This window comes from Emydura macquarii, unplaced genomic scaffold (assembly GCF_026122565.2).
Source record: "Emydura macquarii macquarii isolate MOO-44397 ecotype Brisbane River unplaced genomic scaffold, CSIRO-AGI_Emac_v2 contig_1790, whole genome shotgun sequence".
In the NCBI taxonomy this organism is placed as follows: Eukaryota; Metazoa; Chordata; order Testudines; family Chelidae; genus Emydura; species Emydura macquarii.
The window spans coordinates 335015-476050 of record NW_027131927.1 but is presented as its reverse complement, the minus strand read 5'-3'; the positions used below and the strand labels follow the sequence as shown (position 1 = coordinate 476050).

Genomic DNA, 141036 nt, shown 5'->3' with positions numbered 1-141036 from the left:
CCTGCGAAGTCCGAGATGGCTGCAGATTTGTGACAGACCCAACCTAGTGCTTGCCTGACAGCAGAGCCACGTCTGTTCCCTGGCCCTGGGCATCCCCACCTGGCCCCAGGGCCGGCGCCTCCCAAGTCAGGGAAATGCCCAAAATGAATTTTTAAAAAGTGTCTATGTGGCCCCATTGGCCTTTTTTGAGGCTGCAGGTGGAGCAGGGATGGAGCGGGGGAGTTCCCTGGGCCAGCTGGCCAGCTCTGTATGGTGGGGGAGAAATAGAAGGGGGGTCCACCAGCCAGGCAACCAGCAGGGATCCCTGATGCCAGTCTGCCAGCTGGACCAGCAGGGAGCGGCAGGATGGGGTGGATTCCCCAGCTAGCCCCATGTGGTGCGGGAGGGATGGAGCAGGGCGGGGAGGTCTGTACAATGGCTGAACAGAGCCTTGGTGTGTGCAGAATCCACCAACACGTCAGAGCTGAGGATCTGCCGGATGAACAAGGAGAGCGGGCCCTGCACGGGCGGGGAGGAGCTCTACCTGCTCTGCGACAAAGTCCAGAAAGGTAGCGGATGGGAAAGTGTCTGATGCTGCAGCTCCCCAGGATTGGGGAGGTGGGAAGAGGGGGGGAAGGGGTCTGGGGCCCTGCTAGAATGGGGGTGGGGGGAGGCTGGGAGCTCTGGTGGAAGGGAGAGGTGCTGGGGTGGCTCTGGAGCCCTGCTAGACCGAGAGGCTGTGGGGGGTGATGGCGTGGGGCTCGCTGAGGTTCATAGAGCTCCAGACCCGGAGGGACCATTCGATCAGCCAGTCTCACGCCTGCTTCGCACGGGCCATTGCATTGCATGCGGCTCCCCTGGGCTGAGCCCAGGGACAAGGTGGCACCAGAGGGTTTCAGTCCCTCACACCCAGCTGCCGGGAAAGGTGAAACGCCCCAAGGTCCCTGCCAGGCTGACCCGGGGGGAGATTCCAGCCCTGCCCCAAACCTGAGGATCAGCGTGACCCTGTGCCCGTGAGTGAGACCTGCCCACCAAGCAAGTAGGCAGGATTTCTCCGTGCCACTGTGGGTCTGGGGTCCCTTCCTGCTGCAGCTGGACCTGGGCCCCAATCCACCCCCCCCGGGGGCTCTGTCCCCAGCTCCTCCCACCCAGCCCCCTCTCCCGGGGCACCCTCTTGACTGCCATTCAGCTCCCCAGCCCTCACCCCATGTTCCCCCCGCAGAGGACATCGCCGTGGTCTTCCGGAGGGACGCGTGGGAGAGCAAGGCGGACTTCTCGCAGGCCGACGTGCACCGGCAGATAGCCATCGTCTTCAAGACGCCCCCCTACCAGCACCTGGACATCCGGGAGCCGGTGGAGGTGGAGGTGTATCTGCAGCGCCTGACGGACAGCGTCTGCAGCGAGCCCTTCCCCTTCACCTACCTGCCCGAGGACTATGGTAACCCCCATGTCCATGGAAGGCCCAGCCCCCGCCAGTCACAGCCCCCGTGGGGAGAGGGACTAGAGGGGTCCAGAGCAGCCCCTTGGGGGAGGGGAGGTCAGGGGAGCCCAGAGCAGCTCCTGCAGGTGGGGTGGAGCAGACCACGTGCCCAGCCGGTGCCAGGCAGGTTTTGGGAGCCCGTGGGCTGAGGCCTGTGGGAGTTTCCCGTGGTTCAAGCCGTGCCATGCTCTGCCTCCATCTCTGCAGACGCGTACAGGGTGCACGCGAAGAGGAAGCGGGGAATGCCCGACATCCTGGAGGAGCTCTCGGGATCAGGTGAGTGCGTAGGCCTCGCCTTGGGGGCGCTGCGGGGATCGGGCTGGCCTTGGCTGGCGCTCTTGCAAGCAGCTCTCGGTTTCTGGGCCGGCTCTGCCCAGCCCAGGGGTGACTGATGTCCCCAGCCTGGGTGCCAGGGTTTCCGGTGGGATGGGGAGCGGTGCTGGGTTTCCAGCTCTGCCTCTGGCTGGCTGGGGGAGTCGCTCTTCTCGGTGAGCCCCCCCCATCTGTGGGATGGCACCAGGGACCTGACATCTTTGCCGAGCACTCGAAGGAGTCGGGGGTTTTATTTCCAGCCACACACCCAGCGGAGCCCTGCTGGTCGGTGCTACCCCCGGCCCGGCTCAGTATGAGGGCCTGAATCCCCCCCCCACCCCTCCGCTCCATGTGGTGGCCAATCCTTGCTTAGTGTGACGGGTCAGGGGAGGGAGAAGACGGGAATCCCGCAAGGGCTGCTCCCAGGTTTGCTCTTGCAGTCATGGGCGGCTTTGGGCTCCTGTTGTGGGGCCAGGCTGTGCCCAGGCCGGGGGCTGTGAGGTGCCTTTTCTTCTTGTCCCTTAGACCCGCATGGGATTGAAGCCAAGAAGAGGAAGAAGAAACCGGGTTACATGGACCATTTCATTGCTCCCCAGGCAGCAGGTCAGTTGTCTTGTGGCAGGACGTGGCCGGGCACGCGGGCTGGCTGGCGCCCCTGTGCAGTGATTCCCCCCCCCGCGCATATGGTGTGTGTGTATGGATGGGTGCAGTATCCCCCCCCACACACACACATGGGAGTGCAGCAGGCAAGGATCCAGGGAGCACACGGGGAAGGAGGGGAAGGTGGAGGATCCAGTGATCCCCTTCACATGGTAGGGACAGGATGGGGCAGCTGGGGTCGGCACAATGTCCTCCACACGGGGGAGGGGCAGGTGGGGACCTGAGGGGTCACAATGGAGCCAGTGGGAGCTGGGGTGTTCTGCCCCTGCTGAGAACTAGGCCGAAGGCGTCCTGAGCTGGCCTCTCCTGCTGGAGCCCCCAAGGCATTGTCCTCTGCCTCCCCAGGCCTGCCCTTCTGTGCGTGGGCAGCGCTGCAACCCCGGGTGCTGCCTCGCCCTGGCTCAGCCTGGCAGCTGGGCATGCTGGCGCGGTGCAGGCCGTTCCCTCGTGGGGCCTGTCTGGCCACACCCCCACTGCCTGCCCTCTGTTCGCCTCCATGCTCCCAGGAGGAGGCCCTTCCCGGGCGTCATAGCCCCGGGGCTGGGTCGTCCCAAGGCAGCCTGGGCACCACGCTGGGTTCCTGGGGGAGCAGGGGCCCGCTGGCTGAATGAGCCATTCCTGTTCTGATTGCAGAGGAAGGCCTGGGCCTCCACCCCAGCCTGGACCACATCACGTTGCCTGAGCCCTTCGATTTCTGCGTGGCCCAGGACTACGCCCCCTACGACTGCCAGAACCAGAGGGACATGTTGCCCGCCTCCTGCCCGCCCATGGAGCTGCCAGGCTACCTTGGCTCAGAGTTCCTGTTGGACACCTACCCCCCTCCACAGAGCAGCCCTGCCCTGTTCCTGGCACCCGGGGACAGCTCCGTGGGGGATGTTGAGGGTACGGCCAGTCTAGTCGGAAGTAACATGTTCCCCAACCAGTACAAGGAGGCCTACGAGCGGTTAGAGCTGGGGGCAAGGCTGGGAGACGTGTGAGGAGCAGCCAATCCCCTCGTTTCAGACCTGCCGCTGGCAGGGAGCCCCTTGCTCTGGGTGGCCTGGGTCTGGAGATGGGAGGACCAGGCCACTTGGCTTGTTGGTGGCGCTTCGTAGGCCTCTCGGCAGCGAGCGAGGGAGGGACTGCTTGTCGCTGGGGTGACCACGTCCAGAAGAGCAAGGGATGTGGAGAGAGATTGACAGCACTGGGGCCCTGGGTCCGCCCCCCCTCCCCCCCCCCGAGACTCCGGGCCCTGGGGGGGGGGCCGAAGGGAGCGTGGCTGCCTGGGAAGGCTCCGCCGGCAACTGGAGAGGTTGCATGTCCCAGGCCAGTTCCACCTCCTAGCAGCCCCCTCGCTGTCGGCGTCGCCACGCTGCCATTCCCTTGCTGAGCTCCCTCCCAGGGCTGAGGGGCGGGCTGGCTGGCTGGGACAGGGCCTGGCCATAGGAGCTCTGGGAGGGCACCTTGCCCAGGGTCTGGCTGCTGCAGGGGTTCACGCTTTGCACTATATTTATAGGGGTTAGTGCTAGGCACCTCCCCCGTCCCAATTCCCTGCCATGAAGGAGGCCACCTCGGGACGATGCCAAGCAGAGGGGGGGGGGCCCACCCAGTCACTGGCTGTCCCCAAAATCTTGGCCGGTCGCGGCTGAAGTTTGTCTGCTCCTGCTCCCATTGCAGCCAATGGGCAGAGTGAGGGAGAACTGGGCCATGGGCTTTCCTGTCAATGAGGGGATGGTGCTAGGATCTTCCCGAAGGCCACGCCTGCCTCGCACAGGTTGGAGGCATGCTCTGCTTCTGTGCTCGCTGCCCCCTCCGCAGCAGCACCTGCTCCCCTGAGGAGGGTGGGACTAGAGCACAGCCTCAGACCTGATGGTGCTGGGATGCCGGCTGATACGGAGCCGCTGGGGAACTGGGAGCCAGGACCCCTGGGGTCCGTCCCCAGCACTGCCGCTGGCTTGCTCTGTGGCCCTGGGTAAGTCACTCGCCTCTCTGTGTCTGCCTAGCTGTAACATGCAGGGAATGATGCTTGCCCACCCCCAGGTGCATTGTGATGATTAGTAATAAAAACAATAAATACTTTTCTACTGTCTCATCCCAAACCACTTTACGAGCCAATATACCACCTCTAGACGGGGCGTCACTACCCCAACAGTGCACCCAGCTCTGGGGTGGAACACAGCAGACATCTCACAGCAACAGCATGCCGCAACGGAGGGCAGGAGATGAAAGAGCTGTGGGCGGGGATGGGATCTAGGGAGACTGAACAGAATTACCCAGGCTGTGGGCATTAACCCCACTTGTCTTGTATGTCCTCTGCCCAAGCAGCACTGGTTCAATAGTGGCGCAGGGGGAAGAGCGCCCCCCCACTGACTCACCAACATCACTGTGGCTGGTTCCTCCAGGGCCTCCCAGCCACAGAACAGTCAGGCTGGATGCTGCTCAGCCTGTGACTGCTGAGACACTAGCAGCACCAGGTGCTAAGGCTGTGGGTGAAGTGCCTGGAGACCCTCTTGGAGCCCAGGCTGATGCTGGCACTGTGCCCCCCGTGGCAGCTAGGGTAGGGATTCACGCTGCCGCTGCCTGGGCGCTAACAGAGCAGCGCCTTTAGCTCAGGCTGCGCAGACTAGACCACTTACCCACATGCTGCTAGCTTGGATGGTTGCAGACAGCTGGCTGAATCGTGCTGCTCACCTGTTAACCCTAAGTTAACTCTAGGTGGCTCTCCCCAGTCAGAGCCATTAGAAGGACTGGTCCCCATATGCTGGGGAAACTGGTCCACAGCCACCCTCCGGGACAGGCTTGCAGGGAGCCTGCACCCACACCTATGTCTCAACTTTTCTCTGGCTCCTGCCTCACTGCTCAGGAGCCCTCTGTGGGCCCCAGGGCCTCTCCAGCTGCCATCACCCCTTTCGTGGGGTGCTGTTTATTCTTGCTGCCTCAGCTTCTTCCCCAATCCCCCCTGGCCTCCTGCAGCCTGGAGGTCTTCTGTGTCTTTGTCTACGTGAATCTCACTGATGGTATACATGTGCCAGCGCTGGCCCCCTGCATGCCCTCCTAGCCCCCACCCATGGGCTCTGGCTCTGCCCCCTCTCGCTTCCCTCTTCTGGCCGTGGCAGTGAGATGCAGCACCATGGGGTGCTCTCTCACCCACATGGCTGGTAGATCTCAATGCTGGCTAACGTTCTGCCTGCTGGAGTGGTCCATCCTCTAGCTCAGTCTCCCTCCAGAAGTCTCTAGGGCCACTCCACGATCCTTGGGTATCTAGACACCTGCTACCAGGAGGAAACCTTTTGGATATCAAGCCCAGTTCAGCCAGAGAAGGGCGGGTGGGGGGCTTCCCACGGACAAAGCACCTAGAATCACGGTTACTGCAGGGTGAGTACTTGTTCTTTATTTGTATCCCTATCCATGTGGAGCCCACTGAGAGACTAGCCAGCAGCTCGCAGATTAGCAGGACAGGGTGAGGCGTTCTAGCTAGAGCTGACTAAATAAGGACTGCAGAGCTGCTCTCCCAAATTTGGCATCAGATCTAGTAATCAAACCCCAGCTGTAATGCATGGTAAAGGCGTGGGCTGCGCTCCATCTGGCTGCCCTGGAGATCTCAGTGAGAAGTATTTCTGAGGAGGTTGCTTGGGCTCTAAGTGAGAGGGGCCTGGGGCCAGGACCACCTCTGCTAGCTGGTTACAGGTTGTAACGGATGGAGTGCGCGCTGGGAGGAGACAGGGCTAGATTAACCCGTCACCGGGCCCTAGGCAAACACACGCTTCTGGGCCTCTGCCTTCTAATATGAACGACAAGAGCCATACGGGACACTTGCTGCAGCCAGGCTGGCCCTGCTGTGGATCTGCTGGGCCCCGCTGCTCAACTTGCTGCTTCCCTGGGCGCTGCTCGCCATGATGGAGGCGTGGCTGGGCCAAACCTGAGTGGTGCTGCAACGCTGTGGGCCAGGTCACAACACCACTCACTCAGATTTGGCCCAATCACCCTTCTGTCATGGTCATGGTGTGTCCTGTATGACTGTTGGGCCCTCCCCTCCGCACCCCCACAGTCCCTACCTACCTGGGCCCCAGGCACATGCCTCGTTTGCCTGTGTGTTAATCCAGCCCCGGGAATTGCTAGCCTGACCTTCCCCGATGCCAAGAAATAAACGGGGCGATTTCTTGAATGGCTTTGTGCTGCCTAGTGCCCTCCTTGGTTACTGGACATAAGGAGCTTGGATTCTCCCAGGTTTGAGTGCCATTGGGGGAAGAAAACGGGGAGTGATGATTTAAATTAAAAACCAGAGACCACTTCAGTGAGGTGCTTAGGGGGGAGCCTCAGCACCATCTTCTCCCCGTGGATGATAGTATAAGGGAACTGCTGTTAGTGCCTGGGTCCCACAGACCCTGCTGGCTGAGATGGCAGGCCCCAGGAAGATGGGTTTGAAGAGTGAGATGGTGGGGACAATATCTGGATAAAGGTTCAAAGGAGGCTCCCACCAGGCTCCATAAGAACTACATTAACGGTCAGAAAGAAGGGGCTCCCGGACCAGGGGTTAGGTGTGGACCAGTCCTTTCAAAATGTTTGAAACAGCCGGATGGGAGAATACCCTATAAACTTGCACTGGAGCAGGGCATGCTGAAATTCTTCCAAGTGGACCCTGGCAGAACGAATGGTGAGGCTCATGAGCTTGAGTTGAAGGATGGAGTCCAAAAATCTTGGCTTCTAATGGACTGAGATTGTGTTGCAAAGCCCAGATAGAAAAATCTTTTCCACCACAAGATCTATGGATCAAAAAGTGCTTCCTCCTCTCTATAAGGACTTCTTGGTCTTCTCTAAAGCAGTCCCTGTCTGTAGTGCTCAGCCAGCCAATTTCCAAGCCATCTGGTGTAAAGATGTTGGGTTTGGAAGGAGACTTTGTCTCTGCTCTGAGCAGATAAGTCTGGCAGACTGGAGCTGTGTGGGCAGGGCATTAGGTCTGTGAGCTGTCACTGATGCTACCAGCATTACCGTGGTCACATCCTGTTTGATCTTTCTTATGACCCTGGCTATCGGAAATGGTTGGAAAGGCATAAAAGAGGCCTTGAGACCAGGATAGGAGGGAAGCGTTTCTGGAGGCAGCAGAAGAGAGGCAGAAGAGAGGCCATTTGCTGTCCTTGCTAGTGGCAAACAGCTCTGCCATGAGGGAGCCCCCTCCGTGGACAGGCTTGCGGCCAGAGCCCATGCGTGGTTGGCAGAGTACGGTCACGGAGGAATCCACCGGACTCATGTTTGCTCCTGGCTGGTGAAGGGCCACGATGTTTCCTTGTCTGGACGACACCCTTTCCACAGCCGGAGTCCCTCCGCAGAGCGCACCCTTATAACACAGCGCGGGGGTGAGGCCCAGCAGGATCTCCAGCGCGCCCGTAAGGTGTGAGGACTCCGTCCGGGGCCAGGAGCCTGGAGTTTTGAGGTAGTTGAGGTTGGCTGGGGAGGAATCGGTAAGAAGCGGGGGGGGGGGGGGGGGAGGGGTGCGGACCGCTGGACTGTGCAAACCATGGGGAGTTGCTCCACCAGGCCCGGGGGGGGGGGGGGGGGGGAATTGGGGGGGCTGGGTCAGGCCCATCCGCTCAGTGGCCACGTGCCCTGTGGGTGGCTATAGGCGGCGCCCTATAGCAGGCAAAGCCCGGCACAGCGGGACTGTCCCTGTCGAGTGCGGACAGCGGCTCAGCCCCTGAAGCGCGGACACGTGTCCTGGAGGGCGGGGCTCCGCTGAGCGGGCTCCGAGCACAGCCCCGCCCCCTCTGGCGCCTCTCCGCAGCCCGGCTAAGCGGAGGAAGGCGCAGGGCTCGCTCCGCGATGACGCCACGCCACGCCCCCTCTGCGGCGCGCGGGGGTGCTGGCCCCCCCTCCACTCCCCTCGGGGGGAGGCTAGCAGTGGGCGGGCCTCAGTGGGAGGGGCAGCCATTGGCTGAGGCGAGCGAACCACATGATCGGCACCAGCCAACCGGCGACGGGCGGCTCCCTCCCATTTCCGGTTCCGGGTCAATTGCCGCGGCGGTCACCGCCTCCCCTCCGCCAGTGAGTGATTAATGGCGCCGCTGGTAGGAAAGGAAGCCCCTGGGTTGGGATGTCGGGAGCTGGGCAGGGCCCCCCCCCCCTCGGTGTGGGGCGGGCAGGGGCTGTCGGGAGCTGGGCACGGACCCCCTCGGTGTGGGGCGGGCAGGGGGTGGGGCTGTCGGGGGCTGGGCACGGACCCCCTCGGTGTGGGGCGCGCAGGGGGTGGGGCTGTCGGGGGCTGGGCACGGACCCCCTCGGTGTGGGGCGGGCAGGGGGCTGGGCACGGACCCCCTCGGTGTGGGGCGCGCAGGGGGTGGGGCTGTCGGGGGCTGGGCACGGACCCCCTCGGTGTGGGGCGGGCAGGGGGTGGGGCTGTCGGGGGCTGGGCACGGACCCCCTCGGTGTGGGGCGGGTAGGGGGTGGGGCTGTCGGGGGCTGGGCACGGACCCCCTCGGTGTGGGGCGCGCAGGGGGTGGGGCTGTCGGGAGCTGGGCACGGACCCCCTCGGTGTGGGGCGCGCAGGGGGTGGGGCTGTCGGGAGCTGGGCACGGACCCCCTCGGTGTGGGGCGGGCAGGGGGTGGGGCTGTCGGGGGCTGGGCACGGACCCCCTCGGTGTGGGGCGGGCAGGGGGTGGGGCTGTCGGGGGCTGGGCACGGACCCCCTCGGTGTGGGGCGGGTAGGGGGTGGGGCTGTCGGGGGCTGGGCTGAGTTTGGGCCATATAAGTGGGGAGAAACCTCGATTATTTTTAGCCATGTCCCTAAATCTTAAACGAATGTTTTGCTTCTGTTGTCAGTAAGGGTGGGAACGTGGAATGTGTGCCTGCGGGACTTTGTCCTGGAAAGCAGTTACCCTGAAAAAGATTTGGGTGTTGGGGGGCTAATCAGCTGAACACAAATTCACAGTGTGCGGTTATGGCCAAGAGAGCTAATGCATCGCTGGGTCATATCAACAGGAGAATCTCAAGTAGGAGCAGAGAGGTTCTTTTGCCTCTGTGTTTGGTACTGGTGCGACCACGGCTGGAATCCTGGGTCCAGTTCTGGTGCCCACAATTCAAGAAAGATGTTGATAAATTGGAGAGGGACCACGAGAGTGACTGAAGGATTAGAAAATATGCCTTATAGTGGTAGACTCAAGGAGCACAATTGATTTAGCATAAGAAAGAGAAGGTTAAGGGATGACTTGATCCCAGTCTATAAGTGCTTACATGGGGAATGAATATTTAATAATGGGCTCTTCAGTCTAACAGACAAAGATCTAATAGCGGCTGGAAGTTGAAGTTAGATACATTGAGACTGGAAGTAAGGCCTGCATTTTTGAGTGAGAATAATTAGGCATAATTAGCCATTGGAACAATTTACCAAAGGTTGTGGATCTCTGTCACTGACCGTTATTAAATCAAGAATGGCTGTTTTTCTAAAAGATCTGCTCTGGGAATTAATTTGTGGAAATGCTCTGGCCTTTGTTATACAGGAGGTCATATTAAATGGTCACAATGGTCCTTTCTGGCATTGGAATCTATGAATTAATAAAAATATTGAATAACGTTGGTCCCAAGACCAATCCTGGCGGAACTCAACTACGAACCTTCTTTCAGTCTGATAGTTCATCTTTCAGCACAAGCCATTGTTTTCTCCCCTTTAGCCAATTCTTGTCCACCTTACAGTGCTTGTACTGATGCCCATCTTCCTTAATTTAACTAATAATTTTCCATGTGGTTCTATATCATATGCTTTACTGAAGTCCAGGTATGTTAAATCTACTGCACTTCCCTTACCTAAAAATGGCTTATTTTCTCAATGAAGGAAATCAGATTATGCTGGCATGATCTATCTTGGGTAAACCATGTTGCATTACATCTCCGCCATTTACCACTAGGGATTCAATTATTGTTTACTTCACAATTGCCCAGGTGATTTCTCCCCCTCCTCCTCCCCCCAAATATAAGTACAATGTTAGCTGTTCTCCAGTCACATAGTGCTACCCCCAAATACATATCGTTATTAAAAATCCTTGCTGCCGGATTAGCTATATCATGTGCCAATTCTTTCAATATTCTGGGAAGGAAATTATCTGGTCCCCCTGATTTGAAATCATTGAGCTCTTTAAGTTTTTGTTCCATCTCAGATGTGATTTCCATTTCTAGACACTCATTTTCATCAGCTGTGATGCCTTCATGCACATGTTCCATATAATCATCTTCAGTGAAAATTCAGACAAAGTATTAATTTAGTTTTTGGGACATACCTAGATTATCTTTAGTCTCCTTCCCACCTGCACTGCATAGCAACCCAATCTCGTCCTTCCTTATTCCCTTTTTATCTATGTAGCTAAGAAACCACGTATTTATTTAATTTTTTTTGGCAAGAGCTAATTCAGCTTGACTTTTAGTAAATCTTTACTCCTACGTTTTCTAACCTTGATGATGTAGCATTCTTTGCTTAAAAACCTCTTTTCCCATTCCATAAAAGTGCTCTGCTTACTCCTAGTAACCTTTTTGAGGTGGCTATTCATCCAGCTGTGTCTGGAATCTTTCCCTACAGTTTTTTCATCTTGCTTTAGATGCAAATTTCAGATAGTTTCTGTGTAGGTGATTTGAAAAAATTCCAAGCTTCCTTCACATTTAAGTCTTTGAGCTCTTCAGTCCAGTTAACTTCTTTAATTCTTTTAATTGCCCAAAAGTCTGCCCTTTTGAAATAAAAAATCATAGTTGATGACCTGGTTTTAATTATCTTTCTGTGTAATTTAAACAGAGTAAACTCATCATCCCTTTTTTAATGTTATTTCGTACAATCCACTCTTCTATGACGTCCTCACTACTTACCAAAACCAAGTCTAAAATTACATCGCCTCTTGTTGGTTAAATGATGGTTTGATTAAGAAAACTGTCATGTATCACATCTAGGAATAAGTAGGCCTTGCCAGTATTAGTAGCATTTATTCTCTAATCTATTCCCAGAAAGTGAAAGTCTCCCATTGTGAGACAATTCCCAAAAGTATTTCTCTTTCTAATATTATTAGAGAGTTGACAATCCTTATCCAAGTGTTACTAAAACAAACAAAAGGAAGTATTTCTTTACACAATGCACAATCAACCTGTGGAACTCCTTGCCAGAGGATGTTGTGAAGGCCAAGACTATAACTGGGTTCAAAAAAGAACTGGATAAATTCATGGAGGATAGGTTCATCGATGGCTGTTAGCCAGGATAGGCAGGGATTGCTGTTTGCCAGAGGCTGGGAATAGCTGAAGGGATGGATCACTGATGATTACCTGTTCTATTCATTCCCTCTGAAGCACCTGGCATTGACCACTGTCTGAAGACAGGTTACTGGGCTGGATGGACCATTGGTCTGACCTGGTATGGCTGTTCTTATGACTCTGGAGGGGTCTATAAAAGACTCTTCACAGATTCCCAAAAGAACCTCTTTCACAATCCTTTCCCGAACTGATTTTGACCCATACAGATTGTTTTGTCCGTACTATCACTATGTATTTCTTTACAGTTTAGCAGTTTGTTGATGTACAGCCCTATCCCACAACCTTTACCTTTATTCCTCTCTCTCCTAATCAGTTTTAAGAGAAAGCTGGACTGATATGAGTGTGATTGTATGACAGGATTGCTTATGATGGGGCGGGGGACCGGGCTCAGCAGACCTGATGCTCTCTTCTGTCTTGTCTTAAATTCCTAAAAGCTCATGCATCAGGGCTTCAGCCAATCCCTGCTGGGGTCAGGGAGGGATTTTTTCCCCCAAAGTATTCTCGTCTTTAGTGGGTTGGTTTTTTTTTTTGTTTTTTTTTGGCCTCCTTCCTTTGACGCATCAAGGGCAGCTATAGCTGGAGAGGGGACATTGGGTGAGGAGGGCACTGACCATTCTGTGTCTCAAGTGCTTAGCTGACTGGTTCTTACTCATGTGCTCAAGGGTCTGACGGATGTGTAGGGTGGGGAAGGAATTTTCTTCCAGGTCAGAGTGGCAGGAATCTTAGAGGGTTTTTTCACCTTCCTCTGCAGTGTGTGAGTGAGGGTCGCTTGCCAGGATTATCTGGGTGCATCTCACGTAATAATTTCCCTGCCCATGGCAGGGGCCTTGGGCACTGGTGCTCCTCGGTCCCTTCTATTCTCTGGCTGTGGCACATAATAGTCTAGTCTCCTGTAATGCTTAACTCTAATTTTGGTGGTTGGGTGTGGGTGCTGTTGGTGGCCTGTGATATACAGATATATCAGACTAGATGATCTGGTGGTCCCTTCTGGTGTTAAGAGCTATTGGGTGCTACTGCTCCTCTCCCACCAGTGTGGTGGGTGATGCAGAATGCTGATACCTGGGCACTGCTTCCCTGTGGTGTGAGGCAGAGCATGGGGGGTTGCCAGTGTGGGGTTGCTGCCCCCCACATGTCATGGGACATGGGGGCTTGCCAGTATGTGGGCACTGCTCCGCTGTGGATGGGAGGTGTTGGTGTCTGGGTGCTGTCCTCCATGTGGTGCGGGGTGGAGGATAGGGTGGTGCCGGTGCACAGGTGCTGTCCCCCGTGGGGTGGGGGTGGGGTGGTGCTGGTGTGTGGGGCAGGGTAGGGGATGGCCTGGTGCCGGTATTTGGGCGCTGCCTCTCATGTAGGCTTAGATGGGGGCTGCTGCTGTCTGGGTGAAAGCTATGCAGCTTTGACTTCTGTCCATCCTCCTCCCTTTCCATGCAGGAGCTTGTCAGCTTCTTCAAAGAGAAGATCAACAAGATGTGATGTAGCCACTCCCTCTCTTGGATCGGGAATATTCCATCAGTAGGTCCATTAACAGAGAGGAAAGCTTTCTGCCCTTAACCCTCAAGGTAGAGATGGCAAGCATGAAGCTGGACTCCCGGGGTGTCCCTATTAAGCTTGAGGCAGAAGCAGCAGCAAAGACTGCTTAGCCAAAGGCGCTCCTGTTTTGCCTGACCCTCCTTGTGTATTGGCCGTGAGATTGAGTGTGAACGTGTTGGCCAGGGCCCATAGCAGAGGACCTTCCCTGCAGAATTGGACGAACTCCCAGCCCGTTTCTGCAGCTCCAGGTTCTGAGGGCTCCACTTCCTGTTCTGTGCTACAGTCAGTCAGGGGATTCCGGCAAACTTGTGCTGAGGTCAGAGTGGATCCTGCACGCAGCGTGTGTCCCCTCGAGGGAGGGACCCCATTCCCCTGCATTCAGAGATCCTTGGCCTTCATTATGTTTCTTGTTGCCCTGTGGTGTGCCTGACCAGGCTCCTGACATACGATGCTCTTTTTGTTTAGGTTTCATCTTCCCTCGGCTCACGGGCTGTTCTGAGTGAGCAGGCGGCTACTGCTTCTAAGTCTCCACGCTGCCATTCTGTGAGTATCGCCCTCCCCCAGCTCTCGTGATTAGCCCTCTCCTGCGGCCAGGCGCTCAGAGTGTCTCTGCAGAAGCGCTGGGTAACAGTCCAGGGGGCAGTTACATTGGTATAACTATGCTGCTCAGGATCGTGGAAAATCCACACCCCTGAGTGATGCAGTTAGACCGACCGACCTTCTGGTGTAGGCAGCACTGTGTCAATGGGAGGGCTTTTCCTGCCAGCATAGCTACTGCCTTTGGGGAAGTGGAGTAGCTAATGCTGGTGGGAGAAGCTCTACCATTGGTGTAGGTAGCATCTTCACTGAGTGCTACAGCAGTGCGGCTGCACCAGTGTAAGTGTAGACAAGCCCTTAGTGTCTCAATCCCTGTATTGTGTGACTGGCCCCTGGGGCTATTGCTGGGGGGAGTGTTTGATTGATTGCAGCCCTTGGCGATTGCTGTGGCACCCACTGCAGCTCTCTGCAATTGGACTCGTGAACCAGTTTGTTTCTGGCTAAACCCGTAACTCTCGGCCACTGAGCTTGCTGGTGTCAGTGTGCAGAGTGGAGTCTGCGTTTCTTCCCTTGGCTGCGTGCACGCATCCTAAAATGCACCCCGGTCTCTGGGAATGCCGAGAGGTTTTACTCAGTTCTGTGTTCCCTCCCTCTGGCAGCTTGCAGACAGCAGGATGTGGCACGAAGCCCGCAAGCATGAGCGCAAACTCCGTGGGATGATGGTCGATTATAAGAAACGAGCTGAACGTCGGCGAGAATATTATGAAAAAATCGTGAGTGTCCCTGCACGGTCCTGGCCCTGGCCCCACCCCCTGCACCCTGATCTGTGACCCTTGCTGTTGAGTTGGGTAATGCTTCAGTTGTTTCCTGTTCCCATGTCTGGCTTTATGCAGTTTAATATATTGCTGTTTAGTTGTAAAGTACGCACAGGAAGCATCCAAGACGTGTGTCTGTTAGTGCTGGGACCTTTGGCCCGTCCTCATTTCTGTGACTTTGCTCTTGCGTTAAGTTTTTACCTTTAATGGCAGTTAGGCCTGGACAGTAAATGTCAAGTCTCTTTCAGGGTAGACACGCCCCTGTGTTGCGGGGTTTTGCTGTAGATCAGGTGGCTATAAACCACATTATAGTGTGTCTCAGACTAAATACAGGGGAAAATTAAACAGTTCAGTCTCAAAGTATCGGCTTTCCCTGCGTACAGTGTGGGCCTGCACTCTGAGGTCTGGTTGGTCCCTCTTAGTGCTCTCCTGCAGGTGGTGGCAATATTCTATATTCACTGTGCCTAAAGTGGAGCCTAGTAACCAGAATGAGGCCTTGAGGCAGCCACGCCTATTGCTGTGGTAGCTCAGTCCTCCCCTAAGGGCTGCAGTTCTCCTCTGCCTAAGAGACTCGATACATGCTGGATCCCATACCGACTTCCTGAGCAACCTCTGCTGCAGCAGGCAGAACTGCCCCGGTGGCGCTGTGACCGCAGAGCAGCATGCTGGGCCATTCCAAGGAGAGAGTTGTGGTGATGACCGGTGGGCTGTGTGGTTACCATCTTTTCTGGGCCTGCTATGTTCTTGTGTGCGGGCAGCCCGGGAGGCATTTTGTAGAGTTGAATTCTTGCAGGTTGAGTTCCCTTTCGGGAAGAACAGGGCAGGATTCCACAAGCAGGAGTGCCTGATCTGCAGTGTGACTCTTGGATCAGCCCTTTGGCCTGCTTCCCTGTGGTGTGTCCCTCTCTAAAATGCAGTCCTACTCTCAGCCGTGGCTGACACCATATCACGTCTGCTCAGTTTACGAGTGAATTGGTGCTTTATCTAGCTGCCGGCACCACAGAATTAACCTGAGATCTGTGAGCAAACTTGGATTCTTTTGTTGTGTGGCAACATCAGTAACAAAACTTCTGCAGGCCAAACTGGATCTGCCGTCCCACTCACGCAGTCCGTTAGTCTTTCTTGGACATGCACAAGGATAACTGACTGCAGCGTAGGAAGCAAACTGACACATACGAAGGAATTGAATCCAGCTCCTTCTGTCTTAGCGGTGCTGGCATTGCGGGGCTAAGAGCACTGAAAAGTTTTGTCACTAAAGGCAGCAGGCTTGCCCTTGGTGTGCACGTGAGGCTTCTGTTGTCGGTCTTCAGAGGAGCATGGCACTTTAACTGCTGCTGCCTGCTGTGTAGTGCAGCCCGGAGCTCCCCCTTACACATGATACTCTAAGACTCCCAGGGGAGGGGGGGGTGACTCTGCTCTGAGGGGATTTCACTTGTAGCTTTATGAAGGCTTAAACTTCTTACAGTGGCTTTGGACTCAGCCGTTCAGCTTCAGCATTACGTGGCGCCTTGCTCAAACTGACCAGATCCCGTAAAACGCCAGCTTTACAAATCTCGGTGTTTGTGCTTCTTCCAGAAAAAGGACCCAGCTCAGTTCCTCCAAGTGCATGGCCGGGCATGTAAGGTCCACTTGGATTCTGCCGTTGCTCTTGCAGCTGAAAGTCCTGTCAACATGTGAGTAGCTTGACCCAGCCGAGCGGGCCCTGCCTGCTAGCTCTGCCCTGACTGTCTGGGGCATTTTGAAGCAGATGAGGGATTGTGGCTCACAGGCCCTTGAAGGGGGCACCATCGACTTGCTCTCCCTTCTGTCTGGCAGTTGTGCTACTAGTAGGATCCCCTAAGGTGACCGAGTGAAGGAGAAGAGGGGGAAGGTCTGGTGTGTTCCCGTCTGTCTGTGCTTTCAGCAACACTTTGTGCATGGCCAGCGATGCTGGGTCTCCTCTATGGTCAGCTCCTTCCTCTCACGTTCACACAACACCAAAGAAATCCTTTGAAAAGAGGGGAAGAAGTGGCTGTAAAACCCCAAGAATTGGCAGGGTGGGGGGCTTGGGACCCGTCACACCTGAGGCGCCTTCGCTGTCTGCACTTCAAGCTGGCTGTCCCTGGCGTGTGCAGCCTTCCAGCATGACTCAGCAAAGGTCAAGATGGGCTTGGGAGGGGCGTGTCATCTTGTAAGTACAGTTCTGTACCTGATGGAGTGACACCACCCCCCCCCCCCCCCCCCCCCCCCCCCCCGCCGCCGCCCCACCCATCCTCTGGGCACATGATCAGCAGCTCACCACAGGGACCTTGGGTCCAGTCCCCAGGAACAGTGGAGAGCGTGGAAATGGCTAGTTCTCCCTGTAATGAGTCAAGGTATCTGAGGCAGGCAAGGCCTTAGCAAAACCTCTCTGTAGGGCTGGGGTCCTGCTGCAGGGTTGTGTTGGGGCATGGGAGATCACAGGGGACTGTTCTGTCTGGCACAGGCTGACTGGCTTATGGGACAAGGGTTTGAGGGGGAATGTTCAGACTTAGACCCTCCCTTCCTCATGGTTCCTCCTGCCTCTTTATCCTCCCTGAGGCAAGTTGGCCTCTTTTCAAACTGATGCAAGTTCAAAGGTACCCCCCAGTCCCCTTTGCCCGGGGTGGGGCAAGAGCTGCGTCCTGCTGGATAGAGGTGCCTCTGAAACCACGCTCTGCCTGGCGTTTACCTTTAGAAGAGGCAGGAACGTTTAGTCGTCTCTTCCCCGCTCTCGCCGGTCAGGTAGGCAGCTGCACTGGCTGCTTTCTCAGCTCTTTGTTGGAGGGGTGGGCGTGTCAGGCATTCAGCAAAGATCTTTCCGCCAGCTGCAAATACCCATGAGCAAGGAGTTTTAAGGTGTCTAGCTCTGACTCCTTCCCCTCCTGAGTGCTCAGTGTTCCCCAGCAGAGGGAGCACACAGTGTGGCCGATTTCTAATGAGCAGAGGCCCCTCCCCTGCACCTTATTTTAAAAATAAAATCCAGGTTATTTTTTCTACATCAAAGAAGCAGAAAGAACCCCACAAGCCCAAGGCTTTTCCTTTGGCAGCGCCTCTAAGGAGATACCCGTTACACATAACAAGTTCACGTCTCTTCCTCCCAGTTGGGGAAGTGAGTAAAGTACAAAAATCCAAGTGCATCCGTGTCTTTATGCTGGACTGCTTTACTCTGCTGAGGTGTACAACAAGAAGGGAAGGTGCCAAGGCTCAGTGTAACATGTGGCTGCTTGTATTAATTTAAGTGGCATCTATTGGCCAAATAGTCAAAGGTGGTAACATGAGTGGGTCATTGTCCAACATTAAACAGCGTTAAACAATGTTCAGGGTACAGAGACCTCAGCCTGCTTAGTGCCATGGCAAACACACTGTTAAAAATCCTTTTTAACCTTCTATTAAAGATACAGAGGAAGGAGAAACCGTTAAAGCATTTCAAATGTAAAGTATTAAGTAAGGCTTTTATTGCAACAACATCCTTTGTTCCCTTTTTCCTTTAGCTGGAAATCATTTTTAGAAGGGGAAAAAACCCTTGTCTGACAGTCTCTTAGGTGGTATCAAAGATGAAGCCGTAGATGTGGTATATCTTACTTTAGTAAGATTTTTGATACTGTCTCACGTGACCTTCTCATAAGCAAACTAGGGAAATATAACCTAGATGGAGCTGCTATAAGTGGGTGCATAACTGGCTGGAAAACCGTTTCCAGAGAGTAGTTATCAGTGGTTCACAGTCAAGCTGGAATGGCATATCAAGTGGGATCTTGTAGGGATCAGTTCTGGGTCTGGTTCTGTTATGTATCTTTATCAATGATTTAGATAATGGCATAAAGCAGTGGTCTCCAAACTGTGGGGCACTCCCCCGTAGAAGGACATGGAAGAAAGTTCAGGGGCACAGCGAGATCCAGGCCAGACTTCACAAGGGACAGGGAGGGAGCGCCACCCAGCCCTGCTCTGCCTCCAGCTCAGCTCCGGCCCTGGACCTGGCTGCCGCTGCAGCTCCAACTGTGGCTCATCCTCAGTTGGGTTGTGAACCCAACCACAGTCCTAGGCCAGGCTCCCGGGGGGTGCGGGCAGAGTCCATTATGGGTAAGGGGTGGGGGGTGGGGGTGACATAAACATTTTGGGGACCACTGGCATAGAGAGAACACGTACAAAGTTTGTGGATGCTACCAAGCTGGGAGGAGTTGCAAGTGCTTTGGAGAAGAGGATTAAAATTCAAAAGATTCTGGACAAACTGGAGAAATGGTCTAAAGTAAAGAGGATGAAATTCACTAAGGACAAATGCAATGTGCTCCACTTAAGAAGGAACAATCAGTTGCATACATACAAAATGGGAAATGAGTGCATAAGAAGGAGTACTGCAGAAAGGGACCTGGGGGTCATCATGGATCACAAGCTAAATGTGAGTCAGTGTCACACTGCTGCCCAAAAAAAGCAAACATCATTCTGGGATGTTATTAGCAGGAGTGTTGCAAGCAAAACACAAGTAATTCTTCCACCCTACTCTGTGCTGATTAGGTCTCAGCTAGAGTATTGTGTCCAGTTCTGGATGCCACACTTCAGAAGAGATCTGGCCAAATTGGATAAAGTCCAGAGAAGAACAACAGAAATGACTAAAAGTCTAGAAAACATGATCTGTGAGGGAAAATTGAAAAAAAACCTGTTTGTTTAGTCTGGAGAAAAGAAGACTGAGGGGGGGACATAACAGTTTTCAAGTACGTAAAAGGTTGTTACAAGGAGGAGGGAGAAAAATTGTTCTCGTTAACCTCAGGATAGGACAAGAGGCAATGGATTTAAATTGCAGCGAGGGATGTTTAGGTTGGACATTAGGAAAAACTTCCTAACTGTCAGGGTAGTTAAGCACGGGAATAAATTGCCTAGGGAGGTTGTGAAATCTCCATCATTGGCGATTTTTAAGAGCAGGTTGGACGGACACGTGTCAGTGATGATCTAGATAATACTTAGTCCTGCCTTGAGTGCAGGGGACTGATGAGAAGATGTCTCGAGGTCCCTTCCAGTCCTACGATTCTGTGATAGCTCTTCTTTTTGGGGAAAGAGAAAAAGTTAGTGAAGATAAGATGGAGATGTTATTGCTGTTAAAGTCTGATCCTGTTTCCTAGAAGACAAGACAAACCCACACTGCTAGAAAAACGGAAGCACAAAACACTGTCTTATCAGCCACTTTGAGATCTGGCAAACTTGTACCAGCATCAGGCTATTTAGGGCATTGCTTTTATTTGCCTGTCTGATCACAGGCTTACAGCAGTCTTGCAAAACATAGTCTTCACCTGCTAAGCCAGACTTGTATTAAACAGAAGACAAAGGAAAAGGGATAGGAAAGAGAAGAAATAAGGTGGAGAAGGGCGCACAAGGGGATGCGGTACAACAGCCTCATCCCAGAGTGTGTTCAAGATTTACCCAGAGCTGGCATTGGTGACGCTGTCTTCTGGGTCCCTCTCTGTGGCCTAGTCTGGCCCAGACCTCGCTTGGGATTAGAACGCCGAAGGCTCAGCGGTGTTCCGATGGATCTGTGTTTCAGGAGGTGGTGGGGTAGCAGCCATGATGGTGAAGATCACTCCTTCCTCTTGGTTTGGTCACCCAGCATCATCCTTGTTGACTTTTCCCCCCCCCAAAGTCTTGCCTTTAGAGGACCCCAAGACAGTGATGGGAGGGAATAGCCCACCCCTCATTATTTTGTTCATCCATCAGGCTTAGTTTCTGACGCACCAGTTTGGGGTTGTTGATTTCTGATCCTACACTTTTTTGTTTACCAGGCACGGTCTCGCTCTCATGTTCTTGAACTATATCAGGAGGCCTTTTTGTTTAGACTGATTTAGTTCTTCTGCCTCCGTTTGGCACCTTTTCCCATTGACATTTATTGTTATAGGTTATTGTGACATTTGGTTAATTTTTATCCACTTTCCCACGGTTAGGCTTAAACCTGGGGTAGGCCTGCCAGAGCCCAAGCATAATTTTTTCAAACTTGTAACACGGGCCCCCTCTCTCTCTCACACACACACACCACAATCCCAGATCCCATACTTACAAACTCATGAGCCATGAACATTTTTTTCCTCATGGTAATGGGGGTTGCAGTCTGGGCCGGGCCCCCCAGGTCCTCTGGGTCCCGGTAAAGTGTACCCTTTTCTCCCCCATGTGGGGGCCCTGACTACTAGGCTCCAATTGTCACTACAGGCTGGTTCTGGCTAAGAGCGTGTCCCATTGTGTACCCTGCAGCAGAGCCAGTGCACCAATGTTATGGGACTGAACTGCAGGGGGTCTAGAGTGAGCGCCCCAGCACCTCTGGCTTCCTCTTCGTAGCAGCTGCTCTTGCCGGCAGGTCTGTGATTTGTACCCAGCTGAGGTGCTAAATGACCGTGGTTTCTCTGTTGCTCTCTTGCCTGCAGGATGCCCTGGCAGGGGGATACGAACAACATGATCGACCGGTTTGATGTGCGAGCTCACCTGGACTATATTCCCATGTACACCCCACCACTGCTCAACCCAACGTAAGCCTTTTCCATGGAGTGCAGCTTGACAGCTCCTCTCCAGAACCACCCAACCTCTTCCCTTCAAGCAGAGCATAGGATGCTGGGTGGTCAGTAGCTGCATTACTGATAGTGCAGGCCAGCGGGGCTCAGGGGCGTTCCGTGGTGGTGTTGGTATCACCTCGGATGTAGGGTTGGTGTTTGTAAACAGAACCTTACCCCTGATTTTCCAGGCTGTCCAACGCTGGTGTGGGGGGAGAGCTGCAGCGAGTTCTCCAAGTGCGGATCTGCTTAATGTAGCTCTGAGAGGACCCAGTGGCACTGGGATGCCGTGTTTCTCATTGGCTCTGGGTTGAATGTGCTTGGCTTCCAAGGAAAAAAAAAGACTGTTTTCTGCCTCCCCCATCTACCAGCTCTGCAGACCTGAGCTGGGTTCTGAGTCATATCGGGGTCTCTTTGCACATGTCATTGCTGTTGTGTTCTGCCAAACAAATTAGGGCCCCAGGGCAGCTCCATGGGCTTGCCCGGTGTGACTGACAGGAACAAAGCAAACAGGGCTGCTGTGGTTGAAGAAAGGATTGGATCCAGCTCTGTTGACTGGTGCACATGGAGCAGAGCTGCCTAGAAAGATCAGTGTACAGAATTCATTTCGGAGCGGAACTTCACTAAACAGGGTTTTCCCTTGAGCAGCTGATCTCTGGTACTTAAAGCTCTGGCCCCAGCATTGAAGGGGGCTGGGATCAACCTTAGCTTAAAAATTTGGTAAGAATTGCCAAGGCAGATGACTGTGGAGTCTGCCAGATGAACGGAGCAGGGTCTGTCCTTTCACCACACTGCCCCTCTGCCCATGTGGCTCCCTGCTTCCCATCCTGGTGTAGAGAGAGCTGCCTTGGGTGGGCCTTGGCTGGGAGGTGGATTTATTTAGGAAGTGGCCAAGTAGATTTCTCGACTGGTTCCCTTCCTCCCCATCCCCTCTGTCTGCCACCCCTCCCATCCAGATGCCAAACTCCCTATGTTGAGGTCTGCAGAAGCAGCTTCAGTAACTAAATTTCCCCAACCCGCTCACCCCCCCCGCTCAGAACTCATCCTCACCAAGTTTAGCATTTCTAAGCCAAGCCAGCTCGAAGTGAGGATGGCCCTGCATCTTTCCCAGAACTCCTGTGAAACGTCACGCCAGCTGGGTTTCACGGGAGGGAGATTTGCACCAGGTTTGTAAAGGAAAGCCAGCTTCAGCCTTGTCCATGGAGGCTCCCACGTAATTGTGCAGCCTCCTGCTGTGCTCTGTTAATACTCGTGGAAGTCATTGATGCATGGGGACAGCCACCAAGGGGTTAATGTTGCACTGATTGAACAGGGATGTTAGCAGAATGCAGCTGCAGTTCCTTTAGGATCCAGTTTCCATAAGTGCCTTGGTCGCCATTTTAGATGTGACCTGGGAGCCTGAATCTCCCAGGAACTCACTTGTGGAAATGGGACGTAGGCTGCCAAGTCACTGAGGTGCTTCTGAGCCGGGCACCTTTAGTTCTGTCCTGTCTGCCCAGGTGCCTCCTAGTGCCAGCGTGTGTTCTTCCTTTGCAGCTCTCCCGAGCAGGAGTCGGACGAGAGGAAATGTAACTACGAACGCTACAGGGGCCTGGTGCAGAATGACTTCGCTGGCAGTAAGTGTCTGTTGGAGACTGCTTTCCATTGGGGCACTGTGTCATCCGTGTGGGTGATGCTGTGAAGAGAAGCTGGCTCTGTGTCAGCTGGCAACAGTGGCATGGTTCCTGACACCCTTCTGCGAACGGGCTTCTGCTCTGCTCTGCCAAGAGGAGGGAGTGAGACCCCCCCACCCATGGCCCACTGGGCTCTTGGGTTCTCTGCTGAGATTAAGCTTGAGGGGGCAGTTAGTGCACCTTTGGTAACCTGCACATGTCCACCCAGCCCTTCACCAAGGGTCCCAAGCAGTCATCGGCTGGTAACAACTTTCAGCCACTTCTGAGCTAGCCTGCATTCTGGCCAGCGACTTCTAGGATTCAGGCTCAGCGATCCATCCCCATCCTCCTACGCTATCCCGGCTCTCAAGGCGGGGATCCTGCTCTGCTAAGGTGGTTTGATGACACATACGGGCAAGGCTCCCTCTGACCTGTGTTATCTCGAATGAGTCCCAGTCACTTGGTTGTAATCATGGCCTGTTGGCATCGGTATTTGCCCGCGCGTGGCTGTCAGGCTGGCATGTAACTCCTCCTTCCTTGTGTGTGTCTGTCTGTCTGAAGTCTCAGAGGAGCAGTGTCTCTATCAGATCTATATTGATGAACTCTATGGGGGACTCCAGAAGCCCAATGAGGATGAGAAAAAGAAGTGAGTATGGGAAAAAGAGGGGTCCGTGTCGGTCTCTAGGGGCGTGCGTGCTGAGCTGCCTCTCCAGACATGTTTTGGAGGGGACAGAAGCGAATGAATATCGTGCCCCAAGCTGGATCAGAATGAACAGCCACTGTCTCTCCTCTCTGCCCTGCCTCGGAATTAGGTTTTCCAGGGACACCCTTGCATGTAGCAGTGGCCCTGCTCCACCAGACTTGGGTCCATGGGGCAGCTGTGCTGCCTGTGGTAGTGTCTGATGCTGCAGAGGAAGTTACTTCCCACTCTTCCTGAGTAATAAAGCTGCTGGATGTTGAGTAGCAGCTGGGACAGTTCCTTCCTGACCTGGCAGTGCTCAGCTCATCCTGAAGCCTGAGACTGGGTTACTTTCTGCCTCAGTGCAGGCACCATGACTAGTCAGACTGCACATGTAGCACCGCCAGCATGCCGGCTGCTGGCCAAAGTCCTGGTGGAGGGTTCCTGCCCTGCGATTGGGAGAGAAGGGATCTGAAAAAAGACAGACCATTTTCCTTGCCCCTCCTCGTGCTTTCCTGGCAACTCAGCATGATGCCTGCAGGGGAGGGCAGGGTGATGGGCTCAAGTGTCTGGTGCAGGGGAGAGGCCTTTGATGCCCAGGACTCTTTCTGTAGTGTTTCTCCCTTAACTAAGCTTTTGGTTTTCAAACATAACTGGGATCTTTGGGTGGTTGGCAATGTGGGGTTCAACGGAGCAGCCCTCTGTCAGAAGGTGAGGTCGGTGCCATAAAGTTCCAGGGACCTCGAGTAGGTGCCCTGTGCCTGCGCCCTGCCAGCACATGTTCACAGGTGGGTGTTTGTGCCCAGGCTCGCGGAGAAGAAGGCATCGATTGGTTACACATACGAGGACAGCACCGTGGCCGAGCTGGAGAACTCCTTGGAGAAGCGGGCAGACGAGGAGGACTCTGAGGAGGACAGCAACACGGATGAGGACGAAGTCATTCCAGATATCGGTGCGTCTCCCTTGCCCGCAGCCAGGCAGCCCGGCCCTTGGGATCTCGCCTGCCCAGGCCTCGCGTGCGCACACACCTGCTGTCCCAAGCTGCCCCAGGTGGTCCCTCAGGTGCCAACTCCCCAGTGTGCTGGCCACATGCCTGTGTTACGTGGCGCCTGGCTGTCTCTCTAGGGGAGGGGCGGGGGGTTTCAGTGCGCTAGTTCCTGAACTGTGCGACCTTGCATTCCCTTGGCCAACCCTTTCCAGCCCCCTCCTCCCTTCGCACACTGGTGGGGGCTTGCAGGGGATCTTGGGTTCCAGCTGGGGTTGTGTTCCATCCCCATCCCTTTAGTTCTGCCCCCTGCTGCTTCATTGGGGCTGGTGAACACCCCCCCTGGGGAATGGGAGGCTGGTGGCTGACCTCAGAACCCTGGGCTTCCCCAGCTGAGCTCAGGTAAAGGGGCTGCCGTGTGTTGCGGCGAGGAGGGTGGGAGGTACTGCTGCCCCGCTCCACCCCCTTGATCCTGTGAGCAGGGGGTAGTGGACCATGTTCGCTGAGCTCGGCACTGGAAACCGGCCTCCTGAGAGGCCCAAGAAAGTCCCGTGGGTCTCCCCCACCCCCGGCTCAAACCTCTGCTGCCATAGGGTGCAGCGGGCGCTCCCGAGCAGATATTCCAGGTAGCCCCGGGGCAGCTGGAGAGCAGCCCTGCCCCGCTCCCTGTCCCGAGTGCTGCGCTGACACCTGTGCTCTGCTTGCAGATGTGGAAGTGGACGTGGACGAGTTAAATCAGGAGCAGGTGGCTGACCTGAATAAACAGGCGACCACGTACGGGATGGCCGAGGGGGACTTTGTCAGGTACGGTCTGCGTGCGAGCCAGGACCCGGGGCGGAGCTCCAGGCACGAGTCATGAGAGCCTTAGCAGGGTGTGGCCAGCCAAAGGCCTCCATGCTTCCTCCGTGGGCTGCACGTCAACCTGGGTGGCGATATAGGGGAGCTATGGCTTACTTCAGGGTGTGGGGTGCAGATGTGCCCACTCAGGCTTGGTGGGGCTCCCAGGGCAGCAGGCCCTTGGCAGCACTGGCTTGTGGGAGGCTGCTGCTGCCCCTCTGCCCACATGCACTGAGAAGGTTGTTTTGGGGCAAATGTGTACAGCTGTCTGGATCCTGCAGGGAGCAGCGAGCGCGTGGGGCAGCCCCCTGGGTTTGACTGGGGGCCTGGCACATTGCCTGCCATGCATGTGAAGTGCCAGCCCCTGGTGGGGAGGGGCGTCCGGCTCTGGCATCAGTGTTGCTCCTGTGGAGGGGCAAAAAGCATCTGACCTAGGTGGCAGGAGAGCCAGGGAGAGATGCAGGATTAAATTCAACCCTTTTCTGCGCTGATGCTTCTCGATGCACCTGGGGGAGTAGTGGCGGCTTAGTTTAATTTTAGTACAAGGCCCTGCAGATGACACCTGTCCTGCTTTTCCGGGGGCAGCCCGGACGCTGCTGCTGCACAGGGCGGCTCTGACTTGGTGTTTCCTCCTTTATGCCAGTGGCCAGGGGCAGAGCGTAGGCTTGTTGTGGTAGTGAAGTCCCTCTGTCGCAGCGCACCCATGCCCCTGTGCTGTGTATCTCCATCCCGGGGCTGGGCAGGGCAGGCTGTGTGAGCGCTGGGAACAGCCAGACTTAACCATCTTTCTTTCCTTTGCTGGAAGGATGTTGCGGAAGGACAAAGAGGAGGCAGAAGCCATTAAACACGCCAAAGCCCTCGAGGAGGAGAAAGCCATGTACTCGGTACGGCAGAGCCCCCCCTCTGTTCTCTGCCCATATTTCCCAAGTCTGGTGAAATGGATCAGTGGTGCCTTCTGGTTAGCTTTTGTGTTAGCAGTGGGCTTCAGAGGAGGTTTTAACAGACCTGGCCGTGTTAACCAGGACTCCTCACAGCCAGGCTGGGGCAGCTCAGCCCAGAAGAGCTGGGTGGGGCAGGTGGTCATTTCCCACCTCCTCACGCTGGGGTAGAGCAATGGAAATGCTGAGCCATGCGAAAGTGCAGCAGGGCTGGGAGTCTCTGGCAGGCTTTCCTCCTCTGCTCAGCTCGGGGCCTTTCTTCTCTAGGGCCGTCGCTCTCGCCGACAGAGGAGGGAGTTCAGAGAGAAGCGCTTAAAAGGAAGAAAAATCAGCCCTCCCAGGTAAGGCGGTGACGGCGGACCGGCCCCCTGCAGAGGGGCTGGAGAGCAACGGAGTGCAGGGGCAGGCCTCTGGCTCTGCCCATCCTGGGAGCAAGGGCCTGGGCTGGGTTCTTGTCTCCCGTGGCTGGCCCCCGCGGCAATGTCTGGGCAGCTCCCGCAGTCGAACACAGTGACTCCTGGCATGTTTATTTCGAACATCTGGTTCTGAAAAGGCTCCATCCACATGGACTCCGCCAGGGCAAGTTCGCCACGGTCCCTTGGGCGCCTTGAAAGGGGGCAGGGCAGCGGGCTGCTCCTTTGGCCCGGGGCTCTGACTGTGCTACGGCCTGTATGGAGGGCAGGGAGTCTTGTGCTCACACACCAACGTATAAGCCAGTGATCTGGTAAATCCATTAGCTCTTTCCCTTAAGGCCTCGGGGCGGCTGACTTAGCTCCATGTGCTTTCCTCCCTGCTTCTTATCTGGGCTCCCCCTCCGATCCCCTTTAGCAGGGAGGCTGGTACCTGTGTGTTCTCACCTCCACACACCGCCACCACAGTCCGGGTGCCCCAGGGCTACCATCCCTCTCTAGGGGAGGCCTCAAGGCCTTTGGATTATTAACCCTCCTGTTTGTACCTGCAGATGAGGTCTGAGAGGGGCTGCAACCTAGTGGGTTAAACCCAAGAGTGGTTCTGCCCTGCTTCTGGCACTGAATGGGCACTGGAGAGCGTGAGCGGCATAGCTGCGCTGCCTGCTGGTCCCGCCGCAGGGTGGTTCTCTGGGAGCCCAGTTGCTGGCTACACGTCCGGCTGTGCTCCTTGGATCTCTCCGTGGGCCTTGCCATGGGCTCTCCCTGACGCATTCTCTCTTTGCAGCTATGCGAGGAGAGACAGCCCCACGTACGATCCCTACAAACGGTGAGTGCCCGGAGCTGCTGGCACGGCTTGCTGACCATGCCAGGAGCAGTTTGATGTGCCTCTGCCCCTCCTGGGGGAGAGGCCAGGGCAGTGACAGTCCCTGGGGATTCCTGTAGCTGACAGACTGAGGGGTCCATGGGCTGGGGAAAGGAGCAGGTGCTACGGGACATGCTGGGTCTGCTGCAGCCCTAGGGAGGCCCAGCCAGGGTCTAAAAGCTGCAACCAGCCCAGTGTGTGCTGCCCACGGGGGAGCTTGTGGCAAGTCCCATCTCCCACAGTGAAGCAGCCTCTCCTGTCCTCCCTTTGTTCCCAGGTCGCCTTCGGAGTCCAGCTCAGAATCCCGCTCGCGCTCTCGCTCGCCTTCCCCGAGCCAAGAAGAGAAGATCACGTTCATCACCAGCTTCGGGGGCAGCGACGAGGAAGCAGCTGCTGCTCAAGCGGGAGGAGCCCCCGGGAAACCCGTCTCCCTTGGCAAACCACGCTCTATCCAAGTGCCTCAGGGCAGCGCTGCGGCAGGTCATAGCGTCTCCTCCCGGTCGGTAACTCCCCCGTCTGGCTCGCTTTCCCAAACCTTAACACCAGAGACTCAGCAGGGGCCAAAGGCCCCGTCGCCGCCATCGGCCTGCACCCGCTGTGCCCCCGATGGGCACCAAGTCAAGCTGCCCCTGCTTGGAGACGTTGTCCAGTGGGAGCTCTTGGCATCTAGTCCTTTCCAGCTGCCCTTTCGGTGTTAGTCCTGCCCGTGGGCGGCCAGTTGGGTGCACTCCAGGAGCCTGAACAAAAGGCCTTCTTAGGTAGACGGTGCCTGGAGGGCCCTGAATAGCCAGACCCTCGACCTGTGAGGGGAACGCTGGGGGGGGGGCTGCTCGTCCTGAGCCTGGGGAAGGGACCTGGCACGTCAGTGAGGGAGAGAAACTAGGTCATGGGGGTTCTGGCAGCTGGAAAGGGGCAGCTCTCTTCCTTGCCCACAACATCCGTTCCTCTCCTTGCGCTCCCCACTGAGTTGCTGTGCTTCCCCTCCTCACCAGTGCCCTCCAGCCATGGAGCCAGGCACGCCCAGGCCTGTCCCAACTCCCTCGCTAGGCGAGCAGGGTGTTTGAGCCCGGGGTGAGTGCTCACGGAGTTGCAATGTGCTATACAGACTAAGCTGGTGCTCGGGTGTGGGGCTGTGGCTGCATCATTGTGTGTTTGTGATGAACTAGCCCTGAGCCAGAGGCTTCACCAGCTCCAGGGGCCTGTGTCCCGTTGCACAGCTCATGACCAAAGTTACGTAGGGAGATGGAACCGCAGAGACTCTGCAGAACCCCCAGGCGGTTCCCTGCAGTCAGAACTGTACGTCCTGGCGTCCGGGCTGGTACACCACACTGGCACTGCCTAATGTTACTGCCCCTTTCAGTGCCCCCTGTGGTATTGCTGGGAGCCAAAATCCCAGCTTGCCCCAGGAGCCCTGCCCCATGGGAGAGAGTCGTGTCTCACGTTGGTCCCACGTTGCAGGAGGTGATGGTCCCCTCCTCTAGCCCTCAGGAGGTGCTGGGGTGGGGGTGGGGAGGCTAGAAAGCTGCTAATCTGGTTTAGGCAGTGAGGCCATTGGAGGTGGGGGCGGGGGGCTGTGAGAAGAGCCCAGCGTCCCAGTCAGTCTTTCTCAGAACCATTTCCCTCCCGACTCGCTGGGCCAGCCAAAGCTGAGCCCGGTATTTTGCTGGAGGCCTTGTTGGAGGATCCGGGGATGTTGACTCGTCAGGCTTTTCCCCAGCATTGGAGTAGGATGGTGTAACCAAACCCAGTCCTGAGCCGGGGCTGAATAGCCTGAGTGGCTGCGTTTGGGTTTCCCCTGCATGGTCCAGGACCATGGAAGTCACTGCTGGCCCTGTCCCTCCATAGTCTTCTGGGGCAGACGGGCAAGACCAGACCTGTTTTACTAGCCTAAGAAAGGCCTGGCCCCCACCGTTCTCCCTGCAGCCTCCCCTGGGGAATGGATAGTGGAGGATTCTGGTAACAGAAGGCCAGACATGAGTTACTGAGCCCCCAGGCCCCTCCGTCAGTGGGCACCGGACACCCCCAGATGCTCTCCTGCTGGGCGTGAGTGAATTGAGCAGCCGGCAGTCGCATTCCAGCCACTGAGGTGCAAGCCCTGTCCCAGGTGCTGGAGCAGAGCTGCTAGCCATGGGGGGGGGGGAGGGTGATGGTGCAGTGTGAGGGGTTGCTCCACAGGGTCGTCTCTGCTGCTGGGGAGCAGGGCCCACCGAACCTGCTGTTGAGTCATTTGGGGTACTGCTACCACCTTTCTTAGCCCTCTCCTGGGCCACGTGCGGGGGTCCTGGTGGCGGCAGGAGAGGGGGTGGTGTCTGCTGCCTTCGTGTGGCCCCACAGCCCGTCTGCCGTGCTCTCTGGCTCTGAAGAGCTGGGCTGGGGAAAGAACTGGCAATGGCTGTCATGACTCGCTTCTTCCTCCCTCACGCCTCTGGGCTCTGGCTGTGCTCACTGGGGGCAGGTGTTTGGGGCTGAGACTGCCCAGTGCTACTTAGGGGAAGGGAAGGGGGCAGGGCTCCTGGCGTGCCATGGTGCTTCAGTTCTTTGGCACCCCTCGTGTCACATCTCTGCCCCCTGCGTGAACGGCTGGCGTTGTCTCTGTCCCTCTGTAGGAGACGCTCCTCCTCCTCCTCCTCGTCCCCGTCCTCCTCCTCGTCCTCCAGCTCCCGCTCCAGCTCCCGCTCTTACCGAGCCAGCGGGCACCACCACCGCTCCAGCCGGTACCACCGCTCCCACAGCCGCCGGTATTCCCGCTCCCGCAGCAGGAGCCGGCGCTACTCCGGAGGGGGGTCGCGGGACGGCCGCCGCCGCTCCAGATCGCACTCGGCTGATCGGGGCCGCCGGTACAGCTCCCGTCGCAGGTCCAGGTAATAGACCCGCCTGGAGCTGTGCAGTGAACTGGGGCTTGTTCACCCTGCAATGGGGCCATGTGCTGCTGTGGTCTGCAGGAGGGCTCCTCTGCAGAGGCAGGGAGAGGGCTGGGTGGGGCTGAGATGGCAGCTTTACACCCCGGGTTCCTCCTCCCTTCCCTGCACCTGGAAGAACCACTGCAGATCCAGCCCTGGCTCTCTGACAAGGGCTATGATAGACAACGGCATTGCCCGCAGCTCTCCACAGCCGTGGGATCGGCAGTCCGAATGCCGTGCTGCTGCCCCACTTGCAGGGCGAGTGTGTGGAGGAGTGGGGGGCTGACATGCACTGTGGCATAGGCAAGTCAGGGAAGCCTGCGTTCCTTGGCTATGTCCTTTGCACTTCTAGGAGCCATTCCCGGTCCGGGGAGCGCTATCGCCGGAGCGGCAGAGCGGGGAGACACTGGAGTAGCAGCCGGAGCAGCAGGAGTCCCAGTGATTCGCGAAGCCGCAGCAGATCAGCTTCTCCAGCAAGAGAGAAACTGCTGAGGCCTGCAGCTTCCCCAGCCGTGGGGGAGAAACTGAAAAAGTGAGTGAGTAGAGCCGGCCCCGTTTGGAGAAGGCCAACCTGTTCTAGCTCTTCCCTGTGCCCCCTTCTACACACTGTGCTTGGCCTTGAGCCCTGCCGCGGAAGGGGCTTCTCCTTCCCCGCTCAGCGGCGTGCTGACACCCAGCGGTGTCGGTATGAGAAGGAGACTAATGCTGAGCTCTGCGTGAGCTGCCTGGTCTGCTCCTGTCTAGTGCGGGGAGGTTGGTGGTGGGCCTTGCACCCTGCCAGACACGGAGACGCCGTCCCATCTGTGCCACGATGCTTCTGATCATTGCTCTTTCCCCCCTCTAGGGCTGACACTGCTGCTGGTAAAGAGACAGGAGCTGCCAAAGTCAGTAAGAATTTAACCTCACCTGTTTAATTCACACCACTGCAGAACAGACTAAGGGACCCTGTAGTTCACGGGGGTGAGGAGATGCAGGGGCTTGTCTGAATGAATGAATGGCTCTTTGACTGTGTTTGAAACCAAAGCCCCCCGTCCCTGGGCTGGAAATCCAGTGCCCTCTCCTCAAGGTGCAGGCCCTCGCCAAGCCCAGTAGCTCCTTGGAACTGAGACTGGATGGCAGCCGGCCCTGTTGGGAATAGGCGAGTGCCAGCAATCCTGCCTCCAGGCCAGAGGGTGAACAGAGCAGTCTCAGCTTGAGAGATCTGTGGGGATGTCCCAGCTAGGGGATTTTGGGTCATTGTTCCCTTCCGCTGCATACCTGGGAACAGAGGGACCCTTCCCTTCTACTGGCTCCACAAAGACCCCGGGCACTGGCTAATGGCCAGTCCATAGTGCGGGGGTAGGGCTGGCATGGTAAGGGGGCTAACCCAGCCCGACCACCTTCAATGACATTTGTTAAGCTGGTGAACCAACGTCCTATTGCACTGACTGAGCTAGACTGCAGGGGGTGCCAAGCTTTGGGATTATTGCTGTCCCTGAAAACCAGCCTGGTGTGTCAGTCCGTCTGGCGGCTTAACGCCCACCCGTCCCCTGCCAGCTGCTCTCTCCAGTCCCTTTTGGCCTGGGGCTTGGGTGCTTTGTGGTGAGTGTTTGAGGCAGCTTGAGCCAGTGTTAGGCTCCTGACATAAAGCACGGCCCTCCCAGCCTGCATGGCTCTGACTCCACATGGAGCCCCTGGGAGGGAGTTCCAGCCACAGAGGGAGAGGTGCCGGATTGGAAGCCAGGTGGCCTGCTTAACTCTGCAAGGTCATTTCATGGCCAAGTCAGCCCACAGTGCAGAGAGTTGCTCTGGGTTTTGTTGGCCCTTATGTCCTTGTGGTCCTGAATAGGAAGGGACAGCACGTTCACCATGTCCCTGCCCGGGAGGCAGGTGTGTGCTGGCTCTCCATGAATGGGCAGCATGGCATTGGTTTCCCACCATGTGTCCAGGAAGGAGTGGCACCAGTAAACTCCCAGTGGTCTAGATCCCAAGGCTGGGCCCCTAGGGAAGCAAGGTGCCCTGTGTGGAGGTGTGCAGTGGGATCCTCTGCAGAGCAGGGGAGGGAGTGACCTTTGGGTTACCCTGGCATCCCTCGGCCTGCCCAGGTCACATGCTGGGCAGTGAATTTCCACGTGGGGTTGAAGAGTGTTCAATCAGAGGGGTGCCATGGGTTGGTTTCCTTTGCTCCATGGAGCCCAAACTGCGGCACCAAGGGCCATGCTGCTAGCTGGCCATGAGTCTCCAAGTTCCCCCTAGCTTGTATTGAAAGCTGCGCACTCTAGCAATCCCCTGGAGTATTGCTGTTGCTGGTCTCCTCACGGCTGCCTGAACAGACACGGCTGGCTGGGCTGACTTCCTCCCGGCCCCGAGCCCTTCCCGCAGCTGTTAGAGGAACAGCAGCCTCTGCCCAGCTCCCCTCCCCATCTACACTAGGACCAACTGGAGGGTGGCTGTTGGCCCCGGCTTTGGGTGCCCTCACGTGCCTGTGAGTGGGTCCCTCCTGGCCTAAGTTGAGTTGCATATTCTCCTCCCCAGGGTTGTCCTCTCTAGTGAAACCTCTTGTTTCTGGCTCCCTGTCCACAGGGCAGCTTCTCCGAGCCGAGGGGCCCGGCTTGGCACACCGCCTGAGAGCGCTGCCAGAAAAAGAACAGGGATGTATATTGTCTTCCCCTTTTCCTCCTTGGGGTGATTTAAAAGTAGGGTCCAATGAAGCAAGGGACCTGGGTGCCATTGTAGGCTGGGAAAACAAACAGGGGCTCGGGTGCAAGGGATGGGACAGAGAATAACCAGTGTTATGCACAGCGCACTGGTCACCCCATCTCACACAGGATACTGCAGAACAGAATGACAGATTCACAGGACAGGGAGACTTGATCGCAGTCTGTCAGTATCTATGTGGGGAACAAATATTTAATAACAGGCTCTTCAGTCGAGCAGAGAAAAGTCTAACATGATCCAATGGCTGGAAGTTGAAGCTAGACAAATTCTAGTGAGAGTAATTAACCGTTGGAACAATTTACCAAGGGTCGTGGTGGATTCTCCATCACTGGCAACTTTTAAATCAAGATTGGATGTTTTTCCAAAAGCTCTGCTCTAGGAATTATTGGGGGCAGTTCTCTAGCCTGTGTTATACAGTGAGTCTGACTAGCTGATCATAGTGGTGCCTTCTGGCCTTGGAATCTACGAATCTATAACAATGGTCAAAGGTCTAGAAAAACTCTTGGCTGGAGAGAGTGAAAAGATTTGGCTTTGTCCCTTCAGGGCATGTCGACCCTGCAATTAGAAGGGAGATTGCAGCATATGTGGATATACTTTGATCTAGCTACCTTGGACCGTATGTCCATGCTTGAGCAGCTAGTCCATACCTCCACCTCTGCTGTTGTGACTTCATTGCTGTTGTTACTCAAGGTAGCTTTGGTCAAGTTCCATCAAAGCTAGCTTGAGTATGTCAGGAGCCTCCCCTGCCGACTGTAGGGACACATTCCTTTAGAGGAGCTGAATAAGAGGTGAGAGGATAAAGTCTGTGAATGACTCACTGGTTGAGCAGGGAGATTGGGAGCTTCTCCTTGCCTCTCACTGTAAGAACGAAGGGACATTCCGTGAAATTAGAAGGTGCAAATTCAAAGCTGATGAAGACATACTTTTGAATAAAATGTGTGATTCAGTCTGTGGAACTCATTGAAAGAGGATATTGTTGAGGCCAGAAACTTGGCAAGATGCAATGAGGGACTGGCCATTTCTATGGCTGACACGAATATCCTGAGTTAGACTAGTTAACGCAAACACAGAACATCGGATGGTGGGAGAACCACCTCCTTCAGAGCCTAACCCCATCTCTAGGTGTCCAGGATCAGGAGCAACCGGGGCAGGTTGCTCCCCCATCTGTCTGCTGCAAGATTTCCTGCCTCTTCCTCTGAAGCCTCTGGTACAGGCCCCTGTTGGAGACGCCCTCCTGGGCAAGAGGACCCCTGCATCCTGTCTGGCAGTGCCGATGTCCCTGTGCCTTCCCTTAACACGTCTCTGTTTAACTTTCCTTGTAGCCAAAGCTGACTCCGCAGGAGAAGTTGAAGTTGCGAATGCAGAAGGCTCTCAACAGGCAGTGTAAGCAGGACCAGCTTCATGCAGTTTGCTTGCTGCTCCACCCTGGTCTTGCAGCAGCTGCTTAAAGTCTCTTTCTGTTTCTGTCTCTGTCTCAGTTAAAGCTGACAAAAAGGCAGCGCAAGAGAAGATGATGCAGCAGGAGCATGAAAGGCAGGTATGTGACTCAGCTGCGCCCTAACATGCATCTTCCTGTGCCTCTGCCTCAAACCACTGGGATGCGCCGCCACTCCCATTTCACAGCCCTGGGTGTGTCTCACTGCAGACCCCTCTGCCTGTCACCAGGCGCTGGTTAGGAGTGCTCGTGGATGTTACCCAAGAGCAGGGAGCAAAAGGAGAACAGCCGAGCGAGTGTCCACAGCGGTGATGGTCTGGGGGCTCAGTAGGCAGGGGTGGGGAGTGAAGTCGAGGGAGCACTGCTGTGCTGAAGGGAGTGTGTGTGTGTGTGTGTGTTGGGGTACACACAGAGCTGGGAGGGTGATGCCCCAGCTGAGCTCTGAAGGGCTCTGCCCACACAATGAAGGTGCAGTGGCCATGGCCGCCTCTAGAGGGCGCCTTGCTGTCTGTGCATGGCACCTGGCTGATCCGTGCCTCTCTCTTTCAGGAGCGAGAGGATGAACTGCGAGCCATGGCCCGGAAGATCCGGATGAAGTAAATCCTCTTGCTTCCTCGTTCGTTCTCTGGACGTGTTCTCTGGCGGCTGTGTGCTCATCCCTCTTGTTTCTCTGCAGGGAGAGAGAGCGGCGAGAAAAGGAGCGGGAGGAATGGGAAAGGCAGTACAGCAGGCAGAGCCGCTCCCCTTCCCCGCGATACAGTGAGTACCTGCTGCTCGGCAGCGCCCTGGCGAGTGTCTCCTGTGCTGTCGGAGAGTGGGGGCAGGCAGAGACGGTGGGGCAGGGAGCAGCCGCTGCTCAGAGGCTGTCTGCAGAGCTGGAGAGAGAGCTGCTCCTTGCCCCAGCCTGCACCGTGAGGGTGCTGCCATGGCTGTGGGCTGAGCTGGGCGGCGATGCAGTACTGCATGTGACCAGTAGATATCACTGTTCATCCTCCTCACGGGATGAGCTGCTGCTGGACCTAGCTCCCCTTTGGCTATCTCTGGCTCCTGGACTCTCCAGCTTGGCTCTGCCTCCCTCTGGGATGCTCCCTGGGCAGTTGCACAGCTCACCTCCTGCTGCTTCCTTTGGGGGGGCTGGGTGGGATGCCCCAGGGGAGGGGGAGTTCCTGCCTTGCTTAGGGTCCCAGGCTTGAGCCATGGACACTGGCTGGGTTCCCAGAGGTCAGGGCCTAAAACTTCAGAAGTGGCCACTGATTTTTTTATACCACTGGGAGACACCCCCCACCTGCAGGCCCTCAGAGCAGCCTCTTCAGGGATCCAGCTGTACGGCCAGGGAGAAGGGGGGAAGCGTGGTGTGTGCTGGCCTGGGGGGAACACTGTCATTCAGGTAGCTTCCAGCCGCTCTAATGGCTCATGTCCCTGGGGGGCCAGCATCCCAACAGGAGCCTGCTGGACTCAGGACTTCCCTTTTCGCCAGGGGTTTCCACAGGGCAGAGATAAATCAAGATTTAAAAACCTCAAGAATATTGATTTTACGTGAAATGTAACGTTAGCGTGTTTCATTTCCATCTGGCTAGTTGTTTGCTTCCCAGTTTAGCATCTCCAATTGCTGAATTGGATGTCTCGTGCTTGACTCCGCAGTTTGCCAACTGTTAGGAGAATTTCTGATCTCTCACAGCGGCTTTTCAATTAAGAAGTGTCACTTTTAAAATGTTCACTTGTGCGGAGAGAGACCCATCCAAGGACGTCATTAACATCCTTGCTCTGCAATCCACACACAACTGATGAGCAAATGGCTCATGCTAGGTTTGCAGCGGATCCACTTTCCCAAGCGGTGCTTTGACCATGCTGCATTCCTCCACAGGGCTTGCCATTTAAATCGGTGGGACTCCTGTTCTGAAGTCACCTGGGAGCTTTTGGGAATCCCACCCTTAGATGCCTAAATGTGGGCTAAAGGGCCTAACTTTAGGCTCCTCATTGGCCTGTGTATTTAAAAAAAAAAAAAAAAGTTCCCAGTCCTTAAGTTATGTGGATGGCCAATGCACAAGGCTTCGGTGTTCACACGGAACCAGTTGTGTTGTCAGGTGACACAGACTTTATGCTGCTAAGACGTTTTTAATAAAACTGCAGCTCAGGCCCTCGGTGCTGCAGACACTGACCCACGTGCTCAGCTGGGAGCTCGCCAGTAATCTCAGGTGTCAGTGGGATTGTTCATGAGTCAGGTTTGCAGAGTCAGGCCCGTCTTGTTCAGTACTTTCTCAATCTCCCGATCAGCAGCAGCAGCATTTAATCCCATGTATTGATCACTTGGTTCACTATAAAGCATCCCAAGTTTTGAGAGGCATTTGCCACAGCCGAAAGCTGCTGGAAATAGCTGTCAGGTTCTCCAGAGAAGCCAGGTTACTTTTCTCCTGTGGGTGCGCTTGGCGCTGTGCACACAGGCCAGCAGCATCTCCTGAACCCGTGCTCGCCAATATAGAGGCTCCATCTCCAAATTGTAACCCTTGCTCTTTGTTTTGCAGGTCGGGAACATAGTTCCTCGAGGAGGTAGGTTCAGTCTCCCCTTGTCTGGGATGGGGTAACCCTAGCTCTGCTCATGGGGAGCTGTGAGGGCAGCCAGTCCTGAGCATGGGGGCGAGTGGGAACAGGGGAACGCATGTCACGAGCTGCTCCCCATGGCAGCAGGAAGGGAGGGCTGGCGGCTCAGTGTTTGGAGTTCAGTAGGTTCCGCAGGCTGGTCTCCCCTTCAGAGCTGGGGCATGCTCAGTCTTGGGCCCAGTGCCAGAACCTGTAGCATTTGCTGAGCACCTCACAGACCAGGCCAGCTGCTCGGACTCTGATCCAGCTCTCTGCTAGTGTGGGCTGGGGGTGCTCACACCCCTAGCTGTTCAGCCACAGGCCAAGGCAGGCAGTGTCCAGGTCCTGCAGCATGGGAGGGCAGGGCTGGCTGTTCTGAGGGCAGGCTCTCGTGGACCCAGCCAGCTGTGTCATGAGGGCTTGGCTGCCCTCGGTAGAGCGGTTGAGCCTGTGCAGAGGAAGGGAAGGAGCTGAGTCGAGCCCGGAAGGGAGGAGCGCTCACTCTCTGATGTGCTGCTTGATTGAGGCAGGCAGTGGTTTCAGGGTAACCCAGTCCCCCTGTCTGGCTGGGGCCAGGTAGCCCAGGTTGTCACTTTTGGGTTCAGCTGGAGGGAGGAGTCGGGAACGCAGTGAGGCCCTTGTCAGGCTTGTTCAGCCCAACAGGGAGCACTAGAGAGATTGCTGTCGCTCTGGTGCCTGCTATAGGAAGGGGAGAGTCCTGTGGGGCTAGTGAACACCTGGAGGCCCTACAGCTGGGTGCCTCCTTGCCCCAGCTGCACATTGCCCCCCTTGCTCTAACCAGCCTGTCTTCTCCCTTTGCAGGCGTTCACGCTCCAGGTCCAGAAGCCCTCACTACCGCCATTAGACTGTGGGTCCCAGTGCAACACTGGTCTTGTCCCCGTCTCCCCCGCCCATGGTGTGGCCGGCTCACCAGGCCCCGCGAGCCCCGCTGGGTAGCAAAGCTGTACATTGCTGTTCTGTTTTTAAGATGCCACTATCAGATGATAATAAAAAAAAAATCCTCCTTAGCCCTTGCAGGAGCCTTAAATTGGGTATGTGGGGCAGGGCCTCAGAGCGGCCTCTGCGAGAACCTGCATTCTCACCCAGAGTAACTCTGCAGAGCTTTTCTGTGACACGGGGCAGGGGAGGGGTGGAGCTGAGCAGTTTGCCCTCGTGAGAAGGGGGAATGGGTCTGCAGTGTAAGGCAAACAGCTCCCCACATTGGGAATTTCACCTATGGGGTAGTAGCTGTAAGCTGTGCCCTCCCCCTTGGAATGGCTGTGACCTGCCCCAGCAGACAGCAGGAAAGGAGGGGGAATAAGACTTGGAGGAAACAGAGTGGCTGAGGCGATGGCTTTCCTCTAAGGAAATGTCATCTCCCTCCACCCAGAGGTGCTCTCTGCTAGGTGAGACTAGTGGGTGCTCTTCGGGTGTGTAGGCCCTATGTGCTGAGGGGGGAGGCTCCTTCCAGGAGGTCTCCGTGCACTAGTCTGGGCCTTTTTTCTGGAACAGGTTCTGTTCTAGTTGGGTATGGACCTGTAGCTACTAAACCTGTAAATGGCAGGTGCAAGCTCACCTATTGTAAATTGGGTTTAAACTGAAGGAAGAATTGAACGTGTGCGTGCGTGTACACAGGTCAGAATCCAGACTAAGTATTTTCTGCTCTGGTACCTACAGCATGCCTTCGCCTAGCTCTTTAAGTGCCTCTACACCACTGTGAGGAGGCTGGGTAACAAATGAGAATTGGAATCCCTACAATCGTAGGATTTGAAGGGACCTCCCGAGGTCTAGTCCAGTCCCCTGCACTCAAGGCAGGACTGATGTTATCTAGACCATCCCTGACAGGTGTTTGTCTAGCCTGCTCTCAGTCTCCAAAGGCGGAGATTCAACAGCCTTCCTACGCAATTTATTTCAGTGCTTAACTTACCCTGACAGTTAGGAAGTTTTTCCTAATGCCCATCCTAAATAGCCCTTGCTGCATAAGTCCATTGTGTCTTGTCCTGTCCTCAGAGGTTAACAATTTTTCTTCCTCCTGCTTGTAACAACTTTTTATGTACTTGAAAACTGTTGTGACCCTTTCAGTCTTCTCCATACTAAACAAACCCACATTTTTCAATTTTCCCTCAGCTCGTTTTCTAGACTTTTAATCATTTTTGTTGCTCTTCTCTGGACTTTCTCCAATTTGTCCACATCTTTCCTGAAATGTGGCACCCAGAACTGGACACAATACTCCAGCTGAGGCCTAAGCAGGGTGGAGTTGAGTGGAAGAATTACTACTTGAGTCTTGCTTACAACTCTCCTGCTAATTTGATGTGGTTGGTGTTGGTGAAACCTGCTGGGATGATTTGCATGCTTAGGATGTTGAAATCAATGGTTGTAACCTATATAGGAGGAATAAATTGGGCAAAAGGGGAAGGGAACTTGATGTCAAAAAAGGCATTATCTGTTTGCGACACTGATAACAGAAGAAAGTTATCATGAAGGCTTATGGATCAATGGAAAACACACGCTGAGGTATTAGCTGGTGTCTGCTACAACTCACTACATCACACTAGGGAACAGGATGACTGGCTCCTTACACATCCATCTATAATGTGTAGGAGAAAAACTGATCCTGGGAGACTTCAGCTGGAGTGATGCATGCTACTGGTCTCATGCTGCCAGTATTAAAACGTGTTTTTGTGGGGGAGGTGCCACTGGGTTCACATCTTGGCCCCTCTGCTATTTCATGTTTTTATTGATGTGGAAGAAAATAAAATCATCACTGATAAAGTTTACAGATGACCCCACATGGGGGGAGTGGCAAATGATGAAGAGGACAGGTCACTGACTCAGAGCAATCTGGATTGTTTGGTAAACTGGGTGTAAGGAAACAATCTGTTTTAAAACAGGCAAATGTAGGAATGAAGAATGCAGGGCATAGCCTGGGAAGCAATGACCCAGTGATGTGGGGGGGTGCTGGAGAATCAGCTGAACATGAGTGCTGCTGTGGCTGAAAGCTAATGTGATCCTGGGGTGCATAAACGGGCATCTCGAGCAGCAGCAGCAGAGAGGTTCTTTTACTTCTGTGTTTGGCACTGGTGCGACTGCTTCTGGAATCCTGGATCCAGTTCTGAAGTCTGCAGCTTAAGAAGGATGTTGATAAATTGGAGAGGGGTCAGAGGAGAGCCAGGAGACTGATTAAAGGCTTAGAAAACCTGCATTCTAATGATAAACTAAATAGAGTGAGCTCCTTCAGTCTAACAAAGAGAAGGTTAAGATCTGTAAGCATCTACATGGGAAACAAATATTTAATAATGAGTGCTCTAATCTAGCAGACAAAAGTCTAACAGCCTCTAATGGCTGGAAGATGAAGCTGGACAAATTCAGACTGGAAATAAGGTGTAACTTTTTAACAGAGTAATTAACCATTGGAACAACTTATGAAGGGTTCAGTGGATTCTCCATCACTGGCAAACATTAAATCAAGGTTGGCTGTTTTTGTAGAAAATCTGCTCTAGGAATTATTTTGAGGCAGTTCTGTGGCATGTGTTATGCAGGTCAGACTGGATGATCACAAGGGTCTCTTCTGGCCTTGGAATCGATGAATCACTGATGGCCATGCAGCAATTGCACTGAGTGATGCTATGCTCTGCCTTTGCATTGATCAAGGAAGCACTTTCCTCTGTGGTTTTGTAGAACTGCTTTGCTACCTCAAGCTTTGTTAAGGGCTGGAAGAGGGGGTGCCTTGCTTTAAGAGTCCTCAAACTAAGTTACCCCAAAGGGGCCTGATTTTCAGGTCCTCTGCAGGTTCTGAAAATCAAGTCTGTCTAAGCATCTCCCACTGGATTCCCAAATACTGTAAATTGAACCAATAGTCACTCCTGACATCCTGGGCCAGTTAGCTCATTTTCAGGTCAGAGGGGTGAGTCCCATGGCAGGTCCCAGGGTAGAGTTAAAATCCCAGCTCCACTGACTCCACAGAGCGCATTATCTTGCCAGCTTTCATCCCAAACAGCAAGGCTCAAACACTCTCTGTCCCACCAAGCCAATAATCCATGCAGCCTTTTGAACTGGCAGCCTCCCACTGTGAGCCAGTGGGGTCCTCCTATCCTTCCCTGCTGGCCAAAGGGAACCAGGGAGATGAGAAATTAACTAGAATCTGAAATTTGAGCTGGAAAACTTCTATTGCATCCAGTGGGCTGCCCCTCTGCTCATGCCCAATGGTGCCCTGCAGACTTCCATGATCGCCCCTGGGAGACCAGTGCATAGTCTGAGACCTCCTGACTTACATTTATCCAAAATTGTGTGCTTGGTTTTGTCCCATTACTTTTCAGCCTCATCTCAACCACAGTCCACAAGGCCATAAGGGCTGGCACGTGTACTAACACTGCCTAGGTCATCACAGTGGCACAGCCCTCACCTCTGCACATCTCAGCTGTGTGTGTGAGGTCTGCTCTGCACCCTGCCGCAGGCCATATTCAGCACAGACCCCAGGGGGCCAGCAGTTTAAACAGTGCAGAAGGCAGAAATGCTTAGGGAGACTTTTTGGTTTTACTGCCCCACTCTTGTAATATCCTTCCCTCCTCTTATATTTACGGAGCCCACATTAGACTGGGTTTCAAGACAGCGGGGAAGGGAGGGGTGGAGCAGTGATAGACAGTGAAGGCTCCTCAGTTTTCTTCCCTTATCTGAACAGGTGCCACATGCAGGTGGCAGTAACACTCAGTTACTTCCAGCCATTAACAGAGATGCCACCACATTCTCACTGAGCCACCCAGCCTGTAACCTTCTTGGTGACCATGAACTATTGGCAGAATCATCATTTTGGACTCTGCGCTCCAAAACGGTGAAAACTTTTAGGGGTTCTATTCAGTAGGGCCAAGCGGATTATCCAGGGGAACGGGACATCATGTTGTTATCATGAGCAGGTAAAAGAAACTGAGATGAGTCATGCCAAATAGATGCAGCTCCCTGCACGCACAGCTCACTTCCACTCTCAATTCAGAGCCATCCCAAAGGCAGCACAAATCTGGGGAAGGGGAAACACCACTATAACGCTGGGGCCTGCAAACTCAGCTCCGCTCTGACAGGCGAAGAAAGAACTCTGCAAGCTGAACCTGAGAGTGTTTTTATTAGACAGCAGGCGAGGTGGGGGGCAGGGTGCCTGCGGCCATCACAGCTCGAAGGTGTAGGAGATGATGTCCGAGCAGCGAAGCAAGGCCTCCCTGTGCACGCCCAGCGGGGTCTGCAGGTCGGACACCTGGAAGTTCAGGATGTCGATGTCGGAGGCGTCGAAAGAGGCCGAGACGTTGACCCTCTCGTACATGGTGAAGTGGACTCGGCGGCCCGCCATGGCGAAGAGGCTGCGCAGGTACCGCTCCCGCAGCGCCACGCGCCCCTGCTGCTCCCGCTCCCGCTCCGCCCCGTCCCCGGAGCCCAGGGTGGAGAGGCTGGTGGGGCTCAGCGCCTGGAACCGAGGCGAGTTGGGGTCAAAGCCGCGGCTGGTGCCATCCGGCCCACGGGGCAGGCGGATCACGTGGACTGGCACCTTCATGGCAGGTTCCTGGAGGGGGACAAAGGCAGCATAGGGTGAGCTGGAGACACGAGTCCCGGTGCTAGAGCAACGCCTCCCACCGCCCTGCCTGGGCAGGCCGGGCCAGAGAGACCCCGGACCCCCAGCCCCTCGGACCTCCAGCCCCTGCCCCACCGAGATGCACCCTACCCCCAATGCACCAAGTTACCGCCCTTCCCCCACACCACACCCCAGCTCCCCCCGATACACCCCCATCGGCCCCCCCAATACACCCGGCCCCCCCATACCCAGCCCCCCTTGACATGCACCCCGCAGCCCTCACCCCACCCCTGCGCCCCTCCTGAGAAAACCCTCCCCAGTCTCCTCCCCGGCCGGCCCGCCTCAGCCCCGGGGGCTCCCCTCCCGGCCGGCCTCACCCTGGGGCTGGCCGCTGTGCAGGGCAGGCGAGGGCGGTGTGGTTTCCCCAGGTCGGTGCAGCAGCGAGCAGGGCCCGGCCGGGAGCAGCGACCCGCCCGCCTGGTTCCGCCCCGCGCTGGGCCCGCCCCACCCCGCCCCGCGCGCCTCCTCAGGGTCTCCCGGCACCTGCCTCCCCCCGGTGCTTTCGCCTTGTCCCCGAGGCACCAGCCCCCCCCGTGTCTCTGCCCTGAACCCTCCCCAGACACCTGCCCCCACACCTCTGTCCTGGGCTGCCCTCCCCTCGATGCCCTGCCCTGAACCCTCCCCAGACACCTGCCCCCCACACCTATGCCCTGGGCTGCCCCCCAAGACACCTGTCTTCCCCCTCCCCCCGGTGTTTCCACTCTGGGCCTCCCCAGATACCTCCCCCCCCCCCCCACACACACACACACACCACCTTGGACCCCCAGGGAGTCACCTGCCCCAGCTCCCCTCTTGTGCCTCCGCCCTGGGCTCCCTGGGGAGCATCACGGATCCACAGGGTCTGGTCTGTGCCCCAGCCTGTAACCAGTGCCCTTTAATGGGCTGGACCCCCCAAAGATACACACAGTGGCGCTGGGGCAGGCCCGTGGCCTGGAGGGATATGTCTGCACCGCAGTTAAATGCCTGCGGCTGGCCCGGGTCAGCTGGTTCGGGCGACCAGGCTGTTTGATCGTTGTGTCCCTGTTTCAGCTTGGGCTGGAGTTGGGGCTCTTGGTCCCTATGAGCGGGAGGGTCCCAGGCCCTGGGCAGCACCATTAAACAGTCCTGTAGCCTGAGCCTTGCGAGCCGGCTGATGCGGGCAAGCTGCAGGTGTTTCACTGCAGTGTAGACACCCCTCAAGACTCTGAGACTGGGCCTTGGGCGCCAGTGGTCCCTGTCTCTCTCCATGGCTCCCTGCAGCAAATCCAGCCCAGCCAAACTCTTGTACTAGTCCCTTCTGGGCGCAGCGCTCCCGGTGAGTATCTACAGCCGCACAGGCAGCCTTTGCAAAACTGTTTATTTCTTGGCGGCTACAGAATCTGAAAGTCCTTGGGTTAGCGACGAGAGGCAGAGCTTAAGCCATTGAGGGTGAGCTCTGTCTCCGGCTCCCTCCCGTCTCTTTGTCCTAGGTGAGGGATACTGAGTGCCTCCAAAGGGCAGCTCTTAGTTCAGCCTTCTCCCCTTTGTTCTCCAGTTCAGCTCACAGATCCCACTTGCTGGGGTTTCCTGCTGGGAGGTGGTGATTGGCCAGTCTTATAAAGGGGAGGGGATCTCCTTGACTTGCTGGATCCTTGGTTGCTTTGGGTCGGTTTCAGCCAGTTCTTTAATGGCACAGCCCTTCCCCCAGACAGGTAGGTGACACACATACCTCCTGTCCCCTGCGCTCTTCCAGAAGCAGCGCTTACCTTTTCGTCCCCAATGGTGGCAAAGCACAATACAGAGGAAAATTGAGGCACACATTGGAATACTGGCCTAAACGGACCATTTAAATCTGACCCAGTATAGCCATTCTTATGTTCTTATGAAATAGAGAGGGATGGGAAAAATGGTTTTCCTCCCAGCATTCTAGTGTTAGGGGAATTTGCCAGTATCCTTTCATCAGACTTTGTGTAGTTAAATAATTGGCCTTTCCTAGTTGATCCAATTGTTCTTCTATACAGGCATGGGTTAAGCATCTAGATGAACAAGTGCATTCACTCCTCAAAAATACTGTGACAGTCAGTACCCTTATGTTCACCCCCTTTACAAGAGTATGTTACATTTTGTACAAAGCATACTGTGGAAGGTATCCTTTGAAAACTCATGATTTGCTGATCATTATTGTTCTGCTAAAATATGTGTGGCACCATTATAGGTAAAGATATACAATTCCACTGTATGATATTACTGGGACATGTTCCAACATGTTCTGGAGGGCAGTCACAAACAAGTTCCCCAGAAACAAAAGGTTGGCCAATGGCTCAGCTTGGTGTCAACAAGATCAAATACACCTGATTAAGTGGACACCCTTCAGTCTTCAGGAGAGAGGGGGTGGGCAAAAAATCAACATTTTGACAAAGAAGCAGTTTAAGGTTCCTGGCCACACAGACTTTCTGTCTCCTGAACATCAGCTGGAGATGATTCTTTCCCAAGAGAAAGGGCTCTAAAAGGAGAGGACAAACACCCCAAATCATCTCTCTCTTACTGTATACTCAGGGCCTCATCGACACCTGAAGAACAAAGAAAGCAGCATCTGACTGGGGCAAAGATCCTGACTGGAAGAGGTTCAGCCAGTAAGACTGATGGAACATGTGGTGAGAGACACCTTTGCTTTGAATTCATTTAGCATGTTAAATTAGGTGTTAGTTGTGTTTTACCTTTTATTTCCTTGTAACCAATTCCGGCTTGTACGCCTCGTTACTTGTAGTCACTTAAAATCTCTCTTTCTGTAGTTAATACATTTGTTTTGTTGTTTTATCTAAACCAGTGTGTTTGGATTGAAGTGTCTGAGAAACTCCATTTGGGATAACAGGATTTGTGCATGTAATTTTCTATTGATAAATGATGGCCTTTATATGAGCTTGTATTGTTCAGGCGAGTGCTGGGCAGTACAAGACATTTCTGAGGAAAGACTGGGACTGGAAGTTTGCTGTAATGTAATTCATGAGTGGCTGACTGTATTACATATACAGTAAAGGTAGGAATGATTTACATGCTGGAGGCTGTGGATAAGCAGGCCAGGAATGGTTGATCTCACAGCAAAGCAGTGTAAAAGGCACCCCAGATTGTGGAATTAAGGGGACACAGCTGTCCATCAGTCCAGATCGTACCCTGGGGAATGTCACAAATCCCCCCAGGACGGCCTTGTCCTGTTGGGTTTGGATACCAGAACTTGGGGCTCCACCAATCCTGCTGGGATTCCTCGATATCTCCCAGCTGCAGCATGACTCAGATTTCCTGAGTAATCACTTCCTGCATCTTTGAAGCTACCAGGAAGGTCCTTTCACCTGCTTCACATCCGGGTCTGTCCATATGTGTGGGAAATAATCTGAGTTTTCCTTGGGGATGAGGCAAACACCTTGAAAAGCATTTGTTAGCCCATGGACTTACTGCCTCTGCTGAGACGTTAAACCTCCCTAAGGGAACGTCAGTCCTTCCCAATGGCCTAGGAACCAGGGCCCTGAATCTAATGGCCTTTCTTCTAGATCTACCAGTAAACCCATCTTGTTTCTGCCAGGGCTTTGCAGGTTTATATGGTAGATATTTTCCCTTTCTTTCATCCAGGCACTGGATCGCAGTCTACTGGCCTATCCTTCTCACCGCTTCATATGTTCCCAGATATTTGGCTAGGAGTTTGCTCTCCCAACTTGGACCCTATCCCCTGGCTAGAATATATGTTCTCTGGCTTGTCAGATGTCTCACCCATCCTTGGCTAGTGCCCTAACCACTGGCTTACCCTGCCTGGAGGTGCTTCTTGTTGGCGCTCTAGGCAGGATGTACAAAACCACGTGGTCTCTTTCTAAATTCCTGCCCGGGAAACCTCGTCTAGAAGCCATTCTGCATCTTTGTCCTGCCCTAAGGGACTTGTGCCAGCCAGAGCGTGTGCGAGCTGCAGGAGAGTCCTTTGGGACAGTGGGGTACTGACAGCTGGCAAAACGGTTTGGAGGCAAAGGCATTCGGTCCCACAATCTTGGGTGAGGTTGGCAGGGAGTCCTCTGTTTCCTCCCAATGGAGGGAGATGCTGCCTTGATTGGCTGGAGAGGGGAGCCCCACCCTGCCAGGCTCCAGTACAAGGTCCTGGGCTCTAAAAGGAACCCAGACACCACCTGTTTCCCATGGCTCACTGCCTCTCTCAGCATCTCCCTTGATCCTTCCCTGGGCTCTGTGGACACCAGAACTCCTGGAACTGGGTAGCCTAGCCCTCAAGATGTCCCTTTCTGGCTTTAAAGGGTCGTGACAACCTGCTTCAAAGGTAGTGTTACATCAGGAAGCTGGAAAGGGCTTGCTAATGGTCATTGAAAAGCCCTCATGGAGCGGAGCTCTTGTGTGCCAGGCTCAGTACCCAGTGATTCTTAGGATCCAGCCATGGACCCCAGGCACTGGCGACGCTGGGTCTTTCTACCCCCTGGCTGAGTGAGTGCCGGGGTGGTTTGCAGTTGTGCGGCTTTCCAGCCAGCTGGCACAGAGTGTGCGTGGTTGTGGGTCTGTAAACAGGAAGCGTGGTTGCAGAGGACCAGGCTGTTTTCCCTGTGCTCGGCGACACCAACCTGACGCTCTCTGGCTGTGCCAGCAGCCCCATGGCCTTCTGCCAGGCCTGGGGTCAGCAGGGAGGATGTTTTCTACTGGAAACAGAAGCAAAAACTGGCAGCCAGCGAGAAAAATGCAGCCATGTGAAGGGGGGTGATCATGCTGTGCGTCTGCGCCAGGTATTGAGGCACACAGCCCAGTGGTTCCAGTGTCTCTCTCCAAACCATGTTGTGCTTTGCTCCCCTCTCCCAGCCCTGGTGCTGTGTCCCTTGACCTCTGTTATCAAGCCACTTTGCTGCTCTGGCTGCCCGGGGGGTGCAATTGGCACTTCTGGGCTGTAGTGCCCAGCTGGCCCCCTGCATCTCCGGGCACCTAGGGGTCACAGCAATGGTGCCAACCCCCCACAAATCATGTGATTTTCAGTCTGTTTTTTGATTGGGGGGTCGGGGGTCGGTGACTCTTTGGGCTAGGTGACTGTGTGGGGCAGGGCAGTCTGAGCCCAGGGGTGACCCTCCAACACCCTGGGAGTTTCCAGTCCTGTCCCCCCCACGGTGCTGTCCCACTTTGTCCCTTCCCCTGGAATGCCTTAGCTGCACCCTTGTCCCCGTGTCTCTCCCAGCCCCCTCCCTGTTCATGGCAGCATGCACGCTGCCAGCCTCCCACGACCCAGGCCCTCTTCTGCGGCAGGGTCTCTGCTGAGCTGAAGATGGGCTGTGAGGGTTGGCAGTAAAGGGCGGGGAGGAGGAGGGTGCTGGCAGCTGCATGTGGGGTGGAGGAGGGTAGAGGGTGGGCACAGTTGGGGGGAACAAGAGGGAAGGGTGTGGATGCAATGGGGGAAGGGCACAATGTGGGATTGGGTGCAATAGTGAGGGAGGGTGTGGGTGGAGTGGGGGGAGGGGAGAGTAGCATGCAGGTCTGTGGTGGGGGGAGGGCAGGGTATCAGAACAAGCCACTCGCAGGATTTTCTGCACTCACACTTTGTCCAGAGGCCTCCAGGCCAAGCCTGGCCTTTGGGCATTGCCAGAGAATGCCCAGGTGGCCCTGGCTCTACCCTGTCCCAGGTAATGGTCACAGTAAGGCATGGAAGTGGCTCTGTGCCAGCCCCTGCATAGTGCGACTCAGATCCACCCCGCAGGCTGGAGCCTGCATAGGATCTTCCATAACAGGATGCTGGGAGATGAAACCCTGGCTAGCCCCCTGCCACGCTAGTTTAGCTGGCTCAGGGGCAGCAGTGCGGGTAGCTGGGCTGGGGCTTGATGGCCTGAGGGGAGCCACCTGTGCAAAGGCACAGGCTGAGCGGCCTCCAGCAGGGTTTGATTACGCCATGAGCTGCAGCTGCCCTGCTGGCCCAGAAGGGTTTATAAGCCAGGCCCTAGAAGGTTTGAGAGGCTAGAGGGGAAAGGAGGGTGTGCGTGCGTGGGCAGGAGGATGGACGGACCGACCGACCGACCGACCATGAGCCCCAGTGATGGCTGGCCCAGGCAAGGCCCTGTATGGTGGTGGGAGATTCTTGTGCATGTTGTAAATAAACCATGGGTGACTGCAAATTTGAGGGTCTCCAAGTCCTTTGTGGTCCAGCGGGACACTGAAGAGAGGGATGGTGAGAGGACATTGTGCTACACCGGTGCAATCTATAGAGCCCCTAGGGGGGACCCATCATCAGTGGGGCCTCCTCCTGCTGCTTCCAACCTCTTCTTTCCTCACCCATCTCTGGTCTCATCTCCCGGCTCCCTGATCCATGCCAGCCTGTTCTGGGCCGTCCTCTCTTCCCCCATCTCCCTGCACTGTCTGTCCAGCAATGAAAAGCATGGGGGGTGTGATGGGGCTGGAGCCTGGTGTGAAGGGAACAGAGGTGTCCAATTCACAGGGTCAGCTCATGAGGCTAACTCTAGCTCCGCTATTTAATGATGATGTATCATGTCCTGCTACTGAGGCAATAAGGTGTGGCGAATCTCTACCCATCCACTGCCACGCCTGGGAGAAGGAGACTGGTACAGATACCGCTCAGCAAAGGGACCGTCTGAAAGGTGGGACCTGGTGGGTGGCTGCCTGTGGTAAAGTAAGTTCCACCCTGGGTAGATGGGGGTGGAGGGAGGCCCCCGCACGTCCAGCCTCTTGGAGCAGACACAAGTGCTTCCTGGCTAGGAGCTAAGCGAGCTCCAGGGGCTGTGCTCGGAACCCCCTGGAGGCTTTTCACCATGGCTCTGGTCCAGAGGGAGATTCCATTTGTTCCAGCCCTGCTGGAAGTGCTGAAAAGCCTGTACCCAGAGAGGAATTGTAGCACATTCCTCTACCTCATGTTTACTCCCCGACTCTGCCCTTGGTGATGAAGGCCGGGTTTCCTCTTCAGACCTGTTTACCGGCTCCTGCTCGCTCCTGACACGTGCTGTCTGGCGGCACAGGAAGCTCCAGTCTCTCTCTGGGCTGGCTGGAAGCCCCGTTTCCAGCCAGGATGATAAGAGCTCAGCGTAGAGCTACTGAGTTTTGGCAGAGAGCCAGAGGGGCCGTGGGTTTGTTTTCTGGTTGGACTTGTCTTGGGCTGCAGATGGAATCGTCTTTGAACACAGCCTTGCAGAGTGGAGATAACCAAGAGGAAGCGGACCGTGACACTGCTGTCAGGGCAGACGAGTCCTGGTCAACAACAAATCAGCTAGACGTGGCTAAACCTGGTCCCTGCAGGGTTCATTTAACCATGACTGCAAAGTAGACAGTTAGTAAAGACTATCATATGCACAAGGGGATGGAGTTAAGGTTGCATAGGCAGCCTTAATTCTGGCATTTCCTAACTTTTGAGTGCTTGACTGCAACTCTGTCATATGACATTTAACATTTTCTCCCTCCTCCCCGCCCCCCATTCAACTGGCAGCATTGGCAGGTGAGCACGAAGCTTTTACATGTGCAGAAATGCACACTGCAGACTTTCTTAGTGGTGCGCTTTGCAAATGTAGGGAAAAACCTACTGTGCATGCTCAGTGGACAATTTTTAAAGGCTCACAGCTTGGTTAAATCAAAACCAATTTTCTCCAAAACAAGAAAAAGGATTCCTCATTGGAAAGGGATATTCTCTGCCAAATTTCATCATTCAGTCCCCAGAGGTTTTGGCTTGAGGGCTGTTCAAATAAAGCTCCCCAAAATTCTTGTCTAATAGGAAATGCAGAGTTTTTTCCTTTCCACGTACTCCCCAATGGCTGAGTGATTAAATCCAGCCTCAGGCCAAGCCTGAGCCTGGAGAAATCTGAGCAGTGAGGAGAAGATGTGCGTCTGCACCCACTCTGCTCTAGCCTGAAGGGGTCTTGGGTCACAATACTATCTCAGAAAGGTGCCCACAACTCCTGCTCCATCAGGGACTCTGAAGCTGGCCAGTGCAGCCTCAAAGGGGCTGCCAATAGCCAGGCCAGGCTTATGCCTAGGGTTGCTAAAGGATGCCTTGATTCAGCCCTGCTGAATTAAAACTATCCTTTCCTGGTAGCACCCGCAAGGCAGGGCAGCAGAGAGAACAGCTCCTGCCCTCCCTGTGAGCGCCCCCCATGGGCACAGCTTCTCCCACTGGCTTGGGTCTTTGGGAAGCCAGGTCATAGTTTACACTCACTGGAGGGGTTCTAGTGCGTGCTGAGGTCTGCACTATGGGAACACAGCCCCTGCAGGCCTAGGGCTGTAGAAGGGATGGAAAAGATGCCGTAGGAGGGGCAATGGAGGGAGCTGTCCACCGGCTTACAGGGAAACTTGCTGTTTGTGCTGCAACAGCATGTGCTGCATTGGGAGCCCTGCAGGAGGGACTGACTTAGCTCCAGCTTCCTTGGGCAGGATTAGCATCTGTGGGCCCCGCAGGGCACAGACAGGAGTGTGGGTGTGGCTGTTCTTGGGGTCCCCAGCACTGGGAGTCCCCTTGTTACCCTCTCCCTCTAGTGAGAGGGAGCCTTGTTTGTGTCACCTCCTTAACAGCCCCAACCTGTCAGCAACCCACGGTCTCTCCTCTAGGCTGTGGCAGCCCTGCCTTTGACCTGTAGGCAACAATAGGTGCACCCTGGTGCCTGAGTCCCTTTGAATTGATCCCCTGTGATATCCAGCCACTGACACTGGCTACTCATCGAAATCCCAGATCCTCTGCCCCCAAACGAGCAGTGAGCCCCCATTTACCAGTTTTAACTTAAATCACCGCTCTTGTAACCACACAGCACTTGTGACTGCTTCTAATAGAACAAAAGTTGGTTTAGTTCCGAAAGGACAAGGCTTTAACTAGACACAAGAGAGAGTGGTGGAAACAAATGGTTACGGTACAAAACAAAATCATAAAGTGCAAACCTGGGGCTACACTTAGCAATAGTTCCCTTTCCCAGCTAATCAGGTAGGTTTCCCCCCCCCATAGTTCAGGCTGTGGCAGAGCTGCTGGTTTCTCAAGAGCCACGATCCAAACTTCATAGCTTTTCATGCTATGATTTTTTCATGAAAGCACTCTTGCTTCACAAGGGGTTTCCTCAGTGACTGGCTACAGAGTGCTTCTCCTTCCTCTGTGTTATTCTGAAAACAGCCTTTGGTTTCCAGCCACAGATCGGTTCAACTGCGTCTGGTTGCAAAGTTTCTTTTCTACCTTTTAAATGGTTTTAGTTTTTTGTTGTTGCCTTTTGTAGGCTTGTGCAAGGCTAAACAGTTGTGCCTTGCATTGCATTACCCACCAGACAGGGCGGATTGACAACCCCCATTCCTTGCCTGAAGGGCCATCGCCATTCATCGCCATGGGGGAGGGGGTCCCATGCAGTAATCTGTCAGCACTGAATGTCTTTTCAGGGCTAACCCAGCTCGACCCTGGGGATCTCTGCTTTTTGTGTCTTTAGCTCCAGCCCTTGTAAGAGTCCAAACAGCAAAGTGATGAAAAATCTTCATGTCAACTATTTCCCTCTTCCAGCGTTGAAACTGATGCAATGAGGCCTTCTGCACCTACTGCTCCATGGAGGGATGGGGGCAATCAGCAAAACCTGTGTCCTCCAATGGCCCACTTAATTTTGATAGTCCTCCTGGCTGGGCGGGGGAGCCGCTCTTCTCATCTGAGTTCACAAGTTCAGAGCAGGCATTTTTACAACGGTAAAACAAAGGTCTCTGTTACCTTGTAGCATGGAATACAATCCTTCCAAGGAAGATGAATGCATGCAGAGACAGGCAAGGCCTACACGGTAAACGCGGCCTGATGAGTCTAACACCTGTCTTGAACAATACTAATATCCAGGAGAGCTGCTCTGGTTTCCACCTATGAGTTTGTCAGTGCTCAGTAGATCCCTACAGACTTGGCAAGAGCTGGCACCTGGTTTACCAGTTGTCACACCCATGACGCAAGCTGCCTTCTGTGCCTCTGGCCGGTGTCCTGTCTAGGCAGCCTTGTGCTGGGACAGTTCCTCTTGCTCTCCCGCTGCTCTCACTTGCCCCATGATTTTCCTTAGCGCCACACAAACCTGCGCCTAAGATTCAGGCCCCCCCTTGGCCAAGTTTGTGCTAGAGGAGCGAATTGGACTGGTCAAAAAGAGCCTAACGTGCTTTGGACTCGCTCTCCACACCTCCCCCTAGCATTGTTTCCGTGCAGTTGTGGTGCCTTCTGAGTAGGCATCCCCAAATTCCCAGCGCAGCTCTCAGCACTGCCGCAATGCCTTCAAAAGGCCAGGTGGCCGCCCAGGGGAATTATGGGAAGAGAGGCCAAGCTCCCATGATGCCCAGCACACACCAGTCTCCTGGACCCTGACTATCCATGTCATGCAGAGCCCAGCAGGGCGTAAACCTGGCTGTTCCAGTCTGCCCTCTTTCTGTGTCACGGTTCCCAGCAGAGGGAGGCCGTGGCCCAGGCGTCAGGCCCCAGGCAGCCAGCTCCTGGGGGGGTGTTTCTCTGTTTCCATGGGCAGACCAAAGGCATGGCGCTGGGGGTGGTTGGTTGTTCCCTTCTGGGAGCCTAGGTTCACTGTCACCCTGGCTCTGTCAGGGCCGCTGTGCTGGTGGAAGTTTGTGATTTGCCATGCAGGGGACTGAACGGGGGCTCCTGGACTCCTGCCTGCCGGGGGTGGAGGTCTGCAGGGAAGGGGCAGGAAAATTAAGCTGCCTGGCAGGCTCCCCTTCTCCCACATGACCACGTCTCCACATCGCGACGGGCCACCCCAGCCACCGGCCACGTGGGAAGCCTGGCGAGGTCACCCTGCTGCTGGGAGCAAGAGCACGACAAAGCACAGGAAACTGTTTGTTCTGGCACAGGACACTGGGCTGCTGACATCATGTCCTGAAAGCAACGGCCCGGGCACCTCCACCAGCGAGCAGCTCCCAGTCGCTGGAGTCCAGGGAGGCGCCGAGAGAGCATGCAGCTGGCCCTCGTCCGACACACAGAATTAAAGGGAAGCCATCAGCCCGGGGCTGCAGCAATGGCAGGACCCATCCCTGGCAGAGGGACCTATGGTGGGTGACCAGCCCAGCAAACCCCAAGAAGAGGGGTCTCCTTTCTGCAGGGAGAGGAGACTGCCTTGCCCTGGATCGCTGGAGAAAGCCATGGATTGTGCCCAGCAGCCTCAGGCCCTGCAGGTAGGTGCAACTCCTGGCTGTCACTGCCAGCTGGGAGCAGTGGGGAAGAGGCCAGCCCAGGTGTCAGCATCAGTCAGCCTGGGTCCTGCCCTGGAGAAGGAGCAGGTAGAGGTGAGGCAGTGGGGGGAGAGAGCACAGCTGGGGTGGGGTTGGAGGGAGGTGGTGGGGAGGGGGCACAGCTGGGGTGGGGTTGGAGGGAGGTGGTGGGGAGGGGACACAGCTGGGGAGGGGATGGAAGGAGGAGGTGGGGAGGGGGGCACACAGCTGGGGTGGAGGTGGGAGAGGACAGAGCACACACTGCTGATGGCAGCTGGCCATTTTGGTCAGGATTTTGCAGCCATTGGTGGAAGGATTTTAGAACACAAATCATGGGATTATATTTTTATACCAATTCCCCCCTTAAATTTGAATAGACTCATAGATTCCAAGACTGAAAAGGACCATTGTGATCATCTAGTCTGACATCTATAGCAGAGGCCAGAGAACGGCCCCACAATAATTCCTAGAGCAGAGGTTTTAGGAAACATCCAATCTTGATTTAAAAATGGCCAGTGATGGAGAATCCACCACGACCTTTGGTAAATGGTTCCAATGGTTTAATTACTCTCACTCTTAAAAAGTTAGGCCTTATTTCCGGTCTGAATTTGTCTAGCTTCAACTTCCTGTCCTCGGATTATGAGTTAGACCTTTCGCTGCTAGATCGAAGAGCCCATTGTCAAGTATTTGTTCCCCATGTAGATATTGATAGACTGTGATCAAGTCACTTCTTAACTTCCTCTTTGTTAAACTAAATAGGTTGAGTTCCTTGAGTCTATCATTGGAAGGCAGGTTTTTTAATTCTTTAATCATTCATGGATTTTATTCCTGGCTGGGGTGGAGGGAGTGTGGGATAGCAGCTACAAACATCAGACCCATACATAGAAATTGGGCAGAATAATTCTGAGAGGCAACACAGAACTGATTTTTGCCAGGTTAGAGATCTGGGTTCTCTCCCTAGTGCTGCCATATGACATTGCAGAAACATTTTCAGAGGCACCCAGATTGTTGGAGGTATTTAGGTGCCTAATTCCCATTGATTTCAGGACCTAGGTGCCTAAATCCAATTTTCAGAGCTGTGGGGCCAGGGATCACACCTCCTCACCCCGCTGGCCATCAGAGCTGTGCTGGCAGAAGTCTGCAATGTAGACCGGGTCTTTTGCAGATGAAAGCTGGCATGGAGGAGCGAGGAGAGCGTTGTCTGTACACTCACTAGCAGGGCTGGTTTCTCTCTGTCTCTCTCAGCTCCACAATGGTTTCTGATAACCTGCCTGTTCTGATGATCCTGCTGCTACCTGCCGTCCTGCTGGGATCTGAGGGCAGCCACAGCCCAGGAGAGGCGTCTCCAGGTGCCACCGACAGAACCAGCAAGCTGCTCCCAGAGCCAGCGTTCATTCAATCCCTGCAGACTTTCTTGTTAAAACGCTTGGGTTTACAAGGCCGTCCGGAACCAAAGCCCGGACACGCTGTCCCACAGTACCTGCTGGACTTGTTCCGGTTCCACTCTGGCCAAGCCCCGTCCCTCCGAGGCGCTGGGTTTCCGTTCCCAGTGCAACATGCCGAGCAAGCCAACACTGTGCGCGCCTTCCACCACCTGGGTGAGTCGATTGCTGGTACCGTCTATTGGCCTCTCTCCCATCTGCCTTGTGCAGGGGCTGGTGTCAGATGCCGATGGCAGCGACCCACTGCCGTGAGCGTGGCACGGCACGGCACCGTAGCCATGGGGCACAAGGGGCTGTTGCTGCCAGGGGGCCAGAAATGGGGGGTGAGGTCTGTTACATTCCCTTCCTCAGAGGATTACTGGGGCCTGTGACAGATCCCAGCCTGGCAGGACTGGAGAGCATCTTCCTATCACCTGGATGATGCTGTGCAGTGTGGCCTTGTCGTCATGTTGGGAGGTTTATGTCAGGATCGTGTCACTTCTCACCTCTGCAAATTGCAGAAGGGCAAGGAGCTGATGCCTGAAATGAGGGAAATGATTCCACAGGCTCCAGTTTCCTCTGCTCCTCTCCACATACCCCTTTCCCCTTCTGTGACCCTCTGCTGCTTCCTATAGAACCCCCCACCCCATTGCCAGCCTCCTCACGTTCTCAGCGAGCCTCAGATTTACACTTCTAGCAAAAGACACAAAAACTAACAGAATTTTTTTAAGTACATCCAAAGCAGGAAGCTGCTAACTAGTCACTGGGGCCACGGGACGATTGAGGTGCTTAAGGAGCACTCGAGGAAGACAAGGCCATTGCTGAGAAGCTAAATGAATTTTTTGCATTGGACTCCACGGCAGAGGATGTGAGGGAGATTCCCACACCCTGAACCATTCTTTTTAGGGGACAAATCTGAGGCACTGTCCGAGGTTGAGATGTGGATAGAGGAGGTTTTGGAACAAACTGATAAATTAAACAGTAATAAGTCACCAGGCCCAGATGGTATCCACCCAAGAGTTCTGAAGGAACTCAGATGTGAAATTGCAGAACTGCGAACTGTGGTATGTAACCTATCACTTAAATCAGCCTCTGTACCAGATGACTGGCAGAGAACTAATGTGATGCTGATTTTTAAAAAAGGCTCCAGAGGTGATCCTGGCAATTTCAGGCCGATAAGATTAACTTCAGGACCAGGCAGATTGGTAGAAACGATAGTGAAGAACAGAATTATCAGATACATAGATGAACATAATGTTCTGGGGAGGAGGCAACAGGGCTTTTGTAAAGGGAAGTCACAGGAGTGCAGCCAGGTCTGAAGGCCCGTTGAGCCAGCCCCGTCAGTGGCTGCCATAGAAAGTATACATGCAACTGCTTTGCAGCATAGAGGCAAGTGGCATGTGGGGTAGTTGGGGGGTAAGATGGAGGCTGGCACCCAGTTAGCCTGGGGAGATGGAGGGTGCTGCATTCTCATGACAGTGCCATCAGGTGTTGGTGCAGTGCCATACTGCGAAGATCATGGTGCCGTGCCAGGGCACCAACATGACACAAGACTGCCCTCTGTCAGTGCAGTGTTGCACTGCAAACATCACTGTACAGAGCAAGGCGTCAGCCCAGTCAATATTTTTTGTCTCCGTGACTTCATTTGGCACAACAGGGACCCTGAGCTGAGCCCATGACAATGAAGGGAGTCGTGCCAGGATCGATGTTTCCTTTTTGGCCTCTCTCACCTCCTGGCTTCCTGGAGGGAAGGAAAAAACCCAAACACTTTTGAAAAGGGGCTGAAGGTATGTCTACATGGCATCTGGGATGGAGTCTCCCAGCCTGGCTCCACACTAACTGTAGACATTGTGGCTCAGACTGGAGCTTGGGCTCTGAAATTTGGGGGGCTGCAACATGAAAGCAATGTCTGCACAGCTATTTTTCAGAGTGCTAGCATGAACCCCGCTAGCATGAGTCTGTGGACCCGGGCTGGGAGGCTCGCTCCCAGATGCAGTGTAGACGTGCCAGGAGGCTACAAAGACACCGGGGAGCTTTGGAAAATGTTACCCCTTTGCTTACAGCTTACGTTCTTTGCTATCCAGTGCATGGGCTCCATGTCCCACACCTAGGTTAGCCTGTGTTAGAGCAAAGCATTTATTTGGTACTTCATGAATTGCTTTCCTGGCGTGTAGACAGGGTGCTTAATGCACAATCGCCATATCAGAAGCCTGACTGATATTTGTGGTTTTTAAGGGCAGAAGGAAGCTCTCCGAGATCATCTGTAACACAGGCCATAGAACTTCCCTGACCCAATTGCTGCTTGAACGAGAGAGATCTTTTAAAAAAGCATCCAGTATTAGGTTGGTCTAGTCTAGTCGGGTCTCATTTTTTTTCCCTTGACACTGTGCTAGATCCCACCTTACTTTGTCCATACTCAATGGGCTGTTGTCTGAAGATCCCGGGCACGCATGCGGATCTCCTTCACTCAGCAAGGATGAGCTCCTCCTTAAGGATAGTTGCTTGGGAGTTTCAGTAGCACATACGGACATTGTAGAGCTGCACTGAATTCCCCTCTAACCGCTGCCCTGCTTTTGTGCTTTATCCAGATGGGCTGGGACACATTCCGGAAGCCAGAGACATAGAAAGATGGTTCTATTTTGTGTTTAACATCTCGGCTGTTCCTGAGGAGGAGGAGTTGATGGCGCTTGAACTTCGGCTCTACCATAAGGAGAAGAGAAACCAAGGATTGCACATAAACTTGTACCACGCGATGGACCCTCCCTATCCTGATGCAGGCAAGAGCAGGTTGTTACACCGCAGATTCTTGGCTCTAGACCAGCCTCAGTGGGAGAGTTTTGATGTTACCGCTGCCTTCAAATGGATCGAAGGCAAGAGGGGTAACCTTGGGTTTCTGGTTGAGGTGGTTCACGTCAACGGCAGCCATGCCCTCCCGCACCGGAATGGGCATCTGAGAGTGAGACGATCCCCGGGGGAGGAGGGGCTGCAGTGGGCCCTAGAAAGACCTTTACTGGTCACCTACACTCATGACAGCAGGGGCCAGTCTCTGACACCCAGGAGCGAGCAGAGCAGGAGTCATCCTGCCAGCCCAACCCAGCAAGGGGGCAGGCGGACTGGGAAACCCCCAGGGCTCAGGAGTAAACGGAAGAGCCAGAAGCAAAAGAAGAAAGGCAGCGTGAGGTGTCGGAGGCACCCTCTGTTTGTGGATTTCGGGGACATGGGGTGGAATGACTGGATTGTTGCTCCAAATGGTTACCATGCATTCTACTGCTCTGGAGATTGCCGCTTTCCATTAGCTGACCACATGAACTCCTCCAGCCATGCCATGGTCCAGACGCTGCTGAATTCGGTAAACTCCAGCGTGCCCAGGGCATGCTGTGTACCAACCCAGCTCAGTCCCCTTGCCATGCTCTACCTGGACCAACATGACATGGTGGTTCTGAAAACCTACCAGGATATGGTGGTTGAAGGGTGTGGGTGCCAGTAGAAACAACAGAGGAAGACTACTCGGTGGCCAGAAAGCCCATTTTGTATTAGGAGAAAAGGCTGCACGAGGCTCCGTGGGCAAAGCTGTTTCAGAACTTCATTGAATCATCCCCAGCTTTGCCATACTCACCGGTTTTTACAGCTAGGCCCTCTCCCTGTAGCCTTTCCTACTTTACATGCAAGTCCAGTTTAGCAGTAAGTGTCTCAGAGGACGGGTTTGCCATCATTTCCCTGGGGAAACAATTCCACAGCCAGAGACATTTCACATGTTATTCAACCTCAGATTTCTCCTTTCTTAATTCCATCCTGTTACTCCAAGTTCCACCCACTCGTGCCATGCTACTGGCTAAAGGCAGAGAGTGCTGAATGCTGCCACGCCCCGCTGACGTCCACGGAAGACGCACGTACTCAGCTGGTCTTCTCCACCTCTAACAAGTTGGCCTGGCCTCCTCTCCATAGGGTGTTTGAACCCTTTGTGTGCTTACCTCGGTCTAAGCTAATCTCTCTGCTATTTCTAAGGCGGCTAGTACCATGGCGTCTAGGTTCCGCAGACCATCACACTGTCCTCTTTAACCCATGTTCAGCTAAGCTATGCAGGTTCAGTTTTTCTAGGGCCTTGTCCATCTCCCACTAAGGTTAGCAGCCAGGGCCCTTAGTCTTTGCTAAGAAGTCAATCCCTCAAGCCGCTCCGAGACAATGGTGACAAGCGTAGTGTGGATAGGAGCCCTTTAACATTTTCGTTGGTCTCTGAACCTGCTCCACTTTGTCTCTAGCACTGAGATGTTTCTAGTCCCTGAGCGGGGGTATTTCAGGTGGGATCCAGGGGACTCTCACCTCCCCATTCTGTTAGGTGGTGCATCTCTGCAGGCATCCTCAGAGAACACGGGTTTGCTTGCCTGCCTGCCATAGCTCATTACTAGGGTGACCAGATGTCCCCATTTTATAGGGACAGTCCCAATATTTGAGGGTTTGTCTTATATAGGCACCTATTACCTCCCCACACCCCCATCCCGATTTTTCACACTTGCTATCTGATCATCCTACTCCTTATGAATGCCCATGTGGTTTCCTGCCCTCTATTATCCCCAAAGGCACTTCCACAATCCATGGTTTCTCCCCATCACTGAACGATGTTATTAAAGGCTCCATGGAAGTGCGGCCTTCAAGTAGCCTCTGCACATTCACGCTTGTTGGGAGCAAGGCACCTGCCCCGTGGCCTTCTAGAATCTTGTGGCAGACAGAGTCCACTGGGCCCCTGCGGGAAGGGTCCGAGGGCATGATGGGCTCTGGCCCCAAGTGCCCTTCGGTTCCTTCCTGCCCCCACCGCCGCAGTGAGCTCGCCTCATGTGGCATGTCCCTGCTGCTCCCCTTGTCGGTTATCCTTTCTTCGGCTCTTTGGGGGCTGCTTGGGTGTTGAAATGAGATTGTCTGATCAAATCCAAACCTGCTGCTGTGTCAGGGAGCTTTGCTGTTTTGAGCGTGCACTATTCACCACTGGATCGCTCCCAGGTCCCATCTGCCAGGGAAGGACAATGCCTTGGCAGGATCTTTGAGCGGCGTTTGCACCCAACAGCACACGTGCTCTATCTAGGTATCCCTCGTGCAGTATCTATTATGCCAGTCCAGTAAGTCTCAGCTAGATCTCTTCCCACCAGTGATCATGCTTTGCTCCAGGGATGAGCAAGGCCCAGCATCAATGGCCTGTGCCTCTTTTCTGGGCTGAAAACTTTGGCAGATATAAGCAAGGACAGAAGCCATCTTTGTCATCCATCACTAGGGAACAGAACTCTTGCAAGCTGAGAAAGATGGGTTCTTCAGCCAAGGGTTGAAGTCTCTGAAAACTGAAGATAGGTGAGGAACCATCTTGAACAAAGCCTGCACCTTGCTAGATTAAGTGTTAGACCTGTAGATGCGTATTTTCACTTTAATTTGCTTGTAACCCTTTCTATCTTTGTTCCTTTTGCGTGGCATCACGTAACCTATGTCCTATTGTTAATAAATTTGTTTTTATTTTTACTATAAACTAACTTGCTGCTGTGTTTTGCAGGGAAGGGTGTATTTACCCCAGTTAAGTTAATAAGCTGTGATGTGCTTTTGTGTCTTCAGAGAAATTATGTGGTTCGTTTGTTCCTCTAAACTGCCCAGTAGAGGGCTGGACATTGCAGAGCACATTGGGTTCTGACACAAGTCAGGACTGACAGTGTGCTGTGGTCACCCTGCTGGTTGTAACCAAAGCGACTGGATAAGTCAGAAGGAGGTTGTAGAACTGTAGACAGGCTGCTGAGGTCAGAGCTGTTGAAGCAGGGCTGCCTAGCACACAGACACTCAGGGCGTGACCTGCGTGCTCATAGGATGGTTATGAGCATTCCTAAGAGCTGGGGGCCACAGCAGCAAAGCATTGCAAGGCACCCAGGGTTGCAGGGCAAGTGGTGACACAACCCCTCACTGCTCTGGACCGACCCCAGAACCCTGCAACACTAACGCTGGCCTTCGGCTGCAGAGGCCGCGTATGTGTAGGTTCCATTTAGATCAACAGTTCTGAAGCTGTGGCCCAAAAGAGGGTGGGGCTGTATTTATGTCCTCCTTCCCCAATATAGATTTTAAAAAGGAGGAAGGTGTGAGTGAAGGGAAGTGATTTAACGCCCGTGTGACAGTGAGTCTGTATCACAACACACATGCACCAAGGGGTAGCATTAAGGTTGTACCTTACCCTGGCCTTTCCTAACTTCTGAGTTCTTGACTTTTCAACCTTAATAATCTCTTAATGTAGGTTTGTGTGCGTGTTTTGTAGGGTGTTTAAAAAGAAAACTGAAACCCCCCCCCCCCGATATTCCACCATGTGGCAGCATATTAACACCCCCATGGGCCATCCCCAGGTTTGGAACCTTTAGGTCTGCTGCGTGGATCTCTGCCACTTGGAGCTAATGGAGTAACTGATGGCAGTAGTAGGTTGTCATCCTCTGTGTCCCAGCACTGGGGGCGGGGGGAGAGAATGAGATGCTTTGCTTGTGAGTTGCACAGATATTTGCTGACAGCGGAGGAATGGTGAGACTTGGGAATCCTGGATCCCATTCCAAGCCCTGTAGTGGAGTGTTCCCTGGTGGGCACAGATTCTTCTGCCCATTTTCTTCAAGTTTACTCCTTCGGCCTTGTCCTGTTGAACCCATCCCTGCTACAGTCCTGTCTCTTCCCCAGGCCTTGTCCCAGTATCTGCTCCTCAGTTTTTTTCATCCTACTCTCATTCTCTTTGCCCAGCCCAGTCTACACTCCTCAGGCTTCTCATCTTGCCCAAACAGTCCCAGTTCCCCCTTCCCATCTCTTCATTGGATCTGGCTCTCACCACCTATCCTGACCTCCAGTGACAATCTCTCTTCCTGGGATCCTTATTCAATCTCACTATCTTCCCTGCCCCAGTATCCTGGTCCCAATCTCTTTGCCTGGCCAGCCCGTTCTCCCCTTGAACCCTGGGTCCTTGTCAGATATCTACTTTCCCCCACCGGTTCTCAGTTCTAATCTCCCTGCTCAGGGCACCTAGTCTCCTTCCCCACCCCAATTCCCAACTCAGGTTTCCCTTCTTCTGTCAGCCTTCAATCCTCATGCCTCCTACAGCCCTGAGTTAGCTGTTGTTTGCCCTGGGTTTGAATCAGGCAACTTTCTCCTCCACACGGTCTAGACTGAGCCTGCTCTCAGTTCATGTGCTGGGATCTGGCATAACCCACAGCAGCTCAGTCATGCAATTGTGTTCCTCATCTGTACAGCAGTTGGGAATTGTTTGGTTTACTAGGAATAATTGGACTAGTTTCTCTATTTAGACTGTAGACTTTGTCAGGACCTGGTAGGATCCAGATTTTAGTGGCATTTTGGTGTGAGGATGCAAAGGGTCTGGACACTTTTTGGAGCAGATGGATGTGTTCTGTATTTTGGTGGTGAAATTTAGGGGGTTGGAGCAAAAACCAGCAGAATCCATGCCAGGTGCCCAGACCTGCCCGATTCTGGAACTGTTTGGGGTAGGAGTGGCTGCATCTCTTTTTTTATGTAGGCAATGTAATTTAGGAGTTTTCAGACAAAGATGAATGGACTATGACAGTTGATCCATACGCTCAGACCTGCTGGATTCTGGAACTGTTTTGTGCAGCAGTAACATCTGGATGGGTTCTGTATTGAAGGAAAATGCAATTTGGTGTCTTGGGTTCAAAAATCAGCAGAATCTGTGTAGAGCCAAGTTTCACCTATTTCCCAGGGTGGGCTATTCTTACACACATACAGACTCTCTCTCACATACTCTATACACAACAGAAACTGCACAAAGGGATTGACGCACATGCACTGGCAGACATGCACAGTGATTCACACAGATTCATATTCACACACACATGCTGGATACCCACAGCAGGGACTCTCACACAGGGCATCCACACACACAGGCCATACCTGCACACATAGAGGGATTCACCTATGCTTGCCACACACAACATATACAGCACATACACATAGGCCATTAACAATAGAGTGAGAGAGAGACACCCTAGCTATATACAACAGACAGAGACACACAGGGATTCACACACACTGGCTACACACAACAAATACAGGCCATACACAACAGAGACACACACACAGCCCATACAGAACACATACACACACACATTAGCTCCCCACACAGGAATTCACACATACTGGCTATACACAAAGAAATAAAGACACATACGGAGGCCATACACAACATACGGAGAGAGGGACACATACAAAGATTCATACACACACTGGCAACACACAGGAATTCAGTAGCTATACACAATAGAGAGATAGCTACACCCAGCCCAGAGAAAGAAAGAAAGACACACACTCACTCATCACACATAGTGACACACACCCAGGGATCCACACTCATGGGCCACACACAACAGAGACACACGCACTGGCTATATACAAGATACACACAGGTAGGGAGTCCCACACACACAGGCCATACACAACACAGAGAGCGATACACACACACACAGCGATCTATACTCAGTGACTACACACAACAGAGAGACACACCCACCCCGTCCCCAGCCTATGCTCAGGGATGGTGGGCGGGACCTCATCATACGTCACGTCGCGGATCAGAGCTACGTAACGGGTGAGTTCGGCCCCGCCCCCCGCGTGGATTTAAAGGGCCAGCAGCCCGGGCCGGCCAGGGAAATGAATAAGCATCACGTGAAGCTGGGCACTGTCCCGCATTCTGTTTATTAGTAGCAGCAGATTCGCGCTCCCCCCTTCACCCCTCCCCGTTTCCCGGCGGAGACAGGCGTCCGTCGCGTGGGGGGGTTGCTGTTTCAGGGGATAATCAAACTCCACACACCCCCTCCCCCCACGCGCGCCTGCAACGCGGCCGCCGCCCAGGGGCTCTGCGGTGAAACTGCTGCCCGGAAGCTGCAGACGCTGTCGCCAGATGGCCGCCGCCGGGTGTCGGTGTGAGGAATTCCAGCCGCTGATTCGCCACCAGGCGCAGCGGTGTCCCCGGAACATCCCGCGGCGGCGCGGGCTGGCGCTGTGAACGCAACCCGGCCCCAGGAGCCCCTCCGAAGTGGCGCGGGCGGGGGCCGAGGGGGGGGAGCAGCGCCGGGCGGGCGGCCCGAAGCCCGTGGGGAAAGTGCTGCCGCGGATGAGCAGGTCGCTGGCGCACTCGCGGCTGGCGGCGGCTTCTCTCTCGGGTCCGCCACAGTCGGGGGCTGCTGCGCTCGGCGGGTGCGGCGGCTTCCCCGGGCGCGGCCTGCTGCCCGGCATCCCCTTGCGGCCCAGCCCCTCAGCCCGGCGGGGGCCCGAGCCCGGCCCGCGGCCGGGGGGAGCTCGCCTGCCGCTCCTGGTCCAGACGGGCCTCCGTGCGCGGGGCGGGCAGCGGCCCAGAGCCAGGCCCAGCGCGCTGCCGCGGCCGAGCGGGGGAGGGGGAAGGGGAGCCCGCGGAGGAATGCCTCCCGGGCCCCCATGAGGAGGGGAGAGGCAGCCCCTGTGCCTCCCGCCCGCCCTGCCGGTGCAGCCATGGAGTGTGTGCAGGTCCCCCCCAGGCAGCCGGGGAGCGCTGCTGAGGGGGACCGGCGGCTGCTGCCGCCCCCTGGACCGCAGAAGGAAGAGGAGACACTGGGCGGCTTTGAGCCCTGGGCTGCCTCGCAGGAGGGAGAGGGTGCTGCTGCTGCTGCTGCTGGAGACCAAGGCGGGGTGAAACTACAGGAAAGTTTGGACATGGCTCTCCTCTCCCATCCGGATGCTGAGATCCCTGCCTCCAAACCCAGCTCGCAGGCTTCAGGAAACCCTCCCAGCGGGGAGATGGTCGATCATGCAACTGTGTCTTCTGCAGTGAGGGATTTGAAGGAGCCGGAGGGCTTAGATGTGGGAGAGGAGCTGTTGCCCTTGCAGGGGAAAGAGACTTTGGTCGTGAGCCATCCACTTCAGGAAGCATTTTCAGTGAATAAGGATGCCTGTAACCCTCACTTGGCTGTAGAGAGGAGAAATTTGCCAGAGGTGGCCGATGCTGCCAGAGGATGTTCTGGCGGGAATGAAAAAACTCTGCTGCAGGCCCCTCTTTCCCCCTTGCAGGAAGAGTTGGAAACTCTGCCTTCCCATAACAGTTCTTTGGACTCAGAAGCCGTAAGTCTAGAAAGTCCAGGAGGTGACCAACAAGTAGAGGCTTCTCCACCTTCTGAAGATGGAAAACTCAAGCATGGGGCAAAGCGGGTAACATTTCCTTCTGATGAGGACATAGTGTCTGGGTCTGTGGAGCCTAAAGATCCCTGGAGACATGGTAAACTTCAAAATGCTTTAAAATTAACTTGTTGTTCTCCTTGGACTGTATCCTGCAAATCCTACCTCATGTGAATAATCCCATTAACTTCACTGAAGGTCTATTCACATGTTAAAGGTGTTGCAGAATTTTTCCAAAACAAAACAGGACACTAACTTGCTGACATTTGTGATATAACAGGAAACTCAAAGATTACTTTTCTATGGAATGTTTAAATATGCTTAATATTTAAACAAAACCTGTAGAGTTTGATATTTATAAAAAATATACCCATCTGGTGCATTGAGTGTATACACAAACTTGATAAAAATTACAAACAAATAATAGGATCCAATGGCCAAAACTGAATGCTAAGCTGATATATATTAGTTGTTACATGAAAACCTATTAATGTAACTGAACATTCTGAACTGTTAAGCACTTTCCTGATCCAGGTGTCTCTAGGACTGAAGCCTTGAAATAATCAATATAACCCAGTGTCCATGTCTGCAACCCAACTTTTTCACACTGTGCAGTTGTAGAAATGATACCGCTTGCTTAGCAGACCCCATGTTGTTTTTGTCTGTTTTTGCATAACTAACTTATGAAATGAGCAAATATGTCCTCCCAGAAATGTAAAGAAATTAATGATTTCTCTACTTTGTAAGTATTTAACTTTATCAGAGTTACAAAGAGAGAACTTGCAACTTTTTAATGCAAATATACCTTTGGCAGTAACTGCTAATATCTCCTTACTTCTGTAAATAGTTTAGACTATTAGTAATGCAAAACTGAAGTTCCTCATAGTATATTCAATTAATATTTTCAGAGCATTTGTCATATTTATAAGCCAGATTTTATTTATATATTTATATGTTTGCTTTCTGCATTTACTCATGTTGATGGAATTTCAAAGTGGCTAAAATAGAATTGCTTCACATGTTTTTTCTGGAAATGGATTTTGGGTGTAGCTTTTTGAAGCAGGGATTCATCTTTTGCCAGGCTTTTGGCATCTAGTTGCTAAAGTAAAGAACGGTGTGTTCAGTGTCTTAGAAATGACATTTCAAATCAGTGCAAAAGATATTATTACATTCTGTTCTTAATATTCATTAAACCTGGCTACTACTACTGAAGCTCATGGCATAGGGGAACTTTTTCCCAGTGGAAATAAAATAAGGCTCATTTGTGTTTAATGTGGTCATGTGAGAGGTGTCTCATTGTCCAGTGACTGTCTCTACCCATCATGCTCAAAGTGGTAAGTGCACTAGGGACTAATTCTGTCAGCATTTCTAACTAAGGAAACAGTTGGAGTCTTATACTAATCTCTGGACTACTTAGAAGTTAAACTACTGTCCATGGACATTTTAGGGAAGTTAAAGATGTGTGTGTAGGTGGGGAGGAGAGCATGACAGAGAGAGGTGTAGATTATCCAATATAGTGATGGTACTGAAAGTACCAGGTCAAATTAATTAATAGCTTGGATCCTTGTGATTATTTCTCTAGTTTACAATTTTTTGTGTATTAAGTAAGTTTACATATGAGACGAAGAAATATTTACAACTTCAGGCTTCTTCCTCCTTATATAGCTAAATGTTTAGTATAACTCATCTTTTGAAGATTGGGTCTAACCCTTGGCAAGAATGTGATACAGGCCTCACTACAGGGAGAAGAAAATCTGAATCTCTTGTGTAAATCCGGTACAATTTTTGGAATGTAAACGGGTCAGTTTGCTTTGTAGTGAAAGCTTTAAATTTATATTTAAAATATTGTAATTTATACTGCAGTTATTATAGCAATGCTTGTAATATTGAGGCAGCGCAGCAATGGTGTAAAATCAGTGCATTTTTTGTTAACAGAATGTTACCAGTAAGGTAAATATGTTTTTAAAAAATTTACTTGCAGTGGTTTTATCACAGGGAATCGTTAAGATAAGGTACATTCTAGTCTTCTAAAGCTTTGGTCCTACTAACTTCTGTAGCTGACTTGCCATGTTTGATAAAACTGAACAGAGCAAATTAAGTGTTTAATTGAGTTTCCTTGAAGCCAGCACACAGTGAATATGTGAGGAAAGGATCCTGGTATGACTGAGTTGCTTCACTCCAGACAAATGACTTATAAGTGTGAATGAGCTCAGTATTTCTAATTATACATATATTATTATGCAATAAATGTGCATGATTTATAGGTCATGTGGGCTACTCGTTATGTGGTGGCTTTTACTGGGCAGCTTGATTTAATGAGGTTGAGTTTAGCTCAACCTTGGTAACAGTCAGTGTTTCAAATTGTTCTAAATCCAAATTATCTTGAAAATGACTGTGCCTCATCAGGGCCTGAGGGTAGCGTTAATAAGCTCATTTAGTTCAGAGGTTTGTACACAGACACTCCCCCATCCCAAAACTGGAGCTAGAACTGTGGGGCTAGTGTGCACCAAACTGATTTATTAGCGATTCTGTCTGGCTGTATAATTTGGCACACATCAGTCTATGTGCTACATGTACCTATGGAAGGAAGAGATCTCTGATAGTAGACAGTCCTGCCCACGTCAGGTTTCCAGACTGATTGCTGTGCCCATGAATGTTCTCTGACCTGCATTTAATGGCAGTTCTTTTAGAAGTTTTCCTGGAGCTGAGTTTTTTTTTCTTTTAGGTGCTCCAAAATTGAGGTGCCTGCTCAATTGTTTTGGAAATGACTAGCCTCATCAGGGTGCATCAGTTTTAACTGTGCATTAATGAAGTTTTTCGGCAGTAAGTTGTAGTAAACACTACACCTGGTAGTGTCTGCAGCATAGGCCCTAAAGCTAGATCATAAACCTAACAAAAATGACACACATCAAGAGTTTGTGGAAGATAAAGGTAAACAAAAAGAGTAGAATGAAGATCTGGGACAGCTTCTTGTGGAAAGGTTTTTTTGTATGTTGTTTGTCTGCTTCCGTTTGTTATGTTTTGACCTTGTAAATCTGTAGAATCTTTCTGTAGAGCGTGGTAAACTGTAGGAAAACCAATGGGACAATGTGGGGTAGAGAATTAGTTGTAACAGTTCATGGAAACATAACACCATGGTGCTGGGTTTTTTTGTGTTAGTAATTTCCAAGTAGACCAGTTCATCTAATTTCTCATTTTTCCTTAATGTTTAAATCTTACTTCCCCCTTTCTTAATCTTCTGATTTCCATTACTCAAGAAATAGCTGTTTTAAGCACTGACAATTTATAATCCTCTAAGAATGACTTTTTTGAGGACCAACCCTTCTCTCCTCCACAACAATTTGATAGCAAATGTAATTACTTTAAAATGTTTAACTAGTCTAGTGGAATCAAACGAATCCACCCACTATGTATAAAGCATGTGAACTAGGCGTTTCTACTAAAATGATTACCAGTGAAATAGTACTGTCAATGGTTCAGATTGTCAACACAAGAGTTCAGCGTGAATGCCCTTAAACTGGGGCAATTCAAAATTTGGAGCTATTGTCCAAGTCTGCAGAGAAACAAGCACCAAGGTCAGTTCAGATGGTTCTTTGCAACCATATGGGTAACAATTTAATTCTTTAGATGAATTTCTAAATTCTGGAGGAAATTCTGTATTCTGTGGTAAAACCTTACTCTGAAACATGGTGCATATTTCCCATGACATTAATGAGACTTGACTTTATAAGTGGTTCACTAGGCTAGAGTTCCTTTTAGCATCTTTCATGCTGATGTATCAGAAGGTCAATTTCTTTTAGTGACTTATTTAGTAATAATGTAGTGGCTTTGTAGGTAAATCTAAAATCCATAAGTAGAGACCTTTAGCTGATTCACCAGGGTATGTAATGTATCTTGTGTGGCAGAAATGAACCAACTCAACAGAATTTGTTTTTCTACATGGAAATAAATGATGTAACTAAAATATGTCCATGCAGAGCTCTCAGCTTATATAGAAAATGTATTTTAAAAATTGCATACAGATTCCAAAATTTCAGTCAGTCTAAAATCACCTTGGTTATAGTAAAATTAGATTTTTTTTGGCAACAAAGATAATCTGATTCAAACAAAGTAAATTTTATATGCAACATATCTTGTCTGCCAAAGCTCTTCTAGGTACCATTCATGTCATTATAGGAAAATTAAAAATTTAAGAGACTCCTTGAGACCACATCTTCTCAGGTTCAGCATGTCTCATTCTCTGATCTTGGCAGGCAGAATATAAAAATAGTGTCTCATATCATCCTTTCTCACTAGCAGCCCTTGTGTACTTTTCATGTTTCACTGTTTATTTTACTGGTTAACTCCCTTCCCCACAAAGTGCTGTGCTCTGGTGTTTTTGTAGACAGGGATGTACTGCTTGTCTCATGCTGTATCTGTGATATACTTTCAAAAGTCCTTCATCATAATCACTAACTTGGATGAATGGTTCAGGTTCTTGTTTTTCTGTACACATTGCATAGTTTTTCCAGATGACCACTCCCCCATTCCATCTGCTCACTGTTTTAACCTAAGAATTATGCTTTTTCATGTTAATTGTCCTGCCTGGATGTGTTAAGCTGAAAACCTGATCGCTGCCTACCTTTTATTTGAGTTTAAAAGGGAGAGGGCTCATAACTTTCTTAACACTAATTCTGGTCTAATATGAATTGTCAGGTTGAGTCTCATCTTGGAACTAACTCCTCCCTTTCCAAAAATAATTTGAGTGGTTTAATTGATCATAGCTGCATTGCATGTGGTAGAGGGTGGTTTTTCATGTAGCTAAGAGGCAGACCACTTGCTACTTTGTATTAAACTGGTTCTAAATCCTGCAGCAAGATTCCCTGCATCATACAGTGCTATAGTGCAGTAGAATGAAAGTCTAAGGTAGTTTCATTTAAATTTAAAAAACCAAAAACTAATAAACCTTTATTTTCATGCTGAATTAAAAATGTGGTCAGTGTAATAAACTTCTCTCTATTTTAAATCATTTTTATTCTATCACAGCAATCTTTCCAAGTTTGTGGACACTTTCATGTAAAATTGGAAGTTTTTGGTAAATTATGGGGGAAACGGGATTGACACCCAGGAAATGGGCGGAAGTTTTGGAATTGCAGAATAAACACATTAGCTTGTCTCTTTTATTAATTAGTTCACTGTTTCTCTAACTCTGACAGCTCAAGTCCTGTCATGTTTCAGAGTAAACACATAATTTACTGTATTCTGTGGCTTTGAGTTAGATGGGGATTGCCTGTAGCCACCTTAATTGTTTTTCGCTAAGTTTTTGATATGTTTGAATTGTACCAGACCATGGGTTAACATATTTAATTAATACTGTAGAAAATTAGAAGAATAAAAGAGGAAAATAAGAAACAAAAATATGGAGAAATAGCAAGTGGGTGATTAGAATGGGATGGGGAGGAAGTCAAACGAAGACAAATTAACTTGCGTAATATGGATTTACAGAAAGATGTGAGTAGAGGGCTTTTATGATGAAAATGTCTACCTGCATGTTCCAGAAGAGGGGGAGAGAGCCCAAATTGTGTTTCAGAGAGGGGGTGGGGTTTTTCCCCATTATGAGGGTAGATGCTAAATCTTGTTCCACTCTTTTAGCAAGGAGGATGTTGCTCTTTTGAAATGCTTGTCAGATTATTTTGTGTAAATCGGGAGTGAAGAGGATGGACTCTTTGGGAGAGAAGGATGTGAGAAGGGTTTATCCTAATCCAGGAAACAATGGTAAACTTCAGTACAGGGAAATGGAGTGATTAAATGCTTCTGAGTTGAGAGGAGCTATCATGAGGCAGGACCAAAGATATGTGATAGGGTTGCTGATCCTGTCTATCTGTTGTTCTGTGTAATCTGTTCAGTTTTTTGTTTTGGGTTGGATAGAAGTGAAGCACACTTTACACTGCACCAGTTGGTTTCCAGATTTCATCCCCAAGAGAGGTTCCAAGCTATTAATTATATACTGTCCTGTGTAGGATGGAGGATGAATAGTAGACTCATTACAGTGGTCAGCTGTGGCTAAATGGCCTGTGTGGACATCCATCTACTTGGAAGATACACTGACTGAGTGAGGAGGTAATGGGTTCAAGAGATGCTCTTACTTTGGTTAAATGAAAGTACAGATTTCTACAACCCTTACTTTTTCATGGGGAGGGGGGGGAGAAATTAAGAACTAATATACTGTATATTAGTACCCAGGCCATTTAAAAAAGTAGATCCAGTGTTCCAGTAAACAGATCTGGTTTCCTCATAATGTAGGAAATGATGGTCTCTTCATATAAGGAGCCAAGGAGAAAAACTGAATTCCTCACACAAGTTTCCCCTCACTGACCTCCTCCTTTGCTGTAGTAACCCAGTGCTCAGATGGAAAAGGGTCTGTCATTTGAATACTCGGCCATCATTTAATTTTGTTTATGGTCAGATAGCCCCGGCGATCAGGGTTGGATTCAGAATGTCTGTGCGCACAGTTGCATTGTAAAATGCTAACTGTGCTCAGCTTCTGATGCAGCTGTGCATTGTGCTGTACAATACAGGAGTGTTATTGGGTGCCTTGACAGATCACTCTTAAGAGTTACTAACAGAAATCTTTGTTTTCTCTGATGAGCGCATAAGGCTGCAACAACTCCAGTTATACAAAATGTGAAGTGAATCCCAGGCTTGGTGAGCTGCACTCTGCTCAGATCCTCCCAAACTCCACTGTGTGTATGCATTATGATAGTCTGTAGCTATGTTATCACATCCTGTGGAATAAATAGGAACCATGCTTCACGGAAAACATGGGGTGGAGAAAATGGACGGTGCTTAGAACGAATGAGTCTGTTTGTAGGACCTCTGTTTCATTTGTTGCAGAAGTTAGAAAGTGTGGTGACTGATGTTGTAGAATGTAGGAAGGAGAATTACTTCCTTGTTGTGCTCACAATTGTATCATTTGTCTGTCTTTTACTTTGTAAACTTCTTGAGGCTGAGACTGTTTTACGTTTGATCAGTGTCTGGCACAATGGGGTGCTGGTCTGTTACTGGGGTCTCAAGTTGCAGGGGGGGAGGTCTAGGTTGGACATTAGGAAAAAGTTTTTCACTAGGAGGGTGGTGAAGCACTGGAATGGGTTACCTAGGGAGGTGGTGGAATCTCCATCCTTAGAGGTTTTTAAACTGAGGCTTGACAAAGCCCTGGCTGGGATGATATAGCTGAGGTTAGTCCTGCTTTGAGCAAGGGGTTAGACTAGATGACCTCCTGAGGTCCCTTCCAACTCTAATATTCTATGATTCTATACATATGCATTATTGCAATACAAATAATAAAGAATGGTTTAGTCAGTTGAATGCCGCCCTAGAGAATTGGATTCTATCCCTGCCTCTGCCACAGAGTTCCTTGCGGTGCTGGGTAAAGTTTTTCTCAGGTGGTCGCTTAAATGAGTTCTTTTGAAAATCTGGCCCATAGATCTCAAATTAGGTGCCTGGTAATGGAGGCACCCAAAAATTAATGGATGGAATGGAGATTCATGCAGATTTTGACCTTAATCTCCCTGTGCTTTACTTCCACATCTGTGAAAACCCTCCTGACCTCAGAGGAGTGTTCCCTAAATTAATATATTAGTATTTGTTGGGCTCAGATACTATGGTGATAAGCACCATAAAAAAGCCCAGGAGGAAATTAGTTCTGTATTAGTGCAAATTGTGGATGGTGTGCAGTAAATTAGGCAAGGGCCACACATGGAATGTTGAGGATAAAAATGAATATTAGACAGCTGTTTCATTCCCAGAGCAACATCAGTCCTATTAACTGTATGAGGAAGGGGGGTCCTGTGGGAAAAAATGTGATAATGTAATCAAACACTCTATCATAATGCATATGCACCGGGGACTAGAATTAAGATTGTACAGGCAACTTTAATTTTGGTATTTCCTGGCTCTTGAGTGTTGGAGTTCAACAAACTGATGTTAAGTTTTTAGATTTCTTGTATATAACTAGAAGTATATCCAATGCAACTTTTCTACTCTGGTTGGATTATCTTCCTGTCTTCTTGTCACCTTGCCTCAGTGAGTCAAATCTGAGAATACCAGAGTCAGGACAAACTGCTGAGAAATCGGTCAGACTCACCCCAAACTGGTGGTTATTCTATCATTAGATTATACTAAGCCAGTAACAAAAGTAAACCTGTGTCTCACCACACTGGTTAACAAGAAGTAAAAACTGCAGTTCCCTTAGGCATTCCAGGCCTTACTTCATCACCCAGACATTGGACTTTATGATGAGTGGTTGCTGAAAACCAATTTAATCAAAAAAAGGGATTCTTCTGATCTCAGGAGATCAGCCATGTAGCCAGGTCAGTATATAACTCAGATCTTACCCAATAATCATGCTACTGCCAATCCTTTAGTAATTAAAATCTAAAAGTTTATTAATAAAAGAAGAAAGTTAATAATGGTTAATAGATCATATACATACAAGTAATCTTTCAGTATTCATAAATCAAATTTGTAGCAGTGATGTTATAGACTGCTGACTTGTAAAATCTCTGGTAACTTCCAAAGGTTGGAAGGTCCTCCATCCATAGTTCAAATGCACCTTTTAGTTGTAAATCCACAGTCCAGAGAATCAGAGCAGGGAAGAGGCCAAATGTAGATGTGTCAAGGGTCTTTTATACCCTTTGCCATGTGCCTGAAGGTTTTCTTCTTCAAACAAAACTCTCAGCCTCAATTTGTGGAAAGTTACAGGCACAGGATGGCGGTCAGGGTCACATGAGGATATTCCATGTCCTTACATGCTCTGGTGACTCACTTGAGCAGCCATTGCCTGTATTATTTCTAAAGCGTCCACAGGAATGGCTTACTGGGTGGTATCAATTTCTTTGATGGCCAGTTGTTAAAGTGAAGTGTCCTTAATGAGCCATCAACATAGCTGTCTGGCTCGAATGTAAATCTTATCTGGTATGTCACCCAGGAACAAACACATTTGGGACAGTAATAAATCTTTGTACCTAAAGTTATGAATATTGGCTGTGATACATGCATATAAACAGGATAATCATATTTGATAGGTTGTAACTTTTCCATTGACACCTTACATATTTGACTGTCTCAGGTGTATGGGTAATTCAAATGAGTGCATTTTCCTGTGTATGACAGAGAGTCCGCAAAAAGATTGTTAGTTAAATTTCAGTTGACTTTGGAACATAGTTTCAGTTGCTAAACTTGAAGTTATAATTAGTAAATCCCATCTTGTCAGTTAACATAACTTTTAATGCATTTTGATTGTTTTGCTTTATTACACTTGTGCACAGATTAGTTTGGATAAAAATTACTCTTAAATGAATGTTTTATTTAAATTGACTTGGTTTCTTCATTTATGTTACTAGCTCTTTACTGTCTTTATAGTCTTAAATGGTTAATGTGGATGTCTCATAATTGTTTAATTTTTTAAATTGTTTGTAGAATTTCCGCTCTTTGTAGATTATAAGGACCAGAGGGACCATTTATAATTGTCTGATTTGAGCTCCTGAATAATACAGGCCAGATAACATCAAGTGATTTCCTGCATCAATTCCATCATCTTCTCTTTGAGTATATCTTTTAGAAGGAGAAGTCCAGTCTTGATTTGTGTCTGTATGTCTGCTCACTTTGCCAATATTACCCAAAATGTTGCAGTTATTTTGAAAGGGAGTAGATCAAATTTTACTTAGAGATTTTTGTCTAGCAGTAAGCGTCACGTTTAAAATGCTTATTTATGCTGAAAGACAAGTCTTGGGGCCTCATTAACATCATTGCTGTGAAAGCAATACATAATTGTAATAATCAAATAACCGCTGCCATATTTTCCACCAACTCCACATTAGCGCTCTCTTGTATATTTTCTCCCTGTGAAGGTACTTACAGACCATGAGCAAGAGCTCCTTAAGTTTCTCATTAAGACACTTTTCCAGACCTCAAATAATTTTTGTGGGTCTTTTCTGAAACCCCATAAACTTTTTCAACATCTTTGTGTAGACTCCAGAACTGGATGTCATATTTCAGGAATATTCTCTCAGCAATGCTGTACACAGAGGTAGTGTTGCTTCCCTCCCTCTGGTCAATATTCTGTTTATATATCCATGTGTGGTGGTTGGTCTTTTGCCTCAGCATTGCACTAGGAATTCATGTTCAGTTGTTATCTATAGTGACCCTTAAGTCCTTTACAGAGTCATTGCTTTCCACGGCACAATCTCCAATTCTTTTAAGTATGGCCTGTGTTCATAGATGTATGTACGACCTCATATTTGACAGTATTACAGTGCACGTTGTCTGATTGTGCCCAGCTTAGCAAGTGATGTGTGGATCACTCTATCAGTAACCTGACTCCATCAATTTGTCATCTACAAACTGTCAGCAATGAGTTTTTCTTTTTCCAGATCATTGATTAAAACGATTAGTGTTAACCAGTGAACTAATCTCTGCAGGAGCCCACTAGAAATGCTGCCACTTGATAGTTCCCCATTAACAATTACGTGCTGAGATCCATCAGCCATCTTTTAATTGCGTTAATATGTGGCATTGATTTTTTTGTATGCTGCTCATTTTTTTTACTCTGGCTTTGTCTACAGTAGGTCTTTTGTCGGTAAAACATTTGTTGGTCAGGGGTGTGAAAAAAATACTCCCCTGACTGACATAAGTTTCATTGGCAAAAGCGCTGATGATGCTCTCCTGCCAACATAGCTACTGCCACTCGGGGGTGGTTTAATTATGTTGATGGAAGAAGCTCCCGTCTGCATAGAGGGGCTTCATGGGAGATCTTACAGTGGCACATCTGCAGCGGTACAGGGCTGCCATAGGGTCTGTAGACATAGCGTTAGACTATCACATGGTACTGTCAGCATAGCTATCTTTATTGACCAGACTTGTAATCTTGTCAATTTAATTATATCAAGTTCATTTGACAAGACCTGTCTTCCATGAAACCTTGTTGATTGGCATTAATTATTTTGTCCTTTAATTTTTTATTGATAGTTTGGTATTGGCTATTCTGTTGTTTTGCTGGGACTGAAGTCAACTAAATTACAAGAAAGCTTCTTCTGTATTCTTTCTCCCTAACAGACCTTGCTAACCTCTTTGATTAAATCTGGAAATCCTCCTCTTTAAATGGAGCCAATGGAGGGATGCCAAGAAGGGGGGTGATGTGGTTGAAGTAGGAAAATGATCTTTGTAGCAACGCTTTGTATGGATATAAGTGGGCCAATATGGCGTTTGTCAATGCCAGCTAGGAGGAGGATGTTGAAGTAGTTAATGTGAGATGGTGATGATCTGGATGAGACTTTTGGATGTGTGGACAGAAAGGATAGGCTGGATCTTAGATCTTGTTCAGGAAGAAAGGCAAGATCTGCCTGCTAGTGTGTCTCTGGAAGGGGAACAGTCAAAGGCTATACCCGGGTTATGGGCCTGAGTGAGAGGGAGGATGGTGTGTTGTCCATGGTGGCTGAGAAAGGAAAGTGAGCTTCAGGAGAGGGAGAGCTCTGTTTTGGCCATGCTGTGGTTAAGCTCATAGCAGGTTGTCTGTGAGAAGTTGTCAGAAACAGAGGCTGGCTAGACACCCATGAGGAGATGTTAGAAAGATAGGCCAACGTTTTAGTTTGGACAAAAGGTGATGGGTTCAGAATTGAAAGGTAGATCTCCGACACATTAGCGTAAAGAGGATTAAGGTTTAGATATTTATTATGGTTATTTTTTAGTAAAAGTCAGGGACAGGTCACAGGCAATAAATAAAAATTCACAAAGCCTGTGACCTGTCCCTGACTTTTACTAAAAATAACTGTGACCAAATGGGGCTGACTGGGGGCGATTAGAGCCCCAGCTCTGCTGTGGGATAGGTAAAACTTGTCACAGCTGACCGCTCCGGGACCCCCGCTGCCCATGGGACTCAGAATGCCAGGGAGGGCTGGGAGCTCTGGGTCTGCAGGGCCCCTACGGCCGGCCTCCATGGTGACTCGGAGCTTTGGGTCTGTCCCCCAGCTGCCAGCGGTAGCAGGGAGCTGCCAGGGCCCTCCCATCTGTGGCAGCCAGGAACTGTGGGGGGTTTTCCCACTGCCATCAGAGGCAGGGAGGTCTGGATCCCCTCCTGTAGGGGCTAGGAGCTGTGGGGGGTAGCCCTGCCCCAGAGCTGAAGCAGTAAATGTCACAGAAGTCTCTGGAAGTCACGGAATCTGTGACCTCCATGACATAATCTTATCCTTAGAAATGGTAATTGAATTTTTCTGTGAATGAGTTTGCCCATGGACAAGGTTGTAGAAGGAAAAGAAGAGGGGGCTAAGGACAGAAAGTTGGAGAGGAGGATCCTCGAACAAAACACAAACTGGGAATGTGGGAAAATTAGAGAAGCCAGGAGATGATTGCAGGGTATGAGCTTGAGTGATGTGCTTGCTTTGTGGGCTGTTACTGTTCTTTTAATCATGTTTTTTTGCCTGAGCACCCTCCCTTACAGCTGGGAAGTATTTTCTAATGTAAACAGGTTGGAAGTCTCAATTCTGTACTGTTACAAAATGAAGGGCAATAGCTGGTATTGTAGCTGTTGATGGACTTTCTGCTTCTGATTTTAAGTTACATTTTGACAGAATAGTACTCATTTAAAAAAAAATTAGCTGATTACCATGATGTGATGCACTCCCTTTGATTCAGATTTAAATAATAATAAAAAACCCCATAGATTTTTATCCACCCTGGTCTCCATTAAGAGAGTTGAGAGAGGCAGTCTTTTTGGCTGAACAATCTATTGCTTTCTTGATTCTATCATACATACCTTTACGATCTCCATTCTCTAAGGATGTTTGTATCTTCTCACACAAATCTAGCCAGTATGATTGAGCTCATTGCCTTGCTGTTCATTGTAATGTGCTCTTGGGCACTCTGAGGCTAGCACATCTCTCAGAAGAGGAGTTCCTGTTGTGATGGAGAGATGCTGTGTGCTTTGCTTCAGTAACTGGAAGAATTTCTTCAAAGTATGCTACAAACTGTCTTTATCTCATACAGTCTTTTTACCAAAAACTGATATTGCAGCTGTAAGGATATTTATTCTGAGTGTGTTCCATGCAGCATTCAAAGAGATCAGTTGATGACAGCATCCCTGAGATTCATAATGAATTGTGTTGTTGATGTTAATATGTGGGCAACAGCTTTATTTGGTATGATTGGATTTCTGTAGCGAAACTATTTTGCAGCCAAGTGCATGGTCTGTGTCACAATCTGCTCTGTGAATACTGAGAATATGGAGGATGTCTTGTAGGGGTTTTCTGTGACTGACAATTAAATCCAGTCAGTGCCAGTGTCTGGATCTGGGGTGTCTACATGACTTTCTGGCAGTGACCTTTGGAAGTACATGATGGTAATTCACAGCCCTCGGTGGGTGCATAGCTCCAATATGCTTTGGTCATTGTTGTGCACTTTTACTGCTCCATGGTGGCTGGTGAATCATGGGCACATCTCATGATCTGAGCTGATTCTCTAGCATTGAAGAGTCCCAGCAGAGAGTCACTTGCTCGGTGGTAGCTTACAGATGACGCTGGCAAGCTGCTTATAGAACAAGTCCTTCTCTGTGGAAATGGAGGAAAGTGTTGGAGCGTGGGTATTGATGATGTTGGCAAAACCACGCATGGTAGATATTCTTCGTGGTATATGTTCTGTTGTTGGAGCAGGACATTTGGCCCTGGGTACTAATGAGTTTTTGACTGCAAAACCCACCCTTTCTTCACAGAGGTCTTGTTTATTTTATCCATGTCAGAAAAAAGTATAATGCATCTGGCATAGAGAGCCTGTGTCAGCTAGCCTGGCTTCACAGGCAGTGGCTGTATTGATGTCAAACATCTCTAGCTCTCTGGTGATGGTGGACTTTCTAGGGTCACTGACCTCTATATCACATTAAAACACAGTAGAAAAGCTTGTACCCAGAGATTGGCTCCAGTGGGGGGAGTCTGTAGCATCACATCACCAGTATGGTGTATGCTCGGCTTTTGGGCACCATAGAAACTGATTGCTTAGACTTTTTAAGACCAGAAGCAACAATTAGATCATTATCTAGTCAGATCTCATTAATAAAATAGGTCATAGAACTTCACCCAGTCACCTCTGTATCAAGCCCAAGCACTTGTATATGACTAAATCATATCTTCCAGAAAGGCATTCAGCCTTGGTCTGAAGACATCAAGAGATAGCGAATCTACCATTTCCAGTGATAATCCGTTTCAGTAGTTGATCACCCTCACTGTTAATGCACATATCTATATCTTTATTTCTAATTTTGAGTTTGTCTGGGTCTTGTTATGCCTTTTCCCACTAAAATAAAGAGCTATTTAGTAGAGGGTATTTTTCTTCCCTTTAAGGTACTTACACTGTAATTAATCACCTCTTGATCTTTTGGTAAGTGAAACAGATTGAGCGCTGTATGTCTTTCACTGACTATTAGGCATTTTTCATCACTTTATGGTTCTTCTCTATACCTTCTCCAATTTTTTAACATCCTTTTAAAAATGGGTCTGAGCTAGGGGAGGGCTTGGGGGAGGTAACCCAAACAGAAAATGTTCTGAGGTTTTAGTTAGTATTGTGTTGATTGACCTTTCTTTGCCTGCCACCCACCTTCATGCTGCTGCTTGGTTTTCCATATTATGGAGGTATAGAAGGAAGGAGGTAGAGAGAATATTGTAGCAGAAAGGAAATCTTCCTGGAAGAAGTGGACTTTGAAGGAGAAAAATGGAGAAGAGGGTTGGTATAGGGGACAGTATGATACTACAAAGCCTTGCATGAGAGTGAGCCAAAGTGAGTGAAGAAGTGAAAGAATAGAAGGAAATGAGAGCAGAGACTTTAGGTGTAAGGTCTACCAAGATTCCTACCTAAAGCAGGAGTGTGCCCCACTTGGGGTAAAGGTAGCAAGTGATCTCTTCAATAAAGAGCAGGAGGGAACAGAGGAGTGGTGGGGGGAGGACAAGGAGACACTGAAGGAGTCATTGGTAAGATAAGAGAATCCAAAAAGCAGAGTCATGAAAGCCAAGAGAGGGGGAGAACAATCCAGAATGTTAAAAGCAACAGAGATCGCTGATAATGATGAAGGGCCCCTTTGTGATTGTGGCCATGGTGATTTTGGAGAAGTGGGAATGGTGAAACCTCTCTGCTCTGTCTCATGTTAGTTAGAGTTAGAAATACATGCCTTGTTCCTTGAGTGGAATGAAAGCTCTCCTTTTTTCCCTGAATATTTTTAAAGCTTGCCAAACAAGCCAGTCTGATTTATTTATTTCCTAATAAAACCTGCCAAAGAGAACCATTTGAGACTTAAAAAGAAATACTGCATAGGTTTAAGCCCTCAAAAAACCATTTTTGCATTGATCCTCTGAGTAAGCTTTATGTGGCTGAGCTGCTCTGGGCAGATGGCCAAGTGCAGTTACTGTAAATTGATCTCCCTCCACTAGACTACCAACTACTGAAAATGCCTGTGACACAAATTAGAATACACCCAGATTTACTCTTTGATCAAAAATGAAAAAGTGTAATAGTGAAACTCTTCTGAATGTCACTGCTACAAACAGGAGCTGATAGCATCCCTTATATTTGTTTCCTATCGCTGTCCACAATTTATGTAATAATCTTTTGAGACGCTCTCATACCTCCATTGTTTGCAGGAGGCCTCTGAAATTTGGCTGGCAAAAAGTGACTTTTTTTTGGTCTCCTGTGAAATTTATTTCAGGTTTTGCTGAGATAAATTGTCAAATTCCATTCCTCAGGAAAAATTTGGTATCCTGCCAGAATGACTGGATGTGAACATTCTAAAAAGCTGGGCCCACGTCACTGCCAGGGAAGACAATGTACCTCCAGCTGCCAGAGTGGTTGTATAGGGGTTGGGCTGCGGAGGTGGGCTAGGTCCACTCTCCCATTTACCCTCTGAGTTTGGCATAAGGTTTCTGTCCTAGTTCCACCTCTAGGGTACTACATGGGGCAGGAATTTCCCCCAGCTCAGAGTGGTAGAAGGGCTGGGCTGGGCTATGCTCCCCCATCCTGCTCTTGGACCCAGCAGTCATCTGTCTCCCTCTGGGAAAATAGCCTCCTGCTGCTGCCAGCTAGCTACTCCATACTTCCAGTGATAGAGGTCTAGGCTGCACTGCTGAAGCGTCAGGTTTCAAACCTTCCTCAGGATGTCTGGGCTGTTAAATTGAACATAAGGAAATGTTAAAAGAATTCTACTTTCTTAAATGCAATTTCCTAGGGTTTAAAAAAACCCTTTTCTAAGAGAATGCTATTTATATTGCAAAGTTAAGAAATACCAGGTTTAAGGCTGCCTACACAACCTTAATGCATATGCACAAATTGGCTGAATTATGATAGTCTGTAATTACATGATCACATGCTTTTTTTCCCCCACAGGGCATCTGTCTCATTCACTGGACAGGTTGGCCACATGAGGGGGCAGAATTAAGATTGTACTGGCAGCCTTAAATCTGGCATTTCCTAACTTTTGAGTGCTTGTTTTGTAACCTAATTAACATGGGATTTTTTTTTTGGTTGAGTGGGAAGGGGGAGACATGCAATGTTGAATAAGCTATATTGCTGTTTTGCCAATGACCTCTTAATCCGCTTACCAGAGCTGTATTTTACTTACTGTTACCAATGGAAAAGCAAAATTGTGGACTTCCAACACAACATACTCTTTAGGGCTGGTCCAACGCGTGACCCATAGGCTGATTCTGTCTCGTCCCTGAATGAGTCTGCTGCCACAGCAGACTTGCTTTACAAAATTGTGTCCATGCAGTATGATCGCACGTACTGTGTGTGTGAGGTCACGCTGCATGAAGGATGCCATGATCACCTATGGGTCATCTCAGGTTTTTTTGTAAGCAGGAAGTGGAACTGTTGTATAGTATTGTGAGTATGAATGATGCTCTGTGGATTTTAAAAAATGAACTAGTTCCTGTCTCCTGTCCCAAAGAGTTTTTTGTTCTGATATACACTACCCTTTGTATATCAATTCACATGCCAGTGGTTACAGTTAGACTTCATATAATAGGCTGAAACGTAACCAAATAGCACAAGGTTTTCTGCTTTCCGCACTCTCCCTAAGATCAGTAGTGTCCTTCCAGGCATTCCTCCGTCTCCACCAGAGGCGGCTGTATGCGCTTTCAGAGTTTAATAGTAGAAACTGTTAAGATAACAAAGGGGACAGAAAATATGGCAATTACAAATTCCTCCTTGAAGCTACAATTGTCTGCCGTGTGTGTTTGAACTGCACTGAAGCAAAAGGACTGCCTTGCCCAACCTCTAGCCCAGAGGGGAGGATCTGTACCCTTCAGAGCTTCATTACCTTGGTCATTCCTAGGCTTGGTCTTCTCTAGCAGTGACAGACCAGATTCACATGGCCACCCAGGATATACCCCTTACCAGTGCACACATTCAACACAAACACTGCAAGATATGAGACTTGAAAATCAGAGATTGAAGTAATCTCTGAAGGGGCAGCCCCTCTTGAAGCACTCGTGAGAACCTAGAAAAGTTTAGGACCAGATATCAAAGGTATTTATCCACCTAGTGTTGCAGAAAGATACCTAAGTGGGTATCTATCTCCCACTCATTTTTTAGATGCTTAAAAAAATTCCATTAGGTGCCTAGGTACAACATTAGGTGTCTAAATACCTTTGAAGTGTGATTCATAGTGTCCTGGCCTGTTTGAACTCTTTTTGTCTTTATCTGAATGGTGTCCTGTTCTGCCCACACAATAATTTGTGCTGTTACCAAAGAAAGTTACTACAAGCAGCTGCTCTCTGGGCATAGTTTTTATTTACCTGGATCATTTTTCTCCTATCTCTGGTTTCCTTTTTAAAAGAGAGGCTGTTCTCATGGAAAGATTTACGTAAACTAAATACATAGCTCCTTTTATAATAGTCTGTGCTAAATTTTCCATGTTACTGAAAGATCTCTGAAGTCTCTCTACATTTGCCTTGGATGACTCATTTGATTTTTGCGATTTATATCCAACCTTGGGGATTGGACTCCTTAGTCTGTTTCAAAGCAAATAAATGTTAGTGTTCAGAAGTTACTGGGGAGAGGGAAGGAAGAAGGCAGGTTTATGTAGCCTTCAAAGTTCCCTTTCATTGACGTAAACGAAAAATGAGGATTTCAATTCTATCGGTGGTAGAGGAAATGAAAACAGATTTAGGACCTGATCTTGCAGCTGACTTTGTGTGGGAGTACTTCTATGCCTGTATGGAGTCAGATGTGTGATCAGGGCTTTAGTTTCTTTGGAAGAGAATCCCATGTTTCTAGTGAATTTAGTAGTGAGGTCAGATTACAATTCCTCAACCAAATCCCTTTGTCCAGCATTCCACCAAGAAGAGCTAACTGCTCGACTATCCAGCGTTTCTCCTTGTGTATCCCCAGTCTAGTCAAGAACTACTCTTAAGTGATGGGCTTGGTAATATTTACAAATACTAAGAATGGCAAGTCAACCCAATTCAGCTGGCTTATAAAGAGTTAATGCTCTGTTTTCCTTCCTATATAAACTTAGAAATATTTTAAAGATCTTCACAAAGATTGTTCTTTTGCTACTTTATTGAGTTTGAAAAAGAGAAGCAATTTTAGGGTTTTGAGGGAATACAAGTAGCATAGCTCTATTGGTGATTTGAAGGAGAGGAGACCCATCCAGGCTCACAGGAGTGAATTGTAGTCCATGTTGAGAAGTTTTTCTTGTCATAGTAAACCATTGTTTTCCTGTGTACACTTCCCTCTGGCCCTCAAGAATAAAACCTTGAAGAGACCTTGCTGACTGGCTTTTATATTTGCTGCTGAAGCAGCAGATTCACTTCACCCATTGGCAGTCCACAGTTCAGAGGTTGAATCTGGGAGAACTTTTGTGTGCAGGTTCCACACTTGGAAAAATGAAATTAACAGGCAAGAGATGACTCACTTATGACAACGTCCTTCTCTAGGATATATGTTCTTTGAGCAAGAAGAAACCAGAGGCTGTTATTTAAAGGAAACTTAAAAGGTGTTCCTTTAAGAGGTGTTTTTAATTAATTTAGGTTCAAAATTTAGGTTTATTAAAATAAAATAAAAAAGCTAACGTGAACATAAGTGTCGGTTTTGATTTTTTTTTTCATTTGGATTTCATTCTTTGTAAAACAATGAAAACCTGAACCTTGTAGCCTTGTGACAGTGTGTGAGAACTAGCCAGTTTAGTTGCACTACATCTAGGAACAAAGAATTAAGTCCACACTTACAGGATGTATCCTGTATATAGAGCTATATCCGTGAAAGCAGTAACTCTGTAAAGAACTTGGAGGTCATGGTGACAAATCAACTAGACATGAGTTCACAATGCAGTGCTGTGGCTGCAAGAAGTTTCATGTAAACCTTGGACATATAAACAGGTGAATATCAAATAGAAAAATGAAGGTAATACTGTCTCTCTCTCTCTAGGATTAGTTAGGCCATTAGTGGATACTATGTCTGGTTCTGTTATCAGTGCTTCAAAAACCATGTTGAAAACTTGCAGAAAGTTCAGAAAAGAGCTATGAGAATAAATCAAGATCTGAAAAATCTGCATTATAGACTAAAGAATCCCAGTCTCTCTATCAAAGAGAAGATTAAGAGATTATTTGACCATGATCTGTATAAGTACCTGCATAGAGATAAGGTGTTTGAAAGTAGAAGGCTGTTTAGTCTGGCAGATTGATATGTGACAAGATCCCACAGCTGGAAGCCAAAGCTAGTTGAAGTTAGAAATAACTTTAAAATGTGCACCTTATTAGAATTTCCCATTGGAACAATTCAACAAAAGCTATGATGGGTTCTCTGTCACTGGAATGTTTTAAAGATGGGATGTTTTTCTGAAAGACATGCCCTGACTCAACGTTATGCAGGCATGCTGGAACAATTTTTATAATGGTGGTGCCGAGAGCCATTGAACGAAACTCTAAACCCTGTATATAATGGAAACCACTTCAAGCAGGGGGTGTGGTAGCCCCCTAGTTATGAGCTTGATGCAGGAATTGTTGGGTAAAATTCAGTGGCCTGTGTTATGCAGGAGGTCAGACCACATCATAGTGGTTCATTATTCTGACCTTAAAATCTACATAAAGACCCAGCTCTCATTGGAATTCAGTGGTTATTGGATGCTTAAAACTCCCTTGGATGCCTTAAAATATTACTAGTAAGGACTTGAAGGCTGGGATTTTCAAAAATTTGAACAGGGAAGAAACATGTATTTTAAAAAACACCCTAAGGGTCCTCTATTACTTTGAAACATTAAGATTTGGCTGCAGGTAAACCTGCTGTAGCTACAGGTTGTATGTTGGGTGGAAGACTGAGCTCTTGAATCTGTCTCCCACTGTGCACAATGGTCCATAGACAATGCTGTAAAGACACATCCTTGTTTATGCCCTGCTCATTCTGAAAGTGTTCAGGTGTTTACTAAATCATAATGACTTTTATTAGAATATAGCTTGAGGAGAAAGCATGGTTGCTGTTGTCTTAGATCAAAAGGAGTGGTTTCTGTTTAAATGTTCTTGCTCTGATTTTTAAGGCAAACTTGCTGGAAGCAGCCAAGTCAGTACTAGAGACAAATGAAGGCAATGGTGATGATATTCTGGGCACATTTAGATAAAACTCATTTCACTAATTTGTGGTTTTAAATAACATGAATGTAGTGTGTGTGTGTGTAATTGATCTTTGAAATACTAAATTACAGTATTCCTTTGTCACGTCAAATGCCATTGACTTGCTGAAACAACCTTGGTAGCTAAATTTTGAAACTATTTTCTACAAATCTTACATAATGAAAATCAACCCAGCTTTTTCAAGGGCATTACAAGGTTTAAAAAAATAACATCTCCTCCTCCTCCCTTATTTCAGTAGCTGCAAAATTGAGGTTTAAATTAGTTGTTAACCAAAATGATCTCTGTTCATTTAAGAAAGGAATGTAATTTTTCTGAATGCACATTGTCTTTAAAACTTAGTGACTTAGTTAAAATGATTTTCTGCATCTGGGATTTGAACAGCTGGGCAGAAAAGTCTTCAGAAACTGTAAACATTTCACTTCTGGTTTTAATATTGATAGCGTATCATGAATAATAGTGAAAATGAAACTGAACTTTTGTAACACTTGTAGGCTGTATGAAGCTAAACTGCATTTTTCTGTATAATTTACATTGTAAATTAGCATAATTTTACAAAATTTCTTTGTAAATTGATTTACTGTTGTCATATAACAATTGAACACTTAAGTCAGGTGCAAATGCACATGGTGAATATATATTCATCTCTAGTCTAAAAAATGTTCCTTATAAACCACAACATTAGCTATTGTCATAAAATGAAACACGTCATCATGCACTCTTTCCTTTAGAGGAAAGGGAATCTTTGTCTCTGCAAGAAGCTGGGAATGTGTAGGAGCCCTGCTAGAATAAGACATAGTTCAGTTGAAAACCCTCCGTTTCCCTATGCAAACCCAAGATATCATGAGCGTGGCAGGAAGGGCACATCAAACCAGTTGCTACTGGCTGCTGCATATGTTGGGTGACTGGGTGGTGGCACCTAGAAGCATGCTTTGTGCACTAGGAAAATCTGAGAATATCTGTGGATTCTGCAGTCTCATTGCACCCAGGCCAGTCATACAGGGATTTTCCTACCCCACCCATGTGACACTCTTTCTGCGATGCACTATCTTGAATTAATGAGACTTCTGCATTTCTCCTGGGCAAATGGTGGTAACAGTGAGCACATCTATGCTCATGGAGGGGTAGCCTTCTCAGATGTTCCACACTCAGGGTATTTGGATCCCTGAAGATACCAAACTTTACTTTGTGTGCTGGACATTGGATGAGAGGCCCTCACTCCTGTACCCTGTGCTGTCGTTATTCCTTTCTCAGCTCCTAAAATGTTTTCAGTCCAAACTATCTGGATTCTGTTGTGGAGGATTGAGTTTCACCACCAGTATTTGGGAAGCGCTTTAGACGTGGGAGTGGGGGAAAAAATCAGCAAATCCCAAGATGGACTATGCTGAGGATTTTAAAGAGGCACTTGGATATCATAGTGATGGGCCTAGTATAAGAACCTGAATACAGGGTAGCATCTAAGCACGTTGGAGTAAAAACACTTGCATTTTATATTTGCAACTTAAAGACTTATTCTTGATTACCTCAATACTAATTTCATATAAAACCCTAGACACTTATACACATGAGGAGGGGAGATGTGTATAACTTAAAAATGTAATATATAGGGAATTGACACTGGCTAGAACTGAAGTTGCAAGCCACTACCCTGAATAGACATACAAAATTTGTAGGACCAGATCAAATCTAAGAACACTGAAAAGACAAAAGAATAGGATCTCTGAAAGTCAAAAGATAGCTATAGGGTGGCAAATGGGAGTTAATTCCCTCTGACCCCAATGATGATGCTGTGAGGGGCGTCGTATGGTAGAGGGAAGGTAAAACATTTTGACTCAAATGTTGTCAGTTTGTCAGGTCCCAGCAACAGCATTCCATGTAACTTTTCAAGACCGAGTTCCTTGGACTCAACATCATGTTATGACTCTAGGTTTGACCTCTGTTGGAGCATTTCTTTCAGAGCTGAATGGCCCAGCCCTCCCACCTTCTCTTGGAAGCTGTAGGTCTGTAGCTAATTTTGGTCTCTGTGGGTTTATTACTCTATCTTCATTTTCTAATTTAAAAAAAACCCAAAACTAACCTTTGTATCTTCACTGAGTGATAGTGAGAACTCTTAGCAACTTCATATTTTCTACTCTGTCGTGAATGTGGTCCTACAATATTTAAGTTCCTATCCTCTGTATAGGAATATTCCACGGTAACTGCTGGGAGCTTGGCTCAATGAATGTCTGGTGTGGCTTCCTACCTCACAGGTATTTTTTTGATGGTAGAATTTTTTTCCCTCCTTGAAGATATCACTGGAGTACTTTAATTTCCAGGAATGAGAATATGTAACTTTCAGAGCTGGTGGAATTTTTCTGACTGGAATGTTTTGTCATTGGAAAATGTGGTTTTGTCAAAATGGACGTCTTCCACAGGGACAGTTGTCCAGACAGGCATGCACACACATTTATTCTTTGATCCAGTGAACTGAAACCATTTCATTTCAAAAGGACTGTTTTGTATCAGTTGAAAATGTTTAAATATTCCCTTTATTAAAAGGGAGGAATCAACCACTCAGACTTCAAACTTTCAGCTTGATAAATGGGTCTAAAAGCCTGGTCATACATCTCTCAGGTACACAAAAGCAAACCAAACACATGGCTGGGTTAGAAGCCTGAAAGCTTCGCAGATACAACAAACACACCAAACACTCACCTTTTCAGTTACAGGGTCAGTAGCTGATCCTCAAGCACCCGTTACTCAGTGCCCCTCTTCGTCGCCACTTCATGTAGGACCTGGGTTTTTCTTTTAGATGTTGCACCCATATAGTAAATAGGCCTGACTGCTGAGATCGCATCCCAGGGAAGGTAGCATGACATCAGGTCAAAACAAAAATTAATTGAATATTGATTACTTTAAGTTCACTGTTAAGACTTTTTCTTTAAAGGTATTTTGTTTGGAGTTTACACCCGTGGCATTCTCTATTCCCCCTGCTCTAGTTCAGTGTTTTTCAAGGACTGGTCTGTGGACCAGCCCCGGTCCCTGAGATCTCTCCGACACAGCTTAGGAAGGCAGCAAGCCAATCCCTGGTATCAAAAAGGTTGAGGGACACTCCTTTAGTTCATGTCCTCACTTTCACTTACTGTAGGGGTGTTCTGTGTATACTGCTTTTAGTGTTAGTGATGCCATTTTAGTTTAGTTCAGGAGATACTGAACTTTGGGCGCTCTAATAAAAATACCTTTCAATTTAACTTTTTATACAGCTATAGATTTGCAATTTAAGTCCGTAGAAAAGTTTATTTGTATTACATTCTGCTAATGATTTCAGGCTTCCCTAGATTAAGACTAAGGGATCATTATGATTATGTAGTCCGGCAATTCTTGCATCAGTGATTAATTATCTTTATTGCTAAAAATCTGCACCTTATTTTCAGAGTGAATTTGTCTAAATTCAGTTTCTAGCCATTGCATCGTAGGCTTCTGTCTGCTAGATTAAGGAACCCTGTGATATCAGGAAAATCTTCTCACACAGGTATTTATAGACTTTGTTCAAGTGATCTCTTAACCAGCTGTTAATGAATTTAAAAAAAAACAATTTGCCTTTAAACCAGGACATGTAATACAATCACTCCATGAATGTTTTACAGCAAGCAAAATGATTATTTACAGTTCAGTATTTAAATTCTGTTCTTCCACTGTAATAAGTTGGCCTTGAAAGGACATTGCCAATCCTATAAGGACGTGTTGATAACTGTTCTTCGGAACTTTATCATCAGTATTCAAGAATTTTATAGACATGGCAAATATTTGCCATTAAGCCACAAGACGGAATTCAACCAGGAAATATTTCTGCCAGTGTTGGCGCCACAGGCTAAATTGTTGCAAACAGAAGTTTTATTCATTCATAGTTTGGTTTATGTGTAAAGAGTAGACCTTAAAATGGGAAGGAACAAAAATTAACGTAGAAGGGACCCTTCCAAGAGTCATCTGTAACTAAGTTTTTTGTCCAAGTAACTTGGCCTTAATAAAAGAAAAATCCCACATGTACTTTGTATAGACTCTCGAAGTGTGTTTCCCAATTCAACACTAATAGACCTACTGTTCAGACAAATTTCTTCAGTAGCATCATGGTCTGCATAGGATCTCCCAAGAGGAATGATTTGGCCTTGGAGTAAACTCTTAAGCTTGCCGAAAAAAGAAATACTATCCCAATGTTGTCTTCTGGTCTCTCTTAAAAAGTCTAGTTCAATTGGAATGAAAGTGTGAGTTAAAATCGCAGCTATCTTGTAGCAGGTGATTGATTTTCTGCTGGATTGCCTGTATGGGATTGCTGCTAGCTTTCTTTTTGTGGTAGTTTATTTCTCAGCTGTTTAGATGTTGCTGGCAGATCCTTGGAAGGTTTACCATAAGGACTTTCAGTAGCCTGAATGTTCTACAAGATCTGGGTAAAAGGACCAAATATAGACATTTGGCATGATGTTTTTATCTGTAAACATGGTGCGGCAATTAGTAGCTGAAAAGAATGAGGAAAAAGGTGTGACTTGCAGTGTACTAAAACCCAGGTGGTGGATTTGCGGAGGCATTCCTATCTCTGCTACAAATCTAAAGCACAAGCATTCATAGGTCACAGTCCTGCTCTGAAAAGTGACTCTGTATAAATGGCTCTGTTTGTGTATGGCAAAGTTACAGGGCTAGCTGCACCCTCTGTCTCCTTTCTGGACTCTCTGACTGCATCCCTCAGGTGTCAGGCCTTGTGCCTTTCCCTATTTGTAGGTGGAATTATGCAGTTGCTCTACTATTAGACCAAACTCTGGGCTACAGTGCCCTGCATATCAGCTGTTCTTACCCAGTAGTTCCAACTGGGTTTGACTGCTATGGCTTTTCTTTCGGGCGTCTGTAACCAGTGGTGTGTATATAGGGACAAGGCAGCCTTCTTAAAGCAAAAGTACTGTTTGCTTTTACATTAGGAACAAAACAATTAAAGAGATTTTAAAGCAGCCTACACACAAAAAACTAATCATGCTAAAAGAAACTGGTCTTTAAAAAGAATGCTCTCTGTCAGATCAACTTGTTTACTAAAACAAAATTAAATCAAAACCTGATTTTGGTCATTTTAGCAATGTTTCCTCAAACAGCAGGTAAAATTGTAGATTCTCTTTAACATGTGGCTTTGTTATGGATCGCGATACAAGCCTAGTGTACCAGAACCTTGTTAGTACTTGGATTTGCCAAAATTCTTCCTGTTTGGCTTTCAGGGACTGCATTATAATTTGTGTGGGGCAAACGTAACTGGACATTTCTAGTGCTTCCTGACAATTATGTTAGTGATAGAATTATCCTTGTTTATAAATGAGGATCATTCTGCCCCAGCAATCCACAGTGGATTATTACTACCTTGTAATTAGATCTATGCATTCTTTAATGTGGTGTTCTTGTTCAGCAGCTTCCAGTGCATCAGAACCCTGGCATGCATTTGCTTTATTTATATACAGTTTGTTTGCTAGCAGTCTGACTAATAAATTAAAGGAATTTGAAATGCTTCTGAATGAGAGAAATTCTGACATAGCTGGCATTACTGGAGGGAGGATTTAAATGATTGAAATGTTAAATTGGTTGCACCATTGATTTTAGGAAGAGTAGAGTGGGTTAAGGGTGTGTTTGGTAGCACTTTTAAACAAGTAATGATATATGTGATGTAGAGCTATTGACAGTTCAGAAACATTGACAGAAAAATTTGAATGATTATTAGGAGCTGTTTAAGATTATTTTACTAGATGCCCAAAAAGCCACAATCAAGAAAGGCCACACTGGTTAGAACAACCTGGTTTTTAGGAGAAGTGAATGCAGCTATAAAATACAGGCAATAGTTTTCATCTAATATATATACTCAGATTGCTTTTAAGGCATTTGATTTGGTACTGCGCAATAGTTTGATTTAAAATGAGAACAACACAAAATTAACATGGCACACATGAAGTGAATTACATTGAGACCGATCACAGTTTTTAATTGTGGGCAGGGAATCATTAAGTGGGTGTATTTCTAGTGGAGTGGAGGAAGAAGCTGTTCTTGACCTTATGTTATTTAACACTTTTGTAAACTACTTGGAAGAAAAAACAAATCGTGACTGAAAGTTTGCAGATATGCCAATTAGCTTGACAGCAGTCGTAGGCAAAATAATGGAACGGGTGATGTGACAGATTTGTGTATGTCTGGATGTATCCGTATCAATCTGCAAATGCCATTTTATTCTGTGAAAGCCATTTGTCTGTAAAACTGTTCTGTGCCTTCACCTTAGCTCTGTAGTCTCCATTTTGAGCTAAAACCCAGGAAGAGTCATAATAAATTCTTGCACCTAACAGAGGATTAACCGTGATGAGGCATAAATCTTGATAACCTTTTATTCAAATGGAAACACTATATGATGAAGAGCTGGCCATCATCAAGGGAAAACCCTACTGTCCCAGGTGTTTTTGGAATCAAAGACTAGATCATCTGATGGGGTTTGAGACTGATCGGGTAAGTCACATGATAGAAGGCACTGGGAGCTATATAAGGACAAGGCTGCTGACCACTCCAGAGCAAAAAGAAAATCTAGGCTGGAGAAGTGAAGTCAAGGAAAGGGGACCTGGAGCCCTGAAAGGACATTGACCAATTCCCAAAGAATGCTCTAGAGCGCTGAGAGAACTGAGGCAAGGAATGGCATATAAGGGTTTCTTCTTTTGAATGGAGCCATATATCACTTGTGCTGTCTAAAAGTAAAAACTGTGTGGTTTGGAAATCCCTCTGCAAAGTCTGATTTATTGCCTTCAACTATCATGTCTCCAAACGGTTAAACAATAAACAAGAGTACCCACTAAGGTAGAGCGAGCTCTGGAGAGGGCATGTTTAACTACGGGGGAGTTTGGGGCAGGGAGGGAGTTTGGCACTGATCTCAGGGCCTAGGCAGCTAGGCCACAGACTTTCTGAGAATGGGTGCCAAACAGAGTCTATGCCCAGGGACCAAGCTAGAGACCAAAGAAAGAATGAGCATCTAGAACCTACCCAGACCCAAAGGAACTTGAAAGCACACTGACTCAGCATTGTGGGTTCAAACATAGCAGCCTGGTGCGTGTCCAGCAAGGGGAGCAGTGACAGGTGATGTAGACTAGAAAGCTAGAAATTAAAACAGTGAACCTGGTTTCAAGGAAAATATGTATTGTCAAATGAACTTCATGTTGTTCCTTGACAAGATTACCACTGTGCTTGAAAGAGAGAACGTATAGTATACTTGGACTTCTGTGAGATATTTGACATGGCACCCTATGACATTCTGATTTAAAAATAAAACAAACTTGCACTGTGCAAAATCAATATTGCACACAGCTAAAGAGAGAAGAAGCTGGCTGTCTGATCAGTCTCATTGTAATTAATTGTGAATTGGCAACTAGCAGGGTGTTTCTGTGGGTCCCACAGGGAGTGGTTCTTGTTTCTGTGCTATTCCAGGTTGTTGACAAAATATTGAAGAAGATATAAAATCATGGCTGAGGTTTGCAAATGATACAGAGATTGTTAATGTGACAAATAGTGAAACAGTTCTGTGCCAGTGATCTATCTAATCACTTCATAAACTAGGTGCGATCAAACTGGTATTTTAATATGGTCAAATGCATACATCTAAGGACAAAAAAAATGAAGGTTATACTTACAGGACTGGGGACTAGGAAGCAATGTCTCTGAAAAGGACTTCTGGCCTGTAGATAAGCAACTGAACCTGAGTTTCAAATATGATGCTATTGCTAAAAGGGCTGATATATTAGTTGGGTATATTAACACAGGAATATTGAGCAAGAGTGAAGTGGTGGTGGTCACATGACATCGGTGAGACCACTACTGTATCCAAGTCTGGTGTCCAAATGTGTGTTTGAACATTGGAGAGGGTTCAGAGAATTACAGATTATTATTATTTTGGTGTGGTCTGGAAAATGTTCCTCACAGTGAGATTTAAGGAGCTCAGTCTATTTAGCTTATCAGAGAAAAGATTAAAGATGACTTGATAATGGTCTAAAAGCATCTTCACAAGGAGAAGATTTCTGATAGCAGAGGGCTCTTCAGTCTAGCCGACAAAGGCATAACTAGATCCAGTCAATAGGCGCTGAAGTCAGCAAGGTTCAAAATGAAAACAAGATGCATATATTTAATAGTAATGAAAACTAATTATTGGAAGCATTAAGTAAGAATGTTTTAGATTCTCCATCACCTGAAATTCTTAAAGATCAGATCTTTTTCTAAAATCAGATCTAATTTAAGGTTTCATGCCTTCCTCTGCAGCATTGAGCACGTGTCACTTGCAGGTTTAAACAGGTGGAGTCTCTGTAACTTGAAGTCTTTAAATCATTATTTGAGGACTTCAGTAATTCAGTCAGCGGTTAGGAGGCTATTACAGGAGTGGGTGGATGAGATTCTGTGACCTGCAATGTACAGGAGGCCAGACTAGATGATCGTGATAGTCCCTTCTGACCTTAAAGACGATGCATAAGAAAAAAATCACTGGAGGCAATTCTTTGGCCTGCGTTATGCAGGTGGTCAGACTAGATGATCATAAGAAGTGCATCTGGCTTTGAAATCTATGAAGTCTTTGCAAACCTATTTTATTTTATAAAATTATTACATTTATTTGCTGTTGGAAGTGGTTTCTAAAATCTTTGCTATACTTTGGTTTAGTGCATTATTTGTTAAACTTCTTAGTTTAGCAGCCTTAAAGAATGCCCCTCCCCCCCTTTTTTTAGTGTGGTATTATCTCAAGATTTTTGCTAAATATATATCAGTTGGTGGCAGTGTGAACTAGAACTGTATATATCATGTTCCTGGTTTTATGTTCAGATATTTTTAAAGCAATAAAATGGCTAAACAACCGCACCGAAAACAGAGTTCGTAAACATGACATGGTACACAGATAAAATCTGTAGAATCAATGTGTACATTATGGTAATGTAACTATTCAACTCTTAAAGTGAAATATCAAATTATATTCCTATCCTACCTTGAACATAAATTGCCCTGTTTCATATCCTGGCCATTTTAAATTATTCTGGGTGGGAATAGTCTTAGTTAATTATACACAATTCTCTCACTTTTGTCAATTAAGTGCCTGACATACAGTTGAAGTTTGTGTAGATGAGTTTGAATAAATTTGATTTTGTGAATGTAAATGTAATCTTAATCTCTACCCTTTATATTTTCAGCCCAGAATGTGACTGTTGAGGAAATTATCACTGCCTACAAACAAGCCTGTCAGAAATTAAATTGCAAACAGATACCCAAACTACTGAAGCAGATACAGGTATTGTGGATATTCTTATATGTGAATCACACACTTTTAATCCTGTTTCGCTCCTAGAGTATGACTGTCATGGAAACGCTAGAAAAGTCAGCTGCAGCCATATCAGAACTGAAAATATAAATCTGCTGAAAACATGACTCCATGTTGAGACTTAGAATAATTTTCAAGCCAGTCAAATATGGAAAAACAATAGCATTGCTTTCTATCAAGTTGAGCAGGTTTTTTTAGCAGATGAAAAAGTGATGCAGGATGGCACTATCTAAGGTATTTGTTACCAAAATACTATGCATAATTTAATTAATAAAATATTACAGAAGTCTGGGTTCTCGCCTTTAGTTCTTAATGTTTTTTCCTGTACAGTGCTTAAAGTTGGACTCCTTTTCTTACCCAGTTTAAATAAAATGGATATGAGATTTCCAACACAGCTAATGTATTGCTCTCTATATTATGCTATATTTGTTATATTTTGTTTTTCCAAGTGTGAGAATAATTAAAAGTTTGAGTATTAATTCTATATTGGTTTAAGTTCAAGTATATTTTCTTCAGAGATTGTATATAATGACATGAACTGACTGGGCTCTGTAAGGATAAAGAAGACAAAGGAGAATGCAGCATAAATGTTTGATATAAAAAATTTAAGACCGACTCTGGCAGTGAGTGGAAGAGGGAGGCAGTCGAGGAGCTAAGGGAAATGACAAACTGCTCTTCTTGGGGGAGTGAAATTTCACAGGGATGCCCTAGAACTTTTCTAGCCCGGATGGCACTAACTGAACCAATCAGCTTACATCATTAGGAGTGTATTGTAGAAAGGAGAATGTTATATGAAGTCTTACATAGAATGATGCAGGGGGTTACTAGGATTACATTGCCACATAGTGCAAATTCAGCATTGTACAGAAGTATACACTAGATTGTAACATAGAAGGCAGAAAAGGGCTGGAGCAAATGGCCAGTTGGTGCAGGGGAGACAATGACTAGAGCTAAAACTGTAGAAGGGAGCCCGATAACATCACCAGTGTCTGATGTCCTGCAGCAGAATGTGCTGAGGTTGCTTCTGTGTCTGATCTGTGGGCTTGAGAATTTCTCTGCCTCCCAGGGAGAGGGGCCTGGCTCCTCCCTGGAATTCTTCTTTAAGCCCACATGACTTGGGGTAGGAACTGCTGCATGGGATTTAGTGCCCCCAGAGTAGGAGGTATGGGGTCACCTCTGCATAGTTCTGGATCTGGAAGGTGTAGGAGGGAAAGGGTGGCCCCAGTTGGGCCTCTTCTCCACCAATATCACAATACCTGCTGAGACTGCTTTTGTGTCTGCTCCTGAGAACTTGGGTTTCTGTGAAATGTTAACAATTATATAATCCTAATAGCGTCTTTCAAAAATCATCATGAGTCAGGCCCCCGAAGTCATGCAGTTGTCTTAAAAATCCTGAGATCAATATATAAAAAAAAAATTGGGGGTCTTTTTAAATTTTGTTTATTTCTGAGTTATGGTGCACTTGGGTCTTCTTTTCAAAGTTTTCTCCACAGAGAGTTAGGAACTGTTTGATTTTTTTTTTTCTTTTTTTTTATAAAACAATCTTGACTCAGCAGCTGGGGCACTAAGAAAAACACCAAATATGGCAAGAGTTGGCATCACTTGTCAGTCCTCCTAGGTCGTCGTCATCTTCTTTTTCTAAGCCATATTAAGGTCAGGTCTAGACTAAGAACATAGGTTGTGTTCTGAAAACAACATTCACTATCATTAAGTAGTATGATCTTTGCGCTTAGTGTAGATGAGGCAAGTCATGCTAGGGTTGACCAGAACCAGCTCATGCTGACTTACCCTGTCCACACCAGGTGCAAAGGCTTTTCTGAGATTGATAGTTGAAGATTTTAGGTGTGTTTTTAAACTGTTAGCTCTTTTCCTGGTCTGTGTATGGTCTGTGGAGACAAGTGGAGGGGCAGGGCTGCTATAGTTGAATATGCCAATTAAGAGCTGTTGGGCAAAAACCATCTATACAGAAATACTTAAACTGCCAGTAAAGAAGTCTACTCCCCTCCTTAATACCTCCAGCAGTAAAGAGTCTAAATTGCCGACAAAGCACAGTATCTTGCCCTCATGCCTTAATCACCAGCTTAACGATTCACACCCATCAGGGCTCTGATCCTTTTGTAATCAAAAGTGCTAGCCTCTTCCTAAAGATTCACTACTTCATGAGGCCTGCAAACACTAAACCATATCAGTCAAACATCTTCCTCACCCCAACACAGCATTAAGAGATGCTAAATTCTAACACCTTCCTCTGGGTCTCCTAGTGCAGTTGCTAGATTGTAAGTGGCTCAAGGTAGTCACTGCCTTGCTATCTGTGGCTTGCGTGTGACCACGCTTGCTTTCTGATCTTCACACATTACAGAATGTTATTTGACAACTGTATGGCTTTAAGGGCTTGTCTACATGGGGGTTGGCGTTGGCGTGGCGGGGGGTGTTGATCACCAGCTTTTCAGGTTAATGTGTTTTGAAAATGCTTGCATACATGTGGCAATGCATTGTAGTTCACTGACTTCGAGTTGGTTGCAAGCCGGAGTCCTCTTTCAGAAAGAACTAATTTTGCTGCAAAGCGAGTTAGTCTCTAATCTACTGTTGGTGTGCGCACAGTGCTATTGCAAACTGCCTAGGCAGGCTTTTGGTGGCTATCCCATGCTGCTTGGTGGGCAATCATTGACCTGTCTGTTCACCTGCGTGCCCTATCCTGCTCAGGGGTCGAGTTGACTGGATGTCCCCTTCCCCATTTATAAGCTGCGCACAGCCAGGTTTTGTCCATTTGCTCCTGGATTCCAGTTTATCAGGATAAGTGTATAGCGTTCCAGAAGCCCTTTTATCCGTGCTGAGACTGTGGATCTCCTTGCCATCTGGGGAGAAATATCAGTGCAGGTAGCTCTTGTTGCCAGCCACTGGAATAAAGACCTGTTTGTGGTCATTGCGAGGCAGTTGCTGACCAGAGGTTAGGACCGGAAGGCCAGACAACGTTGGATAAAGAGCAAAACGCTCAGGAGCACCTACATTAAAAGGAGGAACAACAGGAAAAAATGTGGCAGGGGATATTTCTTTGAGGAGCTGGACAGGATTTTGCATAACTACATGACCACCCAACCCAGGCAGTTTGTGGCGCTTGCTGGCCACCTACCCCGCTTCCCTGCCCCCCCCAAAGGATGGACCAGTAAGATTCATCAGAGGACAAGCAAGAGGAGGCCTGTGAAGAGATCTTGGCGAGCCAGGATCTGTTCAGAACTCACGACTCTGATGCCAGGCAGGTAGAAGGTGAGCCTGATTCCTGCTCTGCAGCAACCAATCCTGATTCCCAGGCAGCAACTGAAGAGGTTGATCTTATGGAGGGATCCTTTGCAGAGGCAAGATTTTAATTTAAAAATAAGTTAGTATTTAAGTTTTAATTTGCTATTCTGCTGTATGGCAATATTTGCTTTTGCTCCAAGTGCCCCATGGCCACAGCCAATGTAGGCAGATGAGAGAGAGAGAGAGAAGCCTTTCCAAATGCAAGGTACCTCTTTCTCTCCCTTCCTCCATTGGCCCCCACTGTCCGTTTGTGCCCCCCCATACAGCTTTCCAAAATGGTGACAACTCTGGCTGGGCCATCAGCCTCCGTCTTATGCTAAAGCCCTGGCTAACGACTGTTTTCTGGCCCATGCTCCAGAAGGCACATACCCTTGTACATAGTGACTTATTTTCCTTTCCTTAGCATCCTTCCTGGTGAATGTGCCTCCTCTCCCCCCTCGCTCCACCCTCAAATCCCATTCACCACCTACAAAATGGTTGCTGGCACCATGGTGCAGTCTCAGGCTCTGTTCCACCTCCTCCCCTGCCAGAGTCAAATAAGGAAAACATTGTTTTGTGCAAAATGCAGAAGTTTTTTGAGACAGTGGTTTCAGGAAGAGAAGTATGGTAAGTGTTCTCACTGTACATGAGGTAGACATGGACAATGCATGCCCTTAAAGCTACAAAGAGCACAGCTCCCTGTAATATGCATTTACAGGGGCATTCTTAAAGACTGGTAACAGTGAAGGCTTCAGGCAGTCGTAAAACCGTGTCTGTTTTTCTTTGCACTTTCACCGTGTCTGCTGAGGAGATAAAGCAAAATCTAAGGCTGAGAAATTGCTCCATTTTTTGCTCATAGGCTGAGGAATAGCTGCACGGACATGCTCAGCAGTATAGCTCATTACTTCCTTCCACTCCTGCAACACTTCACAGCGTATCTCGCTGGTCTGCCTTTTGCCTTTCTGTGTAAAGCCATTCTCTGCCTCCTAGTCACCTGCCTCACTGTAATGTGATCCAGAGTCAGGACAGCTTCAAGGGGATTGCTGTCTAACTCATCCTCAGACTCACCCTGCTAACCTCTCTGACAACATACAAGGACCTCCAAGGCACAGTGGGAAAGCCACACAACATCTACTACACAGATGGAAGTCTCAAAGCATACACAGCTTACCAGCTGTAAGGTTCCTCAAGACTGGGAAGAATCTCAAGGGGGTAAATTCAGGAATGCAAGTTTAAAAAAAAAAAAAAAAAAAAAAAAGCCTCTCTAGAATATGAATAAAAACCATTTGTCATTTTTTTAAATACCCTTATAGCCATGGCACCTGCTCTGGCCAAACCCTCAAGGGCAGGGTCCTTATCAGATGTGAAATGGTGGGGAAACCTGAGAGGGAGAAAACAGAAAGTTTGTGATGTAAAGTTTGTGGACATCATTGCAGAGTTGTGTCCCCCCTTCTCCCCTCCCCTCCAGTGAAAAAATGCAGAGAAGTGGAGGCAGTATCTGAGGACTGAGGGAATCACACAAGGAGCTTTCTAGGGAGATCATTGCAGTGGCCGAGGACAGTGTGGCAGTTGCCCGTGAAAGCTTTGCCATGGCCAAAGATAGTTTGGAAGAAGATGCTGAATTCTCTCATCACTGCTGTTCATCCCAGGGTTGCAGAACAATTCTTTCCCATGGATCTGCACTGGTTTCCTGAACCTACAAACAGCGCTGTATGCTGTGAAGCAGCTTCAGGAGCAGGTCCTCTATCAATTGCTGTCAGTTCCTCCTCTTCCTCATCTGTGTCCCAGTTTGCTGCTGCTGAAGATTCTTCTGCTGAAGCTGCTGCTGGTGGAGCTGCTGCCGCTGCCATGTTGTCTGCCCAGTGTTGTGTCAGGCAAAAACCCCAAGCCGAATTCATGCGACTTTGAATGCTGAAATACAATCTAAGTAGGATTGAGGTTGCCAGCGTGCTGGTGTGGAATTCCATGGGTCCATGCTGGTTACAGCTATTTGAAAATGGTGTTCTCTTGCTCATAAAGGAAATATGGGAATCATGAATCCTAGGATTAAAAAAAAACTTGAACTAGCCATCCTTCTGCTATGCATCCCACAATGCACAGCAAGAAAAATCCCAGAATGCACAACACTCAGCAGCAAAGCAAAGGAGCATGGGATATGTTGTGAGAATGCTATGCCCTCAGTTTGCAGCAAACTGTTGCTGGAAGTACGCAATGATGCGCAATGACTGAGGGCGCACTCTTCCACGCACATGCTGCTATTGCAGCTTGCATAATGTGCGTTACTGGATGTGCAGCAAAAAGGATGCGGATTAAACCCCCTCATGTAGACAAGCCCTAAGAAACACTGTGGTAGGTACAGGTTTCTAGCGAACTCACAGAAGGGTGCTGGAACTAATGTTTTTGCCTCGTATGTGTGTGGGCGAGTGTTACTCATATCCCTCCACCTCTGACTTATCCTAGAGTAGGGATTTGTCTTGTCTTCTGAGTATAATAATGTGCCACTCTTTTTGTTACAGGAATTTAAAGATCTATCTCCCCGGATAGATTGCTTGGATCTAAAAGGTAAGCTTCTCGTAACCCTAATGACTTGGCTTTTTAAAGGAAATTCTTCGGGCAAGAACTATCCTACTCTGTTTGGACAGCTGCTAACTCAATGGTGTCCTGATCCTGAATGGGGCATTTGCTGTGCTAATGCAATACAAATAATGCTAATACTGAGGAAACAGGACAAGTAAATTCTATAGGTGATTTTGCGTGAGAAATACTTGTACCCATGTTCCAGCAATGCTGGCAAAAATGCTGCTGTAGTAGTTGTGTCAGGCCACATGTATAGACAAGGCTTAGTTAATTTTACTACCCTATTATGAAAACCTGATTCATCATGTGTTTCCTCATATGGCCAGTAGCAGCCCTTGCAATCCTATGGTCTGATCACCTGCATAAAAGGGGACATGGCACTTGTCCCACTGATTCCTATAATGAGGTTAATATGTTGTGGTTGAACTAGAACACATCTTTCAGGCCATGTCTATGCTACGGCATTTCAGCTACAGTGCTGTAGTGCCATAGTGTACATGCTTCCTATCTCGACGGAATGGGTTTTTCCATTGATGCAATTAATCCACTTGTCTGAAAGGTGATAGCTAGATTGACAGAAGAATTATTCCAATCACCATGAGGCATCTACTCTGGGGTTAGGTTGATCTAACTATGGCATTTAGGGTGCGACATTTTTCACAGCCATGAGTGACATAGCTAGTTCAATCAAATTTTCAAGTGTAGACCAACTCTTGGAATGTTCTCTGATTTTGATTCCAAGACTCCAGAGTTATGGAGAAGAGGGGGAGATGCAAAAAGATAAGCGAGGCTGAGCCATCACTTAAGAGCCCAGGCTCCTGCTTAAGTGACTTTCTGGAGAGTTTAGTATTACTCAAGGGTTGCCTTCTTTGTCCCTTCTGTAGGCCAAACTAATTACACACAATAGGGACTCACAAGCTCCCTGTGTTCTACCCTCCCACCCCCTCTATTTCAAGGACTCCCTGCAACCTCTTCCCCCACTGAACATTTGTATTAATGACCTGGAAGCCTGGCTTCCTGTAACACATGCCATAGGATTTCCCCAAAATAATTCCTAGAGTATATCTTTTAAAGAAAATCCAATCTTGATTTGGACATTGCCAGTAATGCAGAATCCACTACACTCCTTAATAAATTGTTTTGATGGTTTAATTACTCTCACTGTTAAAAACTTATGCCTTCTCTTGTCTGAATTTGCCTAGTTTTAACTTTCAGCCGTTGCATCTTATTCTACCTTTGTTTTCTAGATTGAAGAGTCCATTATCAAATATTTGTTCCCCTTTCAGGTACTTAAACAGGTTGCGATCAAGTCATTCCCTAACCTCTCTCTAAGCTAAATAGATTGAGCTCCTTGAGTCTCTCATTATAAGACAGGTTTTCCAGTCCTTTAATCATTCTTGTGTCTATTCTCTGAACCCTCTCCAAGTCATCAACATCCTACTGGAGTTGTAGACTGCAGAAGTGGACACAGTATTCCAGCAGTGATCACACCAGTGCCAAATAGAGAGATCATATTACCTCTTTACTCCTATTCAATATTTTCCTGTCTATGCATCCCAGGATCCCATTAGCCCTTTTGGCCACAGGGTTATACTGTGAGCTGATTATCCACCATGACCCCCTAATCTTTTTCAGAGTCGATGCTTCCCAGAATAGAGTCCCTCATCCTGTAATAATGGGCTGCATTCTTTGTTCCTGGATGTATAACTTTACTTTTGGCTGTATTAAAACACGCATTGTTTGTTTGCTTGTGCCATTTTACCAAGTGATCAGGATCGCTATGTATCAGTGACCTGCCCTTTTCATTATTTACCACTCCACCAACCTTTGTGTCGTCTGCAAACTTTCAGATATGATTTTTGTTTTCTTCCAGGTCATTGATAAAAATGTTAAATAGCAGAGATCCCTGTGGGACCCCACTAGAAACGCTACAACCTAAAATTAATTAGCACAGGCAGCTGGGTGCTCAGCAGGTTTGAAAATCAGGCCACTTACTGGTGAGCCTACATGTGGGTTTTGGAGCCTGACTTTATGTTCCTGGTTTTGAGAATGTTGGCCATATTTTTTAAATGGTGGGTGGGAGGGTGTTTCCTAATACTTTTCATTCTTATTCAGATGGCATGGATTACAATATTGACAGTTCAGGTTTTCAAACCTATGTGCTGGCGTTTTTGCTAGATACAATACTAAAAATATGACTAGCAGAAGGTTGCGTGTAGTTGCACCCAACTATGAGAGGTACTGCACGATGCATTTGTGCAGCTGACTCAGGTAAAAAGCAAACTGAAATAAAATGTCGAGCTCTCTACTTCTAGTTCCGTACCTAATCACTAAAATGACCTGTGAATCCAAAGAAATACAGAAGTTAGAGGTGGCAAAAAGCTTTTTGATTCCATCTACCTGTTAGTCTCATAGTGAGACTTTCCCTATTTTCTACTGTTGAATCTAGCTTTTTAAATGTCCTAATGTGGCTTCTGCTACTCGGTATACTAGTCTATGGCTGAATTACATCTCTGTGGGTGTCACTAATATACAGTCTAAATCTTCCCTTTCTTAATTTTATTGCATTATACTGGTAGGCCTCCATAAGCGCTCTCCTTTCTTGTTGTTTGCTTTCCCAATATTTGTACAGTTTGGTCCTGGGTTAGGACTGGAAAAAGCAGATGCTGATTATGCATTATCATAGCATCATAAAGATTAGCAATGGGTTATCGAGTCCATCTGGTTGGAGACCAGTCCAAGATGATTTTTTGTGTGTGGGTTTTTAAATGTTTAACCTGGCAAATAATAAATGTTGTCTGGAAGAGCAGGAAGTAGCTTACCCCAAATGAAGGAGAAATAAGATCTCTCTCCTTGTGTTGCCTTGTTTTCTGTTCCAATGCCTAGGTTTCTAGAGCTTACAGAAATCTATTTCTTGTAATACTGTGAATATTTATGTACCAACAAAACACTTAACACTGGGTCTTCTGAATTTACTCTGGTTTTTTTCACAGGAGAAAAACTAGATTACAAAGCCTGTGAAGCACTGGAAGAGATTTTCAAAAGGGTCCAGTTCAAAATAGTTGATTTGGAGCAAACAAACTTGGATGAAGATGTAAGTTTCATTTAATATTACATAATTGACCATGATTTTTGTTTGTTTCAAGACTAAAAAAAATCCTTGAATTTTCTCTGGCTGATACAGTTTTGTGTTCTGTTCTGAGCTTTCCCTTCATGCGCTCAGGTTAACGAGCAATTAAAGGGACACACCACAAATCTGACCTATACCTGCCATTACCCTCTCTATTCATAAGCAAACTTTGTTAGGTTTTTGTTTGCGTTTTTGCTATTTCAAAAATTAATTAATAGAATGAATGCTTGACATCCGGTTTCCAAATGGCCATGATTCAAATATACCTGGAAGTCCCTTAAATAAACACGTTTAAAAATCTGTATGAGGTGTAGATACCAACCTTTCTAATGTTTTATGTAATGTTAATGGGAATGCTTTTACTCTAATGGGACCTGAGTTCAGGCTGTATATTCTGAATTTCCTGTGCTGTGCTAACCTGCACAGTAAATTCTTCATTCTTCAGTCTTTGTTGGGTAGGTGTGTCTTAGCAATGCCATTGGCTCTAAAATAACCCCAAAGGCCTGAAACAGGTCCCAACAATTAAATGAAGAAGGAACTGATTTTAAACAGTTTTGATGCAGTGAACCCAGTGTTCTACCACGTCAGCTTGGTATCTAAAACTGTATTTATTTTAAGTAACTTTATTTCACCACTAGCCCATTTTCTTAACTCAGTTAAATAAGGATATGATTCTGTCACAAGGGTCATGGATTCTGTGATTTTTTGGGGGCCTCTGTGACTTCTTCCAGGGCAGGGCTGGAGCAGCTCTCAGCCCCGCAGCCACCAGAGCAGCAGTGAAGTAGTGACTGGGGTTGGGTCAGCCCCACTGGGGCTGGACCAGCGTCTTGGCAGTCTGCCGGAACAGTGGTCTGCCGGGCCGTTGGAGCAGCTGGTGTCTGTGACTGTTTCCCAGAGCTGCAGCTGAATGCCTCCACAATTTTGTGCCAACTTTACAGTTTCTTTTCCTGTCTTTGTTTTCCAGGGCGCCTCGGCATTATTTGACATGATTGAGTATTATGAGTCAGCAATGCACCTCAACATCTCATTTAACAAACACATTGGCACCCGAGGCTGGCAGGCAGCTGCACACATGATGAGAAAGGTTTGTGTTAGTTCTTGAATATTTTTATCATCCGTTTAATTTACAGCTGGTAAATGTCCAATAATACTAACATGATTTCAAGTTAGTGTAGAGTTAGATTTTAACGCTATTGGAACTCTGCTAACTTAACCATTTTGTCTGTGGTGGGGAAGAAGGGGTGTGGTGCACACAAGAAACCACAGGTAGCTTTTTAAACTACAATGAGAAATTTCAACTAGTAGCTTGCTGGGGTGCAGGGAAGGAGGAGGGACTGTCTTGTGCTTAAGGCTCTGGACTGCGATTGGGTTCTGTTTCCAGACTTCCTGTGTTACCATAGCCAAGTCGTTTCTCTATCAGCGGGACCAGTTCAGCCAATTCAGTGAGTAGCCAGTGCAGCAATCAGAACACCAGTGAAGTGCTTCCTTAAACCTCTGTTTAACAGGGAGGCTGCTGTGTTGTGCACCTGCTGTAGTTTCTGTAGTGCTTGTGCGTTCATGGCCAACCAAGCACAGTACACTTAAGTATTTCAGTGTGTCTGGGGTTTGGGATCATTGCTTGTTGCTTGTGCCAGATGGGCCTATTAAGAAGATTCTGCTCTATGATTACATAGTGGGATAACATGTGGGAATGTTTCAGATAATTATCATTCCAATTTTTATAAGGAAATAGCCAAGGCCTAAGGCTGATGGTTCTTAAACTAAATGTACATCCCAGTAAAAACTGCTGTGTTGTGCAAACATTATTGATAAAAGAAAATATTTCATTGTAAGATGTCTCGTCACAGTGTTCTACTTAATGGGATGGCAGTTGGGGCTGTGGGAATGACATGGAGTGTACTTATCATGTCTGCTCATTCTGAAATGTGAAAGTTCCATGAAATATGCTTTGAAAGAGATCTTTTTATTATTTATTTGACAGTAACACCCAGAAGCCCTGAAGTCAGGGCCCTTACACAGTAAGACAGTCCCAGTCCAGAGGAGTTTACAAACTAGAAAGAGCCGACTAACAAAGGGTTGGCATTAGGAAGTATTATCCTTATTTTATAGATGAGATTATATGATTTACCCAAGGTCACGCAGGCAGTCTGTGGCAGAGCTCCAGATTAGATCCAGTGTCATAACCATAAAACTATCCTTTCTCTCAAAATTCTTGTAAAGCTTCAGTAAAGCACCCAGCACTTGGGTTGCTTTTTCCAACTAAATGTTACTAATCCTGTTTAGAACCTAGTTCCTAATCATGGAGTAACCTATTCACAATAAATGTTTGTGGAAATATTATGAGATGATGGTCTGGCGTGATTCATGAAACCTCTCCTGCACCAACCTTGCGTGGGTATACAGTGGAGATTAAACAGAAGAATGGACAAAGTATGCAAGTTCACAGAAATAATATGCACATTATCATTATGGAACAATGTTACATCAGCCTTCAGCTAGTTGTGTGTAAAGGAGATATGCAGAAATACATAGCCCAGTGCTGTACTATGATGCATAAGAAATCTCACCTTCCACCCATCACACTGACCACTGACATTACTTAATACTTAGCACTTACTGAGAGCTTTACAATTTCAAAGCACTGTACAAACATTCATTATTTGTGATATTTGTACTATTCAGCATGTCTCCCTTTGAAATACAGTATTATGAGAGAGCAGATGTTTGTTTACAGAATGAGGTGGGGGGAGAAACCATTCTGGAATGTTCTTCTTCAGTACCTTTGCCATAAGCACAGCAGATTCCCATATAATATAATACAGGTGTTGGTACCAGCATTTTTAGTGCCTGCAGTTGACATCAGGACACTGGAAATCCAAATCGTGGCACAAAGCAGTAGCCTATTTACAGATATCTAGTCCCTCTATTACTCAGTGGAAGTCTCATAATTTTACGGATTCATCTGCTTTTATAGCAGACACTGAAAAGAATATTTTCTCAGTTACACGTTGTGCACTTTATAGATACAAAAATAACTGAAGTGGAATCAGTGGAAGGTGCCATGGTAATTTCTCAAAGACTGTTTGTTTGTTCTGCCCTTTTTCACACCTTCTAAAGCTTATATTTCTGACATTAAAAGGAAAAAGTTAATGAGATTGCAAAGTCAAGCATTCAAGTTAGGAAACACCAGACTTATCGTTGCCAGTGCAGCTTCACTTCTGTCCCCCATGCATCAAACCTGTGCATTGAATGAAGCAAGGATTCTGTGGAAAAAATAGCATGATCATGTAACTAGACTATCATAATATGCACAGACAAGGAGCAGAATTAAAGTTGCATGGGCAACAATACATCTGATATTTCCTAACTTCAAGTGCTTGACTTTTCTACATAAACGTCCTTTGAATGTAGTTTTTTGTGTATAATTTCCTCCCTTCAAAGTCAAAAGGTCTAAAACAAATTCTTTATGTAACAACTATAACAACCATCCCATTAGGAATCCGATTTTACGTGTTGAACCTTTGGCATGAGCTTCTGTCACTTGAGCTACAGGATTAACTTTTGTGGAAGCTCTGTGGCCTGTGTTATACAGGAAGTCAGACTAGGTGATCACAGTGGTCCCTTCTGGCCTTGGAATCTGTGCAGGGAACCACCACCAAAAAAACCCCAACTACATTAGCTAACAGCAGAAGGCTGCTATTCCAAAGGGGAGTGGGCCGCTGGCACCAAGTGTTCAATCAGGGGAGTTACTGAGGGGAATCTAATTTGGGCATGCTTTCCTCTTCTTCCCGCAGAGGTGAAGGGCCCCTGCACACATTCCCTGTCACCACTTCACTTTTCCCAGTGCAGCTGTAAAGTGTCTGCTGCTGTCTCTTCAGAATGTTCATGTTCACATATTTTGGCACATTGCTAACATTTCCACGAGGAGTGGAAGAAACAGAAGAGAAATGGCAGTTTAACAGATGATAGCTCTGCCAAACCTGAAAGGTACTTTTCAAGCCTGAGGACTTTCTCCCTGATGAATTTCAAAGGCCTTCCGCAAATAACAGCGGCGTTAAAGCATCTCAGAAAGTTGCAAGAATCTTTTTTAGTAAGTATTAGAAAACCTAAATCTGGAGGTTGCTATGAGCTCCTGGTGCAATTCTCAATAAAAGAGCTTTCTATGCATCATAACCCAGCACAAGTGAATTGTAACATGTATATTCTGCATTCTATCCATATCCAGCAACCCTATCCGGGACTTTCTTACATCCTCTTAGTTTTGGATTTAGCTGCGGCTAAGTATTATTTCTGTGTAACTCTCCCAGGACTTGCTTGTATTGAGTCAGAACTATCCAGTCATGGCTGGAACCTTTGTATGTATTTGGAAAAATGCCTGCATTTCCAGGGGTTTCTGATCATATTTTGGTTTGCTTAGAGGGTTTCTAGTACTGTTCTCTCCCCTCCTCCTACAGCTTGGTGGACAATAATGCAGAAAAAGAAGAAAGATGAAGCCTAATAGCTAGAAGTGCCTTGGCATCTTCTAGGCCTGAGGAATGTAAGTTAGTCAGACATCGATTCTAAGCAAAATCATGGAAAGGTTCTGAGAGAGATAATCAGTAAAGAATTAAGTTAGTGGCATAATTAGTGCTAATTAGCATGGTTTTATGGAAAACAGGTCACATCAAGGTTCATATCTTTTTTGATGAAATTACAAACTAGACTGGTAAAATTAACTTAAATGTTTGACCACACAACATACTGATTGATTTTGTGTAATGATCCTATATTAATGTAGCCCTGTTAAATGGATTAAAAACTGCCTGATACATCTCTAAGTGTAAATTAGGAATCATCCAATGGGTATATTTCTAGAGGGGTTTCACAGGGATTTATTCTTGCTCCACTGCCATTCAGTATCAATGCTGTGGGGGAGGGGACTTCGCTGGTAAAGTTTGCAAATGACACAAAATGTAGTGGAGTGGTAAATAATGATGGAGATATGTCAGTTACATGGCTGACCTGGGTTGCTTGATAAACTAGACTCATTTGCATATATGTTTTCAACTCTACGTCTTCCCTCTCTCCTCTGGACTACTTGTCCAGTTGCAGTGTCTTTCTGCTTCGCTCCTTGTCCCACTCTTTTCCTAGCCACTCCCAGTTTCCTCCCTGAACCCTAGCTTTTGTTCCTTCCTCCATTGTCCAAGTAGTTGCCAGTCACACTGAGACTGGCTAGGCAAGGAATCTCTTCTTCTCCCCCACAACATCCTCCCGGAGCTGCGATTGCTGGGAAAGTCCTGTTCAGCCCCAGGCTGACTGTGAAATTCTAGCAAGTTTCTACTGTACATTTGTGGACTGCAATTTTTTAAAAGGCTTATAACTTGGCTAACTTTAGGCATATTTTTATGGGGACAGTGAAAGGCATGTCCCTGATCCAAAGGATGCCATCTGTCTAATTTCAAGTCCCTGCTCCAAAGCATGGGGGCATTAGAATGTCTTAAAGAAAAGGAAGGTCACCAGAATTTTTTAAAATTGCAAAACATTTTCCCTCTGAGTCTTGTTCTGGGAAAAGCCTAAATAATTTTGGTTGAAATTTTCCAAAAATATTCATCCTAAGGCAGATACCCAACATGGAAAATTTCAGCTGAAATGGTTAAAGTTTGACAACGTTATAAACCACCAAAAGCAGGGTTTTATAATGAGACGTGTTGGGCATTCTTAATAAGCAGTGCTAGCAGCCGTGTCTATAATACAGACAAATTACTCCTGGGGGAATTCTGTGCCAAAAAATTAAAAATTCTGTGCACAATATTTTAAAATTTTACAAAATTTATTTGTCAAAATAATCATGCCAGTTTAATTTATTTTGGTAATTTATTTCAAAATACCTGTCAGTAAGTATGTCTGTAGCAATACAGACGACAAAAAAGATTCAGGAAATGTTTTTTGACCAATAGATTCCTTAATGGGCATATTAATACAGAACTTTGAGTAATAATTCATTTAAACTACAATACAGAAACGTGTTTCCCAAACACTCAGAAACAGGGCAAAGGTTTGGGGGCGGGTCAGAGGTAATGGAGGAGCTGAGGGAGAGGGAAGTAAGGGTTGTTGGGTGTGTGGGGGGAAGACGTATAGAATAGTGTTTTTTTTGTGGAGGGGGGAGGGATTGTTAGGGAGTTGGGGAGCCTCCCCCATGCAGACCCTGGCTGAGCCCCAGCCTCTCCCATTTATTCAGACACATCTGCCCTGTCCCCATGTGTCCCTGCACCCCACTCCATTCAGTTCTTGGCTCAATGCTGTCACCCCACTAGCTCCTGTGGCCCTGCCCTAGTCTGCCCCCCACTAGCCCTTCTGAATCCCAGTCTGTGAGACCCCCCGGTCTGTCCTGTCCATCTCCTCCTTGCTCCCCACCCCCTCCCATATACCATCCCCCTTCACCTGGCGCCTCTGCTATTGTAGCTCAATGTCAACATTCATTTTTGGTGTGCTTCTCCGCACCTCATACGTTGTCTAACTAGCAGCTTACAAAGTGCCCTGAAGGTCACCAGAGGAAGTGAATTCCATGATCAAGAGCCATTCATTAAAAATGTCCTGCTACCAGCACTAGGTTTTTATCCTAGGAGCCCTTGCTAAAGTGCCCACCTTATCTTAGCTGCTCTGATGGAACATGTTTCTTGAGTAACTGAGTCCAAAACCACTGAGGTCTCCCAGCTGCTTTCCCCTGCCAGCTAGCAGCTAGCAGCCAGGTGACAGCTAAAATACAAACTAGCCTAAAAGGAAAAATAGCTGATGCTAGAAGATGGATCTTAGTTGTTGTCTGGGGAACCAACAAAAGAAGCAGGGATATCTGAAATCAGTTATCTCATTTGCTTTGAAAATCTAGAGTCATTCTGGCCTCTTCACTCCAGCAAACTCCATCACTTCCCTTTATGTTTCCAAGGCATTTCCTCTGAAGCAGTGAAAAGGCACTATACAGGAATCGGCTGAATTCCATAATGGTGCACTTGCATAATGCTGCACTATTGTTTGAAGCATTAGGTGGTACTAACTACAGGAGGCAAGACACCAGACTAGAGGGGAAACTTGTCATTCCTATATTTTGTATTTGTTATTGGCAGGCTGAATTCTGGGACGCTGTATGTTTCTGCACAGTGTGTGTTCTTTACAGCTGGTTGGTCGGTCTCTACTAGTTGGACTAACATGTATATCTAGGCAACAAACACATACTCAAATTCTATTTAATCAGTGAAAGAAGAAAAGATGGTCTTGTGGTTAAGGCATAGATTTTAAGAATAGGGAGGCTGGTATTTTATTCCCTTCTCTGTCACAGATTCATGATCTGATCTTGAGGAAGATATTGCTCCTCTGTGCTTTGTTTTTTTCCTCATCTTTAAAACCATATGTTACTTAACTATTTTTCCTAGGGAGTTCAGTCATGTTTGTGAAGTACTTTGAGAGAGACACAGGTGGAAGCACACATCGGGCAAAGTATATGCAGAATCTGTGCTCAGGGGGCTTGAGTAGAACTTACTTACATGTGCTTTGAAAGTGTGCAATGGCTCCATGTTTGTTTGAGTAATATCCTCCACCCCTCTGCCTTCCTTTTCCAGACGAACTGTCTGCAGTACCTGGACGCTCGGAACACTCCTCTGCTGGATCACTCGGCTCCGTTTGTTGCTCGGGCCCTGCGCATCAGCAGCACCCTGGTAGTGTTACACTTGGAGAATGCTGGCCTCTCAGGGCGCCCACTCATGCTGCTAGGTGAATAACCTGGAGAGACTTGTTCACAAGGCGTGGTCTGTTTGTTGGAGTAATCACATGGTGGTTGTCTCTTCTTTGCATCAAAACACCTTTATATACTTGGATAACTTCTTTGTCTGGATTTAAAGCCTTGAAAAGAGAGGACAAACCCTTCTGCTTCAAGTGATTATCCAGACTCGTTCCACTGTTGATGCACATGTGCCCCATGCATGCGAGAGCCAATTCTTTTGGTCAAGAGTGTCCACTGGCTGTACAGTCACATACCCTGCTCAAGAGTATAAAGGGCAGGGTGGCCCTAACTTTCCCTCAGTTACTTCTTACCACCACTGGCAGTGAGATGAAACCTGTGTATTTGGCACACACTGTGATTTTACTTAGCCTTTGTATAGAATATTTAGATAGCGGAGTTGGTACAGGACCGCCATGGTAGCATTCTCTGAAATGCTTCCACCTCCACAGGTAGGGCCAATTAGATAGGCAGAACTGCAGGGTCTCAAGGCATGGATGAGACAATGGTGTAGGGAGGAGGGCTTTAGATTTATTAGGAACTGGGGGACCCTTTTGGGGAAGGAGGAGCCTATACAGGAAGGATGTGCTTCACCTAAACTAAAAGGGAACCAGATTGCTAGCATTTAAAATTAAAAAGATTTTAGAGGAGTTTTTAAAGTAAGGACTGGTGGAAAGCCAAAAGATGTGAAGGCACTCACAGTACAGACAGACATCCCTTAGGGGAGGATCTATTAACAGGGATTCTCTATATCCTGGTAAAGAGTTGAGGATAGAAGTCGATGAAGTACAGGTAGGAACTGAAGAGAAATGAAAGAGTCTCATTTACACCACATGAAGGCAAACAACTAAAAGGTGACGTATACAAATGCAAGAAGTCTAAATGCTAAGATGGTGAATTTGAGTGTCTGGTATTAAATGTTAATATTGATATAAAAGGTATCACAGAAACTTGGTGGAAGGATGATAATCAATGGACACAGCAATAGAGTATAAAATATATAAGAATGACAGAGTAGTAGATCATAGTGCCACTCTCCCACCAGCATATGTGAAAGAAAGCATAGGGTCAAATATAGTAAAAATCTTAAATGAATCAAACTGGTACCAGAGAATCTTTATGGATAGAAATTCCATGCTTGACTAGTAGAGTAGGAGTATAGCAGTAGGAATATATTACCGACCACCTGACTAGGATGATGATGGTGATTGTGAAATGCTCAGGGAGATGAGAGGCTATAAAAGTAGAAAACTTAATAATAATGGGGGATTTCAACTATCACCACAATGACTGGGATACAGAAAGCGTTTCTAAACACCATTAATGGTGCTTGGAGCAGCTGGTTCTGGAACCCACAAGTGGAGAGGCAATTCTTGATTTAGTCCGAAGTGGAGCACAGCGTGTGGTCCAAGAGGTGGAACAAATTGATAAACAGTAATAAGTCATCTGGACCAGATGTTATTCACCCAAGAGTTCTAAAGGAACTCAAATGTGAAATTGCAGAAATACTGTGTTATGTAACCTATCACTTAAATCAGCCTCTCTGTCATATGAGTGGAATGGAGCTAATGTGATGCCAATTTTTTTAAAAGGCTCCAGCGGTGATCCTGGCAATTACAGGCCAGTGAGCCTAACTTCAGTATCAGTCAAATTGGTTGAAACTATAGTAAGGAACAGAATGATCAGACCCACATAGATTAACACAATTTATTGGGGGAACATAAGAATATAAGAATGGCCATACTGGGTCAGACCAATGGTCCATCTAGTCCCATATCCTGTCTTCCAACAGTGGCCAATACCTGGTGCTTCAGAGGGAGTGAACAGAGCAGGCAATCATCAAGTGATCCATCCCCTGTCATCCACTCCCAGCTTCTGGTAAACATTCCCCGCCTCCCATTGCCCCAGTCCACCCTACTACCAGTTCCCAGGAGCTCCCTGTCCCTGACTCCCACCCGCTGTCTATCCACTGTAACCTACCCTCCCTGATTCCCTTTAGTCCTAAGCCTCTACACAGCCCATCCCTTCCTCCCACTGCTCATAGTCCCCCTGCTTTGGGGGACCCCACAAACACCAGCACACCATCATGTTCTCCTCTCCCACTGTTCTCTGTTCTCCCTTCTGCCAAGAACTGAATAGGAACCTCACTGTCTCCTACCAACAGATGGGCCCACCTGACACTCACTCTCCGTCCATTTGGGACGTTATCGCAGAGCACCAGCTCTACTATAGCCAAGGTTCAGCATTATTTACTGTTTAAAGGTTGACTATTCTAGCTGCTCTAAAATCCACAGGCTTACTCAGATCATCTTAAAATTTGCTTCTCTTCATGGGGTGCAGGGCAGGGATGGTGGTCAGACTGCAGGCTCACAATGTCCCTTCTGGCCTTAAAATCCATGACAAATTTTAAAACTTAGCAGCTTTCTCCAGCACCCTTCACTCTTGCCGCTGACCCCCAAGTCTTAGGGAGGGGTACAGCAGTGGGGCTCCCTCAAGGGAACAAAGAAGGGAGGGCAGAGTTAAGCTTAGGTGGCGGGTGTTGTGGGAGACATTTCCTGGGTGTCAGAGATTTTAAGTTCAGGCCTTTTCAGTTTTCTGGAAGGGGATGAGGCGGCCCTGGCAGCTCTTTGGTAGTGAATCACTGCTAGGCTGGAGCGAGGCATCTCTGTGCTCACGTCAAACTCCACGTGCAGGCATACAGCAGACAGGTAAAGAAAAGGTGGCTCTGCAGTAAATAGGCTATTAGTGTAACTTTCCAGCTGTATGCTACCCTTTGAACCATGTTCTTATGTCTGTCGGGCACTTGAGAGACATTCGCACCCGGGCTGCGGGTTCCAGTGCTAAAGCTTATGCCTACTAAAATTAAAATTTTGTCTTGAAAGTGCTACAGAACTCAAGTTGTTAGTGCTAAAGTTATTACTCTAGGTCCGGCATTCTGGTTAACAGGGTTGTGATCTTGATGTGAAATGCAGAATTTAATGGAAAATTGACGTTTTATCCTCTCTCCTCTGCTTTGATATCGCTGCTGACTAGCAAATCCCCTAGCGCTGGCAGAAGTGCCACTGCTGATTAAGGGCAAGATTATAGCCTACTGTGGTGCTGGGGGCACAAAAGGGAGAAGGTCTCAAGGAGCCTCCTCACGGTGTCTCTTGTTGTTCAAGGGCTGTATGAACAAGCCCTTGGGGTTGGGGAGAACAAGTACTGCTCAGGACTTGTGCCGCTGCTAGGGTTGCCCTTTCCAAAGGGCATGGTAGCAGACACTCCACCCTCTCTCAGAATTATGCAGGGCCTCTCTCCATCCCCCCGACACGCATCCCTGGAGACGTTGGGCCAGTATCTCCTGCAGCTTCTGCTGAGGGGTCATGCCTCCCAGACACAGGTTATCCCTGTGACTTTCTTGTCAATATAAAGCGTTTAGACAGCCGTACTTGTGTCCTGCTGATGATTTTTCTGTCTAGTTAATTTGTGTTGATATTGAGACTTTGGCTACAGCTGACTGGCATATTAGAGGAGTAAGAAATTTGCATAAGATATTGATGTTACTAAAACTGGCCTGTATGCGCATGAGTTCATCTGCAGCATGCAGCTGGTATAAGCCGAGGATATGTGACCTTGCATGACCTGACGGCATTAATGAGCAGTTACCAGGATAAACATGCAGACCTAAAGCAATAATGAATGAAGCCTAAAGTTACGTCTTCTTTGGTTACATGCTGTTCCAAGGTGTCTTGTGGGTCTACAGACAGGTACCCTGCTCTCTGTAATCTTTTGTTCTGTAACTGTTACATTAGCTGAAGTATAATTCTCTGCTCTTTGCTTTTTAGCAACGGCTCTGAAAATGAACATGAACCTACGGGAATTGTATCTAGCTGATAACAAACTGAATGGACTGCAGGACTCTGCTCAGCTTGGCAACCTGCTGAAATTTAACTGTTACATACAGATACTGGACTTGAGGAACAACCATATCCTAGATTCAGGTGGGGGATCCTCCTTAGTCTTCCTGCTTCGTTTCTTTGAGAAATTTTGTCAGTGAGAGAACTACGTTTTAAATATTCTCGGCTGAAAACATAAGATCTTATTGGATCCCATATCATGCTCCAACCCATATTGGAAAATTTCCCCTTTAAAAGCAATCTAAGCCTTCATTCCTTTCTCATTTTGAATTTTTTTACTTGTCTTTCTTTTAAAGAGTGACTTCCCCCCCCAACGTGCTGTCTTAATACAGACAGTGAATGTCTAGTCAGTCCTCAGACTTTAAATGATGAAGAAAATAATTTGAACTCTTTAACTTGAGATGGAAAATGGCAAGTTAGAGTTCTGTGCCTCCACTTCCTTTGTGAAGACAGGGAGAGCTGATGCTTCTCTGATCTCGGAGACATGACTTCTTGGTAACACCACAAAAGCCCCATTCGGGAACTGAGCAGCATCAACAGGTTGGAAGGAAGCATCCTACCTGTTAGACTGAAATTCTGCCTCTATTAGTAACATCTCCTCTTTCCACCATGCAAGGAGCTAGCTTGAGGAGATTTTGACAGGAGGACAAAAGGCTGCTGAAACGCCTTGGCGAGGAGGTAGTGAGAGGCTGGTGTGCTGGTACTCTTCCTGCACTTTTCTGAGGAGCCCTGCCCCATGCAGCAGCAGGCAGCTTCTGCTGTCAAAGGGGAAGTGGAGGTGGGGGCTAGACAGTTTCCAAATCTGATCTCAAATTGAGAGTTGAAATGAGAGGGTTTTTTTTTTTAAAGCTGCTTAAGCATTTTTAAAGGATTATAGCAATGTAAGTCTCTCTCCATGCTTAGAGCAACTTAAGCTGCTTAGACGCAGTTAAGTCACCTTAAATCACTTGAAGGGTCTGATCATGAGAAGCCACATGCCCACAATTCCTGTTGAAGTTAGTGAGAACTGTGGCTGCTTGACACTTTTCAGGATAGGGTCTTTAAAATGCCACACCTCTCCTAAGCATTTCTCAGTGTCTTGTATGATTTTTCTCCTTTCCAAAACAAAAAACACCAGTGAAATTAAAAGCAGAAACAAATTTCACTATGAAATTGCAGAATGTAACTAGTGCAGTGTTAGGTCAGCCTTTGTGCAGGCCTGTGGTATGTTTGGTTACTATCTTCCTGGCCAGCTGAGGTCTGTCATATGTTTGGACACGTGATCTTTTTCATTATTTCTGAGTTAATGTGGTTGGAGTAACCTTAACTGTCTGGGTTTCCTGCCCTGGCTCTTGGTGTCCTTAATGGCATCTGCTGCCAACTCTTCCCAGCTGGCCTGAGTAATATGTTGCAGTTAGCAAACAATGTTTGGCAAAGATACACGCCACAGGCAGATATAATTATTCTCTGTATTATACGTGTAGTAAGCCCCTTGCCAAAGGTCACATTGGACACTTGTCAGCACTGGGATTAGAATCCAGCGCTCCTGTCAGTTGGATGTACATTTTATCCTCTGGACACAGGACCCGCCAGGAAAATCCCTTTACCGACCTATTTGTAAAGTCATCTGTAGAATGGGGCAATGGCAGCAATGCTCCAGGGCCCCGGTCGAGAGCTGTTGCGTTCAAAAGGTGTCAAAGCAAAGTATTTCATATTATGGGATTTACACATTCCACTTGCAGTTTTTTGTGGGTCCCTGGAGTTTGGAATCCCTGAAGTCTGGAGTGTCATCTTTGTAGCTTTGATTTAATTAGTTTTGGTTGCATGTCATTAGGAGACTGCTGGGTGTGACTCTGTTCGTAAGGCTGTTGCTAATGTTCCGTTACCAGGTCTGTTGTGACCACACACCATGGGACTTGCACGCCCACTGTTGTGATGAAGGCGTTGTTGACTTCATTTTTCTGAAGTAAATGTAAGCGTGCAATATATTTTTGTTAATCATATTTTTTCCAAAGTATGGGAATGGAATAAAACAGACACCCTGAGGTTTTCACAATAGAAAAATATCTGAGTGATTTAAAAAAAAAAAAAAAAAATTTTTTTTTCCAGCCCCCTGTATCTGAACACTGGCTTAGTGTATGAACTTTCCAACTTGTGCACATGTACATTTGAACACACAGTTATTAATATTGTCAGTATTTCTGGAGAAAAACATTTCAGAGTTAGGCAGGGAAGCCAGGATACCCGATAAAATAGTTTATTAGCAACTAATCCATCTGTCACCTTAAGTTCTTCTGCAAGTGTTTGTCCACATGGATTCTGCTCTTGGTGCACATATGCCCCATGTGTGTAAAATCAGATTATTTTGGCCAGCAGTATTCATTGGGGCTGTGCCTTGGCCTTAGATGTCCTCATGTGCCCCGTCCCCTGCCCCAGCCATTTGAGAATATAAAGAAGGAAGTGGGCCCAGCCATCCCTCAGTTCCTTCGTACTGCCTGTGACAGAGAGACAGAACCCCTGCAGGGACCTCCCGCTTCTCTGTGCACTGTGCTAGTTTAGGTTGGATTGGCTGTTGACAGCGCACACAAAAATCTTTTATTTTTAATCAGATTCTGGTTTTTGGCTCGAGATGCAGCCTAGTCCCTGCATACAGCAGCTCTACTGAAGTGGGAGAAACAAAACTTGGGATTTAAAGCCTGTCCCTTTTGTGACACTTCAGTGCCGCTTAATGATGGGCATTCTAGGTGCCTGTTGTATTTCAGAGAAGGATGAGCAGTGTACCGTATGTGAGGTCTTCTCTAAGCAACCTCAGAAAGAGAGAAACCTACTTAAAATTGTTCTTCCTGAAGCACTGTTTGCAAACTTTCTTGGATGCTGAAAGGAAGGACACAGCTAGACCTCAGTCCTCTGGTCTCCCTCTCTGTGAGCGCCCTGGTAAGCTGAGATTCCACCCTGAGTTCCTGGGCCACATCGGTGAAGAGGCCCCAGTTGCGTGCCTCCGTTCCAGCTCCTGCAACCTCTGACAGGACTAGGGAAGAGCACCACTCCAGTGTACAGTAGGGACGTAGGTCACCCTAGCAGACTCATAAGCCGCATCCCCAAACACACACATCCCAGCCTCACAAAACTTTCTCTTGCCACGGGCTCCTCCCTGCCACACCAACCTCTACTCCCCCAAATAAATGCCTCCATAAAACATCATCTTGCCAAAACTCTCCTCCCAACCTTCCTCCCCCATGGCCCGATCCCCATCTCCAAACACTCCCCCACCATGGCTCATCCTTTCCCTAGTCATGGGGAGGCCCTAGTGAATGGGGCCAGGCAGGGGCTGGGGCTTGTGCCTCTGGCAGCATGTGGCGCTGGGACGAGAAGCCCTGGAGGTGTCAGTCCCCCACAGGGCCTCCAGGACTCTGAGCTGGGGCTGGCTCTGGGGTGCCTATGCTGAAGCCCCCTCACCTCAGCCTGGGGATTGGAGGGAATGCGGGGAAGAGGGGTATCCAGCCCTTCCTTGAGGGTGAAGGATGTGCTGCCAGTTCAACACCTAGTCAGTTCCAAAACAAGAGTTTAGGTACTGCATCTCTCCCAGCTGCCCATGCACCTGTAAACCTCCCCTCCCCCTTTTATGGGGCTCAACCTGATTGGACCAAAACCACAATGTTAACAACCTATGGCTGCACGTTTGAACCAAAAACCTCACAACTTTCTTGCATCCTTCATTAGGAGTTAGCCAGGTTAGATCCCCCGAGTTACATCACAGCTCATTCCGGTAGAGCTGAGGCAGACTCTGCTGCCTGTTTGAGGAATGTCCCTGTCTCTGAAATCCCTTGGACAGCTACATGGAGCTTGAGCCACACGTTTACAGGACACCTCAGTTTTTGGTAGAGGCTTCCAAATTGGAGGCCTGTTTTGGTAGGTGTGTCCTGTGGTCATTGACTAAGCAGGATTCCTACTGTCCACCTCCAGTCAAACAGAGAACTGCTTATTAGTCACCAGGATTGGAAGCCACGTGGACAGTCGCTGAAAGAGAGGATGGTTACTGACCCTACTGTGTTTCTAAGAGCTCTGCTGTCCACATGGATTCCGCAACCCGTCCCCCGCCCCCTTCCCTGCTGCTGTGGAGGCCTACTCTTCTGGGATTCTGTATTGGCGAAGGAACTCAAGGAACGTTCTCTTCTGTACTTACATTCTGCTGTGTCCTAATATCACTCACAACCTACTTTAAAATCATGCTATTTAAACTATTACGTAATAATCAGCATTCGGCTTTTGAATGTCTCCGTCCAAGTAATTTCTCTTTCATGAGAGGATAAAGATTTTAATATTTCTATAACACTTTTGTATTAAGAGACATTTTCACTGTAACTACCATGGTGCCTAAAATGAACAAGACATATGCATGCTATTGCCGATAATGTTCTTCTAATCCAGCATAGTACGTGAGTTCTGTTTGAGGGGCTTACTGACTGCCACGTTCAAAGCCTGTGCAAAAGAAGGGATTAGGTAAAACAAGAAAAGTGCTGTTAAAGCCTACAGTATCTGTGTGTTCACATCAGACTGTGCTGGTGCCATGACTAATGAAGTCTTGGCCTGTAAAATGCTGAAAGCAACAGAATAAATTCACTCTAACTGGTACTGTTTTATAGGCTTGGCATACATCTGTGAGGGCCTAAAGGAGCAACGGAAAGGACTGGTCACTCTGGTTTTGTGGAATAACCAGCTGACTCACACCGGCATGGCTTATATGGGGATGACGCTGGTGAGTAGATTTCAGGGGGAGAAGGCCAGTAGCTTTTGAATGGTCCTCATTTAGAGAGTAGTTTGAGGTCTACACGGGGAGCCTACGGAGAGAGGAGGAAGAGAGAAACTGTCTAGTTTGCTTATCTTATAGATGAGTGTTCTATAGCTGGGCATAATTGTTTCGCACCAGCTGAATCCAGTCACTGAAAATTGAATGCTTACAGAGTGGGTGGATGCAAGGTTCTCGTGCAGCTGCATGAACTGAAAGGACTCCTGTCGGAATGGAGAGCCAGCATTTGCAAGAGGTCAGGAAAACGAGGGGGGATGAAAAACAGGACCTGTTCTGATAAAAGGCAGGATGAGAGAGCACCATTTACCTGCTGTATGTCCTCTGCTATTCGCCCCAGCCCCGTTGGTGTGTTCTCCCGAGTGTCAGCAAGCCTAGCGCCTCCTGCTCTGACCCCCACTTTTTCACTTTGGGCTGTACCAGGCCAATGTCACTTTCACCAGCTCGGTAACCGAGGGCTCCTTCACTCTGTGGGAATTGAAAATTTAAAAAATATGGACAAAACAGTAGTAATGTCTGTAAAACTAACAGCCTGGGAAATCAGGGGTGTCCCTTATGCTCAGGAATACAGGGCCACCCTAAGAAATTCCTATTTTGAACTTGGAAGGGGCCTCAGAGAGTCAGTTATTTAGCTGTGGTTGCTAGGAGTTGATGTGGGTAAGGGTGCGCTGAGACTATTGTAATTTACCTCTTTTGCCTAACTTTTCTGCTTGTGTCCACAGCCCCATACGCAGAGTTTGGAGACCCTGAACCTTGGTCACAATCCCATTGGGAATGAAGGTGTTCGTAATCTGAAGAATGGGCTCATCGGAAACCGCTCTGTCCTCCGATTAGGCTTGGCTTCTACCAAACTAACATGCGAGGGTAAAACAGACTTTGCTTACCCTGAGGGATCCTTATTGTCAGGATTATCAATCATCAAAGCCTCTAACCTTTTTGTCTTTATTGAGAATGCAGTTGATCATGACAATTACAGGAATAATTTCACTCTTGGCTCTTGTGGTATCGTAGACATGTAGGGCTGGAAGGGACATTGGGAGGCCATCAAGTCCAGCTCTCTGCATTGAAGCAGGGCCGAGTAAACGAGATCGTCCCAGACAGGTGGTTGTCCAATTTATTATTCTTAAAAACCTCCTGCGATGGGGATTCCACAACCTCCCTTAGGAAGACTATTCCTAAACCTAAATACCCTTATAGTTAGAAAGTTTTTCCTAACAGCTAATCTAATTATCCCTTGCTTCAGATTAAGCGGATCACTTCTTATCCTACCTTCTGTAGACATGGAGAATGGAGACAAATTCTAGATCTAAAACTCCTAAACAAATTTATGAGACCCCAGAAATTCAGGATGGTGACCCTGTCAGCTATAATTCCTCTAAATTCAGAGGATTGTTTTTTGGCCCTTGATCTCCAGGGCGCATACTTCCATAAAGTGATGCACCCATCTCACAAGAGATTCCTCCCATTTGTGGTAGGCCAGACTAGTTTCCAGTGTCAAGTGCTTCCTTTCACCCTCTCCTTGGCTCAGAGAGTATTCTCAAAGGTGCTGTCGGTAGTGGCTGCCTACCTGCATCATCAGACTATAGTGGTATTCCTGTACCTCAATGATTGGGTACTCAAGGGTCGATCCTGCCAAGAAGTGTTGTCCACCACAAGGAGAGTGCTTTCTCTGTTTTTGGATCTGGGCCTCCAGCTGAACATAGAAAAACCCACGCTAACGTCTGTTCGGAATATACATTTCATAGGGATATGTCTGAATTCCCTGGCATGTGGGACATCTCTTCCCATGGACAGCTTCTGGACATTATCGTGCCTCGTCAGAACAATACAAGACAGCCCACAGACCTTAGAAACTGAAGGCAATTTCTGACCAAGTCATATGGCTGCGTGCACTTTTGTGACAGAGCATGCAAAGTAACACCCCTGCTATTTCCAGGAATGGCTCAGAATGGTTTACTTGCCAAACAAACACAGTCTAGATGAGCAGGTTTTGGTTCCCCAGCAGGTGAAGCATTCCCTAGAGTGGTGGAAGATATATCGCAATTTAGCGGAGGAGATCTACTTCCTCCAACCGGCACGGTGACAGATGCATCTTAGTGAGTTGGGGGGTGCGTCTCTGTTCCCTGACAGCACAAGGCAGATGGTCACCTCAAGACACCACCCTTCATATCAACCTTCTGGAGTTCAGAGCAGTCAGAAATGCCTGTCTTCATTTCCTTCCTCTCATCAGACACAGGTCCTTCGAAGTCGTGACAATGTGGCCTGCATGAATCAGTTGGCAAGGAGGGGCAAGATTGCGCCGAAGCAATAAAGTTGTAGAATTGGTGCATAAAGCCTCACATAAGGATCTCAGCAGTGTATCTGCTCAGCATGTCGACACAGTCAGCAGGTGTTTCTCCCAAGAATACACATTGGAGTTGGATTCTCTGGTTCTCCTTGGAATCTTTCAGACTTGGGGGGATTCCAGAAGTAGACCTTTTTGCCACAACCACTAATAAAAAATGCTACCTATTTTGCTCAAGGTGGGGGAGGGGAGTTTAGGTCGCAGTTCACTGGGGGACACTTTGTTCCTGGCTTGGACGGACAGACTGTTTTAAGCCTTCCCTTCAATACCTCTCATCCTCAAGGTAATAAACAAGATCAAGCAGGACAAAGCCAGAGTCGTTCTGATAGCCCTGACATGGTTGAAGCAAGTTTGGCTCCCTTACCTCTCGCATCTTGCACTCTATCCTCCGATAGACCTTCCAGCTGTCCCTCAACTCTTTCAGGATGCCAGATGCCTGATGCATCCCATCTTTTTTTGCCTCAGTGCTTGATCCCTGGATGGTTCTCAGGGCTAGAGTCATCCTGCTCTGCGGATGTACAACATGTGCTATTAAATAGTAGAAAAGTTTCCACAAGAACTTCCTACCTCCAGAACTGGACAAAATTTGGCCACTGGTGCAAACTGCACAATCATAGAAGATTAGGGTTGGAAGGGCCCCCAAGAGGTCATCTAGTCCAACCCCGCTCAAAGCAGGACCAACCCCAACTAAATCATCCCAGCCAGGGCTCTGTCAAGCCACACCTTAAAACCTCTAAGGATGGAGATTCCACCACCTCCCTAGATAACCTATTCCAGTGTTTCACCACCCTGCTAATGAAAAAGCTTTTCCTAATATCCAATCAAGACCTCCCCCTCTGCAACTTGAGACCATTGTTCCTTGTTCTATCATCTGCCACCACTGAGAACAGCCTCGCTCCATCCTCCCTGGAACCCCCCTTCAGGTAGTTGAAGGCTGCTATCAAATCTCCCCTCACTCTTCTGTAGATTAAACAAACCTAGTTCCCTCAATCTCTCCTCATAAGTCATGTGCTCCAGCCCCCTATTCATTTTTATTGCCCTCTGCTGGACACTCTCCAATTTGCTCCCATCCTTCCTGTAATGGGGGCCCAAAACTGGACACACTACTCCAAATGTGGCCTCACCAGTGCCAAATAGATTGAGTGAAGTGATTATTCTCCTCTGCTGGCAATGCTCCTACTAATGCCATTAGCTTTCTTGGGAATAAGGGCACACTGTTGATTCATATCCAGCTTCTTTTTCACTGTAACCACCAGGTCCTTTTCTGCAGAACTGCTGCCTAGCCCTTTGGTCCGCAGTCTGTAGTTGTGCATCGGATTCTTCCATCCTAAGTGCAGGACTCTGCACTTGTCCTTGATGAACCTCATCAGATTTTTTTGGCCCAATCCTCTAATTTGTCTAGGTCACTCTGTATCCTATCCCTACTTTCCAGCATATGTACCACTCTTCTCAGTTTAGTGTCCTCTGCAAACTTGCTGAGGGTGCAGTCCACTCCATCCTCCAGATCATTAATGAAGATGTTGAACCAAACCAGCCCCAGCACCGATCCCTGGGGCACTCAGCTTGATACCGACTGCCAACTTGACATTGAGCCATTGATCACTATCCATTGAGCCTGATTATCTAGCCAGCTTTCTATCCACTTTTTAGTCCATTCATCCAATGCTGCTACTGAATCTGTCCTGCTTCCTCTCATTCTGGAGTACCTGCTACAGCTTAAGAAATTGTCCCTCAAATCCCTCCCAAGTCATCTGACCACCCTAACAGCCTTTCATACCACTACTGAAGGTTTCTCTCCGATCATCCCACAACCACAAGGTTTATGAAAGGCTTGGGGAATCTGTTCTAACAGATAAAGGCTCCTACTTCTGCTTGGGACCTGAATTTGGTTCTCAAAAACCTCACAAAGCACCTTTTTGAACCAATGGCCACCTGCTTCCTAAAAAATATATCAAGGCAAACAGCTTTCCTAGTGGTGATTACCTCAGCCCGCAGAGTCAGAGAAGTTGGGGCTTCAATGGCAGATCCCCCTTTCACAAAATTTCACAATGATAATGTGTACTTATGGCTGCATCCCAGGTTTCTCCTTAAAGTGGCTTTTAAATGTCACCTGAATTAGACCATACACCTGCCAGTTTTCTTCCCAAAACTGCATGCTACCAACCAGAAAGCTCTTCTCCATACTCCAGATGTCAAGAGGGCGTTCTCTGTCTATCTGGATAGAACTAAATCATTTTGTAAATCCAATAGACTCGTTCTTTTGATTGCAGACAAATCTAAGGGTTCCACCCTGTCTAACCAGAGACCCTCTGAATGGATTTCCAAGTGTGTTATAACTTGCTACCAGGCTGTCGATGTTCCACCCCCGCCTTCAGCGTTTTGGCATGCTCAGTTAGATCACAGTCCACATCTATGGCTCTCCTTAAAAGTGTTCCCATTCCAGAAATCTTCAGAGCTGCTATGTGGTCTTCAGTACATACTTTCTTTAGATGCTGTACTTTGGGTCTGGTGCTGCAACTGGCAATGCAGTTATGGATGGACTCCATTCCAAAGACGGCTCCTCCTACTGGGGATACTGCTTGGGAGTCACCATGTGTCCATAGGGACACTACTCGAAGAAGTTACTCTCCCTGTGCAGTAACTGTGGCTCTTCAAGATGTGTCCCCCTATGGGTGCTCCACCACTCACCCTCTTTTTCTCTGCTTTGGAATTTCTTCTGAGACTTGGCGGTGCAGAAGAAATTGAGGGGGTGGTTTGCCCGTGCAGCTTGACGTAGCCTCAGTGCAGGGCACGAGGATACCAGTGGCACATGAGCAGGCCAAATTGACACTGCTAAGGAAAATCTTCAATTGCACTCCAAGAGTGGAGCATCCATAGGAGGACACATCTTGAAGAACCACAGTTAATACACAGGGTGAGTAACCTCTTCTTAATGACTTAGAAGACCTGGTCCATTCCACAAAGAGCCTACAATCTATTTGTTTATAAAGCATCTAGTTGTTTTGGAATCCATGTAGTAATTACTAGTATGTATGAATGAGTTTTCCAAATTGTAGCTCAATGGGAATATGGAAATTATCTGTTGCTATGTTAGATACATAGAGTTTCTTTCATCTTAAAGGATCCCAGTCTATATAAACTGTATATACAAGAAACAGTTGAATCCCCACTAAAATGCAGATACTTCTGATTTAGAAAACATCTGCTTAAACATGCATAAAAGAACACATGAGTTTAGGACAGGAAGTGAAGAATACCATTTCCAAACTGTAGCAACTGGTGGAATGTAGGAAGGCAAAATGGCATTACCAAATTGAAATACACCTAGAGCATAAGTGCTTGCTTTCATCCTTCCTTGTCAGAAAGTGCTTTGGGGTCTTTTATTTATGGGTGGACAGGATGTTGTATTTTCAATTCATTGAAAACAAATGGAGTTAATAGTTAGATTTTTGTAGAGTAGATTGTAACAGTAGCAATGATCTAGACACATTTCTGTAATGAGAAATGGGCCCCATCTCCATAACTCTTTTCTAAAGTTTACTAGTAAGAGCCAGGGAAAGGCTGCGAGGTCAGCCAGTTTCTTTTTCTTTTCTATGGTCATGGTTCATCATGGGAGGTCTTTCTTCACCTACAGGTGCTGTGGCGGTAGCAGAATTCATTGCAGAAAGTCCAAGGCTCCTTCGACTAGACCTGCGAGAGAATGAGATTAAAACAGGGGGTCTGATGGCATTGTCCTTGGCACTGAAGGTCAATCATTCTCTGCTCAGGCTGGACTTAGACAGGGACCCAAAAAAGGAATCTGTAAGTTGCACTGCTGTGTTTTTTGTGCATATGAACTTTCAGTGTGGTTCTGGATTGATATTACGTCTCAGAGAATATTCCTTCCCTCTCTGAAGCTACTCACCGCAACCAAGCCTATTTCTATAAGCAACCAAAGCAGTCGTTTCCTAAACTGAATGTTCTAATGCTGGGCCCAGCAGGGACATCCTGGGTCAGCCCCTGCCATAATAACTTCTGGTCATCCTTTTTGGTTGGCAAAGGTGTGCGCCCCAGGGTCATTGTGTCTGGCTACTTCATCTACTATAGCAACATGTTGAAGGTAGACCAGTCCTTTGTCACATTCATCAGGGGGTTGTTACTTTAGAAACCTCCCATTAGAAAGCTCCCAATGTCATGTCACATAATATGTCATGGCATATTAATGGGGTCCTAAGTAAGCTGCTGACAGTTCCTTTTGAGTCACTCGATGCCTTTCCGCTCCAGCTTCTAACATGTAGGGTCATTTTCCTGGTGGCAGAGACTCTGCTCACACAGTAAATGAGCTTGCTGTAGACTCTGGTGATTGCACACCCTCCAGTGGATGATGTGGTGGTAATGAAGTTAATCAGTCTGTCAATCATTTTGCCACTGTTTTCTTTTATCAGTGTACCTGTCCAGGTGATTCGCTTCTTCACAGGCTGTTCAAAAGTTCTTTTGGATTCTTATCTACTTCAGATAACAGCTCTCTGATAATTCACCAAGCTTTTTCTTACTTAATGCTAGCTCTCTAGTTTCTGCTCTCGGAGAATACCATGTATCTAAATGGCTGCAAAACTGTCTCTCATGGTCAGGTCATGCTGAGGCTTGTTGTGTATGGCAGAAGTCTGCTTCGGCAGACTTGATCTATTCCCATCCAGGAGATTTTCAAGGTAGCCACATGGGAATTCTTTGCATGCCTTCAGCAAGCACCATTGTTTGGATTCGTAGACTCTAAGGGACCTTTGTGATCATCTAGTCAGACCTCCTGTATAGCACAGGCCATAGAACTTGATTAGGCATCTAGATAGGAATAAAAATTGGGTCTGTTAGAATTTTCCTTGGCTAGGGGCATCCAAATTCTCTGATCTTTTACTGTTTTTACTCAGTTTTTGGAATACCTCTATCATCTTTTCCCATTTCTTATATTGAGAGACTTCTCTAACGATATACTTCAAAACGACAATGTGGTTTTTTTAAATACCCTTTTAAAATGTTTTTGCTATTTTAAGATGCATTCGCCTTGGCTGTGCTTCCTACAATGTGTTGTTTCAGTCTCCAGTGGCAGACCATGAATGTATCGTTAGCAAAATGATAGTTACTTACTTGTAATAATGGTTCTTTAAACATATCCATGACATCACTTGCCCACCAGTCATTCCATAGAGTTGAGTCAGTCCTTTCTATTCCTGTGAGAGTGATTTGACCTGTTACTTTTTAGTATTTGCATTGTGATGACACACAAATCAGACCCCAAATCAGGATGGGTGAGGATCCTCCCATTGCATTGGGTCTTGAACACAGTGAGAGACAATCCTTGCCTCAGTGTTAGTTTAAAAAGGAGTCATAGACTCGCATCCTTGGAAAACAGCAATTACAAATATGTAATTTTCTCATTCCATCTTGTGTCATGGCAGGAAAACAAAACAGGCTATTGATTGTAGTCACTTAATGGGAAAATTTGACTATCTTTTTAAGCCAGAATCTATTGGCTTTGCTAACAAAGCCCCCCTCGCTTTTAATCAATTACATCCAAATACAGTAGATGGACGGGTTATTCTTATAACTGTAATAAATGTTTGCTGAAGTTTTAGTTGGTTACCTACCCAAGTGGAGTTAGAGGTTTATCACTGTTCCCATGTTCTCTGTAAGCAATTGGAGAGCCTATGAAATTGGTGCAGAAATCGATGCTGCAGTAAGATTGAGTCGTGCCAAGAGAGCTGTAGATATGCTATATGCTGTATCTCAAATTATCTGCCGTTTCAGCAGTGTTTCTCTCCCTCTTGCAGGTGAAGAGTTTTATTGAAACACAGAAGGCTCTTTTAGCAGAAATCCAGAATGGTTGCAAGCGCAACTTTATTCTGGCCAAAGAGAAAGAGGAGAAAGAACAGAAACTGCAGCAATCTGCCTCTATGCCAGAGATCACCATCACCGAGCCGACTGAGGAGGGACTGGTGGAAAACAGCCAAGATGATGGCATAGCAGCCATACCTGAAGGAGGAGAAGTTGGGGAGACTTTGGTGTCCAAAGAGAATAGGCATACAGACAAGGCAATAAACAATGATGCAGATGTGGTGACCTATTCAGACTCTGATACAGATGATGAGGTAGAGACTGGGTTAGAGACTAAAGATCTCAGTAAATCACAGAAAGAAAACGATTGTGTTCATGTAGATAATGTGCCTCAGACATTTCTTTCTCCTGAAAAGACAAAGGATGCACTTAGATCAGAGGACGGAAATGCCCCTTCAAACATTGCTGGAGAAATAAAGTGTGAGCCCAAAAGAGTGGGGAACATGGGGAATATGCCAGGGGCTCAGGAACATGCTAACTCTCAAAAAAATGAGAGGAGAATTTCCGTTTCCAGTCCTGGGCGAGGCCATAAAATCTTCGTGGTGACACGAGTGGAAAGTCTACCAGAGAAAACAGCAGAAAACACTACACGGCTGAAGGAGAATGTCTGTGCCCTGCAAGACGATGCAGTGAATCAGTCTAAACCGATAGCTCAAACCCTGCCTACTGAGACTGAATTCTTGGACTTACAGGCAAATGGGACCGTTTCCAAGTTGGCAGCCAACTTGGAAAATGCACCGACAGCCGGAACTCCTGGATCAGTTTCAGAAAAGATGAACTCTGGGCTGTGCGAGAACGCAGTCTGTGAAACCTCACTTCCTAATGGGCTAAAGACAGATTTTGTTCGTGCGCTACCAGACACGTCCTCAGGTTGTGATGGGAAAATGGGGAGTTGTGCTGTCGAGCATGGTAAGAATGTTTTACATTAGTCTAGAATTTATTCTCTGCTGTGCTGAATTTAGATGTCCAAAAGAGAGGTTTTCTGATCCCTGTTTCCTTCTCATACTCCTGATAGCCACTAAAAAACATTTCAAAAGTCTGTCTCTTGGGGGCCAGTGCAGGATTGTTCCCTATACTATTTTCTGCAGTGTTTTAACTAATCTAATTCTGAATCTTCTAAGTGAGGGAGGGTCTTCCACCACTATTCTATTAATTTATTTCATGGTCTGATAGGTCTCGTGGTCAAAAGGTTTTTCCTAATTCAGGCTGAATTGTTACTCCCAGCTATATTTAATAGTTCATATAGTTGTATTAAGCTATACTTAATGTTAAGTATGTATTAAGTAAATATTATATTAATATATTATAATATAATAATTATATCCTATTATATTAAGTAAATATATAGGTAATATTAAGTAAATATTAAGCTATACTTAATATTTAATATATTTGTATTTTTAAGGCCAGAAGGGAAAACTATGATCATCTAGTCTGACCTGCTGCATAAAACGGGTCAGAGATTGTCCCCCAGACAAGCCTGCAGGGAGGGGAATTATTTTCCCCTTTTATCTGAGTGAATGCTGTTGATCCCAATAACTTGAGGTTCTAGTTGTAGAACACCTCAGAATTTGGGCCTGAAGCATTTGCTCTGCTGAAGCACCAGAACTGCTCAAATTTTGTAGAGAGCTGTACTATTTCCCCATACTGGAAGCCACACTGTACGAGACTCGCCAAAGAGTTAATATAGATGTAACGAGGCAAAAACATAGCCAAGAATTGATCATAAATATTCCCTCCCCCACCCCCCAGTGAAATAACCCAAGGGATTTAAGGAAGCAACCTTGGACTTCCGATTCTATCTCAACAAAAATTACCTTTAGAGTGTATTGGTCTCTCCAAGGGCTTGAGAAAATTAAAGCTGCCCCTAGTGATTTGATGTTGGAGGTGTGGAAGTGAAGGAGACATGCTTGCACATTTGTTGGTCATGCCCTATTGTTTTAACTTGCGGGATGGCATTAAAACCAGAATAAACATGATCCTAGATACTTCACTTGACTTTAAAGTAAGTACCTGAATTCTGGGTCATATGCCTGGTAAATGGAGTCTGTCACCATACCAAAGGGGATAATTTCACAGAGTTTTGTTGTCCAATTTTGCAACCTTGGAAAAGAACAACTCCATTCCATGCCAGGTGCAAACTTTGTTGTAATGGACTGGCAGACCTGGTTGCGAAGAAAAGCCTGAAAAAACAGTTCATTTGGTCAGTTTCCTAGAGTTGGTCAAGTAAAGATCTGTGCAGAATGCCTGGATCAAAGTAGGGGGATAGATCCACGCACTTTCTCTTGATCTCTTCTCTCCATACCACCCTTTTCCCCCTCTTGATTTTGATTTCTTCAATTTTTGTTTGATCTTTTTTTTTTTTTTTTTGGTGCCATAAAAATATATATATATATATGCTTGGAGTACTGCAGTTAATTATGTGGGAATCCACGCACCATGTGACTATCTTGGTCTTTTCTCTTGTACTTGTGTAGCAGGTGGCATACTGCCTAGAACTAGTTTGGTTTGTCATGAGAAACAAGATTGAAAACGTTTAATGAATTAAAAAAAAAAGAGAGACCTTGCAGGTCAGCATTCCTAGAGTCAAGTTCCAGAGGGGTAGCTGTTTTTGCTGTATACAGACTAACACGATGAGAGTCCTGTAGCACCTTAAAGGCTGACAAATTTCTGTGGGCATAAGCTTTCGTGGACTGCAACCCCCTTCATCAGATGCATGAAGTGGAAACCACAGATAGGGGGTGTATATATATACATCCAAGGGTAAGGAACATAACAATGGGGAGGGCTAATGCTAACAAAATTCCTACTGTCACTTGGTTTAAAATGGGAGGGAATTCTATTTTTGTTGAATGGAGTGAGAAGGGCATTACTTTGCAGTAAGCGGGCTCAACATAGGGATATTTGGGTGAAGTTAAGAAGTTTGTGTTGTCCAGGAGGTCAGGTGAGATGATGTGATGGTTGCTTCTGGTCATTAAACTTTAGGAGACTCTTAACCTTTGATTGCTTAGTCTGGGAGCACCAGTCTCTCTGTATAAATACAATAGGAGGGAAACAACATGCTGTTTGAACACTTACTTCTCGTCCATCCCAGGCTTCCTAATTTACCTACTGTACTCATCCCAGGTTTGGAGAGTGACATGGTGCTTATTTCTTAATGAAAATGAATTGGTCTTAAGGTTGCTAATTATTGGGGTTCACCCTTGTTTGTTTTCAGAATTAAACTGTTCCAAGAATGAGAAGGAACTGGAGGAATTGCTCCTAGAAGCAAGTCAAGAGACCGGTCAGGAGCCACTGTGACATTTTAGGTAAGGAGACTTTGCTAGGTTTGAACGGTATTCCTGTCACTCATGTGACACAATCAGGTCTGAAGGAGACTAGTTTCCGAAAGCTGCTGCTGTGATGAAGTGAACAAAGATTTCTTTTTCCCCACCATTGTCTCTACAAAGTCCTGGTTGCCACAGTTGCTCTGGGTGTGAGACAGGCTAGTGATTCAGACACAGTCAAGCATGTCTGTAATGAAAAACAAATCACTACACAACTTCTAGACCTAGGTCAAACTGACTACACACGTTCCAAAATATTTTCCCTGTGCAAAAAAATAGTCTGTGATCATGTAGTTTTATGAGAATGCATGCACACAAGGAGGCGGTGTTAGGCTTCAAGGCGTTTCTTGTGGTATTTCCTAACTTCTGAGGGCCTGTGACTTTACAACCCAAATATCATGTTTTCAGTACCGTTTTTTGTATGTAATTTATTTATATCGGTAGTTTTTCAACCTTTTTTCATTTGCGGACCCCTAAAAATTTGAATGGAGGTGTGCACCCCTTTGGAAATCTTAGACGTAGCCTGCGCCTGGGGCTGCGAATGGGGTTGGTTTGGCATGATTTGTTCTTGACAGATCCATGTTGGCTATTAATTATCACCCTATTATCCTCTAGGTGCTAATAAATTGATTGTTTAATAATGTGTTCCCATATCTTTCCAAGTATCGAAGCTAGGCTGACTGGTCTGTAATTGTTCCCCTTATTAAAGATAAGTACTGTTTGCCCTTCCCTAGTCCTCTGGAACCTCTCGCATCCTCACCCTGAATGGGGAGCAGGGTTGGTTATCGCACGCCCAGAGCTACTGAGCCCTTTCAGTGCGCTCTTTCAGTAGTGGGACCGCTGGACTCTAATCCAACTGATTAAGATGGTGTCATTGATCTACAGGATCTGTGGTGTGCCCCAGCCTTTAAACAGGTCCTTAGAAGTTCTCCTTCCTTCTGCAAGACCCACAAGGCACAGTCTTCCTTAAGGGCAGGCCACATGGCCTCATGCCACTGAGACTGAGCTTCTGAACTCCAGTCCTCCTGCTTCTCACCTTGTGTTCTGCCCAGCAAATCTCACTGCCATAGTCTCCTGTTCTGAGACTTGTGCCCTCTTCTGGGACCAATGCACCTCAGCAAGGATTTGCAGGGACACGAGGCAGCCTTTTCAAAACGGGGGTTTATTAGTCAATAGTCAGTATTGGGAATTAGTCAGTATTGGGAAGTCCTTAGGTTAGCAGAGAGAAGCACAGATTGAGAGAGAGTTCAGCCTTGCCAACATCACAGCTCTATCCAGCCAAGCTGCTTAAAATCCGGTTTGGCTCTCTGTCAGTCCCAAGCGAAAGCTCTGTGTCCCTCTAAAGGCCAGCTCTTAACACAGCCACCTGACACTTTTTGGTCCATTGTCGTGGTCCTGCAGGATCCCTGCTGAGTTCAAAGGTTCTGCCTGCTGGAGTTTCCCATCGTTAGGTATCAGTTATTCAGTCCTTGGGGTTCCTTTGTCTTTCCAGAGCCTCCATTGATATGGGTTGGTTTCAGCTACTCCCTAACAACCCATTCATATCACCCCAGACAGTTACATGACCCAAGCACTTCATGTCTTCTCTTCTATCCCAGGAACATTTTAATTAATCGCAGTTAACTCAAACAATTAATTTTGAGTTAACTTGATTTAAAAAATTAGTCGTGATTAATCATAGTTTTAATTGCACTGGTAAGCAATAATAAAATACCAATTTAAATTTATTATAAATATTTTTGGATATTTTACTATATTTTAAAATGTATTGATTGCAATTACAATATAGAATAAATATACAGTGCTCACTTTATATTTTTATTACAAATATTTGCACTATAAAAAATAAACAAGAAATAGTATTTTTCAATTCACCTCATACAAGGATTATAGTGCAATCGCTTTATCGTGGAAGTGCAACTTACAAATGTAGTTTTTTTGTTAAAAAACTGCACTCAAAAACAAAACAATGTAAATCTTTAGCATTTATGAGTCCACTCAGTCCTACTTCTTATTCAGACAATCGCTAAGAGAAACAAGTTTGTTTACATTTACGGGAGATAATGCTGCCTGCTTCTAACTCTTTGTGGTTATATTAGTTAGGATAAAATAACATAAGGAATATATTTATAAGGATAAGAAATGCTCCTGTCTCAGGGCACAAGCCAACCACTGACTGCTGGGGTTAGCAGCACGCTGCCTCGCTAGTCTGGCTGTGGGTGATGGAGATTTTTGCACCTTCCTCAGGAGCATCTGATACTGACTACTGTACGAGACAGGTCACAAGACTGCTGACTTGTATGGCAATTCCTGTGATGTCTGACTTTGTGTTTGTTCTCTCTCACAGTTCCTCTGGGTCGATCTGCATTGAGCTGAGACTGTCTTGGGAAATGCCTGTGTAGCTTTATTCCCTTCCCATTCCACATGATTCAGAAAAACCTTGGTCTGCAGTACAGAGGTTATTTTTTTCAAAACAATGTGATATTTCCTGCCCTAGACACTTCCCCTGATTCTTGGCTTACCTATCCTATAAGGAAGGACTTTGATATTTTCAAGATGATTCAGGAAGGGAAGGAGAACAGCGATAAAATCTTACCAAAAGTGATTTTCCTACCTGATTCCAAGGTGAGCTATGGCACCTGATGGGAAATGGCACTACTTTCTGATCTTCTCTAGACACTAGCTGACGAATTTGTGTTTTTCTTTCTATATTTCTCTGGAATTACCACTGTTACCGAGTAATTTGTAAGGAGAAGATATCATCAACCCTGGAGACCAGGCATTGGACAGGAATATTCTCCAATTCAAATGGGAGATTAAAAACCCAAAGTCTCATGGTCCAGGCTTGGATTTGCTTTCCACACACTACAGGTGTCCCAGTTCTCTGAAGGCCGGTTGAAGAAAACTGTGTTTTGTAACATGGACCTGCTAGCAGAATGGTTGCACATGATCATGTTCTGGGGAAGAGTGGCACTGACAAGCTGTACTCACCTGTTGAGAAACTTGTATCACCAGACAAGCTGAGCAGGACAGGCTGCATCCTCAGCCACAATGGTTATTTATTTTAAATTCCCTTTTTTGGTATATATTTATCATGAGTTTCAAAGTACTGAACAGGATTTAACTTAGAAAACAACGTAGAGTTTTAGTCTAACCTGCAACCTTTTTGGGACTTCCACTCCTGGTTTGCAGAACTCTGCCAAAAAGCACCATCAAAAGTACCTTCCCATGCAAACCCTTATACAAAACACCACAATGACACAACTAGCCTGTGTGCATGTGTGCACCCAGACACGCGTTTGTGAGATCCACGTTTCAGGGAGCTCCCTGCCTGCGATGCATTTAAGAGGCAGAGCTAAGACCCTTGAGGATCAAGTGGAATTCCTTACATTGTCGTGTCTCTCTTGGGGGAGAAGGAATCATCATGGCTGAGTCCAATCGAGTTTCCTAACGTTCTAAGTTTCAAAGAGAAGGACAAATGACCCCCTTTAGCAGTTTCTCAAAGCCATATATATGGAATTGACAGTGTGAGAAAGAGGGCAGGCTTGGGACTGACTCAGTCCATTTGTGGACTCATCCAGCAATCTAATACTGACCAAGAGGCAGATATGCAGTAGAAGTAGCTGGACTGTCTACATTTTATTACATTAAAGGAAATCTAGGATCACCTGGTTTGTTTAAGTTACTGCCCTCCTGTTTTGGATTTTCCAACTCCTTTGCTTTCGGCTGGGGAGCGATTCAGGGGGCATGGGTCACCATTAACAGATGAACAGGAATTTGACTTTTCATGATTGTGTAAGTAGCTTTCATTTAGCTGGTCAGTGGGCCCTTTGATTCAGTGTAAAATTTTGCTTCAGAGAATATTTGCCCTTTTTACCAAAGGTTTTTTGGATGAGTTTTCAATTCTGCATTGGAACATGCTCCATTCTCTAAATTGTGCTTACTACAGAGAATCCCAGAGGCTGTCACACCGTGGATATGATGAACATACTATTAGAGGTGCCTTTCCTTTACTCATCGCACCAAGGGAAGGAATCTGGTTGCTCTGGAAAAGGTGTTCAATTTTCTCAGGGAGGGGCCTCTCTCAATGTCCCAGGGCTTGTGAGATTTTGCTGGCCGAGCACTCTGGTTTTGAGAGTGCGGAATGGGTCATTGTTTTAGTCTGCACAGTCCCACCACGACATACCGCACCCTACACAAAGCACGACACCCAGAGAGGCCATTATTCTGAAGTCACTATTCCAATGGAAGCCAGAACTGCCAGGGGGCAGATCCCTTCACAGTTTGGGAATCCAAATGAATGGAGTGCCTGCCCTATAACCACAGCCAGAGAGAGGAGCTGGCCTGCTGGGGAGGAACCAACAGTTCGAAGGCAGCATTGAGGTATTGGACAGAGGTCTTCAATATAGCACCTGCAAGAGGAACAATCAAAGAAGGGAGACAAAATTATGCAGCAGATGTATTACCGTGTAGCAAAGCCTGTTTAGTGTAAAGTCTGAATGGCGTGGGTCATAAGAGATTGAACCATCTTTATCCTTGAGTTGAAGAGGAAGGAAGACACGGTAGGTTAAATTAGGGCTTGAACTACCATTTTGGTTCAAATCTATGGGGAAATGGCAGCCTTACACCCCACCCCTCCAACTGCTATCAGAAGAGAAATATTTCTGTATATGAGGATTACTGCTCTGCTGTGAAGAGAAATCTTGGAAGGAAACTACGGTACTAATCTGTAATTTAACAAATGTATTGTATAAACTGACAAGAGAAACAGCCTAGAGAGGGGCTGTAGGTAGAATTTAAGCTTTTTTTTTTTTTTTTTTTTTTTCTTAAGTGCAATAAATCTATCAGGGAGCTGTGAGGGCACTTCGCTGCATGGGAATCAAGGCTGGAGATGCAGACATTTTAGCTCTTCATGCACTGCAACTGAATCACATTAGGAATTTGCTGCATTAACACTACATACAAAGGATGGTGATTTATTTGCTAATGTTTGTCATTTCTTTCTGTTGTGTATTTTTGTTAACACTGTTTTCTAGTAAATGAAAACTGCATCACTGACTCCTCCTGTCTGTTTGGTACCTATAAATGACACTTATTTTGTCCATGGCAGAGAAGAGAATGTGAGATTTCAGTAGAACTGAAGCAATACCCTTTTCAAAGCAACTCTGCAGAGCTAGTGCTACCATCCACTATCCCGGAGAGGAAGAGCTGTTAGGAAAACCAAGACAGTGGTTTGAAGTTCTGCATGGCACCTCCGGGTGTGAGCGCGATAGGGCAATCTCAGTCCAGTGGCTCTGCCTCTGCAATGCTTGTGTCCCCTCTCCAGATATCCCTGTTCAGAATCTTCATGCCCTTTTCCCTTTGAAACGTAAAATACCTGTCGGGCACATCCCTGTAGCTACACGAGGATCTTCAGTGGGGTTTTCAGATGCACGCAAGTGAGCTCAGAGCACAAGTCTGGTGCCCTTACGTGCTTTTGAAAACCCACCCCGGGAGTTTCTCATCTCTTCCAAGAAGCAGAGCCCCGAAGCTGGTAAGGAACGCTCTCAAGGCTCAGTATAGTTTGACCACATGGGGGGGCCCATTGCAGGCTGTGGGGAAATTGGCAGTGATCTTCTTGAGATCTCTTGCTGCTCATTGTTAACGAGTTATTTGTGTAAGAGAAATGCTGAAATATTGCAAATCACAAAAATGAGATTTTACTCAATATTGGTGGCTTACAAGCAGCAGCAGCTATCAGATACTGATCCCTAGGCTTTAGGTGATGGTGACCATGTTATTCCAGACAGTTCTCTGCTATACATGTGACAGATAGTTGAGCTACATCTAAGACGTTTTTTGGTGGTCTCCATTTCTTCCTCTCTGTATGCTGCCCTGTCATGGCTTTGTCCCTGTGTGTAAGCAGGCCCCACTTAATGCTGGACTTTCCAACATGGGCTACTGAGTTGGGAAGTTTAACGTGAGATACTTCGTGAGCAGAAGGAAGAACCAGGCAGCCCTGTGGCCGTTCATAGTAGTAGGTGACCCTCTCCACAAGAAGGAGCAGACAAGTCCACATGCAGACCAGGTGTGCTTAATTGGGAGAAGACTATTGCAGCCATACTGCAGAGGTGCAGCCTTCATACCATTTTGAGTTTCGATTGAGTTTCCACAGGCACCTCTGAAGCCACTCCTGAGTTCCTTGGCTCACAGAGCCATTAGTTGCAGTGCATCTTTTCCTGTGGCTGGAAAAGCAACAAGAATTAAGCTGTTCTGCCAAAGAAATTGTCCTCTGGCATTTGCTCCCGTGAGGTGTGCTCAGCAGTCTGCATGGGGAGCCGGATTTAGCCCATACAAAATTCAGTATTGCTCAACACTGAGAAGCATTTGCCTAGTGCCTTTTGGTGCCGCCCTTGAATGAAGTTGTTCTGTCCGTCGTTCCGAACCTTTCAAGAGGAATACAATTCATCATTAGGGCTACATAAAACTAGGACCCCAAGTTTCCTAGTAGACCTATATAGAGTTGTCTTGTCACGTCCCTCTTACTGCTTCCTCGATTATGCTCTTCTCCAAGAAACTTAGATTTCTCTTTGTTTTCTGTCAGCTGTTAGCCTGGACTATCTGGCCCACGGTAATTTGTACATCTCTGGTGATTTAACAGGAATAGCTGCTAAGACTATCAGCAGCAGATATTAAAGCACAGAAATCTAGGTTTGGTTAAGGATAAGGATCTGAGCTGAACCGCAGAGTGAAGGATTAAATCCTCTGCTCAGCCTTCTGGGCGGTATTTTCCTTGCCGTATTTCTTGAAGCAGAGCAAGACCCACTCTGGCACATTAGGCTGCTGTGGAGAAGGTCTAACTGCCCTCGGGTGCAGTGTGCACATCTCCTGTTGTTGTTTCTTGATCTGCACTGAAATGAGACCATGACATGTCAGTCATACACTGTAGGCACCATATTAGAAACCTTTTGCAGGTGTGTTACAGGGCAAGTGCCGCAGCTGCTTTTCAGAACTTCAGCCTCCCCCTGGAACTCTAAAATGGCAAAAGCGTCTTGTCTGGTGTCCCATTTCTGAACATGTCATGATGTGTATTGCAAAGCAATATGTGGCTGTAGGAAAACTGCCGTGTATGTTCCGGGATCATAGACGCGACCTCGTCCGATGTGACGGTTTAAACCCCAGAGGGGGGCACGCTGACCAGACTGTTTTTGCTGAAGCTGTTGAACTCTTCTGAATCTCCTTGGAACTCTGGATAGAGCAGGGATCTCACTTAGCTTAGTGATGCTTCCTCCAGAAGTTGAATTTTGGCACCTGAATCCATGCGGGGCACCTGTGTAAACGTGGTCAGATTAGCTCGAGTGGAAGTTTGGAGATTCGTAGGTCCCTCTGAAAATAGACCACTCTGATTTAGCTGCTTAACTTCAGACATCTAGGTCTGAAAATACTGGACATTGGGCCCAGTCTTGAAAGGCACCGAATGCTTCCTGCAGGGTTCACAGAATCCAGGACCTCCCTCCCCCCCTGAAGTCTGGCGTTAAGGGTGCCCAGCACCATCCCGGATCATCCCTTACTGGAGCCTTCCCACACATCATCCACCTCTGCTACTCACACTGCTTGTCAGTGTGGAAAGTAGAGCTCTTTCTGGAAGACTCATTGACTTTAAACTGAGATCACTTCTCTGAAAGAACGAATCCAAGGGGGGCACCATGAGCTTCCCAAGTTCGAACGGGGCCTGTTTCTCAGGCTTCCAGCCGATTGACACGTTTCTGCCCTTCCCATCAGAGTCTTTTAAAAAATGAGCGCAGGGAAGTAAATGGACAAAGAGACAGTTACGTAGATCCTTTTCCACAGGGTCAAATGATAGGGCTGGAAAGGGGACACAGCACGTCAGTAGCTGTGATAATGCAGCAGCTTTCGGTTCAGCAAAGAAGCTGCACCTGGTTAGAGCCTTGCATCTTTTATAACCAAGCACACCGTGAGAGAGGACCCATGACACAGAACTCGCAGCTAATCAGCTACTTTTCTGCTGTGCTTAGAAATCAGACTGAATGGTAGTGTTACCTCTGCCCCAAGGAGACTGGCTCCTGCCAGCCTCCTTTCTCACTGACCAACTGCCTCACTGGGGTGGTTTTTAGGTACCAAAAGACTTGGAAAGACCATGTAACCTGCCTTTAACTGAATGTTGACATCTCCTGTAACCCAGCACTTGGGTAGTAAAGAGTTAATATATTTCATTTCTGTTTTATTAGAAAGGCTTGTACCAGGCCAGTACTTGCTTTGTTATTAACTATGAACTATGATGTGTGTTTTACCGCATTTATGGGTTTATTGTAATACTCTTGGTTGAAATAAAGGGTTTCCTAATTTAGTCTGGGATGGTCCATTGTAATTTCCCTTCCCGTTTTCAAAAAGGAGCACTTGGCAGGTTGACTGGCCCAGACTTTTAACTTCCCCTCTCTTTCCTTTCCTCTTCGCATATCCCTGGGGGGAGAGGCTGCAGCTGGGGAGCCCCAAAGCCCTTGGAAAGGAAGATAAGGAAATGGGTGAGGGTCCCACTGCCCAAAAGTTTATTTGTAGAGGGCAGATCCCTTCAAAAGAAAGGGAGATGGGCTTACTGGTGCCCTTTCCTTGGGAGAACTAACATGCAGCCTTGGGGGGTCCATTGGTACAACTGCTGTTCCTCCCCCACACACCCCTGAGCGCCAAACCCTTCCCCAAGGGGAGGCTGGATCATCCCCAGGAACTGG

The 141036-nt window shown here is 47.9% G+C and overlaps 5 protein-coding genes across 8 annotated transcripts in view; 4 read left to right on the top strand and 1 right to left on the bottom strand.

The window, feature by feature from the left end:
• Positions 1-3494, top strand: part of RELB (RELB proto-oncogene, NF-kB subunit) — a 12410-nt gene extending 8916 nt beyond the window's left edge. The window contains exons 5-9 of the mRNA XM_067556514.1: positions 444-548; positions 1202-1417; positions 1667-1735; positions 2297-2374; positions 3065-3494. Of these exons, the coding sequence (XP_067412615.1) occupies positions 444-548; positions 1202-1417; positions 1667-1735; positions 2297-2374; positions 3065-3408 (812 nt within the window). The 3' untranslated portion in view covers positions 3409-3494. The remainder of the gene's footprint in view (positions 1-443; positions 549-1201; positions 1418-1666; positions 1736-2296; positions 2375-3064) is intronic.
• A 4937-nt stretch (positions 3495-8431) lies between these two features.
• On the top strand, positions 8432-38089 carry CLASRP (CLK4 associating serine/arginine rich protein). 4 transcript variants are annotated; one of them, XM_067556506.1, is made up of 23 exons: positions 8452-8472; positions 13118-13245; positions 13682-13759; positions 14413-14526; positions 16144-16241; positions 20967-21068; positions 22626-22705; positions 23303-23387; positions 24227-24372; positions 25113-25209; positions 26048-26126; positions 26448-26521; positions 27375-27416; positions 27730-27951; positions 30059-30313; positions 30705-30884; positions 31197-31236; positions 34372-34432; positions 34528-34586; positions 35034-35080; positions 35161-35243; positions 37007-37031; positions 37884-38089. In XM_067556506.1, exons 4-23 carry the CDS (start codon positions 14428-14430, stop codon positions 37924-37926), a joined length of 1917 nt encoding a protein of 638 aa, XP_067412607.1. In that variant the 5' UTR covers positions 8452-8472; positions 13118-13245; positions 13682-13759; positions 14413-14427; the 3' UTR covers positions 37927-38089. The 4 variants fall into 4 exon arrangements, 3 of the variants coding, with proteins under 3 accessions (XP_067412607.1, XP_067412608.1, XP_067412609.1); XM_067556507.1 differs by lacking the exon at positions 8452-8472 and having other exon boundaries at positions 13118-13198; XR_010921467.1 differs by lacking the exons at positions 37007-37031; positions 37884-38089 and having other exon boundaries at positions 8432-8472; positions 31197-31240; positions 35161-35194.
• A 2810-nt stretch (positions 38090-40899) lies between these two features.
• On the bottom strand, positions 40900-42700 carry GEMIN7 (gem nuclear organelle associated protein 7). The gene has a single exon (XM_067556556.1). It carries the CDS (start codon positions 42595-42597, stop codon positions 42217-42219), a length of 381 nt encoding a protein of 126 aa, XP_067412657.1. The 5' UTR covers positions 42598-42700; the 3' UTR covers positions 40900-42216.
• A 12357-nt stretch (positions 42701-55057) lies between these two features.
• On the top strand, positions 55058-58713 carry LOC137159056 (bone morphogenetic protein 4-like). The gene is made up of 3 exons (XM_067557240.1): positions 55058-55403; positions 57815-58308; positions 58375-58713. Exons 1-3 carry the CDS (start codon positions 55058-55060, stop codon positions 58711-58713), a joined length of 1179 nt encoding a protein of 392 aa, XP_067413341.1.
• Positions 58714-63761: 5048 nt separating this feature from the next.
• PPP1R37 (protein phosphatase 1 regulatory subunit 37) lies at positions 63762-140657 on the top strand. The gene is made up of 13 exons (XM_067556487.1): positions 63762-65496; positions 95233-95330; positions 101153-101198; positions 104207-104307; positions 105308-105427; positions 111936-112086; positions 115918-116073; positions 120612-120724; positions 121495-121636; positions 126751-126917; positions 128921-129893; positions 132202-132292; positions 134658-140657. Exons 1-12 carry the CDS (start codon positions 64683-64685, stop codon positions 132282-132284), a joined length of 2964 nt encoding a protein of 987 aa, XP_067412588.1. The 5' UTR covers positions 63762-64682; the 3' UTR covers positions 132285-132292; positions 134658-140657.
• The last annotated feature ends 379 nt before the right edge of the window (positions 140658-141036 follow it).

Excerpts from the sequence above, each read along its gene's own strand:
- CLASRP (XM_067556506.1), top strand. The coding sequence starts at position 14,428 with ATGTGGCACGAAGCCCGCAAGCATGAGCGCAAACTCCGTGGGATGATG. Across the intron at positions 14,527-16,143 it reads GAGAATATTATGAAAAAATC|AAAAAGGACCCAGCTCAGTT; the intron begins GTGAGTGTCCCT and ends TGCTTCTTCCAG. Across the intron at positions 35,244-37,006 it reads CTCCCCTTCCCCGCGATACA|GTCGGGAACATAGTTCCTCG; the intron begins GTGAGTACCTGC and ends TTTGTTTTGCAG.
- GEMIN7 (XM_067556556.1), bottom strand. The coding sequence starts at position 42,597 with ATGAAGGTGCCAGTCCACGTGATCCGCCTGCCCCGTGGGCCGGATGGC.
- LOC137159056 (XM_067557240.1), top strand. The coding sequence starts at position 55,058 with ATGGTTTCTGATAACCTGCCTGTTCTGATGATCCTGCTGCTACCTGCC. Across the intron at positions 55,404-57,814 it reads GCGCGCCTTCCACCACCTGG|ATGGGCTGGGACACATTCCG; the intron begins GTGAGTCGATTG and ends TGCTTTATCCAG. Across the intron at positions 58,309-58,374 it reads AGCAGAGCAGGAGTCATCCT|AGCCAGAAGCAAAAGAAGAA; the intron begins GCCAGCCCAACC and ends AGTAAACGGAAG.
- PPP1R37 (XM_067556487.1), top strand. The coding sequence starts at position 64,683 with ATGAGGAGGGGAGAGGCAGCCCCTGTGCCTCCCGCCCGCCCTGCCGGT. Across the intron at positions 116,074-120,611 it reads CAACCATATCCTAGATTCAG|GCTTGGCATACATCTGTGAG; the intron begins GTGGGGGATCCT and ends ACTGTTTTATAG. Across the intron at positions 121,637-126,750 it reads TACCAAACTAACATGCGAGG|GTGCTGTGGCGGTAGCAGAA; the intron begins GTAAAACAGACT and ends CTTCACCTACAG.